The sequence below is a fragment of the Lissotriton vulgaris genome, chromosome 10 (assembly GCF_964263255.1).
Source record: "Lissotriton vulgaris chromosome 10, aLisVul1.2, whole genome shotgun sequence".
NCBI lineage: Eukaryota > Metazoa > Chordata > Amphibia > Caudata > Salamandridae > Lissotriton > Lissotriton vulgaris.
Genome location: NC_141698.1, coordinates 860850213 through 860994391, shown reverse-complemented (window position 1 = coordinate 860994391; position 144179 = coordinate 860850213).

The window sequence follows — 144179 nt, the reverse complement described above, 5'->3', positions numbered from 1 at the left end:
GTAGAGAAAGTTTTGGATAGCGAAGGGGAATAATTTACTATTCCCACTGCAGGGAGTGCAACAGTAGGGAAAGTGTTGGATAGCAGAGGGGATAAAATTTACTATTCTTACTCCAGAGAGTGCAACATTAGGGAAAGTATTGGATAGCAGAGGGGATAAAAATGTACAACTCCCACTCCAGCGAGTGCAACAGTAGGGAAATTCTTGAATAGCGGAAGGGATAAAATTACTATTCCCACTCCAGCGAGTGCAACAGTAGGGAAAGTGTTGGATAGCGGAGGGGAATAAGTTACTATTCCCACTCAAGTACAATAATTAACATTAATTAACAAACATTGAATGAATTAAGAATAACTTACCTCCCACCATTTTCCCCTATAAATAACACCACCAATGATGTAAAAAAATAACACATTTAACATAATTAATTAATTAATAGTTAATTAATTAATGAATAATAATTACCAAGCAATTTTAAAAAATCAGCAATAAATAAATTCACACAATTAACATTATAAATCAACTTAAAATACATTTTATTAAAAAAAATACAAAATATATTAAAATTAAATTAATTTCCAGGCTACTACCCTATCAACCCACAATTACACATATATAACGTAATTAATAATTAATTATTAATTATTAATAACCAATTAATACATATTTACCTAAAGATTATTTATCACCATTAACAATATAAAATGTTAAATACATAAATATTAAATAATCAAAATTAAAAAAATTATTACATTACTTCACACCCCACTCTCCTATAAACCCACAACCCACTCATAAAAAATAACACAATTAACATATGTAGCAATTAATTATTAATAATTAGCAAACAATTGATTACCACAATTAACAATATAACATCTTAAATACATAACCCGCTCCTAAAAAAAATAACACAATTAATTTATTTACCAAATAATTAGTGATAATTAACAACCAATTAATCACTAACCAATAATAAATTAATTACCAAAATTAACAATATCAAATACATAAATATGAATTAATAAAAAATGTCAATTAATTAATCATTATTACATTAATTCCCACCCTATTCCCCTATAAACCCACAGCCACTACGGAACTCAAATGGAAAATGTACTTAACAAACAAATAATAACTTCTAAAAATGTTACACATATATTAAAAAACAAATGCAATACTTACTCAAAAAAATAGAACACATATATTTAAAATACATACTAAAATATATAAAAATAGAACTCATACATTTAAAATACACCCTAAAATACATAAAATAAAACAATGATATTTTTAACACCGATATTTTAGCAAACAATATTACTTACCTTCAACTCAATATTCTTGTCAACGATTTTCTGACAGTCAATATCTTCGTACTGCGATATATTGCACTTGATATTAGTGCAAGTCGCCATTTACAACTCGACATTATGTCTGTTCACCGATTCCTATGACTCTGGAATCTCAGGAAGTCAAGATTAACTCTCAATCTTCTGCCCTTGAACTTTTCGGTCCTGTTACAGAGGATCAAATACAGGCATGATTAAACTCAATAAAAACTGGTTTCCCGTCGGATCCCGTCAGATCCTGCCCCCCTTACGTAATCACCACCATGACCCCTATTTTATCTACCTCAATTAAAGACCTATGCAATCTCTCTCTTCAGTCATCCACTATTTCACAGAAATGGAAGACAACACGCATCAAACCCCTTCCTAAAAAAACCTACGGTAGACCCTCTGGACATGTTAAACAACGGACCAATATCCCTACACCCTTTCATATCTGAAGTCCAAGGTGCACATTAGGATAGCGGGCGAAAACGTCCCCGACCGCCATGGTGGCGGAAATCAACCGCTCGCCATGACCGCGGAAATACCGGCATGCGAATTAGTAACAACCGCCACAAAAATCCGACCGTGGCGGTAGCTGCCAAAATAAAACCGCCCGACGCGTGCGGAGATGGCAAAACTCCGACCGCGGCGGCCGGAAATGCAGCGGATAATACAAAACCGTCCACAGGTCCATCGGAGATACCGCACGAGCAATTAGGACAATGCCGAGGGTGTTGCGGTCGGGACCGCTGTTACCGACCGCCACGGACTCGCCCAGGAGTGATTCGGAGAAATGGCGGCCAGGCAGCAGCAAAGCCACCGCTCCGGACGAACATGATAAACATGGCGGACGATGTGAAAAGACCGCAGTGATGCCCAACACTGCATAAACAAAGTAGCCCTGCACCCAAAACATACAACACATACACAGAAACACAAAATAATATAATAATACACAGAACCACTCCCACAACACTAATGACCACCTAAATCCGATTGGACACACCCACACAGCTGAGTATAAAGCCACCCCCTGCACTGACCACAATCCTTTGCTACACTCCAGAAGACAAGGCATACACCACATCTGACAGGAGAGGCAAAACAGCACAGCACACCCATCCATCCACCAACCACCACCACAACAACCACCATCACACCATCACTAACAAACACCACCACACAACACCCCACACACATCATCACCACACCCCTGCACCCACACACCACTGCACACACACACACCTCAACCCCCCCACATCATGACTGCACAAAAAATGCCAAAATTCACTGAGAGGGAGTTGACAGTCATGGTCGACGAGATTGTAAGAGTAGAGCCGCAAATATTTTGTAGCCTGGTCCAACAGACACCATTAGCCACCAGGACACAAATGTGGCAAAGGATAGTCCAAAGGGTGAATGCAGTAGGGGCCACCCCAAGATCAAAGAAGGAGATCCAGAAGTGGTGGAATGATCTCAAGAGGGTGGTCAAGGAGAAGAGGAGCAAGAACTGTACGCTGGCAAACGTGACTGGCAGTGGCCCTCCCGTCCCACTAAAGACATTCACACCATGGGAGGAGAAGGTGCTTGACATCCTGCTACCTGAGAGTCTCACAGGAGTAGCCGGGGGAGCGGAGGCTGGTAAGTACAGACAAATGTCCCACACCACAATGACAAGTACCTCCTTGCAATACCCAAACACCATTGTAATGTCCATCCCCACCCAACATGTAGGCAGCCACCCTGCATAGGAGGCCTGCATGGCCGAGTGAGGTCTGTACAACAACTCACACCATACCCCCTGTATGAAAGCTGAGCATCATGGAGGACTCCCCCACCCATAAGCATGTGTCAGCCATAGCACAGTTTGACAAACAGACTTACAGGTTCGTATCCATCTTCACTGAAAGGGTGTTGGAGGGAGGGAGGCCTGCACTACTACTCCCACCATTCCCCCTGGCCCACACCCCAGCATCATGGAGGACTCCCCCACCCAGCAGCATGTGTCAGCCATTGCACTGTTTAACAAACAGACTTACAGGTTGGTAGCCATCTTCACTCAAAGGGTGTTGGAGGGAGGGAGGGAGGGAGGGAGGCCTGTACTACTACTCCCACCATTCCCCCTGGCCCACACCCCAGCATCATGGAGGACTCCCCCACCCAGCAGCATGTGTCAGCCATTGCACTGTTTAACAAACAGACTTACAAGTTGGTAGCCATCTTCACTCAAAGGGTGTTGGAGGGAGGGAGGGAGGCCTGCACTACTACTCCCACCATTCCCCCTGGCCCACACCCCAGCATCATGGAGGACTCCCCCACCCAGCAGCATGTGTCAGCCATTGCACTGTTTAACAAACAGACTTACAGGTTGGTAGCCATCTTCACTCAAAGGGTGTTGGAGGGAGGGAGGGAGGCCTGCACTACTACTCCCACCATTCCCCCTGGCCCACACCCCAGCATCATGGAGGGCTCCCCCACCCAGCAGCATGTGTCAGCCATTGCCTCCTGCACAGCGACTTAACAGGTACGTATCTACAGTAAATCCGCACGAAGTGTGTGTGTGTGACCTGCATCCAGTTAACCTACAACAATCCAAAATAAAGCATTGACAATCAATATGTATGACTCCATGATGTCCCCCAGCACTATTAAATGTTACACGATGTTGCCATCATAACTACAACTGATGACTGCACATGTAAGTAGTGTACAGACAGATGATGATACGCAGATGACACAAACACTGCCCACTCCCCATCTACTCCACAGGTGACGAACATCTCACTGCTGAGGACAACACCAACGACCAGCAGAGCCAGTCTCCACCCCCGGCCCATGGACTCTCAGAAGCCGACTCTCAGGACAGTATGGATGATGAGCTCCGGGCCGGCCAATCAGGTGTTCCACAGACCCAGAGGTCCCATGACCCCATCCTCCCCACCTCCACCTCTGCTGCCACTACAACGCAGCAGACCCCTGCAGCCACGGCCTCTACCACCGCTACCACCACAGCCACCACCGCCACAGCCACCAACACCACCAGGTCCACCAGTACCACCTGCAGCAACCTCCCTGTCCCCAGGGACGACCAACCCACACCAACAGCTGTGGAGGGCAGGGAGAGAGTGCGTGGTCCCCAAGTGGCGAGGGAAGAGGTCCGTGGCGGCAGAACAAGTGGGAGGGCCAGGGTCAACACCAGACCTCGGGAGGAGTGGACACCATCCCTGGACCACTTCAACAGAGTTGTGGAGGCCTACCAAGAGGTCCAGGGACAAAGTGGCCGGTCGGATGAATTCATGAGGGAGCTCGTCCTGCTGAAGAGGTCCATCGATAACCGTCTGGGACAGATGGTGGACCTCATGGGCCAGCAAGTGGCGTTGCAGAGGGACAGGCCTGTGTCCCAACCACCACCTCCGTCCTCTCTTGTTGTGCCGCAGGATGACAGTGATCCATCCTCCCCTGCGCCAACAGAGAGGGACAAGTCCACTGACGTCGCTGGCCAATCAGCAGGCCCCCCCCCAAAAGATCTAGGGGGCGTCCTAAGAAGAGCCTGGGAGTCTCTGGAGGCAATGCACCTACCGCACGCCAGCCGTGAAGACCACCCTCTTCCCAACTGCATTCACACTTTGGACCATCCTTCCCCACATTGCCCTGGCAATGGCACCTCACTGTTGGACTGGGTCACCACATCCATGTGGTCTCTACTCTTACAACTCATTGAACTGGACTGTCAACTCACTGCTCATTCCACACCTTCCTGTAAATATCACTGCACCAATCACATGTTCACTCCAAAAATTAAATACTTAATGCACAATATTTTGTGTTGAGATTTTTATAGTGCAGTATGTAGATATTTCCAGATGTCCATGATGTGTATCAATGATGTACAGTATGCAGGCCAGGGACCCTCTGTAGCACCTAGGGAGACACAACAGAACAACAGTCACTGGTGTCAATGTGGCAACACACAGATCACAGCACACAAAATAACCTAAACTACACAGCCAAATTACAAAATGTCTAGCAAATGTGCACAAATACAGTCCGATACACATCTCGGCACAGAACTTCCATTTCACTAACTGCACACATGGGTGACAGTAATGTGGCCATTGGTTACTGCCACGCATAGCCATTCAGAACAAGAACAACATCAGACAATGTTCACATAGTACCTAGTCACCCACCTCCAAGTGAAGTAGCGGTCGATGAGCTGTTGGCGCTGATCAACTCCTTCCTCCTCTCCACTGTCCTCATCACTGGATTCTGGTCCCTGAGCAGGTTGTGGCCTTGGGTCATCACCATCATCCAGGAGCAGGGGGACCGTCCTGTGGATGGCCAGGTTGTGCAGCATACTGCATGCCACAAAGATCTGGCACACCTTCCCATGCGAATATGCCAGTGCGCCTCCGGTCTTGTCAAGGCACCGGAACCTTGACTTAAGCAGTCCGAAAGTCCGCTCAATCACCCGTCGGGTCCTGCCATGGGCATCATTGTAGCGGATGTCTGCTGGTGTCCGGGGATTCCGTAGTGGGCTCAACAGCCATGGGCGACTGGGATATGCTGAGTCACCTGTGAACGGAAAATACACATTGCAATGTTGTACAGCCAGAGTGCAGCAAGTGACACACAGCACGCCATTGCAGTAGTGTAACTCACCCACAATCCATGCACGTTCGGGATGCAGATTCTCCATCATCCGTGGCACCATGCTGTTCCTCATGATGTACGAATCATGGGCCGAACCGGGAAACTTAGCATACACATGTGAAATCGTCCTGTCTGCAAGGCACACCACCTGCACATTCATGGAGTGGTAGTGTTTCCGATTACGATAAATGTGCTCCGTCGCATGTGGTGGCAACAGAGCTACATGTGTGCAATCAATGGCACCGACCACATGTGGGATGCCCCCAAGGGCATAGAAGTCACCCTTCACAGCAGCCAATTCACGTCCCCTGGGGAAATGTATGTATTGATTGCAAAATAGCATCATAGCCGCAAGAACATCTCTCAGCACCATGCTGAACATTGGCTGCGACATCCCCCCAGCGTTGGCCACGGTCTCCTGGAAGGAACCAGTCACAAAAAAGTGGAGTGCCGCCATCACCTTGTAGGTGGGTGTGAATGCCGTAGGATAATGACGGCGAGGCTGCAGGTGGGGCTCCAATAGATCTCACACGATCTTCAGTGTATCTCTGTCCAGCCTGAATTTTCGGATGATTGCCTCATCCTCCATGTCCTGCAGCACTGTCAGGTGACGGAGTAGATTCGGCCTCTTCCTAATCAAGGAGTGAAAATAAATTGTCAGTGATAAGCAACATGTGATGAGCATGGCACAGAGCATAAATGATGTTATGTGAAACAAAGGAGTACCAGAGAGATGCATAGCACTTCAGGTGACTTGGCTGGCCAATAGCTACACATAGAGGGCACGCCTCTCCAGTGACAATACACAAGTGCCACAAACACATCTGGGACAGTGGAAGTTGAAACAATGGGAGAACAAATCACATGTGCATACAAGGTGCAGCAAGACCCACCAATTTTTGTTGAATCTCCAAGTCTATCATACCCATCTGGTGTACCTGCCACACCTCAAAGCATCATGTGACGTCGGTACACATTCATTAACACAATGATCACAGTAGCAGGGACACATCCGGTTGTGTGCATGAGCAGTTGTGAAAGCAGAAGCCTTGTCAGATACAATCTTGGGCGTCCGCAGAAATTTTTCTAGGGGGGGCAACATTTTACTTCATCACCATCCTCAGACATGATTAAGCACAACTATTAAAGTTGCATCACAAACACACAATGCACCTCCTCTCAAGTTTTGCATAACCAACTGAAACCCTGACCCACAACACATAGCATTGCATTACTCTATGCACCTATATTACACAGCGCCCGAGATGTCCTTTTTCAAAATTCGGCATCTTCCCCAATTATATAAACAATTTATCATACTAACACTGAGCAGCGCCGATTGTGACAGTAAGGTGACTCGTTTTTTAGTTGTGTTGTGAGCCCTGCAGGATGCTCGGCCTGGTCAAGCCTGGTCAGAACCGGTCGCTCCACTCGCAGCTCACCCCTCCCTGCCTTGCTGCCTGGTATCGCTGTTATCCTGCCTTGCTGCCTGGTATCGCTGTTACCCTGCCTTTCTGCCTGGTATTGTTATTATCTCCTGCTTTGCTTTGGTTGTGGATTGTGCCAGCTATTCGCGCCATTGGTCTGGTGTGTGCCGAAGACCTGCATTGTGTGCCATTGTTTTGCTCTGGTGACCGCGAGCTCCTCTGTGCCTGATATCGCCCAGCATTATTTTGCCAGCTTGTTGTGCCCTTAGCCTGTCCCTGCCGCTGCTTCCCCACGGCCCCACCCCCGTTCCCTCCAGCTTCTACAGAACCTCCGCCCTTGACACCCTGCTCCCAGCTGCTCCTCCCTCGCTCCGGCCCCCTCCACTTATGACTGAGTCACCTACGCGCAGCGGGCACGCCCTATGCGTGCCGAAGGTGCGCCAAAGGTAAGCCCGTCTATGCCCGTCCGCGCCCAGACCGCGCCCAGTGCCAGAGCTCCTGGCCCCCGCAAAATCCACTCCACCCGCCTAACATACAACGCTGCATCCCTCTTTGCACTCAACACCGGCCGTCTCCCCGACTGCCACCAAGCCGCCCCAGGACGCACCCATGGACCCTTCACCTGCCAATCCTGCAACTTCAGCTGCATCAGGACCCACACTACATCCATAAACGCCAAACAGATCTCCGACAATAACCACCTGAAGTGCTTCCTGCACAACACCCGCTCGGTCCACAGACACGCCATTGAACTATGGAACCCACTAGACACCACAACGCTGGACGTTGCCTTTCTAACAGAAACCTGGATGAACGCCTCATCAGCGCCCAACATCGCCATAGCCATCCCGGACGGTGACAAGATCATCCGAAAGGACCGCATCAACCAATCTGGAGGAGGCATCGCCATCGTCCACAAGAACATCATCCACGTCACAACCAGCTCCGAAGACACCCTCACAGCCGCCAAACACCTTCACTTCCAGATACACACCGACCCCAAGACCACACTTAGAGGCACCCTCATCTACAGACCACCAGGACCCCGCACACAATCCAGCGAAGACATCACTGACTTTATCAGCCCACACGCCCTCCCCTCCGAGAACTACATTCTCCTAGGGGACCTCAACCTCCACCTGGAAAAGAAAACGACACCAACACCACTACCCTTCTGGACAACCTCGCCAATCTCGGACTCAAACAACTGGTAAACACCCCCACCCACTACGCCGGACACACGCTTGACCCGATCTTCTCCTCTAGCAAGCACGTCTCCTTCAATCATGCCACAGGACTCCACTGGACGGACCACAGCTGCGTCCTCTTCAACTTCAAAAAGACCCCGACCCACCACCACCCACGACAAGTCCCCGGCAGATACTGGAACAAAATTACCACCGACCAGCTCACCACATCGCTAAACCAAAAGCCTCCCACCAAATCATTGGACCCAAAACAAGCAGCCATCAATTTAGCACAATGGATCACCCACTGCGCTGACGAACTAGCACCCTTGAAAAACCATGACAACAAACCAGGTAGCAAAAAAGCCACCTGGTTCAATGACGACCTCAAGAACTATAAAAAGAACTGCCGCATCCTCGAGAAAGCCTGGCTAAAAAACCCAATCACAGACAACATGACCGCCCTCAAGGACGCCACCCGCAAACACCACCAGCTGATCCGATCCTCCAAGAAATCAGCATTCAAGGATCGACTGGACAACAACGCCCACAACAGCAAGGAACTCTTCAACATCGTCAAAGAGCTTACCAACCCCAGCGCCGGCACCAACAACATCACTCCCTCTCAAGACCTCTGCGACTCTCTAGCCTCGTTCTTCCACAGCAAAATCGATGACATACATAATAGCTTCGGCGACCAGTCCACCCCCCTTACCACCGAACTGAAGCCCTCCACCACCACCCTTTGCACCTGGAACCCGATCAGCACCGAAGACACCATCCGCTTCATGAACTCCATTCACTCTGGATCACCAACCGACCCATGCCCCCACCAGATCTTCTACGAGGCCGACTCCATCATCGCACCCCATCTCACGGATATCATGAACTGCTCCCTCAACTCCGCTACCTTCCCGGAAAGCTGGAAGCATGCCGAACTCAGTGCCCTCCTGAAGAAACCTACAGCAGACCCCACCGAACTTAAGAACTACCGCCCCATCTCGCTTCTCCCTTTTCCTGCAAAAGTCATAAAAAAGACCGTCAACAGTCAGCTCGCCGCCGTCCTCGAGTCTAACGGCTCCCTCGACCCCTCACACTCCGGATTCCGAGCCAAACACAGCACCGAGACCGCCCTCATCGCAGCCACAGGCGGCATCCGAACACTACTCGACAACGGGAACACAGCCGCCCTCATCCTCCTGGACCTCTCCACAGCGTTTGACACGGTCTGTCATAGCACCCCTGTACAACGCCTCAGCAACGTTGGGATACAAGGAAAAGCATTGGATTGAATTATCTCGTTCCTCACCGGAAGAACCCAGAGAGTCCGCCGCCCCCCTTTCAGATCAGAGGCCACCAAAGTCATCTGCGGCGTAACAAAAGGATCATTGCTCAGCCCCACCCTCTTCAACGTCTACATGAGCTCCCTCACATCCATCGCACGCCAGCTCAACCTCAACATCATCTCCTACGCTGACGACACACAGCTGATCCTCTCCCTCACCAAAGACCCAAACACCGCCAAAACCAACCTACACGAAGGGATGAAAGACGTAGCCGAGTGGATGAAGAACAGTCGCATAAAACTGAATTCAGAAAAGACGGAAGTCCTCATCCTAGGATCATCCCCCTCTGCATGGGATGACTCATGGTGTCCACCGGCCCTGGGCAACGCACCCTTACCAACGGACCATGCTTGCAACCTGGGATTCATTCTAGACTCCTCCCTCTCGATGACCAGACAAGTCAACGCCATCTCATCATCATGCTGTAACATCTTACGTATGCTCAATAAAATCTTCTGATGGATCCCCACTGAAACAAGAAAGACGGTCACCCAAGCACTTGTCACAAGCCGACTGGACAATGGAAACACCCTCTACGCCGGAACCACAGCCAGATTACAGAAAAAACTACAACACATTCAGAACGCCTCCGCCCGACTCATCCTAGACATACCCCACCACAATCACATCTCCGGTCACCTGAGAGACCTTCACTGGCTCCCCGTCAACAATAGAATAACGTTCCGCCTCCTCACCCACGCACACAAAGCCCTCTGCGACCTAGGACCCAAATACCTCAACACGCGCTTGACCTTTTACACCCCCACCCGCCAACTACGATCATCTAATCAATCCCTCGCCGCGATTCCACGCATCCGAAGAGCCACCATGGGAGGAAGATCATTCTCCTACTTAGCGGCAAAAACCTGGAATTCTCTCCCCACCCACCTCCACATCACACAGAACCACCTCTCCTTCAGGAAACAACTCTAAACTTGGCTATTTGATAAGTAGCGAACCCCCCCCCTCAAACGCCTTGAGACCCTCTGGTTGAGTAGTGCGCCATACAAATTTTGACTTGACTTGACTTTCATTAATGCAGGGGCAGGGCTCACTTCACACCTAAGGCCATTATCATGCAGATGCAGCGATTAGGATAAGAGAGTTGCTGATCACGGCCACAAAACCAGCCCTGGCCAGTCTGCCAGCGCTGCAAGGAATCCGGAGGGTCATATTTCACTTTCAGCCAATGGCAGCATGGCCCAGGAGAGGGAGGCCCACCTCGGGCCTTGTAGCTGCACCTCGACTGAACTCCCCAAGGGAGGGCGCTGCCCACAGGACGGACTTGTGATCCGGGGGGGGGCAAGTGCCCCTCCTTGCCCCCCCTGCGGACGCCCATGGATACAATGCAGTGACAACATCCAGGTGAAGGTCTGAAATGAGCCACAACACATTACCCGTCACTACACCATTTACAGCAGCTGGAGTCTGTCAATCATCAACATCCATGAAATTCCACACTAATATGGATGAACAACAGGCCAAAGTGTCTGACACTGAACGTGAGTCCACCTGTGAATGACCTGGCTGTGTGGCATCGTGTGTACAATGATGTGCCCTTCACCATGTTGATGCTGGGTGCTGATACAGTGGCCCTGATTGTAATACACAGCAATGTGTATGACCATGGCGGTACCTACCGCCGGTGCCCGGCGGTGTGACCCCAGCACCACCCCCTTCAGGTGTGTGTCAGCCATTGGCATATGGACGTGTGCATATGGTGCCGGTATGCTCCGCCGCATGAATCACGGAACCTACCGCCGGTGCCCGGCAGTGTGACCCCAGCACCACCCCCTTCAGGTGTGTGTCAGCCATTGGCATATGGACGTGTGCATATGGTGCCGGTATGCTCTGCCGCATGAATCGCGGAACCTACCGCCGGTGGCCGGCGGTGTGACCCCAGCACCACCCCCTTCAGGTGTGTGTCAGCCATTGGCATATGGACGTGTGCATATGGCGCCGGTATGCTCCGCCGCATGAATCGCGGAACCTACCGCCGGTGCCCGGCGGTGTGACCCCAGCACCACCCCCTTCAGGTGTGTGTCAGCCATTGGCATATGGACGTGTGCATATGGCGATGGTATGCTCCGCCGCATGAATCGCGGAAACTACCGCCGGTGCCGTGGAGCATTTCATCCAGCCAATGGCATCGATGATGGCGTTGGCATGATGCAGATTTGAAAGTCGCGGGAGGGGTGCTCCACTACCGCGGAGGCGGTCATTGGATACTTCTAAATGATGCACCATCGCGGAAGCGCACTCCGGGCCCCGGCGGTGCATCACCGCCGTGGAGCATTGCATCCAGCCAATGGCATCGATGAAGGCGTTGGCATGATGCAGATTTGAAAGTCGCGGGAGGGGTGCACCTGGGGAGAGCACAGGGACACAACCACCCACCACATCAACACCAAAAAAAAGGACATTGAGGCAGGTTGAGGAGGGCCCTGTTGGGACCAGCCCAATCATTGGGGCAGAGGAGAGCCCTGTTGTGACCAGCCCAATGGTTGAGGCAGGGAAGCCCAGAGTTGTGACCAGCCCTGGCAATGAGGGACAAGAGGGCACTGTGGACACCACCCCTGGGGTTAGTGGTAAGGAGGTCACTGTGAGGGGTACACCTTCCGGAGAGGGTAGGGTGGTCCGGAGGCGTAGTCATCCAAAGCGTGATGCAGGATCAAGCACATCACCTGAGGGAGTGCCAGTGTCTGCCCCTGAGCTGGGACAGTTGGTGTGTGTGCCTATTCTGCCATCTCCACTTCCCATCAACCCCAAGACAGGCAAGCCATTTCATGTACCGAAAAAGTGGAAGGGCACCCCTCCAACCTCTCCCACCCACACTGTGTCAAGGGTGTGCATGACTCCACCTCCATGTGCCACGGTGCCACCTGGTCCACACAGCCCTCCACCTTGCAGGCCCTCTGTTATTGCCACATCACATGGCCCTCTGTCACACCAGTCAAGTAGTCCTGCTGTCCATGACACGCAGCCAGATCACAGTCCGCATGACAGCCTGGAGTGAGTCCACAACACCCTCATACGCTTGTTCCACACACAGGTGTGCTAGTCAGGACCATTGTTTGCAACCTGGGTGTGTTGCCAACCCTGTTGCTCTGATGTGCTGTGCTCTCCCCTGTGCAGCCTCTCATGTACTTGCTGTCTCCCCTGCCAAGGACTCTGGGCCTGTTGCTCTGATGTGCTGTGCTCTCCCCTGTGCAGCCTCTCATGTACTTGCTGTCTCCCTTGCCAAGGACTCTCATGTACTTGCTGTCTCCCCTGCCAAGGACTCTGGGCCTGTTGCTCTGATGTGCTGTACTCTCACCTGCCAAGGACTTTGGGCCTGTTGCTCTGATGTGCTGTGCTCTCCCCTGTGCAGCCTCTCATGTACTTGCTGTCTCCCCTGCCAAGGACTCTGGGCCTGTTGCTCTGAAGTGCTGTACTCTCCCCTGTGCAGCCTCTCATGTACTTGCTGTCTCCCCTGCCAAGGACTCTGGGCCTATTGCTCTGATGTGCTGTGCTCTCCCCTGTGCAGCCTCTCATGTACTTGCTGTCTCCCCTGCCAAGGACTCTGGGCCTGTTGCTCTGATGTGCTGTGCTGTCCCCTGTGCAGCCTCTCATGTACTTGCTGTCTCCCCTGCCATGGACTCTGGGCCTGTTGCTCTGCTGTGCTGTACTCTCCCCTGCCATGGACTCTGGGCCTGTTGCTCTGATGTGCTGTACTCTCCCCTGTGCAGCCTCTCATGTACTTGCTGTCTCCCCTGCCAAGGACTCTGGGCCTGTTGCTCTGATGTGCTGTGCTCTCCCCTGCCAAGGACTTTGGGCCTGTTGCTCTGATGTGCTGTGCTCTCCCCTGTGCAGCCTCTCATGTACTTGCTGTCTCCCCTGCCATGGACTCTGGGCCTGTTGCTCTGATGTGCTGTGCTCTCCCCTGCCATGGACTGTGCCATTCCTGTTAATGTATGTCCTCTGCATGGTCTGTGCCATTTGTACATAGTTGTGTGGATTGCTGTTGTCTATTTCTGTTGTATTGCTACATCTGTGCAATATATGATTAAAATCTGAAACTTCTGGTGTGTGTGTTTTCTCATTCTCGTTGCTGTTTGACTTCCTTTTCTTGTTTGCATTTGCTTGAGTGTTTAACATGCTATATTTTTCTGCTCAACATTGCTAGGCTGTTTGTGGCCATCTTATTTTTATACAGGGGTTTCTCTGTAATGGCTATTTCACAGGCAATGCTATTTTCCATTTGGGGATTAGCTATTGCTGCATACACTGTTCACAGGTCACCTTGGGAGGACACTGTCAGCACAGGGTGTGCAGCTGTTGATTGGTTTTGTATCTGTGTGTGTTGCCATGGGGTATGTGCGTGTTGTCCTTTCTGTGTGCCCAGGCTTGTATGTGTATGGTCATCTTGTGTTGGCCCTTAGTCCAGGTGGCATGGCTTACATGGCATGTGTGGTGTTGGGTGTGGCAGAGGTGTGCTATGTGAAGGGTCTTGGTTCGTGGTGTATGTATGTGTGCCCCTGTATGGTGTGTGACACACATGTGTGAGCCAGGAGTTGTATGTCTGTTTTTGGTTTTATCTTGCCCTGTGTGGATGTATGTTTGCACTTGTGTGGGCTATGGGGAGTGCAGTGGTGTTGTGTGTTGATTCTCAGCCACTCCTGCATTGCCTGTGTCCCTGGTTGTGTGTTGTGTGTTGCAGTGTGTGTGTATTGTGCATCATGTTGCTGTGCTTGTTGGTGTGCATGGGGGTGTACAGAATTAGCACCTGGCCTGTGGCTAGCTCGGGTGGTGTGCAGTGTGGTTTGGGGTGGTGTGTTTCTGTGATGTGGGTGCCCTGGCCATGCCTTTGTGTGGCCCTGCCTTCTGCATTGTGCGCATGTGTCGACCGCGGCGGTGACATGACCAGGACCGGGACGTTCCTGCTGGTTGGCGGACGTGCAGTGTTCCGGATGGTGTGGATTGCATTGTACTGGGGTAGGTGATGTGTGGGTACCCATGTGGATGTGTAGTGTCCTCTAGCAGGATGCCAGTGTGCTGCTGGGGCCCTGTGTCGGCATGTGTGTTGTGCGGTGCATATGTGTAGTGGCGTACCTGCGGCGGCGTCCGCGGCGGCCCATCTGGCGATAGTGTTGCAGCAGGTACATGACCGGATGCATGTGGAGGGCTGGGTCCATGGGGTTCATGTCGGCTCTCGGCGTTCGTGCTCCGCTGTCGACTTTCCGCATGCTTCAGCTGTGCGGTGTCTCCGCTGCGGTGCGTCTGCTTGTTTGGCCCATCCTAATTTATCGGACGGGGCGGACATCATCGGGTGCGGAGGAGGGATTCGATAGGCTCCCTCCGCCGTGGTGGCGGGGGCACTTTGATGGCGGTGCGCGGCGCGCCGCGGGGGATGGGAAATGACCTGTGTTTACCTATCCTAATGTTGCGGACGTGAGTTCCGCAGCTCGCGGGCGGTAAAAGCTGTTTTTCCGCCCCGCCACCACCGCGGTGGTGCCACCGCCCGCCATCCTAATGGACCCCCTAGAGTCTTTAGTGAATCACCAATTAGTGTCCTATCTAGAATCCAACTCCTGCTGGATTCCCCTCAGTCAGGCTTCAGTGCATTTCATAGCACAGAATCAGGCTTAACAGAGGTCACTGATACCATGAAGCTTACCATGAACCAGGGATCCTTATCTATGCTGGTTCTCTTAGATCTATCAGCTGCATTCGATACCATCTCTCATCAAGTCTTAGTGCAAAGATTGGGGGAGATCGATATCACTGGTAAAGCTTTAGAATGAATGGATAATTTCTGTCTGAGTGCACCCATTCTATTCAGGTGGGCCACTACTCACCTAAACCCAGGGACTTGGACAAGGGGTGTCCCAAGTTTCAATCCTCAGCTCCACTCTTTCTAACGTTTAAGTGGCTTCCCTGGTAAAACTCATTAGGTCATGTGGCTTTGAAACAATCTCCTATGCAGATGACATAAAATTAGTCATAACTATGAATCATAACCCGACTTTTACCAAAATTAAATTAAAGGATTGTTTGTTAAAAATTGCATAATGGATGACCGTAAACATTTCTGCAGCTTAACACGAATAAAATAGAGATCCTTTTATTCTAAAAACCCACTCAGTTTGGTCGGCAGACTGGTGGCCACCAGAGCTTGGTTTACCACCTACTCCTAAAAAATATGTAAAGAACCTAGGAGTCCTCCTAGATGATAATCTCTCCATGAGTGAGCATGTCAAAAGTACCTCTGGTACCTGTTTTGACCTCACGCGCATGCTTAAGAAACTGTTTCATTGGAGGCCTCTACAGGCCAGGAAAACTCTAGTTCAAGCTGTGATAATAAGCTGCATCGATTACGGAAATACCTTATTGATGGGAATAAATGAAAGCCTCCTTGCCAGGTTCTAAGTGGTGCAGGACACAGCTGCACGCCTTATCTTGTATCTCCCCCTCGCTCTCCATCAGAGCCTATGTTGCGCTCCCTCCATTGGTTACCGATTAATAAGTGCCCTTTTCAAACTTCTCTTTCTAAGCTGCAGAACTCTGCATGGGAATGGACCATGCTGCCTCAAAAATAAACTACAGCCGTACATTCCTCTCTGGCAGCTCAGATCCAGTGATCTATTATTATTACTACGCCCCAAATGTATTCGAACGACCAGATTTGAGAGTCGCTCCTTTTAATTCCTGGCACCGCATCACTGGAACCAGTTGCCCTTGTCCAGCCGCACCTGTTTCAATTTCACTCTCTTCAAAAAACTTCAGAAGACTTGGCTGTTTAACCTTTAACCCTGCCATCGTTTTGTGATTTGTCCCTCGCTGCCATGGCGCCTACGGAGCCCTTTGGTGATGATTTGTGTGCCCAACAAATGTAATAAATAAACAAAAATCAAGCACCCCTGCCCCAGGGGAGTGGGTATGCACAAGAAAGGGAAGCATGATCTATACAGCATCATGGACCTACCTATTTGGTGCCTACCGGCTCTCATGCAAGAGCAGCCAGTAGAGCATTTGATATCCTGGACAGCGCTGTCTTGTGAACTTATTTGGCTTATTGGGATGCTAGACATGGTGGGCCTAATTCAAGTGCACCTTGTAGTAAGGTTTGTAGTACTACAATAGCACTACAAAGCATACTACAAAGTGCTATTAACAAACTGCACTTTTGTAGTAACTTACATATTTCAAGTAAGTTTACTACTTTTTAGTTTTCACAAACTGCACTTCTGTGAAAGGGTGTTACGGTAACAGCAGTTTGCCTTGTGTAGTGCTAGGTATACTACAAAAGTGTTAGTTACTTCAAAAGTTTAATTGATGAATATTGAAAAATAGTAAACATACTAAACAGTGTAAACTTACTAAAAAGTGTAGGTTACCTTTGTGAGTAAGGCTCATCATGTACGGAGGGCTGAAGATGAGTTGGGGGAACTCTGAGAAGGAAGGACGTTGGAAAAAAATTGGAATTCCTGAGAGCTCGCAAAGACTATAAACAACTGCATCAGGGAAAGAAAAAACCCACCCAAGATCAGCACAGGTCAAAGTTAAGGAGAAGGGGAAAAGAAGTGGGGGAGTAGAGTGTGTAGATGAGGACAGAGAGAGATAATGACAGTGAGATCACACAGAATGGATCACTAGCTTGAAGATGAGGGTGCGAGAACTGGAAGGATCTAGATGCAATAAATGAACTGTGTCTGCAACACAGAGAAACAAGGTCTAGGTGATCAAGGGAGTATCGGTGGGCAACGAGCAACTGTATGTAAATGGGTACTAAATAAAGAAAACATACAATCATAAGCAGATAAAAGTATTTGTTGCAGGGGCTAGTTAACAGGATCTAGATGATGTGGGATTACCAATAAAACATGGATTTTAGACGGTAAGGGCAGAAAGGAGAGGTGGCCTTTTCTCTTTGAGGGAAGGGCAGGAATATACAAGCCAACGTGAAGGACTAAGAAGAGGAGAGCAAAAGCTGCAAAAAGAGGGTAAAGAGAACTGATGACTTAGCCCCCATAAGGCAGCCAGAGGAAATTCAAACAGTTCTAGTCAAAAGAGTATCAACACTTCTTATGGAACCTACATGTGTTTCAGAAACAGTAACTAAACTTTTCAATCTTAAAAGACAATCAGTAAAAGACTATCTCAGACAGAGAGGTAGTTAGAAACGGTGGGATTCCTTATCCTAATGCATGGAGCATGTTGTCTCACGAGGAAGGAGCTATGAGGGAGCTACAACTTCTACAAAACTGAATTGCACTACTATGTGGTGGGACTTGAGATCAATGGTAAACTTTACCAGGAAGTTTTGACCCACTTGGGTGAAAAGTTTCTAATACAGCTTCAAGGTGCACTGTTGTCTTCCGGTAGACACTCATGATGTACATCTTTCTTTTCAGTTGAGTTCCTTTGTGACAAGTGCTCTGATTGTCCTAATGTTTTCTGTTGAACTTGGCCATGTCTGCAGGGTCATCCCTAAACTTTTTGTCTTCACTCTACTGTTTTCTGAACCTATTTTTGTTGAACTTTAGGACTTGGTGCACTTTCCCACTGCCAGTCAGTGCTAAAGTGCTGGTTCTCACACCTTTAAACATGGTATCATTGGCCTACACCAAATTGGCATACTCAATTTACTTATAAGCCCCTATTTAATTGGTACTACATGTACTCATGATCTGTAAAGTAAATGCTACTAGTGGACCTGCAGCACTGATTGTGCCACTCACTTAAAGTAGCCTTTTTAAACATGTTTCAGACCTGCCAGTGCAGCCTGTGTATGCACTTTTAAACTGCCATTTAAACCTGTCTAGATAAACCCTTGCCAGGCCCAAACTTTCCTTTTTAACACATAAGTCACACCTAGGGTAGGCCGCGCACAGTCCAGAGTGCATGTCCTGGAAGTGAAAAAATCCTAAACTTGTTTTTCAGGACTGCAAGTTTACCTCTTCCATAAGGTTTCATTGGAGTTACCTTATTACATTTAATAGACTGCTATTCCCTATTGGGAACAGGTACACTGGTCCAGTTTAGTGAATAAGGAATTTTAATTAAAAGCCCTCTTTAATGGTGAAGACAGATTTTTAATTGTAAAATGCCACTTTTAGAAAGTTGACTTTTTGTGAATTGATTCTCAACAGAGAGACAAAGGGAAGGTAGGTGCTGGCAGGATGGGCCACTCTGAGTTAACTGGGGAAAGGAGCTGTCATTTCCTCACTTGCACACACAAAGGCCCTGCCTAAGGACTCTCACAAAGGGTCCTCCAGGCTCCAAAGGCTCCAGCTGACCTGCACGCTGGTATCGTTGACCTCCTGCTTTTCAGTTCCTAGCGCTGCATTGACTCATTTATTTATTTAATTGTTAGAGCTGCACGGTCGCTCTATAGCGCTGCACTGTCGAATTTATTTAATTGCGCTGCACTGTCGCTTTATTTATTTAAATAGTAGCGCGACGTCGCTGAGGCAGTAACTCTGATTTTGGCTACAATATAGCTGGTTTATGCGTGTAAGGCTCTTTTCCCTAAAACACGCTGTGCATTTGCTGCCCCTGGCTGTGCTCGCCTTTGACCCTCCATTTTGTGTTGTTGTTTTCCCCTGGTCCGCCCCTCCTCCCGCCACCGCCTCCCAGCTGCTGCCCCTCCCACCCACGATTAGTATCCTTCCTCGTTCCCGAGCTCTCTGTGACCGCCTGGACCCTCCTTCAGTCCGGTTGCTCCCCCACGCTCCAGCTGACCTGCACGCTGGTATCGTTGACCTCCTGCTTTTCAGTTCCTAGCGCTGCATTGACTCATTTATTTATTTAATTGTTAGAGCTGCACGGTCGCTTTATAGCGCTGCACTGTCGAATTTATTTATTTAATTGCGCTGCACTGTCGCTTTATTTATTTAAATAGTAGCGCGACGTCGCTGAGGCAGTAACTCTGATTTTGGCTACAATATAGCTGGTTTATGCGTGTAAGGCTCTTTTCCCTAAAACACGCTGTGCATTTGCTGCCCCTGGCTGTGCTCGCCTTTGACCCTCCATTTTGTGTTGTTGTTTTCCCCTGGTCCGCCCCTCCTCCCGCCACCGCCTCCCAGCTGCTGCCCCTCCCACGCTCCGCCCCCTCCACCATCCATTTATGACCAATGACCTCACGCGCAGCGTCCACGCGCAGCGCTCGCGCCCCAGTCGCGCCGAAGGTGCGCCAAAGGTAAGCCCGTCTACGCCTGTCCGCGCCTGGACCGCGCCCAGCGCCAGACCCCCTGGCCCCCGTACCTCCCTCCCCTCCCGCATTACGTACGATACCACCACTCTCCTAGCCCTAAACCCCGGCCGTCCCCCCAACTGCGTCCAAGCCGCTCCTGGACACACCCATGGACCCTTCTCCTGCAACTCCTGCAAGTTTGACGGCACCAAGAACAACTCCTCATCCACCAACGCAACACAGAGACCCGACACCAACCACCTACAATGCATCCTGCTCAACACCCGCTCGATCCACAGGCACGCCATCGACCTCTGGAATCTACTAGACACCATCTCTCCGGACGTCGCCTTCCTAACGGAAACATGGACGAACGCCACATCTGCCCCAGACATCACCATTGCCATCCCGGAAGGCTATAAAATCATCCGCAAGGACCGTACCGGCCAAACAGGAGGAGGCATCGCTATCGTCCATAAGAATTCCATCCGCATCTCAACCAGCTCAGACGTCAATCTCGCCAACACTGAACACCTTCACTTCCAGATCCACATCGACCCCAAGACCACACTCAGAGGCACCCTCCTCTACAGGCCACCAGGACCCCGCGCACAATTTAGTGAAGACATCACGGACTTCATCACTCCACACGCGCTCCCCTCCGAGGATTACATCCTTTTGGGAGACCTCAACTTTCACCTTGAAAAGAACAACGACCGCAACACCACCACCCTTTTGGACAACCTCGCTAACCTCGGACTTAAACAACTTGTCATTACCCCCACCCACATCGCAGGTCACACACTCGACCCTATCTTCACCTCCAGCAAACATGTCTCCTTCAGCCACACCACAGCTCTCCTTTGGACTGACCATAGCTGCGTTCACTTTACCTACAACAAGTCCACATCCAACAACCACCCCCAACCCACTCTGTGAAGAAACTGGAACAAAATCACCATCGACCAGATCTCCTCATCGCTTCTTCAAAACCCCCCCGCCTTCTCCTCAAACCCCGACCAAGCAGCCACCAACCTCACCCAATGGTTATCCTACAGCGCCGACATCCTAGCACCATTGAAAAAATGACATATCAAACAAGGCAGCAAGAAGGCATCCTGGTTCAACGGTGATCTAAAGAAATCCAAGAAACTCTGTTGCTCCCTCGAGAAGGCCTGGAAAAAAGACCCAAACACCAGCACCAAGGACGCCTTCAAAAACGCCACCCGCATACACCACCAACTGATCCGGAATGCCAAGAAAGCCGCTTTCAAGGACCGACTAGATAGCAACGCCCACAACAGCAAGGAACTATTCAACATCGTCAAAGAATTTACCAACCCCGCAGCCAACTCCAACGACATCACCCCCTCTCAAGACCTCTGCAACTCCCTAGCCTCATTCTTCCACAACAAAATTGCAGACATCCACAACAGCTTCGACAACCGACCCGAAGACCAACCCTCCCAACCCCCTGCAGGACCCCCACCCCCCTTGAACATCCTCAATGACTGGAACCCAATCTCCACTGAGGACACCATCCGTCTGATGAACTCTATCCACTCAGGATCCCCCACAGACCCATGCCCTCACCACATCTTCAACAAAGCTGACTCCATCATAGCACCACACCTCCGAGACGTCATCAACTGCTCCCTCAACTCCGCAACCTTCCCGGAAAGTTGGAAACATGCCGAGCTCAGCGCCCTCCTGAAGAAACCCACAGCCGACCCCACCGAACTCAACAATTACCGCCCTACCTCGCTCCTTCCATTCCCGGCCAAAGTCATCGAGAAAGCGGTCAACAACCAGCTCGCCGCCTTCCTCGAAACCAACAAATCCCTCGACTCCTCACAGTCCGGCTTCCGAGCCAAACACAGCACTGAAACTGCCCTCATCGCAGCAACAGACGACATTCGGACTCTACTGGACAATGGAGACACAGTCGCCCTCATCCTCCTCGACCTCTCCGCAGCCTTCGACACAGTCTGTCATAGCACCCTTTTACAGGGCCTCAGAAATGTCGGAATCCAAGGAAAAGCACTGGAATGGATCACCTCGTTTCTCACCGGAAGAACGCAGAGAGTCCGCCTCCCACCATTCAAGTCAGAGGCCACTAAAGTCATCTGCGGCGTACCACAAGGATCCTCACTCAGCCCCACTCTCTTCAACGTATATATGAGCCCCCTCGTGACCATCGCACGCCAACACAACCTCAACATCATCTCCTACGCTGATGACACTCAACTGATCCTCTCACTCACCAAAGACCCAAACACCGCCAAAACCAACCTGCATGAAGGAATGAAAGAAGTAGCCGAATGGATGAAGCACAGCCGGCTGAAACTGAACTCTGACAAAACAGAAGTCCTCATCCTAGGCACCTCCCCCTCCGCCTGGGATGACTCTTGGTGGCCAGAGGCCCTTGGAAAAGCACCCACCCCGACGGACCACGCACGGAACCTGGGCGTCATCCTGGATTCCTCACTCTCGATGAACAGACAAGTCAACGCCGTTTCTTCATCCTGCTTCAACATTCTTCGCATGCTCAAAAAAACATTTCGCTGGATCCCCACCGAAACTAGAAAAACGATCACCCACGCACTGGTCACGAGCCGCCTGGACTACGGAAACACCCTATACGCCGGTACTACCGCAAAACTCCAGAAAAAACTCCAACGCATCCAGAACGCTTCAGCCAGGCTCATATTAGACATCCCATGTAAAGAACACATCTCTGGTCACCTGAAAAACCTCCACTGGCTCCCCATCAATAAGAGGATTACCTTCCGCCTCCTAACCCACGCACACAAAGCACTTTACGAAATTGGACCCGAATGCCTCAACACACGACTGTCCTTCTACACCCCCTCCCGCCATCTAAGATCATCCAACCAAGCCCTTGCCACCGTACCTCGCATCAACAAAACCACCATGGGAGGTAGATCCTTCTCCTACCTGGCAGCTAAAACCTGGAACTCACTTACCACTCACCTTCGCCTTACTCAGAACCACCTAGCATTCAGAAAGCAACTTAAAACGTGGATATTCGACAAGTAATTCCCCACCCTTCTTCAAGCGCCTTGAGACCCTCTGGGTATGTAGCGCGCTATATAAATCTCCTGACTTGACTTGACTTGACCCCAGCAAGCTGGTGCCAGGACAGGGAGAAAGGGATTGGCTGAAACCTCAGGGATGGCGTGAAAACCTCTAGGAGCTTCCTCCAATTCAAAGTGGGCACCAGGTCCAAATGTTGGACCCTTACACCCAACTCTTCAGAACTCTTCTGTGCCTGTGGAGTCTGCCAAGAAAAAAGGACTAGGTGTGCTGCAGAAAGGACTGCCCCTCTGCTGAGCTGATCCTCTGAAGGACTGCTTCCCTGCTGTGCTGACTTGCTGCCCTCTTGCCTGGTTAAAAAGGAATGGACCTGGATCTATGGTACCCAGGACCACTGGGTGACTCCAAGGGCTAGTTGGCTGGCCTCCTGATTACAGCGCCAGGGACAGAAGGGTCCAGAAACCTTGAAACCAGCACTCGGGCTCTGCCATCTGTGCGTGCTGCTCTGCCATGTTGTCCCATCCCAGGCCTGGCCCCTTCAAAGTGGGCCTAAAAGTGCCCTGTCAGCCCATATGTGGATCCAGCAGAACTGATACATTCCCTCTCCTGGGTGACGCAAGCCTGAGAACAACCAACACATTGCCTCTGCTGCATGGACCTTCCCGGTGCAAGGACTTCTCATCGGAAACGCTGCTGCATAACGCATCCTTATTTACAACAAGGGGTGGTGAGGGACAGAGTCTCTGAATTAAGCAGAAAGCTCTCACCCAGTCAAGAGATCAGGGCTAGATCCAACACCGTTTTTTAGCTCACTGCACCATCCCAGTTTCAGAACCTGGCTGTATGCAAATTAGTCTGTTCCTGTCCCAGTGCATGATGGGAACACTATAGGTGTGGCAGGGTATACTCAGACATGAGTCCCTTTCTCACTGCTCCATCAGGATTCAAGCAAGCCGGGCCGAAGAGGCTGAAATGCCAGAAACCGGTCCCCGGTAGCTTGTCTCCTTTCTGGTAAAGAATTGGCTTGGTAGTTTAGTCTGCCCTGTTCCCATGATGCACTGGGCCAGGGACAGACTGATTTACATATAGCCAGGTTCTGAGCTGGGATGGGGCAGTGAGATAAATAACGGTGATGGATCAAGCCCTGATCTTTGGACTGGGTAAGAGTGGTCTGCTCAATTCAGACACTCTGTTCATCACCACCCCCTTTTGTAAATCGATTTTGGCCACTAAAGGTGTGGCAGGGTATACTCAGACATGAGTCCCTTTCTCACTGCTCCATCAGGATTCAAGCAAGCCGGGCCGAAGAGGCTGAAATGCCAGAAACCGGTCCCCGGTAGCTTGTCTCCTTTCTGGTAAAGAATTGGCTTGGTAGTTTAGTCTGCCCTGTTCCCATGATGCACTGGGCCAGGGACAGACTGATTTGCATATAGCCAGGTTCTGAGCTGGGATGGGGCAGTGAGATAAATAACGGTGATGGATCAAGCCCTGATCTTTGGACTGGGTAAGAGTGGTCTGCTCAATTCAGACACTCTGTTCATCACCACCCCCTTTTGTAAATCGATTTTGGCCACTATAGGTGTGGCAGGGTATACTCAGACATGAGTCCCTTTCTCACTGCTCCATCAGGATTCAAGCAAGCCGGGCCGAAGAGGCTGAAATGCCAGAAACCGGTCCCCGGTAGCTTGTCTCCTTTCTGGTAAAGAATTGGCTTGGTAGTTTAGTCTGCCCTGTTCCCATGATGCACTGGGCCAGGGACAGACTGATTTGCATATAGCCAGGTTCTGAGCTGGGATGGGGCAGTGAGATAAATAACGGTGATGGATCAAGCCCTGATCTTTGGACTGGGTAAGAGTGGTCTGCTCAATTCAGACACTCTGTTCATCACCACCCCCTTTTGTAAATCGATTTTGGCCACTATAGGTGTGGCAGGGTATACTCAGACATGAGTCCCTTTCTCACTGCTCCATCAGGATTCAAGCAAGCCGGGCCGAAGAGGCTGAAATGCCAGAAACCGGTCCCCGGTAGCTTGTCTCCTTTCTGGTAAAGAATTGGCTTGGTAGTTTAGTCTGCCCTGTTCCCATGATGCACTGGGCCAGGGACAGACTGATTTGCATATAGCCAGGTTCTGAGCTGGGATGGGGCAGTGAGATAAATAACGGTGATGGATCAAGCCCTGATCTTTGGACTGGGTAAGAGTGGTCTGCTCAATTCAGACACTCTGTTCATCACCACCCCCTTTTGTAAATCGATTTTGGCCACTATAGGTGTGGCAGGGTATACTCAGACATGAGTCCCTTTCTCACTGCTCCATCAGGATTCAAGCAAGCCGGGCCGAAGAGGCTGAAATGCCAGAAACCGGTCCCCGGTAGCTTGTCTCCTTTCTGGTAAAGAATTGGCTTGGTAGTTTAGTCTGCCCTGTTCCCATGATGCACTGGGCCAGGGACAGACTGATTTGCATATAGCCAGGTTCTGAGCTGGGATGGGGCAGTGAGATAAATAACGGTGATGGATCAAGCCCTGATCTTTGGACTGGGTAAGAGTGGTCTGCTCAATTCAGACACTCTGTTCATCACCACCCCCTTTTGTAAATCGATTTTGGCCACTATAGGTGTGGCAGGGTATACTCAGACATGAGTCCCTTTCTCACTGCTCCATCAGGATTCAAGCAAGCCGGGCCGAAGAGGCTGAAATGCCAGAAACCGGTCCCCGGTAGCTTGTCTCCTTTCTGGTAAAGAATTGGCTTGGTAGTTTAGTCTGCCCTGTTCCCATGATGCACTGGGCCAGGGACAGACTGATTTGCATATAGCCAGGTTCTGAGCTGGGATGGGGCAGTGAGATAAATAACGGTGATGGATCAAGCCCTGATCTTTGGACTGGGTAAGAGTGGTCTGCTCAATTCAGACACTCTGTTCATCACCACCCCCTTTTGTAAATCGATTTTGGCCACTATAGGTGTGGCAGGGTATACTCAGACATGAGTCCCTTTCTCACTGCTCCATCAGGATTCAAGCAAGCCGGGCCGAAGAGGCTGAAATGCCAGAAACCGGTCCCCGGTAGCTTGTCTCCTTTCTGGTAAAGAATTGGCTTGGTAGTTTAGTCTGCCCTGTTCCCATGATGCACTGGGCCAGGGACAGACTGATTTGCATATAGCCAGGTTCTGAGCTGGGATGGGGCAGTGAGATAAATAACGGTGATGGATCAAGCCCTGATCTTTGGACTGGGTAAGAGTGGTCTGCTCAATTCAGACACTCTGTTCATCACCACCCCCTTTTGTAAATCGATTTTGGCCACTATAGGTGTGGCAGGGTATACTCAGACATGAGTCCCTTTCTCACTGCTCCATCAGGATTCAAGCAAGCCGGGCCGAAGAGGCTGAAATGCCAGAAACCGGTCCCCGGTAGCTTGTCTCCTTTCTGGTAAAGAATTGGCTTGGTAGTTTAGTCTGCCCTGTTCCCATGATGCACTGGGCCAGGGACAGACTGATTTGCATATAGCCAGGTTCTGAGCTGGGATGGGGCAGTGAGATAAATAACGGTGATGGATCAAGCCCTGATCTTTGGACTGGGTAAGAGTGGTCTGCTCAATTCAGACACTCTGTTCATCACCACCCCCTTTTGTAAATCGATTTTGGCCACTATAGGTGTGGCAGGGTATACTCAGACATGAGTCCCTTTCTCACTGCTCCATCAGGATTCAAGCAAGCCGGGCCGAAGAGGCTGAAATGCCAGAAACCGGTCCCCGGTAGCTTGTCTCCTTTCTGGTAAAGAATTGGCTTGGTAGTTTAGTCTGCCCTGTTCCCATGATGCACTGGGCCAGGGACAGACTGATTTGCATATAGCCAGGTTCTGAGCTGGGATGGGGCAGTGAGATAAATAACGGTGATGGATCAAGCCCTGATCTTTGGACTGGGTAAGAGTGGTCTGCTCAATTCAGACACTCTGTTCATCACCACCCCCTTTTGTAAATCGATTTTGGCCACTATAGGTGTGGCAGGGTATACTCAGACATGAGTCCCTTTCTCACTGCTCCATCAGGATTCAAGCAAGCCGGGCCGAAGAGGCTGAAATGCCAGAAACCGGTCCCCGGTAGCTTGTCTCCTTTCTGGTAAAGAATTGGCTTGGTAGTTTAGTCTGCCCTGTTCCCATGATGCACTGGGCCAGGGACAGACTGATTTGCATATAGCCAGGTTCTGAGCTGGGATGGGGCAGTGAGATAAATAACGGTGATGGATCAAGCCCTGATCTTTGGACTGGGTAAGAGTGGTCTGCTCAATTCAGACACTCTGTTCATCACCACCCCCTTTTGTAAATCGCATAACGCATCCTTGACGCAGGATTTTGCATCACAAACCCCTCGCCGACTGACTCTTTGACAACAAGGCAGGACTTTGCAACGCAGCCTTTCAATTCCTATGAACCGATGTGGCACAATACTTCTCCAACCTCGCATCGCCGCTGGACTCAGAAACTCTTAGCAAGCAAGATCTAAGGCACTTTTGTTTGGCAGGCCTAACTGGGTCCTTGAGGCCAGCCCCAGTTCAATCGCGGCCTACCTGAATTTGTGACTTTGTCCCATTCTAGAGCGACCAGATAGCCACAGTTGGGGCAATGTGCTTTGTTGCACTATTTTCACCTAAATACTTAAAAATGCTTATCTGTGGTTCTACTGATTGGAATTTTGTAATTTTGGTCTTGTTTTATTTATTAAGCTTTACTCTGTGTATCTAATCTGGTGGGTGATTTTTCTGGTGCTGTGTTTTCATTTTACTATTTGAAATGCGGCATAAATACTTTACAAATTGCCTCTAAGTTATGGCTGACTTGTCTGTGCCAAGCTACTTTTGGTCTGCTTGTGACTTCACCCTGACAAGGATTGTGGTTGATGTGAAGGACCGGGTTTTAGAACCCAGTGGCGTCAGGGAGAACGCCTGAAACCTTCGAGTTCCCCTGTCTTGGCAAACAGAGACACAGGATACTTCTTGATGACGTCAAAGACCAAAGTTTATTGGCTGAAACCAGGAACAGAGGTCTACGAAGCACACACGGGTGGTTCGTCAGAGACTGCACAAATTCAATAAGCAGAGCATGGTCTTTTATGCCAAAAATCTAGCCTCAGGCAACATTCCAAATTTACATTCGGTGCATACAAACTGACCAATGACAGTGCAACATTTCAAAAGTAGCGTATGACGACAATCTCAGACAATCCCATTTTCCGTTGTCCAGCCCACCAGAAATGACCACGTACATTCCCGGTTTCCTGTTCGATCAGGCCGGACAAACCCATCATAAAACCTTCAACCCAAATCAATGATTATGTCGTAAAGGAAAGGCAGAAACAGATTAGAAAGGAGATAGAAAGGTGGAAGCAGTGTACCATAAACTCGGGCATGTCCTGCTCTTTGATCTTTATCAGACCAGCTGCTGAACAAGGAACTGGCTCAGCGAGGTCAGCCTCGGGCAAGGAGTCAGTTCGGCCAGGTCACCCAGGAGTCAGCTAAGGCGTACGTGTCTCAAGGACTCGTTCGGCCACAGTCATCGGGCCTATGTTAGGGCAACCACACAAAATGGCTGCCATATACAAAATGGAACCCGGAGGTTCAAACTAAATCCTTAAATACGGAGTGTTGTCCTATATCGATTCATACGAAAACACTCAGACACGTTACACTCGCCATTTGCGGTCTGCTGACACCAAAATCGTCCATTTCCGACGATCTTTATTGAACGGGTTCGGAACCATCTAACCCAGTTCACGAACCACGGAACCACAGACCCTCCTTTTGCCCTTACATAGGCAACAGACCCAAACCCATGTTAATCTGAATCCGGATCTATATTCATCAGATCATCGATATGTTGCTGTAGCCTCATCCTATTACTTAGTACCTCTCTCTGGACAGGTCTCCTTGCACACGAAGTAGCACAGAGGCCACAAATAGCAGGAGCACACTGTACACAGAGACAGAACATGAAAAGTATTGCCAAGACCATCCCAATGACCATCAAAATCTTCCAACCCCAAGTGGATATCAATCCCCATAACCATCCTATCAAAGACCAATCTCCTTTGTCCAAGTGGACAGAATCGGAGATTTTATGCAATTTGGAAATGGCCTGGAAAACTGATGGAGCATTGTCTGGAATGAAAACGCAGCAGCTCGATTGAATCAGCGTGCAAACTCCACCTCGATCTGCTAGAATAACATCAAGGGCAAATCTATTTTGAAGTGTCATGCGTCTATCCGACTGGAGCTCAGCAGTCAGGTTACCAAGGGCACCGGCAGTTTCCACTATGGTGAACTCAACCACTCTCGTCAACTGGCGAATATTCCTACTGTTAGCCATAGGTCCCCATAACGGCAGAAAACCCTTCAAGAAATCTCCCAGTTCTTGTCCTGCAGTGTCTTCTTGACTAAAGACACCTTTAGCAACTCTCGTCTTATGGTAATCTGCTGCAGATGTAAAAGTGGGAGGCAACAGAAAGGAAACAAAACATGTGCCAGAGAAGTCGGGGGGCAACCATGTATACGCTTTGTCATAGCAAACAAAGTAGGTACCCTTAGGAGCTAAGAACGCTGGGGAAGACTGAGACGCAAATACATAAGTCTCAGCGCAAACACTCTTCCCTAACTGAGCCTTCGGATTCTTGCCATTGCCCTGCAGACAATAGTGACCCTGATGGGGCACTATCCAAATCGGTGGAGAACTTTTTGCTCGCTGGTTAACACTCAGACTAACTCCATATCCAGTAACGTTCCAACCAATGTAAGCCAGTGTTTCATCTCTCGGAATAGTCTCATACGAGCTAATCCCTCAAATAATGTCGACAATGCCTTTAACTATAGCGCTATTCTTTGGGTTGTCTTTCAACGAACGTTGGGGGTAAACACTATGGGCATAGATAAACATCGTTCTGTAAGCCCAAATCGAACCATTTAAACTAAAGGGCAAAACTAAATAGGGAATACCCTTATCGGTTGTATGAGGCATCAAACCACAAATCCAGCAGTTTGTCGTATTCATCACTAACTGGTGTTGGTGCAAAAGTTGGATGAAGGAATTGTTAGCAAATTCCAATCGTCTACCTACCTCATGCTCAGGCAAAGGATGAAAAGAATGAGAAGAAATAGTAGGTGAAGGTGTAGGTTGCACAGTGGGATTAAACGTCATTTTGAAAACAAATGTTACATAACCAGCTATAAATATCACGAAGCTCAATAGTAAAAATAAACATGGTATCAAAAAACTTTTCTTCGATTTTATCTTACATATTCGTTTTCTAAAAGTCAGCGTCTGTACAGGTCTCTCCAACTCAAAGAAATCCATCCTAAACTAAATGTGCTGCCCGCGGTGGTAGGTTGATTCTGCTCAGGAGTGCCTCTGCTAACCCAGGAAGGCTGCCTTGGGCCAACCGAACTCTCGACCTAGTGTCTCAGGCTTGCACTCCCAAGACTGGTGGCAACCGCGACCCTAGCAGCGAGAACCGGATGGCGGTTCAAGAAAAACAAAAATGAGTAGATCCTTGGTGGAGAGTTAACCTGCAAACAGAAAAAAATCATCAAACTTTATTAGTCTTTATTATTTGTCCGTAACTCTCGGTCTCAGATTATAGCGGTTCTTTCCAGCTAATTCTTGATCGGCGAACAAAAGGTGAGGCTCTGTAGTGTCCAATCGATCTGCAGAAGGTACTGATGCTTGCAGAATCCTGTCACTCTCTTTTTCTGAGTTCGTTCCAATCAGTCGAGCATCGCTGAACGGTATAAACCGTGGGGCAACTTCCGTTTCAGAGTCTGCAAGTCCCTCCTGGACCCACTTATCGTATGGCAAGGGCAAAGGTGCCCTCTTGGTATGAGATCCGTGGATCCAGTTGCGCTTGCCTCGCACTCGGACCGCAGATCTCGTTGACAGGAGTACTTGGCAGGGCCCCGTCCAGCGGGGCTGTTCGTTCTTGGTCCGCTGAAAGTTACGTACAAACACCCAAGATCCAGGTTCAATAGAATGGACTGGATCTTCTGCAGCTTGTGGGAGGCTGTCATGCACCTGTTGGCGTAAAACACTAATTTTAGTTGTCAGTTCACGCAAGTAATCAAGCAACACAGGATACTCGAGGTCACTGAACCTCGTTGGTCTTGGTACGCCCCAAATGTTCGCCGGGCGACCAAACACAACCTCATACGGACTCAAACCCATTCGCGAATGCACAGTCATTCTTGTGGACAGAAGTGCTATTGGCAAGGCATCTGGCCATTGTAATCCAGTACTCTCTTGGATTTTGGCCAATTTTAACTTAAGAGTGCCATTATAGCACTCGACTAAACCAGCTGATTGGGGGTGATTTGCAGCGTGGAATTTCTGCCTAATCCCGAGACCCTCACACACTCTCTTCATAACTTGACCCACAAATTCACTCCCATTATTACTCCAGATAATTCTCGGCATTCCGGATCTCTGGAAAAACTCTTTTATCAGGGCCTTCGCTGTGGACAAAGCAGTATTGTCCTTAAGGGGGTAAGCTTCTACCCATCTAGAAAAAGAGCAAACACCCACTAACACATATTTCAAGTTCTTGCATCTCTCCATATGGATGAAATCTAGCTGCAAAGCCTCGAACGGATACGTAGGAGGAGCAAAATGACCAGCTGGTGTTGGAGTTCCCTTACCAGGATTATGCATCAAACACACCATACAGTTCTTGACCAAATTCTCTGCGCATTTGGGAATCCCCACATTCTGCCAAACCGGAGCCAACAACTTGCAAATCCCTTTCACACTAATATGTGCCATTCCATGAGCCATTGTAACAACTGGAAGCACATATGCGTTAGGCAACAACCATCTCTGATGCTCTGACAAGTCAGTCCAACAACCATTCAAATCCAATCTACCCTTACTTTCTCTCCATTCATCCAACCCTTTCTCTGTGGCCTCACCCTGAATGGATTTCACGCTTTCAATAGTATCTTCACACATACTCTTCTCTGGAACCCATCTCGCCGGACCCGCAACATACATTCGACTCATCACGTTTCTAGCAGTTTCTTTCGCAACTTCATCCGCAAACGCATTACCACGACTAACATCATCAGTAAACTTTTTATGGGCACTGCATTTCACAATCGCTACTTGCAATGGTAACGTAAGATATTCAAGAAGTTCATTCACCAGTTGTCCATGTTGTATCTTCGTCCCATGCGATGTCAAAAATCCACGTTCACGCCACAAACGTTCAAAGCTATGAGCCACACCAAACGCATACTGACTATCCGTGTACACATTCACTCGTTTTCCTTTCGCCAACACACATGCTCTCGTAAGTGCGATCAATTCAGCTGCTTGTGCTGAGTTATGTGGGATACGTGCAACTTCAACAACCGTATGCAAAGTCGTCACAGCATATGCTGCAGTCGTATCACCATTCGGCAACTTAAAACATGAACCATCAACCCACAAAACATCATCACAATCAGGAAGAGGAGTGTCTCTAAGATCTACTCTCCCTTTCGTCTCTTCTTCGGTTCTTAGAAAACAATTGTGCTGTTCTTCGCTATCGTCATCTGTCTCCAGCGAAATCGGCAACAATGTAGCTGGGTTTAAGGTATTACACGTTTTTATGTGCACATGACTCGCTAACAATGTAAGCTCATACCCTGACAACCCAGCACTAGTTAAGTGCTGTGTCTTGGTACGATTCAACAAGGTATCCACTGCATGTGGAACCATAACCACTAACGTGTTATCCATAACCAAACCAGCAGATTGTCGAAGTGACACAGCCGCTGCCGCCGTAGCTCTCAAGCAACTCGGCCACGCTCTAGCTACAGGATCCAAAGTCGACGAAAAGTACGCACATGGGCGTTGCTTATCGCTAAACTGCTGAGTCAAAACCGACAATGCACATCCCTCTCTCTCGTGGACATACAATGTGAAAGGCTTACTGTAGTCGGGAGTACCCAACACAGGAGCCGAACACAACGCATTACGTAATTCAGAGAAGCTCTTCCGACATTCGTCAGTCCAAGGAATAGGATTTGGAGTATCCTTAACAGTAAGAGCTATCAAAGGCTTCGCTAGCAAGGAAAAATTAGGGATCCACTGTCTACAGTACGACGTAATACCCAAAAACGCACGTACTTCTTTCTGTGTCGTAGGAACACTCATTTTCGCAATAGCCTGAATTCTTTCTGGGGTCAGTTTCCTTCCCTCCTTTGATAAGAGGTGACCTAGATAGGTAACTTCTTGTCGACAGAATTGCAGCTTCGAGAGAGAAACTTTATGATGACAATTAGATAAATGTCGCAATAAAGACAAAGTGGCATCCTAGCAAATCTCCTCAGTATCGGCGGCAACTAACAAATCATCAACATACTGGATAAGGGCTGCACCTTCAGGTAAAACCAGCAAATCAAGCTGTGTCTTTAAAGCGTGACTGTAAATCGATGGACTCTCGCAATAGCCTTGAGGAGCGCTCTTAAAGCGGAAACTTCGTCCTCCTAAAGAGAATCCGAAGATGTCCCTACTCTCCATAGCAATCGGGATGCTAAAGAAAGCATTCTTCAAGTCGATCACCGAAAACCAGGTGGCAGAAGCCGGAATCAGAGTCAATAACGCAGTAATGTCAGGCACAACAGGAAATTGTGGAACAACAATCTTGTTCACTTCACGAAGATCGATGACAAATCTATATACAGGAGGCTGTGAAGGATCAGTTCTCTTTAGAACCGGCAAAACAGGACTATTGCACACATTACCTCGCGTCTCTTCGATAACACCCTTGTCGATCAGATCATAAATGATCGCTAAAAGTGCACTCTCACCATCACTCGAGATACAATATTGCGGAATGCGTGGTAACTTAGCATTCGCCTTCAGTGTCACAACATATGGGGGAATATCTAACAGGCCCACATCATTCGGACCCCTAGCCCACAATGAATCTGGTAACAAAGACAATTCCGATGGAAGACAATCTTTCGATATATACATCGGAGAGATCACACTCTCACCCAAGGTAAGATGTACTCCTGACGGAGAACAGTACAAAGTCGCATACAATCTCTTTAACAAGTCCAATCCCAGCAAATTCTCATTACAACCTGTTGTCAAAAAAGAAGGGGTGCTTCAAACCTACGAGGACCAACAGAAAGGGCAATGGAGCAGAAATCGGATTCGTAACGGGGGCGCCATAAAAACCTACAGAAACATTATTAAAGCCAGACAAAGGTGCGCCAGGGAGTTTAGAATGCATAATCGAACTCTTCGTAGCACCAGTGTCTAGCAGAAAAGGCTCTGACACACCTGATGCAATCACTTCAACATAAGGTCCACTCTGATCTACTGGAACTGAAACAACTCCCTCTCTTTGTCCATGGCTGTCCTAGCAATTATTACCATGTGCTTCATCACCCTCAACATAATAATCATCTACATAGTACTGTGCTGTCCTACCAGACGAATTCTGCTGTTGGTCAAAACTATTCATCGAATTCTGCGGAGGCAAAGGGCGCGCGTTCTGCCCGCGACCTCTACCTCTAGGTGCTTGCTGAGCACCTCTACCTCTCACACCAGGAGCACTATTCCCTCGTTGTAGCAAAACCGGACAACTATTCTTATAGTGACCTTCTTCCTTACAATACGCACACTGATTAGGACCATACGAAAAACGCTGTTGAGGAGCCTCGTCCCTTTGCGAGTTCCTCGAATACTGTTGAGGTTGCTGATAATCACGCTGATTATTAACACGGGGGGGATAAGCTTGTTGTAGAAGAACTTTAGTCTTCAATTCCTTAGTCTTCTTGTCCGCTTTCTCTAACTCATCCTTACGTCTATTCTCATAGTACTGGGCCGTAGCTACAATCTGCACTGATGTAGAAACAGGCCAAGCACTCTCAGAATCCTTCAACTTAGTGCATAACTCAGGAAGAAGATTGTGTACAAACTTGTCAACGAACAACCTCTGGCCACCCTCGGTAGCCATATCCTGCTCACTATGATCAACAAAAGTTTCTTCGAAACGTGAGAAAAAATCTGACACAGTCTCATCTTTCTTCTGCTTACATGCAGACAACTTGTCCCAATTAACACGTACTTCAGGCATCAGAGTCTTCATAAAAGTAATAATCCTACCAGGAAGTTCTGTAATGATATTTTCAGGCTTAGCACCTCCAACTTGTCTATCATTCGCAGCAACAAGATTTGCCCATGAATCACCCAATTCATTATCATGATCCGTATGTCGAATGACATTCCAAATGGGCTGTGGAACAAGATTCCCAAACAGCATATCTATGTCCGCCAAATTCATGACGCACGAACTCACAGTTTGCGTAAGCTCTTTATAATATCCAGCTGGATTTTTCCGCGGATCAGGCAAAGTCTGCTTAAGCGCTAAAACTTCTGCACGCTTCCATGGAACATGTACCGACACTCGCTGAAAGTGCGCAATAACAGGTGGAACAGCCGTCGCATCAGCAGGTCTCCAAAACGGAGGAACCTCTCGCATCGGATACTGATGCGCTTGTCGCCTAACTGACAAATCAGGCTCAAGCAACCGTTCAGAAGAAGCATTATTTCGAAATTACAATAACTTCGACACCGCTCTCTCGATGTCGAGAAGACTCACAATCGTTCCCTTCGCAAACTCGGAACGCAGTCGGAACAACTCTTCAGGAGCTTTACCCACCTCGTCCGTCCATTGTTCATGGAGGAACGCACACATGATCTCAAAAACATACCGTTGCTTTGGCGCTTCCCATTGCCGAAAAACATCCATGATACCCTCGAGATCGTACTGGGACGCATACGTAACCCATCTACGCGCCATATGATCTAAAACCACTCGTTCATCCGTATCAGGCAGTTGACTACACAACTGTCTACGCTCACTCACAGGAGACATTCCCAATTGTCCCAATCAAGGAGTCAGAAAACCAGAAAAAGCAGCGGTCATCCGCTGTTTAGGAGAAGGAGTAGTCGGAAAAGAACAAGGGAAGACGAAACAGTAGTAGAAGAATCCAAACTCGGAGCAGGCATAGAAGCAGTAGGGACAGGCATAGAAGTAGCAGTCGTAGAAAAGGGCAAAGTTGGCGGCCCCTGAGGAGGCTGCGCCAAAGGAACAGTAACCAACGGAGAAGCTGGCTGTAGAGGAATCACAGGAGGCAAAACAACCGGCAGTTGCACAGCCACGACTGGTGGCGGTGGTGCCGTAGCATTCTGCACATAAGGTGGCGGTGAATTCAACAGATGCGACATTAAAGGATCTTTCGTAAGATCTTTCTCGTCTTTCTGCTCTTTAGGCGGCAAGACTGGATAGCATCTATCTACCGCTAACTTCCTCACTCTAAGCATCTGTTCACTTTCTTGTTCTTCTTCATTATCTCTATATGCAATGGCAGCTTGCACCATTGACATACCTCTTTCTCTCTTATACTTTTTCGCTAATTTCATTTCTTTCTGTTTGGCTTCTTTGCGCCATATGCGGAAAGAGTCAAACATCGCCGGCCGGGCTTTCTTCTTGAACAACTTCACCTCGAGGTTATCGAGAATTTCAGTTTCAAAACTACCGTAACGGGGCCACTGTAGGACACCGTCACTCTTCGTATATTTTACCCAGATCTCATTATAGCTAATAGGGCCAACACCATGTTTCACATACAACTCGTATGTAGGAGTTCCGATCGGAGGAACCGGACACGAATCCTCTAACCGGGAGTCCCTCGATATACCACAACTAAACAAGTTTCAAAAACTGCTAAAACTAGGCATCTTGCTCACTAGTCTAGCTTCAAACAACAAGGGGAATCTAGAAACGATAATCTCGTGAATACACGAATCCCTTGGCTTTGGGGCCTGCAGGTACCAAATCAAAGCGATCCACTAAAGGATACCAAACAAACTAAGGACTAGGAGACGCTCCGCTTATACTTAACTGAAATGTCGATGGCGTCACCAGAAGACCCGTCAATCGTCTCGCTCTACAAACGTCTAAGGCTCCAAAACAGGGCGACAGTCAGGGCATCAGTCCTTCGTAGCCGTCGGAAAGCGGGAAACCTCGCAGCAAAGACTTTCGGACCACGACGACATACAGGGGTCGATGAAGTGGCTGGCCTTCCTCCATAATTTTCACACGAAGCTTCTCACAAACCTCTGGCTTGGACCGGTACCGCTGAAGTCGCCCCACGTTGGGCTCCAACTGAAGGACCGGGTTTTAGAACCCAGTGGCGTCAGGGAGAACGCCTGAAACCTTCGAGTTCCCCTGTCTTGGCAAACAGAGACACGGGATACTTCTTGATGACGTCAAAGACCAAAGTTTATTGGCTGCAACCAGGAACAGAGGTCTACGAAGCACACACGGGTGGTTCGTCAGAGACTGCACAAATTCAATAAGCGGAGCATGGTCTTTTATGCCAAAAATCAAGCCTCAGGCAACATTCCAAATTTACATTCGGTGCATACAAACTGACCAATGACAGTGCAACATTTCAAAAGTAGCGTATGACGACAATCTCAGACAATCCCATTTTCCGTTGTCCAGCCCACCAGAAATGACCACGTACATTCCCAGTTTCCTGTTCGATCAGGCCGGACAAACCCATCATAAAACCTTCAACCCAAATCAATGATTATGTCGTAAAGGAAAGGCAGAAACAGATTAGAAAGGAGATAGAAAGGTGGGAGCAGTGTACAATAAACTCGGGCACGTCCTGCTCTTTGATCTTTATCAGACCAGCTGCTGAACAAGGAACTGGCTCAGCGAGGTCAGCCTCGGGCAAGGAGTCAGTTCGGCCAGGTCACCCAGGAGTCAGCTAAGGCGTACGTGTCTCAAGGACTCGTTCGGCCACAGTCATCGGGCCTATGTTAGGGCAACCACACAAAATGGCTGCCGTATACAAAATGGAACCCGGAGGTTCAAACTAAATCCTTAAATACGGAGTGTTCTCCTATATCGATTCATACGAAAACACTCAGACACGTTACAATCGCCATTTGCGGTCTGCTGAAACCAAAATTGTCCATTTCCGACGATCTTTATTGAACGGGTTCGGAACCATCGAACCCAGTTCACGAACCACGGAACCACAGATGCTTGAGTAGGGTTTCACCACCCTCAACCAGTAACCATATTTCTTACACTTTCTATATTTTCGTTACACTGTCATCATATCTGAACCCCTGTAGAAATACTGTCATCTGTATTTTATTTCACTTATGAAATGTTTAGCTTTTACTTTGAAAAAAAAGTTCAAGAGTTGAATGCTTGTAAAAGTATCAGTCAATGGTTATTGTTCATGGTTGCCTTCCTGCCTATTTTAGTTTTATGCACTATACTACAATAGCCTGAACTCATGTAAATCAGACTTGGATCTGCTCCAGCCTGAAGTGCCAGGCCAGGTTCCCTATGAAGGAAAACACAAGTACTGGAACAAACAAAGCCCAAAGTGTTTGCCAATGGATGAGACTTTTTTTTCCTTTTTAGCTTTTACTTAAATATATTGTGTACCTTCTGATTTCTTCATATCTTGTGGTGGTGTTTGGCTTTCGTATCCACATCACTCATACACAAAATTCTGAAGATCTGCTTCCACTCAGGCTACCTCTACCAAAGGGGAGCTAAGCTTTTACTTCTTGAAACTGGTCTGCCCAGTGCTTAATTTGAGCCGGTTGTTTCCGGTGCTCGGCACCAGCATTAATTGTCGGCCCAGCACATAATTGTCTACACACGCTCTTATGACAGCTGCTACATGGTGGCACTGTTTGTATAATTTAGAGATGAGCAGAACAGCAATTGTTTATTAATTAAGTTTGCATTAAAACAATGAATACCTGCCGCCCAAGCTATTTTTTTAGCTTTGGGGGCCTGGAATTGTCTGAATTGTCACACTTGTAGCAGCGTGCTGGTTAGTAGGTGTGCAGGTACTTTCATTTGCAACAATGGCAGTGGCAATGGGTGATGAAGCTGCAGAGGCCTCCTGACAAGAGCCCTGCCACTTTTTATATTTACAAATTAAGCACTGAGTCTGCCTCTGTTAGGGAGCCCACCACATAGTGGGTGGGCTCAGAACCAGAACATCTGAATTTTTCACCTTGCCCCTTGGCATCATTGAACACTTTCTAACATGCACATTCTAGATTTCGTCAGTTTCTGAAAGAATTCTTATTTAAAATACCCATGCAAGGATGCATTCATAATTATTAATGCCAAGCTCATCTTGTTTGTGGACAGAGGCCACCCAAAGCTGAAGTCCCCACACTCCGTTCCAGAGTTCTTTAGTCAATTCATCCCAATGGCTAGAAAAGTAAAGTAAAACCAGGTTTGTAACTGAATGCTGAATGTCTTTGAATGCCCAAATAGGTACAACTATTGTCAGCTGTCTCACTAAACAAAGAAGTTAACAACTATTATACCACTTATATCACCTGGGGACACAGGAAATTCACACTTTAATAACTGTAACAGAGTGTATATTGGTCTGTCCATTTATCAAATTCATTGTCTACAGATAGCACAGAATGCAGCTGCCCAAACGATAGCAGGGTTACAAAACAGCTGCTTTAGTTGTTAATGTCAGACAGAACCAAGTTTAAATTGGAGTTCAAGTCAAGTCAAGGAAAGCTTTATTCAACTGTTCGTAGGACAATCATAAAAGCACATAAAACACACAATCAAAATTCATTATAAACTATAAACATTACAAATAGCAAAACATTAAAAAACAGACATTTTTCACAAATTTCAGATAGACTAGCAAACATTATAAATTTAAAATCACCTTTCTCAGTCAATAAAAACCCAGCTGTTAACAATCCTCAAATATCATAGTTTTCCTCAACCGGAGCACTATCTTCAGATACAGACCTATCCTCCAGGCAATATGTTCATTCTCCAAAAACTGGAGTCGGATTAACGCTGGGCGACACTGTCTAAAACCTTGATTTTTTAAGAGAGGCAGTATCCAGACTTTCATTAGTGACATATAAAATTTATAAAAAAACATTACATGAATTGTTGACTTGGCAGATTGTGAGTCACAGGGGCAGGGCAACAAAATGTGTGCCCAATCATTTAATTTAGGCATAGACAATAATCTGTGGTCAATGCCCAATGTTAAATCTAGTTAAAAGCATTCTCTCAAAGCCACTGGGTACAAAGGTCAGGTATGGCCCCATCCCTGAACAAGTAAGTTTTAACTGGTGTTGTGTCACGCAGCATTTATATGTTACATCTGCTGCTCTTATCTCTCCCCAAAATAAGAGACCCTTGGATTTTAAGCATTTTCTAGACGTCGATAACATGGAACTTGGGTTTGTAAAGTATTCCGGATGACCTAGAACAGTCATGAAGCTCTGCACATACTTTACCCAGGGAATCTGCAGGGCTCCTTCGAGTCTCAGAGTGTCTAACATGACCCTTGACCCTGTAATCAGATAGGTCTCCCCCTTAGCCACCACACGGTCCTCCAGTGTGGCGCTACCCCTGCTGCTGTCACTCGCTGTGCCCCGCTGTCCCCTGGTTCGTACCGGGTGTCCCCAGCGTTGTTTTCATTGCCGCTCGTTTTTTGGTTCATTGCTGTTTATTGTGTGCCCATTGTAATTGCGTGTCTTGTGTGCCCGTTTTGTGCCCTCTTTCCTTTCTGTGCCACCCACCCGCTCCCCCCTCGCTCTCTCCCGCTACTGCGTCCCCTGCGGCGCCACCCCCTGGTTCCCCATTCGCCGCCCAGCTCCCGCCTCCCAGCTGCTCCTCCCTCCCTCTTCCCCTCATATGGAGACTGTGCAGCGCCCGCATAGCGGGCGCGCCAAAGGCAAGCCCGTCTGCGCCCATCCGCGCCTGGCAGGGGTCCTGGCCAGTGCCAGGACCCCTGCCACCTGCCAAAGCCAGAAAACCCGACTGAGCTACGACATCGCCGCACTCAACACCGGCGGACCTTCCGCCTCCACCAAGCCTCCCCAAAGCGCACCCACAGACCCTTCACCTGCCAAGCCTGCAAATTCACCTGCCTCCAAACATGCACCCCACCCTCCGGACCAAGCAACGACAAGAACCACCTCATGTGCATCCTACTCAACACCCGCTCCGTCCACAAACACGCCGTAGAACTCTTGGACCTCCTTGATACATCAGCACCAGACATCGCCTTCCTCACAGAAACCTGGATGAACGCCTCCTCAGCCCCCGACACCGCCAAAGCCATCCCGGACGGCTACAAGATCACCCGCTAGGACCGCATCAACCAAACCGGAGGAGGAATCGCCATCATCTACAGGAACACCATCAGAGTCACGACCAATGCCGAAGACACCCTCACCACCACCGAACACCTACACTTCCAGATCCACACCGACCCCAAGACCACCCTCCGAGGAACCCCGGGCCCACGCACACACTTCAGCGAAACCATCACCAACTTCATCAGCCCGCACACCCTCGACACATCAGAATACATCCTCCTAGGTGACCTGAATTTCTACCTGGTGAACAATAACGACAATAACAACATCAACACCACCACCCTTCTCGCCAACCTCGCCAACCTCGGACTCAAGCAACTGGTCAACACCCCCACCCACTACGCCGGCCGCGCGCTCGACCCCATCTTCTCCGCCAGCAACCACGTCTCCTTTAGCCACTCCACCGGACTACATTGGACCGACCACAGCTGCATCCATTTCACCTTTAAGAAGACTGCTTCCCACCACCGCCTGCAACAGATCCCCTGCAGAAGCTGGAGCAAAATCACCACAGACCAGCTAACCACATCACTGAGCCAAAACCCACCAACCGACACCTCTAACACCAACAACGCAGCCCGCAACCTCGCACAGTGGATCACCAACTGCGCTGACACCCTTGCTCCACTGACGAACCCCCCAGGCAAAATCACAACAGGAAAACCACATGGTTCACCGACGCCCTCAAATAATTAAAGAAATCCTGCCGTACTCTCGAGAAATGCTGGCGCCACGAACGAACAACAGAAAACATGACAGCTCTCAAGAACGCCACTCGCAAACACCACCAGCTGATCCGCACCACCAAAAGAACATTGTTCAAAGAGCTGCTGGACAACAACACACACAAGAGCAAGGAATTTTTCAGCATCGTAAAAGAGCTCTCCAACCCCAGCGCCAGCAACAATGACATCACACCGTCGCAAGACCTTGCAACTCCCTCGCCACGTTCTTCTACCTCAAAATCACCGATATACACAACAGCTTTGGCCTACAAACTCCGCCACCACTCACCAAACCAACGCCCCCCACCACCATCCTCAGCGCCTGGACACCCATCAGCACTGAAGACACCACCCACATCACGAACACCATCCACTCTGGCTCCCCTTCGGACCCGTGCCCTCACCACATCTTTAACAAGGCCCACACCATCATCGCACCCCACCTCCGGAACGTCATAAACAACTCCTTCACATCCGCCACCTTCCCAGAAAGCTGGAAGCACGCAGAGATCAACGCCCTTCTAAAGAAACCCACAGCAGACCCTAAAGACCTCAAGAACTTCCGCCCCATCTCTCTCCTTACCTTCCCGGCAAAAGTCAGTGAGAAGACCGTCAATAAACAGCTGACTACATTCCTCGAAGCAAACAACTCCCTTGACCCATCCCAGTCCAGATTCGGAGCCAACCACAGCACCGAGGCCGCCCTCATCGCAGCCACCGACGACATCAGGACCCTACTGGACAACGGGGAAACAACCGCTATAATCCTCCTAGACCTCTCAGCCGCCTTTGATACCGTCTGCCACCGCACCCTAATTACCCGTCTCCACGACACTGGGATCCAAGGAAAAGCCCTATACTGGATCACCTCGTTCCTCTCCAACAGAACCCAGAGAGTCCGACTTCCTCCCTTCTGCTCTGTGGCCACCGAGATCATCTGCGGCGTACCCCAAGGCTCCTCGCGCAGCCCAACCCTCTTCAATATCTACATGAGCCCCCTCGCCGCCATTGCACGCAAACACAACCTCAACATCATCTCCTATGCCGACGACACCCAGCTGATACTCTCCCTCACCAAGGACCCAGCCACCGACAAAACCAACCTCCAGGAAGGAATGAAAGACGTCGCGGAATGGATGAAGCTCAGTCGTCTGAAACTGCACTCAGGCAAGATGGAGGTCCTCATCCTCGGACAATCCCCTTCCGCCTGGGATGACTCCTGGTGGCCCACAGCGCTGGGCACCGGACCGACACCCAAGGACCAAGCACGCAACCTGGGATTCATGTTGGACTCATCACTTTTGATGGCCAAACAAGTCAACGCCATTGCATCCTCAGGCTTCAACACCCTGCGCATGCTCTGGAAGATCTTCCGGGGGATCTCCACCAAAAGCAGAAATACGGTCACACTGGCCCTCGTCACCAGCCAACTGGACTATGGGAACACCCTATACACAGAAACCACAGCCAAACTTCAGAAACGACTTCAGCACATACAGAACGCCTCCACAAGACTCATCTTCAACGTCCCTTGAAACAGCCACATATCTGCCCACCTAAGAAACCTGCACTGGCTCCCCATCAGCAAAAGGATCACATTCAGGCTCCACACCCACGCACACATGGCGCTCCCCGACATGGGCCCGAATACCTCAACAACCGCCTCACCTTCTACACTCCGACCCGCCAGCTCCGCTCCACCAGCCTCGCCCTCGCCACCGTCCCACGGATTCGCAGAACCACCACCGCAGGAAGATCATTCTCCTACCTGGCCGCCAAAACATGGAACTCCCTCCCCGCCCACCTACGTCTGACCCAGGACCATCTCACCTTCAGGAAACACCTCAAAACCTGTCTATTCGAGCAGTAACAGCACCCCCCTCCCTTCAGCGCCTTGAGACCCTCACGGGTAAGTAGCATGCTCTATAAATGCATTGATTGATTGATTGATTGATTAACATGATCTCTCTATTTAACGGAGTCTGTACCTATGACCATATCCTATGCCAGAGAAGTATTGGTTCAAGTTCAAGTTTAATAAGGTACGATAAGTAAGGAAAATCCAACTCCTCCTGACAGGCAAAGGAAGGTGTACTTTGGGGGAAAGACAGAATGTAACGCAAAAACGCATTTTCCACAAGTTATAGAGGGAGGGTCTTAGCAAAACCCCACACCCCTGCCCTGTACATTGCCACGGATGTACATTTTGCCTTATAAATTTGCAGGAGCTCACCTGGTAGCTTCCTACCCAACTTCTTTGCGAAGGTGGCAAGGGCACTAGTTCTTATAAATGCAAGCTTTATAGTGGCTATCGTTTTGGTCCATGTATCATTACAATTAAAGAAGAAGCATAAATATATGAAGCTTTTTGTTTGGGCTATCCAGGAAGATCTCCCTTACCTATCCCCTCTAAGCTCTTGGTCAAAGCTCATAACAAAGGTTTTAGAAATGTTGATACTTATGCCCAAATCCATCATAAAATCATTAAAACTGTCTAAAACCCTTTGAAGCCTATTTTGTGTGCGAGCCATTAAGACTGCGTCGTCCGCATACAGTAATGAGGGTATCAAATGACCACCAACTTGTGGAAAATCTTGACCCGTCTTAAGCAGCTCGTCTCCCAATCCATTGACATATAAATTAAAAAGGAAAGGGGCCAGGACACAACCCTGCCTGACCCCCCTCCTAATGGGAAAAGCTTTAGTGCACTCCTCATCTACACCATACCGGACCCTGGCTGAGGCACCGCTGTACAATTGCTGCAGGAAAGCTACTATCTTAAGGTCCAACCTCATGGCTACAAGGACATCCCACAATTTACCAAGTCTCACCGAGTCAAAGGCTGCTGTAAGGTCCACAAAGGCCAGATATAATCTTCCCTTCTTCGCTCTGGTGTATTTCCCAATTATAATTGCTAAGTTTAGACTCTGCTCTATAGCCCCTAATCCTTCCCGGAATACCATATTGTAAGTCAGACAAGACCTTGGTGTCTTCCGCCCAGTCTTGTAGACGTTCCAGGACAACCCGTCTCACCACTTTGACCGTTGAATCCAACAGGGAAATTGGTCTAAAACACCCTGGATTTTGACGATCCCCCTTCTTGAAGATAGGGATTATTGTGGATTCTGCCCAGGCCTTTAGTATTAGTGTCCTAGCACTGGCATTAATTACCTGAGTTACTAAGGGACCCCAGAGTTGGACGTTAGATTTAAAGAGGGCAACTGGAACTCCAGCGGCTTCCAGGGCTTTACCCCCCTAGCTCCGAGAGAGGGCTCTATTGACTTCATCCAAGGTGACTTGCAAGACCTTCTCTGCCTGAGAAATTGGGACAGTAGTGGTCGAGCACAAATCAGTCATCTTGGCCTTTATACACATTAGAGAAAAAGTTAACCCATGCATCTTCTGAGATTGCAATCTCGATTGATGGTCTCTCTCCCAAAGAGAGAAACGGAGATCTAACTACAATCCAAAATGCCACGTTGTTTTTCTGGCAGGCCGCGGTTTGCAGTGTTTTCCATGCCTCATCTCTCAGACAGCGTTTTTGCTCATCGATAGCCCTCCTATGCTCCACTCTTGCCAAACCGACCTTTGAGGGAGATCTGGGCTGCCTATGTAGCTCAACTTTTAAGTTTGAATGCGCTTGTGTACATTTTTTGTCAAACCACCCTTGATCTTTTCGTTTGTTGCGGGTTTGCACTCGGAGTAAGTTCCTTACCTTCTTTGATAATTCGAGAAAAGATTGTACAATGCTTTTCACAGGGGGAGAGCTTATTCAGACAAATATCATGGCGGGTTTGCTATTGTAACTAACTGCTTCATCAGCCAGTCGGGGTCCATATTTGACCACCGAAGTGAGTAGCCATTGGGTTTTTTCAAGTCTAAATGGCTTATAGTTGGATTTCTGTTTTTAAGCTTATTAGGACAAAGCATGGGCTGGGCAATCGTCAAACAAAGTGGGAAGTGGTCGCTCAAAGAAATCTCCCCCACCTTAAAAGTAAACACCCTGGATGCATAAATCTGAGAAACTAGCATAAAATCAATGGTGGATGCGAGACCTCTGCCATTAAAGGTAATGTAGGAGTTCATTAAAAAGCTCCCACACCCTTGAATGGCAGAAGTCGGTAATTTGCTCCCCTTCCTCATGGGGAAGGCCACACATTCTAATATCGGGGAGATTACAAATCGCACAATTGAAATCCCTCAGCACAATAATTTAAAAATCCTTAGAGCCCGACATGCAGATGAAATTCAAGTCCCCACTCAAGTTCTTAACCACAGTACTAAGATCTTCCTGAGGAGCGTTATTATAAAAATTATCAAGATCAAACAATAGGTTGTTGTACAAAATACCTCTATTATATGATAATGGCAGACCCCCTGATAAAACCTATTGTATCCACCACCAGCCTATTTGAGATAAATGTACAAAGACCTCCTTTTGGTCTACCCCCAAACCCTTTACCGCTTGGGTATTATATGTCTTGAAACCATTTATATGAATTGGTTCTATACACCATGTTTCCTACATACTCAAAATGTCCACGTTCTGGATAAACTCACTCCAATCAGGATTCTCAATCATAGTTAGCAGGCCTGCAATGTTCCACAAGGTAATATTTCAGGTCATGGTAGTGGGATAGACAGAGGGCTTGTAAAACACGGCTCAGGTGAGCAGGAGTGTTCACTATAAGATAGTGCCCGTAAGTCAGTATGGGACGCCGAATAATCCAAGTGGGAGACCAACATTACTCTAGAATCAGTGCTAACTACTGCGACTGACGCGATCTGCGAAGAGGGTGAAAGTACTGTTGGCCCAGCAGTAGGTGGTGTAATACAAGGATCCACAGGCCCCCTGACTAGAACCTCAATTAACTGATCATCTAAACCTTGAAATTCGGTTGTAATACTCAGTCAATCTACATCTTCCATAATATTAAGGGCCTCAAAATGGGTATAAACAGGCACAGCAAAGCTATAAAGTGGGGGGCCCATAGGTAATCCCTCCTGCCTAGGGTTCAGAGTAAATCTTGAGGGAATATCGAAGAAACCCAGTGGAACAACATTGATCCCCTAACGCCTCACCGGCAAGTCGCCCACCCTTTCTAGGATGGTTCAAACCAAAGGTTGGGAGGCAAAGGACAATACAATACAATCACTAGGCAAAGTTTCATTCGAGTTTCCAACCCATTCAATCCGCTGGGCCATCCTAAACTCAGTAAAGAGCTTATTATTTATGACTGTTTTCCCAGATAAAAAGTGCAAATATTTGTTTTTCAGAGTGGACCAACTCTCTACTTCTCCAAGTGGCAGTGGAGGTACATTCACCAACACCACAGTATACAGAGTTGTATCTGGGGGAATATGCAACACTTTTGGGCCCAAGGAATTGACCCGCGCACAATTAGGGGGGCCTATGCTGGAATGAGTATGAGCCCAAAAACCCTCTCTACCTGTAGGTAGCCGATTGAGATCAGATCTTGAATTTACTTGCCCCACGGAACCACTCTGCAAAAGGCAAGAACCCTCTGCCTGTTTCTCTGATTGAGATGCTGTACCAGACCCCGAATATACAGGGCACACGGGAGCATTAGATACAAATGAGGGGTTAAGAGCTTGATAAGGCAGAATTTCACCAATCTAGGTAGGACTCTGGGGATGTATTAGTGCATGCTCGCCTGCAAGAGAGGAGGAGTTTCGGTTGGATACCATTTTGCGCTCTCCTAACGCCATCAATGGTAAATTATTTATTTGATTTTCTATGTTAACTAACCTCTCTTCCATATTAGTTAGCAAGTTTATTACAGGCTTCAATAGGACAGAAAAGGTTTCCTACACCCTACTCCAAAATTCTCTGCGGTCTATCACTAAAGGACCACTAGTAGTAATATTAGCATCAGCTAAGGGAAGATGCTCGTGAGTTGGCTTTTCCACCCCAGAAGCAGATTTACTGGCTAAACTTTGTCCCCCGGATGGTGGATTGTCTAGAGGCACCCTGCCCCTTTCTTTTCTTAGCTGGTGGCTGGGCGGTCCTCGCTTGACCATTTTTTGCTTTTTGACCCCTAGTCCTTATGATCTGACAGTTTATCCCATTGCATGACTCCAGAACCTCACTTGAGTTGGCATTGATCACATAAATAATTTGCAAAACAGGTAGTGAGGGTACCTCACGGGTATGTGCAGGGGTTATATTGACATTGTGTACAAGGGGCAAAGTTTGTGTCAACACTGCTGGGGGCTCTAGCGAGAGTCTGCGTTCTGTAAAGGCGATTTCATACATTAAGGCAGACTCCGCTCTGGACCAAAAAGGTTATAAAGTCCCCACCACTCCCTTTCCTGCTAAGGTCTTGCGCTTACTCATGATAATACACAACTCTAAAAGTGTGGCTGCCCTGGTACCTTTATCAATCAGCCCTAACAAAAGGTAATCATAAGAGATTTGAATTCATTAGGTTTGAATGTTCAAAAAAGCTACCCCAAAATAAGCAATAAGCGAGATCACAATATGCCAGCTTTGTAGTGACATAAGGAGTGCAGACCCACTTCTTATGGTTGTTTTCAGAGTAATGATCCAGAGCAGTAGAGTTCGGACATTCTCAGTGGAAGGGCCCATCTTGTGGAACCCTCTACCTTAGGTGTTAAGAGAGCCCACATTTCTTACTACCTTTAAGAAAAGCCTTACATCACACTTCCTCTAGACAAAACTAGATGACCAAGGCCAAGAGGCCCTCTGAATAATGTGTGCACTATAAATACAAGCATTTATATATGTATTCCATTTATTACACTTGTTTTTCCGGGTATCAGCACTTTTTGTAATCAATAGATATTGCAGTGGGATGCCTCTCCTAAAACACATTGATATAAGATATATATCAAGGAGGGAAGATCTGGCCATTCTCAACAATAGGCACCAATGGATTTGTACACCAGAGGATTGTTGCTCACAGGTCATGTAGAATATAGAACATGATAATGTCCTTCCATTATTACCATAGGAAACAAAAGCAACGAATGGGGTGGCCACTTAGAGATAATGAGGTGGTACAAATGCTGCGGCTTCTCTTATATCTCCTCTTAATAGGAGAATAAAGCATTGCTGCAGTTAGACTCAGAACCTCATACACAAACCATGGGTGAGGTTATCATTTTGCAGGAAGCTAAAATATTGTTTGCAATTTGTGACCAGTAAAACATTTTATGAACCGACCTCGTTCCTAATAGTAGTGGTGGCTGGTGAAGTCTGAAAGTTGTGAGGCATAATGTGAAATCATGAGTTTGCCAGAGCAAGGAAGCGCAGGTAGCAAGCATGACTGTCTTGAAGAGGATTCAGGAGGGTGAGGAGGGACTATGATAAGTGGGGAAACTGTAAATAGAACTCTAGTCTCTCAGTTCCACAGATGACCACCTATAAACTAGACAAAATCTCCTTTTTACCTTTTGAATGAATTCATTTAAAACTTATAAAGCACACTGCCACTCGCAATGGATCATCCTGGCGCTTTAAAATACATCTGCATACTTACTAGCGGGTAGCTGCTATGCTATGCTGCAGGAGGCACTAACAGTGCTAAATTTGTAAAAAAAAAAAAAAAAAGTAGTGCCAAGTCCCTCGTCAGGAAGATATTATAGCTTGCACCATCAGTTGCCCCTGCCAGCCCTACCAATGACAGTGTCAACATAACTAACGATCACACTCCTACAAGTGTGACAATTCATTCTATTTCAGGCCCCCAAACATATATAAATTACTCAGGTGGCAGTTATTAGTCAATTTCAATGTATATGTGTTGTGCTCATCTCTAAATTCGGTAGACCGCGCTACCAAGTAGCAGGATGTCATAAGCGCTGGTGCTGGCAATTAAATGTCAGTGCGAGCACAAGAAACCACTGGCTCAAATTAAGCACTGGGCATTGGTAAAACATATAGAAAATTGCATCTCTAGGGGACTCTCGGCTAATCATTCATGCTCTTTTTTACATACTGGACATGTTAGTAGAGCTCCACTTATTTTGTAAGCTCACGTAATATTGGAGAGTAAGGGGTCTGAAAGCTGAGGAGTTTACAGGAAGATAGTGTGCTCATGCATGGAGCACAAAAAGAATTCACTCAATCTGAAAATATCAATCTAAGTTTGCAGTGCATCATATAGGATCTTGGCACTTGATTTTCATTGGGCACTCGTGTGGCAACTTGTGGGCAGTATTGTTCGCATCACTGGTCCATATTTACTGAGCTTCACAAAGCATTTCAGATGGGGCATATCACTGAAAACTACTAATATTTTTAAACCAAGAATCATGACCCTGAATCTTTGGCCACAGAGCTTGTTACAGCCTCTGTGGTTATGGGTGGAAAGGGTATGCTGGATTGTTTCGGTTTAAAATATAAATACTGCCTGTTGCATGTGAATATTTACTGAGTGTTTCTTTGGTGTGTCTGCTGTGTATTTTGCGTGGGGTGTTTTATGTGTATGTGTACATCTATTGTGTTTGCTGCACAAGAAGTGCTACAGCATGCCTGCTTTTCCTGCAATTTCCTGTCAATAGTTCTGTCCCTGGTGAAAGGCCCCAGTAACTATGGACTGTATACTCTTTTCCTGCCTTACTGACGACTTCTAAATGGAATAATGGATACAAATTGCATCCTGGGCCAATATGGTGTTCTAAAGGTCTGTACACTTACACACATCACCCAGGGGTACACGGTCTGGAGTAGTGGGTATTGCAAGATGCTGCTTTAATAGTTTCCACTTCAAATGTTAGTGCTTGCAGGGGACTTAGGGCCATATGTAGGTAATCTCTATTTACCGATTCTGAAATGTCGAATTTTACCGATTCGGTATTTCAGAATCGGTAAATAGTATGTAGGTAAAAATTTGGTAAATTTTACCAATTCGGTAATATTCGGTATTACCGATTCAGTATTTACCAATTTGCTACTTCCCATTCATTCATATGGGCCTGGAGGCCAGTAGGAATGAATGGGAAGCCATTCACTATTACTGATTCAGTAAATACCGAATCGGTAATAGGGGGAACATATTCAAGGGTGGCAGGGTTCACATTGACACCCTATTGCACCCTTGAATGGTGCATGTGTGCACATGTGGCACACATACATGCCGCCTGCCACATGGGACTTTAAAAAAACACAACATTGCTTTTTGAAAGGTTTTCGATATATACCACCAACTTGTAGTTGGTGGTAAATAACGAATCCTTAAATCAAAAATGCACTCACTTGAGTGCTCCCTACATAGGATTTATGGATTCGGTAATTGACCAATTGGGTATTTTAAGGATTCGGTAATTTACAGATTCCTTATATTACCCAATCGGCAAATTACCGAATCCTTAAATCCAGCCACCTACATTGGAAAAAGATAAATACCGGTCGTTAACGGCAAATTTACCGATTTTTGGCCATTACCGACCAGTACTAAGCTACCTACATATGGCCCTCAGAGCCTTACTTCTGTTTGGGATTCAATTGTCTAGATAGTTTTTTTTTTATTAACACTGGCAAGTAAAAAAAACATTACTGGATAAAGCACAGTGTCTAGTCACCACATCCAGGATTCTCTCAATCCTGTGAAGGAGTCCTTTCACAGTTTTAAAGTAAACTCTCTTGGCTCGTGTGGAATTTGCCGGCAAGTGGAATGCATAAAACTGTGTCCAATGTAATCTCAAATGTTTGCACCTCATATCTGCGGCTGTTCTGCCGAGTATCGTCTGAGCTCCTGGCGGCACTCGAGTGGAGGCTGGTGGATTTTGGAAGTTGTGGTGCCCCACGAACCCCAAAACTACTCTCCTACTTCCGGTCTTGTGCAGTATACCTTTCAGGGGCTTTTCCATCACAAGCTCAAACACACACATAAAAACACGCTCAGACATACATAACATAAAATAACATAACATAACATAACATAACGTGTATTTGTAAATAAAGCGCACGTTCACCCAGAGGTCTCTTGGCGCTGAATAACAGATGTTCATTGTTACCCAACTCAATGGTACTCATTTTATCGACCTCAGATAGATGAAAGGCTGAGTGGACCCACCTGGATATTAACCTGTGACCATGAGGTCGAGCACAGGTCCCTGAAATGGATGTATTAGTCCATTAAGTCACCAGACCCGGCTACAAACAAACATATACACACACAGTTGCAGGCGCGCACACACAGACAGTCACATAGACATACACATGCACTCACCAGCACACAGACAAACACACTCAGGCTGCTAAGCGCAAATATTTACCTGTAGCAGGCCCTTGATTTCCAGCTCCCCGTCCATCTACCAGGGGCAGGCCCATGAGCTTACACCCAACCAGACGTCAGAATAGGACTGAAGGCACTGACCAGATTTCTCTATTCCAGCTTCTGACAGGGCAGGAGGGCATGTGGCTGACAAGCCCTGAGGCAATCACTTGTATTGTGTCTGTGTAAGGCTGGGCAATAACAGCCCCCGCCTGAAACAGGCACAATACAGCATGTGGATCCATGAGACCGTTTGTTTTCATGTAAAAGCTGTAACGTGCTGAGCAATAGAGGTAGAGAGAGGCAGTCCCTGGAAGCCCTGGCACCCCCTAGGAGCATGCACTTTATAGACTGATAGTTGCCTAGGGATTTTCTCTTCAATAGTAACCCCCCTAGGAACAGCTGCCACTAATAGTGAGTCGTAATCCAACCTGTCTAGTGAAAAGTGTCTCAGCAGCAAGGCTTCCAAGCGCAGCCGGTACAGGTCAGAGCGGTGGGAAGTCGACATACGACGGGATGGGGAAAGTAAAATAAATAAATAAATAAAACGTACCTTAAATAAATAAATAAATAATACCTTGCGCTCGCCACATCGCCGACTCAGAGATGCGGCGAGCACCAGGCAAGTGGTTATATATATTTTATTATGCCTATCCCATCGTATGTTGACTCTCCGCGCACTGCATCACCCCACCGCTCTTACCTGCACCAGCCGTGCCTGAAGGCTTCAACAACATGAACAATGCAATGGACGGTATTGCTTCCACATTTGAGCTATCTTTCACCCTGTTTATTAAAACATTCTCCTTGTCGGGGCGTTCACGAATGTGCTATAAATGGTTGTTATTCAAGCTGTAGACTCTGCAGAAATACAAACACAGAGCAGGGTGGAAGGCTGACCTGGCGACCTGTCCTGCAGCCCCAAGTAAGTGCTCTGGCGTGTGAAAGTCAAAACCGGTGACACTGTGAACTTCCTGGCACCAGAGCTTAGGGTAGAAAAGAGCAGAGAAGAAAGCAGTAAACAGATTAAAACAAAATACTGAGAACATGTGTTTTTTTTTTTACTTCCGAAAGTGACTAAAAGAATGAGGAATCATACTTTATTATAAAATGATTATACTTTATTGGTGGACTTTACACATATATGTCTGTAGGCATGTTTCCTGTCTAAGATCTAAAGAGCCGCCTTTTGTTCTGAAGAAACAGGGCTAAATTTGTAGGGGGGGGGGGGCAACTTTCATTGTTCTGTGCTTCTTTCCCTTACATTAATGTTGTAGAGTGCCGAGTGCCTCTGAACACCGCTCTTCAACCTTCGTTATCAGCCTGACAGCGGCGAACAAACAGCGGCCCCTACTGGCCAGCACAGCACTGGTCCCATAATTTGTTCATAGAGTCATTTTCACTAAAAATGTAAAATGTCTTCAAACTCGATTGCTCGTTGTTGGATGGTAAAAGTTCCACAAGTCGTTTAAAGCCCAAGATATAATTGGGTCCACAAAAATAATTAACTGTGAGTTACACTTCAAGGGCATCGAGTTTTATTTCCTGATCTGTATGTTAGCGAGTTTCTTTCAAGTAGATTAAAGGCATGTGTGAGTTGCAGTTTGCGGTCCTGTTTTATCTCTTCAACATTACGGCGAGCTGCCTATCCCACTTGAAACTTAACTGTCTAAGGATAATCTCTGAAACGCAACCCCTTTCCTGTCTCTTGATACCTGGAAGATAGCACTGTACTAAAGCTGTTCCCGGAGGTGGGAGGCATCCATTTTAGAAGCTGCTTCTTTCTAGAGCACGTGGAACAGGAAATGCATCCGAAAGACGAGATACCATCTATCTCACGGTGCATAGAGGCCTCCCCTTCATCTTGACCCCGCATTCTGAAGGAGTCACCAATTTCCTTCTGCAGCGTAGGGAGTACTGACAGACAAACTAGATCGGGTCAGCTGGCTTTTAAGAGCCAAAACACACCAGAGGCCCTCTTGTTGCATAAAAGAAGGGCTGAAGTTCAGCTTGTCAAAGTGATGGCTCTTGGGTAAAATGTTGGAAGATGGATGTTCTAGATGTGGGGAAACCTCAGGGAGACATAGCGTGAAAGAGAGAACCTTCTGCTTACACCTAAAAGTTGAGACAGGAGACCATTGCCAATAATGAAGAGGTAGCTCCTCCGTAATTGTGTCAGAGCCAGTCAAAGAAAAATAAAATAATAATAAAACAATATCATTTTATTTTTCTTTGACTGGATTTGACATGCGTTGAGACCGGGCCATAACAGACAGGTGGTTTCAATTAAAAGTGCGCATCTATGTTTGGCCCATTTGATCATTTGGCACTGAAGAACCGGGTTTTAGAACCCAGCGGTGCCAGGGGCACGCCCAAAGTCTTCGGGTTTACCTGTATTAGAGTACAGAGACACGGGATACTTTTAGGTGGCGTCAAAGATCAAATTTATTGGCTGCAACCAGAAACAGAAGTCCACGAAGTACAACACAGCGTATATTCGTAGGAGACTGCTCAAATTTGTAAGGCGAGTCATCCTCTTTTATGCCAAAAATCACATTCCGGACAAACACCCACTATTTACAATTTGTCCAATCATAGGTATTATTACAAAAGGTATCACATGACGACAAACCCACTTTTCAGTTGTCCGGCCCACCATTAATTATACAGGAAAGCCCAACATTCCTTCTTACACAAGCCAGACAAACCCATAATAAAAGGACCACAACCCATGTCATAAAGAGGCCATAAAGGAGGAAACAGAAACAGATAAGGAGCAGGAAAAGGGGTGTGTGTCTGTGCATACTAAACTTTACAATGTCCTGTGCTCTGATCCTCAATCTTGATCAGCTATCGGGCAAGGAACTGGCTTAGCAAGGTCAGCTTCAGGCAACGAGGTCAGTTCACTCGGTTCATCCAAAAGTCAGCACAAACTCGAGCTAACGTGTACGTGTACTAAGGACTCGTTCGGCCGCAGTCATCGGCCTATGTGAGGGCAACCACAAAATGGCTGCCATGCACAAAATGAACCCATGGTTCGGAACGAAATCTCCAAATGCATAGTGAATCTGTCGGTCTAACATGACGAAATCACCTGTACTTGCCGAACTCACTAGTTGCGGTTCGCTACTATCAAATTCGTAGCGAAACTATGACATTTATAAAACGGGTTCAGAATTCACGGAACCTCAGACCCTCCTTTTGCCCTTACATAGGCAATCACTCAGTCTGCATCTGAATCGATGTCAATATTCATCAGATCATCAAGATGCTGCTGGAGCATCATCCTATTACTCAGTACTTCTCTCGAGACAGGTCTCCTTACACACGTAGTAGCACAAAGGCCACATATGGCAGGACCACACTTTACACAGAGACAACACGAGAAGAGAATCGCTAAAACCATCCCAATGATCATCAGAATCTTCCATCCCCAAGTGGATAACAGTCCCCAAAACCATCCAGTCAACGACCAATCTCCTTCATCCACATGTATAGACTCAGAGATCTTATGTAGCCTAGAAATGGCCTGGTATACTGTAGGAGCATTATCTGGTATGAAAACGCAGCAACTCGATTGGATCAATTTACATACTCCGCCTCGATCTGCAAGTATGACATCTAAAACCATACGATTCTGTAATGTCATAAGGCGATCCGCTTGAATCTCAGCAGTCAAATTACTAAGGGCACCGGCATTTTCATTTATGGTGGACTCAACCACTCTCGTCAATTGCCGTATGTTTCTACTATTAGCAATAGGTCCCCAAAACGGTAGGAAACCCTTGAGAAAGTCTCCCACTTCTTGTCCCGTGGTATCTTCCTGATTGAAGACACCCCTAACAACTCTCGTTCTGTGGTAATCTGCAGCAGCAGTATATGTAGGAGGTAACAAATATGAAACATAACAGGTTCCCGAAAAATCAGGAGGCAACCATGTGGATGTATGTCGTTACAACGCATACTTTTACTCCGCATACCATTACAACGCGGTTTTTACAACGCATACCATTACAACGCATAGCGCTTTGAGGTGCTGGATAGTGGTAAGTATAATTTACTATTCTAACTCCAGTCCCCGTGGACCCTAGGGAAGGTGTTGGATAGTAAATTAAACTTACCTCTTATCCTAGAGCGCCCCCCAGCGCAATGCGTTGTAATGTCATGCGGTGTAATGCCTGCGTTGTAATGGTAGTGCGGAGTAAAAGTTGCGTTGTAACGGGTGCACACCGAACCATGTGTATGCTCTGTCATAGCAAACAAAATACGTGCCCTTAGCTGCTAAAAACGGTGGGGAACTCTGGGACGCAAAGACATATGTCCGAGTACAAACACTGTTCCCTAACTGAGCTCTCAGATTCTTGCCATTACCTTGCAGACAAAAATGACCACGATGGGGTACGATCCAAATCGGAGGTGACCTTTTCCGTCTCTGCTTTTCACTCAGACTAACACTATATCCAGTCACGTTCCATCCAATATGAGCTAATGCCTCATCCTTAGGAATAGTCTCATATGTATCGATATCTCTGATCATATCCGTTATTCCCTTCACTAAGGCACTATTACTCGAGTTATCTTTCATGGAACGCAGGGGATAGACTTCATTTGCATAAATAAATATCGTCTGATATGCCCATACAGACCCATTGTAACTGAATGGCAGAACCAAATAGGGAATACCTCTATCCGTAGTATGTGGCATAAGACCACACACCCAACAATTAGTGGTGTTCACTACCAACTGGTGTTGATGCAGAAGCTGTACAAAGGAATTATTAATAAACTCTGACCTTCTAATCAGTTCATGTTCAGGTAAAGTATGGAAAGAATGCAAAGAAGTAGTAGTAGGAAAATACATAGGTTGGGAGGTGGGTGCAGATGTCAATTGGGTAGCAAAAACAATCCAACCCACCAGAGACAACGTCATGCTAAAAAACACTAGAAGACACGTTATTAAAAAATATTTGCTACGAATCAATTCACACAATTTTGTCTTAAAGTTCATTTCTGCAACAGCTCTCTCAATCTCAAAAAAACTCCATCCTCTAACCGTGCTGTTCGCGGCAGTTGGTTTTCTTTGCTCAGGTGTGCGTCTGTAAGTCCAGGGAACGCCCTAGAACAAACCAGAACCGTCGACCTTGCGTCTACACGGTTTGCCACTCCAAGTCTTGATACCGTGACCCTACAGCTGAACCCGGATGACGGTTCGAAAAAGAAAAATAGAACAAAACAGCTTCTTGGATGAGAGAGTGCACTTCTCAAAAACAGAAAGGAATTATTTTTTTATTAGTCCATTGTTTCTTGGTCGCAAATTATAGCGGCCTTTACCAGGCACCGTCTGATCTCGGAACAACAATTCAGGCTCAGTAGTGTCCAATCTTAAAGGCGGAGGCACAGCTGCTTGCAAGATATCATCGTCCTCTCGCTCAGACCTGGTCCATACCAAATGTGCGTCGCTAAACGGCATAAATTTCGGCACTCTTTCTGTCTCTGAATCACCAATACCCTCACGGATCCACTGGTCGTACGGCAGAGGTAAAGGTACCCTCTTACAATGTACGCCGTTGATCCAGTTTTTCTTGCCGTGGACTCTTACTGCTGTTCGTGTTGATAAAAGCACTTGATGTGGGCCGGTCCAACGGGGCTGAACGTTCTTGGTCCACTGAAAGTTGCGCACTAGTACCCAATCTCCAGGATTAATGATGTGACCTGGATCTTCAGATGCTTGTGAGAGGTTATCATGAACCTGTTGATGTAAGACACGCAATTTAGCCGTCAGGTCATACAAGTAATCAACCAACACAGGATATTCAATGTCACTAAACTTCGTTAGTCTCGGCACTCCCCACAGGTTTGCCGGGCGACCAAACACAATTTCATATGGACTAAGGCCTATTCGGGAATGCACTGAAATTCTAGTTGACAGAAGTGCCAACGGCAACGCATCGGGCCATTGGAGACCAGAACTCGCCTGAATCTTGGCTAACTTAAGCTTCAGAGTGCCATTATAGCACTCGACTAAAGCAGCCGATTGGGGGTGATTCGCTGCATGGAATTTCTGCCTTATGCCCAAACCCTCACACACTCTCTTCATGATCTGGCTTACAAACTCACTTCCGTTATCACTCCACACCATCCTTGGCAAACCAAACCTAGGGAAGAATTCCTTGAGCAAGACTTTAGCTCTGGATAAGGCAGTGTTATCTTTTAGGGGGTAAGCCTCTACCCATTTTGAAAAGGCACAGACAACCACAAGGACGTATTTCAGATTGTTACATCTCTCCATGTGGATAAAATCCAATTGCAACACCTCGAACGGATACGTCGGTGGCACGAAGTGACCAGCTGTAGTTGGGGTACCCTTGCCAGCAATATGCATCAGACAAACCATGCAATTCTTGACCAGATTCTCCGCACACTTAGGAATTCCACCATTCTCCCACACTGGAGCCAACAACTTACAAATCCCTTTCGCACTGATGTGAGCCATTCCATGTGCCATCGTAACCACTGCAAGCACATACGCATCAGGCAACAACCATCGCTGGTGTTCTGACAACTCAATCCAACAACCAGTCGAATCCAACATTCCCGTACTCTCTCTCCACACACTCAATTCTTTCTCAGTAAGTGACTCAAGAAGTTCATTCACCAACTGTCCATGCTGAATCTTCGTACCATGGGAAGTAAGGAATCCACGTTCCTTCCACAACCGCCCAAAGCTTTGGGCAACACCAAACGCATATTGACTATCGGTATACACAGTCACTCTCTTTCCTTTCGACAACACACACGCTCTCGTCAGTGCAATCAACTCTGCTGATTGAGCTGAATTCTGTGGAATACGTGAAGCTTCAACAATCGTGTGCAAAGTCGTAACCGCATACGCTGCAGTCGTATCGCCATTCGGAAGCTTAAAGCATGAACCGTCTACCCATAAGGTACCATCAGAATTCAAAAGAGGAGTATCTTTCAGATCAATTCTACCCTTCGTTTCTTCCTCTGTCCTGAGAAAGCAATCATGCTGCTCTTGAACATCTGTCTCTACAGAAATCGGCAACAACGTAGCTGGATTCAACGTGTTGCATCGCTTTATGTGCACATGACTCGCCAAAAGTGTCAATTCATAACCTGACAACCACGCACTAGTCAAATGCTGAGTCTTCGTTCTGTTCAATAAAGTATCCACTGCATGTGAAACCATCACAACCAACGTATTATCCATCACCAAACCAGCAGACTGTCGAATAGACACAGCCGCTGCCGCTGTAGCTCTCAAGCAACTCGGCAACGCTCTAGCTACCGGATCCAAAGTCGACGAGAAATACACACATGGACGCTGCTTGTCACCAAACTGTTGCATCAAAACTGACAATGCACAACCCTCTCTCTCGTGAACATAGAGTGTAAAAGGCTTACTGTAGTCGGGAGTACCCAACACCGGAGCAGAACACAATGTATCACGTAATTCAGAAAAACTTTTCTGACATTCGTCAGACCAAGGAAGAGGATTCGGAGTATCCTTAAGAGTAAGTGCCAACAGAGGTTTTGCAAGTAATGAAAAATTCGGAATCCACTGTCTACAGTACGAGGTGATACCCAAAAAAGCACGCACTTCTCTCTGTGTGGTTGGCACAGTCATTTGCGCAATCGCTTGAATTCATTCTGGGGTCAACCTTCTTCCCTCCTTCGACAAGAGATGACCTAAGTAGGTCACTTCTTGTCGACAATACTGCAACTTCGAAGGTGACACTTTATGATGAACGTCAGACAAATGTCGCAACAAAGAAAGAGTAGCTTCTTTACAAGTTTCCTCATCATCAGCAGCAACTAACAGGTCGTCCACATACTGAATAGGAGCAGCACCAGCAGGCAAGACAATCGTATCAAGCTGTGTTTTCAAAGCCTGACTATAAATGGAGGGACTTTCACAATAACCTTGAGGAGCGCGCTTAAACCGGAAGCTTCGGCCTCCTAAAGAGAAGTCAAAAATATCTCTACTCTCCTCGGCAATTGGGATACTGAAGAAAGCATTCTTCAGATCTATAACCGAAAACCAGGCAGCTGAAGCAGGGATCATAGTCAGTAAAGCAGTAATGTCCCGAACAACAGGAAACTGTGGCACAACAATCTTATTAACCTCTCGAAGGTCGATCACGAACCTATACACAGGCGGCTGAGAAGAGTCAGTACGCTTCAGGGTGGAATCTCCAAAAGACCCACGTCATTAGGACCAGTAGCCCAAAGAGTATCAGGAAGAGAACGCAATTCCAGTGGAAGCCGATCTTTAGCCAAATACATTTGGAAAGGGGCGACCAACTCGGTCCCCCCGAACGTATGGCCGAGTGCCTCGATCCCCCCGGGAAGCCATTTTTGGGCGGGAGGCGCGTCTCAGCTGGTATGCCCGAAGCGGCGTAGCTGGGGCGCGCTCGTTCCCGCCCTAGAGTGGGCTGGCCTAGACACCGACGCAGCCAGCCACGCCCTCAGGGCAGGCAGGGGCGGGTATACGCCCGCCCTGAAGACGGATAAAAAGGGACGCAAGACCAGAAGACATCCTCTTGTTCTTGTGCTCTGAAGCTGCACCTCCTCGCTGCACGTGAGCTCGGGACAGAACGAAGAGCCAATTTTGAGCGTTTTAATCTCTCTCTTTGTCTTCTAGATACTTCGTCTGAAAAGATGCCCAAGAAAGGCGCGAAGGGAATGTCGACTGACCAGTTGGTTCGGGCCCTCATGAAGGACATGTCCGAAATTAAGAAGCGGTTGGCGGAGCGAGACGGCGAGGAGGGATCGGGGCGTCCACCGGCCGGAGGGAAGCCAAAGAGGCCGAGAAGGGGGCCGGTCGGGGGAGACGTCCCGGTTCCCTGTTCCCCGCTCGAGGCGCCAGCCCCGGTACCGGCCCCGGTACCGGAGGAGGGGAATCCGATTCCCGTAGTAGTCACCCCGACATCTGCCGAGGATATGCCTCCCGAGTTGGCGGCACAGTTAGCAGCATGGTTGGGGGACAGTAATGGGGGCGCCATGGCTACCGAAGCGCAAGCACTCATAAAGCAGTTGCGCGAGAAACGTGATACAGCCAAGGTGCCCGCGCCGGATGCGGCGATAGACAAGCCACGAGGGACGGAAGCAGCGTCCGGTGCAGGTAAGCGGCCATTGCCGATCGCGAGGGATGAGTCAACACCCTCTCGTAGAGAAAAATTGGGGCAACATGTTCCTTTGGCTATAAAGGAAAAGATTTGGGCTGGGGAATACGTAAACATTTTCTCCTTGCTTGTTGATCATTACGAAGTTGAAACTGTTAAGAGTCAGAAGGATCTGATGCATCCGAGTGTTTGGCGCGCAAAAATGGCCGCCTTTAAAGTGAATGAGAATATTGGCAATTGGGGCAATGCATGGGGAATTTTTACGTCAATTTTGGGGGAACGTAGGCCTGAATTGCTCCCTGAGTTTCCAGTATATCAGTCACGAATTATGGGGTACTCGATATCGCACCAAGGTAACCAATGGTTCTGTTATGACAACCTGTTCAGGAAAGCAATGGAGCATAACAAAAGTTTAACCTGGGACTGTTATGATTCTTTGACATGGGATAAAATGAAAGAGTCCGGGATGTTGAAAATACCGTTGGTGGGGAGTACTGTGGGTGAGTTCTCCCGCCAATATGGGGGGACGCCCTTTCGGTCGGGTACGGGTACCGACGATTATCCGAGACCCGCTGGCAACACAGGGAAGAGGGGTTTCTGTTTCAATTTCAACAAAGGAAAATGTACTAGGCCCCCGGGATCCTGTAAATTCAAGCACGAATGTAGTGGTTGCGGGCCCCCCATCCTGAGTCCTCGTGCAGAGCCAAAACGGGTGAAAATGGGGGTAGAGGAGGCGCCAAACAGGTCTAATGTAGTCCGAGGGGCGCCCTTACCAACCCCGATTGATACCTTGGCGATGATTCCTTGGCTCAGCGAATACCCAGATCGTACTTCTGCCGGGGTGCTGCGAAACGGTTTTTCATATGGTTTCCGCATCCCGGTGGGGGACTTTCAAGGTGTCGGGACGTGTAAGAACCAGCTTTCTGTCTTACAGCATACGAATGTAGTTCAGGATAAAATCCTGAAAGAGGTTATCCGAGGTCGGGTTGCCGGCCCGTTTAGGGTTCCCCCGGTACAGAATTTTGTCTGTTCTCCTTTAGGGGTGGTCCCCAAAAAGGACCCAGGTGAGTTTCGATTGATCCACAATTTATCAGCTCCTCATGGCCTTTCTGTGAACGACGCAATTGATCCTGGGGTATGTTCGGTGCGGTACGCATCATTCGATGAGGCCGTAGCCATCTTGAATCGCCTGGGGCCCGGGACGCTGATGGCGAAATCGGATATCGAGTCAGCGTTCCGTTTGCTCCCGGTACACCCGGACGACCAACGTCTTCTGGGATTCGTGTTCCAAGGTTCATATTACATGGATAGGTGTATGCCGATGGGGTGCTCTATATCTTGTGCATATTTTGAGAAATTCAGTAGTTTCTTACAATGGGCTTACATGAAGGAAACGGGTTTTCGAAATGTGATGCATTACCTTGATGACTTTCTGTTCCTTGGGGCCGCTGGGGATGACGAATGTACCCGGGCCTTGACTGAATTTTGTGTATTAATGGATCGATTTGGCGTGCCATTGGCACCAGGTAAGACTGTGGGTCCCACGACTTGCCTCGAGTTTCTGGGGATCGAGTTGGACTCTAGTGAGGGTTGTTTTCGTTTACCAGCCCCCAAAGTATCGAAATTCAGGGCAGCCCTGCAAGTGTGTATAAATGCTTCTAAAGTTACGCTGCATCAATTGCAGCAATTAGTGGGGAAGTTGAACTTTGCTCTAAGGGTGATCCCGATGGCCCGCCCTTTTTCCCGTTCAATTGCCCAGGCGATGGTCGGCCTAAAAGAGGGTCATCATCGCACGAGATTATCGGCCGAGGTCCGCCAAGACATGCGTATTTGGTTAGCATTTTTGGCGGATTTCAATGGTCGAGTCGTCTGGAACAAACCGGCCTTGTCCTCTGAAGAGCTGGGTCTATGGACGGATTCAGCGGGAAGCATGGGTTTCGGCGCCATCTTCGGCACAAAATGGTCGGCACAAAGGTGGCCAACATGGTGGCATGAAGAGGGGCTGACGAGTAATATTGCTTTCCTTGAACTGTTTCCCATTTTTGTGGCCCTCAGAACGTGGCCCGATGGATTCAAAAATCACTCTGTCATATTTTGGTCTGACAATATGACCGTTGTAGACTGCATCAATAGTCAGGCCGCACGTTGTAGAATGATTTTAAGGCTCCTTAAGGAAATTGTCTTACTGTGTATGCAACTGAACGTGGTATTCAGAGCAAAACATGTCCCAGGGGTGATGAATCAGGCTGCTGATGCACTGTCTCGTTTTCAAATGCAGGCTTTCTCGGGTTTCCTTCCCTCAGCGGACCCAGAGCCGCACCCTTTCCCGAAGCTCTCTGGTCTCTCGGTGCCCCGAACTTCGTTACCTCGTGGGAGAGAGTCTAGCACCAAGGACGAGGAAGGCATATGAAGGGGCGTTTCGGGCTTATTTAGCCTTTTTGGGGACGGAGAGAGGGAGGCTTTGGGGGCAAGAGGATTGGGTAGTACATTTTCTGATGTCCTTGCGTAGGGCTGGGAAGTCGGTGGCTACAGCCCAGAGGCATCGTGCTGCTATTTCCTTTGTTGCCAGGGCTCATAATATCCAGGACCCGACAGCGTCTTTTGTAGTACAGAAAGCGCTGCGTGGGTGGCAACGCCTTGAGGGTCGCAGAGTAGACGAGAGGCGCCCGATAGGTCTGGATAGGTTGTCCCAGTTGCTGGTCATACTCCCCGCCACATGCTCGTCTCAGTTCGAGGCCTGTTTGTTCCGAGCTGCTTTTACGCTTGCATTTCACGGGGCAATGAGGATAAGTGAGCTGGTGGCAAGGAACAAGCAGGATGTTGCGGGGGGTCTGTGCCGGGAACACGTTCAGATCAGGGGTGAGACGATGACTGTATCCTTTGTCAGGTCCAAAACCGATCAAGATGGGATAGGGGACTGCGTAGTCATTCGCAGGATTCCAGGGTCCTCCATGTGTCCGGTAAAGTGTTTAGAAGACTACCTAGCACGAAGGGTGGCATCATGGGGAGGGACATTGTTGAGACACGCTGACGCCACCCCACTGACGAGATTTCAGTTTCAGCGGGTGCTGGCGTTGTCAATTACCGCAGCGGGCTTGGACCCGGGCGAGTTTGGGACCCATTCCTTTCGGATAGGGGCTGCCACCGAAGCTACAGCCAGGGGTCTTAATGTGGAACAAGTAAAACGAGTGGGGCGTTGGTCCTCCAATTGTTATAAGAGGTATGTGCGGTTGCACATGTTGTGAAGCTGTAATAATGTACTCACGCTTCTTGTCTTTGTTTGGTTTTCAGTTACGCAAGCCTTCGAGGCGGGGCGGACTACCCAGTCGACCCAACACCAGGCCAGCGGTCAGACATCACCGGCTGTGAGAAAGGAGGTGTGGGTCGTGGGCCACTCATACGTGAGGCGTGCCGCAGACGTATTCAAGGCAGGTGACATGATTCACGTAGCTGGGGAATACGGGTACAGAATGTCCTTCTACGGAAGGGGCGGTCTCTGTATTGACCAGTTTCAGGCATTCTTTGAGGGTTTGTTAGGGCGGACGAGGTCACCGCCGTCTATAGTCATAGTACATTTAGGGGGCAATGATTTGGTCACCACCGGTAGACGACTTCTCCTAGAGGCAATGCTTTCCACTGTAAGTTGGTTGGCAAGGAAAGTTCCGGGGTGCATAATTGCGTGGTCTCATGTGATCCCACGAAAAGTGTGGCGGGGGGCTTTTTCGATTCATGCTTTGAACCATTCTGTTAGAAAACTTAATAACAAAGTGAATAGGTTGTTCCGTTCCAGGACATTGCATTCTATCTCGCATGGTTGTATTAATGAGGACAGTATGTATTTAAGGGATGGTGTGCATTTGTCTCGGGTGGGAAATGAGTTACTCATAGGAGACTTCTTAGCATGGTTAAAAACGTTGAAACATGACCTTTAGGTAGGACTTTTGTGGGGGGCCCGGATAGCCGGTCAACTATCCGGGCCTGTGGCGGTAAGGTCATGATCGGTGAGCACTAATTAGTAGATCCCTATGAGTGGGCGTCACCCAACACGGATGGGAGCGCTCGGGAGAGGTGGCCATTGGCCCCTCAATGGGGAGGCGGTCCCTTCTAAGGATGGGTCGCCGGAAGTAAAGGAAAGGCGGTCAAGGCCCCTTCCTTTGTAGGAGGGGTTACAGCCCCCTCCTGGGGAATTTCCCGGGGCCAGTGACATCTGCGACGGCAGATGCGGTAAGTTGTGTGGGGTTGGGATAAGGTCCACGATACCTTCTAGATACCTCACACGAGTATTCGAACGACCTTTAACTGGCGTCGAGTTTTTAGGTGCCCCCGTCAAGTCAAGGGAAATTGGTAGTAGTTGCACTTGAGGTACGCCTCCGTGCTGTCGCCCATCCCAAGTGGGAGGGGTAAGTCTGGTTAGGGATCTTGACACCGGTTATGTCCTTGCCGTTGGCCCTTAAACGTTAGGTTGTACAATTTCAATATGTCAAGAAATGTTTTGCAGGTTGCTAGTTCGGCTAGGAGAACCTCTGTATTAGAGAATCTGTTAAGGTTAGCCAAACATCGCAATATGGTAATGAAATTGTACATAACATGAAACGTTTAATGTTTTAATTTTGTTTTAATAAATACGGCCGGGATGGTCACTCCATCCCACTTCCAAAAACTTCAAGAACTGTTTCCGGTTTCCCTCCTTTTGGGGATTGTGTTGAGAGGGGGTGGCGGGTATCTCGGCCATATGGAAAGGGGCGACCAACTCGGTCCCCCCGAACGTATGGCCGAGTGCCTCGATCCCCCCGGGAAGCCATTTTTGGGCGGGAGGCGCGTCTCAGCTGGTATGCCCGAAGCGGCGTAGCTGGGGCGCGCTCGTTCCCGCCCTAGAGTGGGCTGGCCTAGACACCGACGCAGCCAGCCACGCCCTCAGGGCAGGCAGGGGCGGGTATACGCCCGCCCTGAAGACGGATAAAAAGGGACGCAAGACCAGAAGACATCCTCTTGTTCTTGTGCTCTGAAGCTGCACCTCCTCGCTGCACGTGAGCTCGGGACAGAACGAAGAGCCAATTTTGACCCACCCACCAGCCCCTGAAGACAGCCAGTTGTGTATAATAAAGTTGATTAATTTTGTTTTTGTTTTCGTTTACAGGTTGTAGTGCCATGTTGATTGTGAGTTAATAAAGAATGGTCGTTTTGAGTATGTTTGCCATTAAAGATATTCAGTTTAGTGTTGAATTTTGATGCATGCTCTTTCGGTCATAGTGGCCAATGTATTCTTAGGTTAATTTGCACTGTCGTATTTATTTTGGTAGGCGGTAAGGTCATGATCGGTGAGCACTAATTAGTAGATCCCTATGAGTGGGCGTCACCCAACACGGATGGGAGCGCTCGGGAGAGGTGGCCATTGGCCCCTCAATGGGGAGGCGGTCCCTTCTAAGGATGGGTCGCCGGAAGTAAAGGAAAGGCGGTCAAGGCCCCTTCCTTTGTAGGAGGGGTTACAGCCCCCTCCTGGGGAATTTCCCGGGGCCAGTGACATCTGCGACGGCAGATGCGGTAAGTTGTGTGGGGTTGGGATAAGGTCCACGATACCTTCTAGATACCTCACACGAGTATTCGAACGACCTTTAACTGGCGTCGAGTTTTTAGGTGCCCCCGTCAAGTCAAGGGAAATTGGTAGTAGTTGCACTTGAGGTACGCCTCCGTGCTGTCGCCCATCCCAAGTGGGAGGGGTAAGTCTGGTTAGGGATCTTGACACCGGTTATGTCCTTGCCGTTGGCCCTTAAACGTTAGGTTGTACAATTTCAATATGTCAAGAAATGTTTTGCAGGTTGCTAGTTCGGCTAGGAGAACCTCTGTATTAGAGAATCTGTTAAGGTTAGCCAAACATCGCAATATGGTAATGAAATTGTACATAACATGAAACGTTTAATGTTTTAATTTTGTTTTAATAAATACGGCCGGGATGGTCACTCCATCCCACTTCCAAAAACTTCAAGAACTGTTTCCGGTTTCCCTCCTTTTGGGGATTGTGTTGAGAGGGGGTGGCGGGTATCTCGGCCATAGGAGAGATCACTTTCTTACCCAATGTAAGCTGCACTCCCGAAGGAGAACAATGCAATGTTGCATGCAATCTCTTCAATAAATCCAAACTTAATAAATTCTCACCACAACCTGTCGTTAAAATAAGGGGTGCTTCCAATTCACAAGGCCCAATAGAAAGAGACAAGGGACTAGAAACTGGATTACGAACTGGGGCGCCAGAGAATCCTACCGAAACATTCGTTAAGCCAGACAAAGGTGCGCCAGGGAGTTTAGCGTGCATGATAGATCTCTTCGCTGCACCAGTATCCAAAAGAAAAGGCTCTACCACACCCTATGTAACTACTGCAACATAGGGTCTACTCTGGTCTACTGGAACTGACACTACTCCCTCCCTTTGTCCTCGGCTATCCTAGCAATCATTATAACCAGTACTCTCACTCTCAACATAATAATCATCAGCATAATATTGAGTAGATCTGCCAGTCGAAACCTTCTGCTGATCAAAATAGTTCATAGAATTCTGTGGGGGAAAGGAACGCTCGTTCTGAGGAAACGCACCACGCCCTCTACCCCTCGATACTTGCTGGAAACCACCACGACCTCTTGGACCCGACATACCACTCGCACGTTGTCGTAAAACAGGACAATCACTCATGAAATGACCTTCCTCCCTACAATACGCACACTGATTCGGACCTAACGGTGGCCTCGGAGGAAAATACTCAGGCTTCTGCAATATTCTCTGAAACTGTGGCTGTTGCTGAAACTGCGAACGTTGCTGTGACTCTAGCTTAGTCGGGCGAGGCGGATACGCCTGCTGCAACAGAACCTTTGTCTTTAAATCTTTAGTCTTTTACTCTACTCTATCTTTCTCATCCTTATCCCTATTCTCGTAGTACTGTGCAGTCGCCAATATCTGGGCCGACGAAGAAACAGCCCATGAACTCTCAGAATCTTTCAACTTGTTACAAAGCTCAGGTAGTAAATTAAAGACAAACTTGTCCACAAACAACCTCTGACCACCTTCCGTACTCATATCCTGACCCCTATGATCTATAAATGTCTCCTCAAACCTAGTGAAGAAATCAGACACACTTTTATCTTTCTTCTGCTTGCATGCGGCTAACTTGTCCCAATTCACTCATAAAGCCGGCATCATCGTCTTCATAAGATTGATAATACTGCCAGGTAATTCTGCAACTAAAGGCTCAGACTTAGCTCCACCAACCTGTCTACCATCTGCAGCAACAATATTCACCCATGTATCACCTAACTCTTGCGCATGATCCTCATGACGAATCTTCGCCCACAAAGGTTGTGGAACCAAGTTACCCAACAACATGTCTATGTCAGCTAAATTCATGATGCATGCGTCAACTGTCTGGGACAACTCCTTGTAATATCCAGCTGGATTCTTACGGGGATCAGGTAAAGACTGTTTAAGAGCCAAAACCTCAACTCTCTTACACGGAACATGTACCCACACTCTTTGGAAATGTGCTGGTACATCTGGGGGATTATTATTCGCCCCAGCAGCTACTGCATCGCGCTATACTGGAAGAACTTCTCTCATTGGATACTGTCTCACTTTTCTCCTAATAGAAGGATCAGACTCAAACAGTGGCTGAGAAGGAAACTCGCTCCTAAACGCAAGTATCCCCGCAACTGCTTTCTCAACACCGGGACCCACTATCGTCCCTTTCGCAAACTCGGACTTGATATTAAATAACTCCAATGGGATCTGACCAAACTCAATATCTTCCCATTCCCCACGGAGGAAAGTACACATAACAGCAAAAACGTACCTTTGCTTTGATGCTTCCTACTCCTGGAAGACATCCATAACTGACTCTAGATCATAACTCAAGACATTCGAAACCCATCTACGAGCCAAAAGATCTAACACTGCCCTTTCTTCGGGACCAGGAAGCTGGCTACATAATTGTTTACGTGCAGAAACAGGGGTCATACTCAATGACCCAAAGAAAGGAGACAAAAGACTAGTAACAGTATCAGTCATTCTTTGTCGAACAGAAGGAGAAGCTGTCATAAGGACAGGAGACAAAGTATTTTGAGGTGATAGAAACGTAGGAGTAGTAGCAAGAGAAGTCGAAGGAACAGGAGAGTAAGACAAAGAAGATTGAGGCAGAACTGATAGTAAAGTCGGCTTCCCCAAAGGAGGCTGCGGAGTAGGAGGAGGAACCAGCTGAGGAGGAGCTGGCGGCTGAGCAACAACAAGAGGTTGAACAGCTGGAGGTTGCGGAGGTGCCGTAGCACTCTGCATATAAGGAGGTGGTAATCTCAACAAATGCGACATCAAAGGATCCTTTTCAGGGTCCTTCGTTGCACTTTGTAGATGAGATGGCAAAGCTGGATAATATTTATCGGTGGCCATATTATGTTGCCTATGCAACTCCTCAATCGCTTGATCTTCTTCATTTTCTTTAAACTGCCTAGCAGCTTGCATTATCGATACACCCCTTTCTCTCTTATCTCTTTTAGCTTGTTTAATTTCTTGTTGTTTGGCTTCCTTACGCCAAAAGCGGAAAGAGTCAAACATTGTCGGCCGGCCTTTCTTCCTAAATAATACGGCTTCCAAATTATTTAAAATCTCGGTATCGAAACTACCATGTTGGGGCCATCGTAAGACACCATCTTTCCTAGTGTAGTGGACACATACTTCATTAAAGGTAATAGGGCCCACGCCATGTTTAGAATAGAGCTCATAAGTCGGAGTTCCAACCGGAGGTATCGGACACGAGTCCTCCAATCGGGAATCCACAACAAAATATCTTTCTAATTTTGCTAAGACCAGGCATCTTCGCTCACTAATCTAGCTTCAAACTTCAAGGGATTATCAAAAATGATAGTCTCGTAAATATACAAGTCCCTCGGCTTTGGTAATTGCAAGAACCAAATCAAAGACCCAAAAAAACCCAAAACAAAGGACTGGGAGCGACCCACTTATACTTAGCTAAGGTATCAGTCACATCACCAGAAGACCCGTCTATCGTCTCGCTGTACAAATCATCACAAAGGGGGGTGTCCAAGACAGGGCGACAGTCTGGCCAGCAGTCCTTCGTAGCCATCAGGAAAGCGGGAAGCCTCGCAGCAAAAACCTTCAGTCCACGTTCGACATACCGGGGTCGATGGAGTGGGGGCCCTCTTCCAGAATTTCCTCACGAAGCTCCTCACGATCTTCAGGCTTGGACCGGTACTGCTGAAGTCGCCCTACGTTGGTCGCCAACTGAAGAACCGGGTTTTAGAACCCAGCGGCGCCAGGGGCACGCCCAAAGTCTTCGGGTTCACCTGTCTTAGAATACAGAGACACGGGATACTTCTAGGTGGCGTCAAAGATCGAATGTATTGGTTGCAACCAGAAGCAGAAGTCCACGAAGTACAACACAGCATATATTCGTAGGAGACTGCTCAAATTTGTAAGGCGAGTCATCCTCTTTTATGCCAAAAATCACATTCCGGACAAACACCCACTATTTACAATTTGTCCAATCATAGGTATTATTACAAAAGGTATCGCATGACGACAAACCCACTTTTCAGTTGTCCGGCCCACCATTAATTATACAGGAAAGCCCAACATTCCTTCTTACACAAGCCGGACAAACCCATAATAAAAGGACCACAACCCATGTCATAAAGAGGCCTAAAGGAAGAAATAGAAACAGATAAGGAGCAGGATAAGGGGTGTGTGTGTGTGCATACTAAACTTTACAATGTCCTTTGCTCTGATCCTCAATCTTGATCAGCTATCGGGCAAGGAACTGGCTTAGCAAGGTCAGCTTCAGGCAACGAGGTCAGTTCACTCGGTTCATCCAAAAGTCAGCACGAACTCGAGCTAACTTGTACGTGTACTAAGGACTCGTTTGGCCGCAGTCATCGGCCTATGTGAGGGCAACCACAAAATGGCTGCCATGCACAAAATGGAACCCATGTCTCCAACCCTGCTGTGAATGTGGCTGTGTTCACAGCCGGGTTGGAGAATTTTCTTCAGGCTCACTAGCAGTGTTTGATTGGCAGAGCAGGCAGCTCAGACCAATCCAGCCACTGCTCTCCCAGTAGAGCAGCGTCTGAATTGACTGAGCAGCTTCTGCCTTCCTAGAGACTGCTGGGAGAGCTTTGAGGCGGGAAGCAGCTGTCAGCCGCGTCGGAGGCTGCAGGAAAAAAAGGTCCTTTTTTAAAAAATTATGTTTTTTTCCTCCAACCCACACAGAAACTTATGCATACACTCACATAACCGAGTGAATTATTAATACAGACTGTTATAGAGCTATTGAGATATTGCTAAATGTTTTTATAGAGTTAATTAGATAGTGCTCTATCTAGTGTGGTGGTTAGAATTTGTAAGATAGTTATAATTTTTGAATGTGGTGGTGGCTATTGCATTCCTGCTTTTGCTTTGCATTTTTGCGATGTGTCCCTGGGGTTCGCAATTATCGACATCTTCGTGATCTCAAGTGTCACCGCGAAAACAGAAAATAGGTTTTAGAGATCGTTTTTATAGAAAATCTCTAGGAAAACATGACTTTAGAGAATGCTGTAAGAAACCCCTAGTGTGTAAAATACTGTAATATGTGTTGATATATGTGTTTTAGACTTTATGGAAAAGGCTGGATCATCGTGGTTAACAACGTCATCCTGATGTTCTGAATAACCGCAGAAATGGAAAATAGGTCTGAAAGGTTGTTTTTAAAGAAACTTAGTACAAAAATATGAGTTTAAACATGCTTTGAAAGAAGTGCATATATAGTAATGTGTAGTGCAATGTTCAGAATAGATTTTTTTACATATTATTTTTGGGTCTGTTGGTGGTCATTGAATGTCTGCTTTTGATTTCCGTTTAATCTATGTGTCTGCGGGGACCGCAACGTTGCTGCAAAGATTGTTGAAAACTAAAAAAAACTCTTTAGAAAAAAACTTCACCATCTTTTGGGTACTAGGGTGGCTCTAACAAGAGCCATTGTGTTGTTTTTGTGTATATGGCTGCTACACATAATACTGCTTGCAGAGTTTCAGGTTACATAGAAACACCCTGTTACCTTTATCTGTAAAGTGTACTCCATTATTTCTATAAATTCCATGCATGTCAAAACGTAGATTGTTCTTATAGATACAGCCCATGCCATGGTCTCTGAGGAATGCAGAAACAGATTTATTAACATGTTTCCTGGCTTTGTCAATCTGTGGACAGAATTGATTTCACCACTTCCATTTCTGTCATTGGCATATATTAGAGTGCACCAAGACAGTGTGAGGGAAAACTAACAGTTTTTTCAGTAGGATTTCCAGCCCTACACTAGTCAATGTGCCTAAGACCTAGCCACCACAGTGCACAATCATGAATTGAGGAGCTTGGGAATCCACAAAGGATTTAACCAGAGCTAGCAACTGATGAAACTTTAACCCTCTATGGCAAAAGTAATCTGCACATTTGGCAAACCCAAGTCCCTGTCAACACCTCTCTTTTTTGCAGTCTTTTCAGCCCAATAGATCAATAGATAAAGCTGTGGCCCACAATCCATATCCTAAGCATTTTGAAGTGAAGGAACAATAGTAGTCAGAAGACTGGAGCTGAATCAGGTAGTTTTCCAAAGTAAAACCAGTTAAAATTGAGTTTTTTAAAAATATATTTCATTGAATGCTGTTAGCATGAACGTAAATACAATTAGGTAGTGTTGTGGAACCTTAGGAAGAAGATTTATTATTGGCTGTTGTTTAAAAAAAAGAAATGTAATACAGACATGGATATGCTTCTGAATCTGTGGAGTAAACCACAGCTGTTGTATCTCATTTAGAAGCAGCATGTTCCTTCTAGAATGTGCTGTGAACTTTTGACCTACTGGTTCCACTGGGTTGTTCGTTTCACTGAGCTAAGAATGTACTGGGAGAAGGGTGTTAAAGAGACAGAACATGTTTTAAAACATTGAGGAGTGATGACACAATTTAAGTAATGGCAAGCTTTAATTTCCAACTCAGGACTGTGTAATGAACTGTTGTGTAGTATTTACATTTTTTTAAAATGAGGCTAGATATCCGTTTGAACTCTTGTTTTTATTTGTGATTTCTCCACAATCATCCTGAATACATTATAAACACATACAGATAGGAATCTCTTTTAGAAAGAGAGGGAACAAATTAACAGACACTAACCATTCACAAGTGGAGTTAGTTTAGTCCTAAATGAAAGACATGCCTTAATTTGCTGCCTTTCTCAGGATCACAGAGTGCAAAGTTGTAGAGGTTGCCATTTTATAGTTGCTTTGTATAAGAGTGGTGTACTATTCTTGTGCTTAGTTTTTACAAATCCTAACAGTGTCAAACCTATCCACAAAGAGCTAAAACAACAATATAGTCTACAAACTGAATTCACACATAACTTTTTAATTCTTTATAAACATTACATTAGAAATGAAGATGTATATTCATTTTTATAATATTGCTTCGCCCAATTAAAGTAAAATGTAATCGTCCCCATTTATCCAGCGATTCCTTGACGCTATGTATCAGCATAGCCCAATTAGCATCGACCACCTCGAACATCGAGGACCTTATTTTAATGCCCAGATATGTCACCTCTTTTAACACTCTAGCATCTTGAAAATCAATACTCTCTGAGCAGAGGATTTGTGTTTTAAGCACATTAAGTTTATAGCCGGATATTTGGCACAACATTATCCCTAATCGCTCAATCTCTTGAAGTGCAAGAGAATGGTCAGCCGACGTAACCGCTATGTCGTCGGCATATGCAAAGACTTAAAATGAAACATAACGTACACAAAAAGGCTTGATACAGGGATTATTGCCTAACTGCTCAACAAAATGAATAATGTATAAAGCAAACGAAAGTGGCGAGCAGGGGTAGCCTTGCCTAGTGCCTCGGGTGATTCGGACAGGTTCTGATAATAAGCCCATTGCTGTGATGTTAGCAGTCGGTGTCGTATATAGTACCTGCAATGCGGTCATAAATCTCTTACCAAATCCGATTTGAAACATCAATTGCCATAAATAATCCCATTCCACCCGATCAAACGCTTTCTCCGCGTCCAATAAAATTAACCCCAAATCCTGTTTTTCAATATGAGCAATATCAAAAAGTGTCAGCACTTTATTCACATGAGTCACAGTCCCTCGACATGGTATAAACCCATGTTGGGTTACGGAGACTAATGTGCTAATAACTTTTGATAATCGGTTTGCCAAAATCTTAGAATATATTTTGCTGTCACAATTTAATAACGAGATCGGTCGATATGATCCCACCAGGTCCGGTTCTTAACCCTTTTTACAGAAAACTTCAATAGTAGCTTCTGCCCAAGATTTGGGCGCCTGTCCCTCCTGTGCCATCCGAAAGACACTCAACATTTCATCTTTTAATTGATGAAAAAAGAGCTTATATACCTCTGCCGGAATCTTGTCAGGCCCTACCGCTTTCCCTAAGGCCAAACTATTAACAGCAGTTTCTTATTCTGTCATAGTAATTGGACAATCCAATTGTTCCGATACAAGTGGGTCTAATTGTGGTATTCCCTCCTTCAAAAATGTTCTATTATCAGCCCATATCCGCTCCGTTGAGTATACAGTTCCGTATAGAATTGATGAAAAATAGAAAGTATCTGTTGTGAATCCTGACACAATTGCCCATTTTTATCCCTCAAGGATAAAATAGAGCGAGAAGATTCTTTCATACACAGCCGTAATGCCAAGCTTCTGCCAACAGTTTCCCCATATTCATGATTTTTCTTTTTGTAAACTAGATATTTTTTAGCATTCTCAGTGTTCCACAACCCATGAATTTTGGCCCAACAGCATTTTCTAATTCCAGACTATTGCTGACTTGCTGTGTAATCCCCAAAGTTAGTGCGCCCTCCGCCTCTCTTAGGGCAACATATAGGCTCTGTAGCTCAGATTTATTTTTTCTATGCTGATAAAATCCGAAGTTAAGTTCCCCCCGGAAACAGGCCTTAAACGTGTCCCAAATAGTAGCAATATGAGCTGACTGTCTGTTGTTAACAAAAACTTCTTCATCCAGCAGATCATATATTCTCTAAATTCATCATTCAAGCAGTGTTTCCGGTCAAACGAAAACGTATTAAGTGGAGCTTTTCGGCCTGGTAATATGAATTCTAAGACAAATGAGGCATGATCAGAAGATATCCTTGGATAGATTTGGACAGAGGCATCTACCAAAGAGGTAATATTATAAAAATGAATATTCTTCCTAAGGTTTTATATTTATTCAGATCAATTCCCTTGGAAGTGACTGGTGCTCAGCTACAACATCTACAATCAAAATGTTCAAAGTTTATCTGGGCCCCTGGCAAATCCAGAAGAGCAATTAGAGTTATGACGCTACCAATTGAGAGAGGAGGGCTAGCTAAACGTGATTTTGCTTTATATTTTTACGTCTGTTTTATGTTACAAATGTGGGTATTATTGACTGGGGAAGGAACAGCCAGCACTGAGGAGGCTCCTTCGATTTGTGAGATTTTCTTGGGCTCGTGGCCCGGCAATGTTTGTTTAAAGAAGTTGACGGAAGCTATTTTGAGCGTACAAGGTTCAAAGTATTGGATGGTGCCTTTAAAGTATGGAAGAGAATACGAAAAGCATGCCAGATGGAGAAACTATCATATTATACTCCCTTGAATACAGCAAAGATTCTTCTCCCTATTTTTGGGATAATATTGCATATGGTTGGAGGAATAAAGGCATCACTAAATTAGGGGACCTCTTCACCCCTGGGGGCTCACTTATGTCCCTTAAAGAATTAGCGAAACAATATAATCTGCCTAATTCTCAGTTCTTCAAATTCCTCCAAATCCAGAATTTTTTACTTTGGAAAAATGTTAATAAAAAAGAAAAAAAGAAAGAAAAAAAGAAATGAAGATGTATAATGGAGTTTGATGAAAAAGAGTATCACAGTGATATGAACAAATATATAAGATAAATTGTGTTTATTGTAGGGTATGTGTTTAAAGGGTTAGTGGTGAATGTTTTGGAAAGTAATAGAAAAATGAATTAGTGCCTCTGAAGAAATGCGTCCTTTTCAGGTGTCCATTTGTTCTGCATGACTCCATGTTTGAGTTGCCATCTCGTGACAAAAGAGCCTGCTTGATTTTCTGCTAATGTCTTCATTTGTCACATTCACATCGCCCTCCCCGCTCCTTGCGGCTAAGCCGATTCCTGAAAGGGAACAAAGACTTGGTCACGCCAGCATCCCAGAACTTGTTCTTTCATACATATCCTGTTTTGCAAGATCTGTCTGTTTTTCACGTACATCTCCTGTTTTACAAGATCTGTCCATAATCTATTACACCATCTGTTGCAGTACCGTCCTGCCTGAACAAAGAATGGCATAAATGCGTTCTGACTCGGAGGCGACCAGCCCCATCCGAACTGGTTTCTTAGGGTGGGGAAATATGTATATAGGGCCTGTAAGCTGGGGAGTGAAGCAGCAGCCTCCTCTGCCTTGTCGCTGACGAGCTGGGACTCTGTTCCATAGCCCGGGCTATACTAAATAAACCTGGTCCCTCCTGCAGACGAAGGCTCCTGTGTCTCCTTTTTGCTACATTAGGAGGGCATGGTAGACTTGGGTGTTCCCCCCACCACCGAGACCCCGTAGGTGGGTACTTACGGTTCTACACCTCTTTAGTACATTGTGTACTTTATTGAAAAATAACAGTATAGTATTGTGGAAAGTTGCAATGAGGAACACATAATGTTCTAAACATCATGTGCAGAATACATACATCTGTTATTTGCATTGTGGGAGTTGCAGTACTTTTAGTAAGAATAATTAACAGGAGTAGTGTAGTCACAAATAAATGATCAAACATGTTGTACGCCTGTATATGAATTAGAAAAAAGTAATACATGTTAGGTATATATTGGGAAGTGTTTGTCAATGTGATTTGTAACTTATTTGACCGCTTTGCATATGCTTACAATTTGAGATATGGTTCTTGTGGTTACACATAGCTATATATACCGTGGGACTTTTGAGGTAACTTAAAGATGTAGAGAGGTGTATATTTTTTGAAAGATGACTTGAAGGTGTGCATCTATTAAGAATTGTATAAATGTTTACATGGTGATCTATGTTCAGTACGGCTGATGAAAATTTCATGTACATGGTGAGGGTGATGTTGTTTCTTTAAACATGGTTTGTTTAAAATTGAGGAGGATTAATAGTGCAGAATGCCTCAAGAGTGCCTGTGCTAGCTACATTTGGAGTGTACATTTTGTTTGAGAAATGCTGTCTATGTGTTTCACAAGCAGAAGTATTTGAGAAATGATGTAAGTATGCCATTCACAAAAGGTTTCATGCTTTGATTTTTTTTAAATGTTGTTCTCCATTTTAGAAACTTTTCTGATGCATGTGCACGCTTAGTAATGAAGTAATGTATGTTCCTAGAGAACCATGTATGCAATTATATATCAAGTGTGATATCTACTCTTCACACACACATAGCTTAGTAGAACAGCATATATACAGTAAAACAGGTAGCTTGATACTGACAGAAGGAGAAAACCAATGAGTCAGAAATATAGTCACAACTGTTATGTATCTAACAATAATGAAGGTACTTTCACAGTCAGTCAGGCAGTATTCAGGCACTAATACAATCACCCAGCCACTAGTCAGGCAGTCATGAAATCAGTGATTCACTACCCATGGAGTTATTCAATTACCTCGACACTACACATGTTCTCTTGCAACCAGGCAGGCAGAAATTATGTAGTCATTGAACTATGCAGGCACTACCTATAAATTAATCTAATCATCCAGACACTAACCATTTACCTATGCAATTAACAAGGCTGCAACTATGCAGCCATTATTACACTTGCACAGAACCTATGCAGTCATCTAAGCACCCATGTACAACCCATGCAGTCATTGAAGTACTGAGGCTCACATGTGCACTCATGCAAACACTCAGGCACTACTCAAGCACTCATCTAATTTCATAGGGAGTGTACCATTGTAGTAAACCTATCATCCATCCAGGATCTATGCACTCATTCAATTACTGAGGCAATGCTCTTGCACGAATACAATCACCCCAGCAGTACACTTACTTTCATCCAATCTCTCAAGCTTTAACAATGGAGACATGAAATCACTCAGACACTAGTCATGCATTCATCTAATCTGTCATGCACTACTGGTGCACTCATTGAATTATCCAGGTACTACCCATGTAGTTATCTAAACACCCAGTCACTACCTGTTCACTGAACCAAAAACACATGGGCAGCAGCCATGTAGTCATCCAATCACGGAAACACTACTTATGCACTCATCCAATCTGCTAGGTGCTATGCATATACTTAAATAATCATGTATGCATTATCCATGCACTCTATAAATCACCTATATACTATCTATTCACTCCTGTAATCATACAGGCACTAGAGTTGCACTCATGAAATCATCCAACCACTATCTATGCATGTATTGAATTATTTACCCATTACTCATGCACTTATCTAATCATTAAGGCACTACTCATGCACTCACCCAAACACCCAGATAGTAGTGATATACTCATGCAAACACAGGCAATATCTATGCAGATATGAAACGACCCATGGAGTTCCTATATACTCAGGGACTCATCCAGGCACTACCTGTGTTCTCAAAGATTCACCTATGCACTACCTATGCACCAATTCAATCATTCAGGGTTTATTCATGAATTCCACCACAAACACGTAATGAAAAGTTTTAGTGAAGAATATGTAGTCTTTTAGAACCATCTAATGAATTATTTATGCAAGCTGTGACATACTCTTTGCATGTACTTGGAAGAATAGGGTAGCCATATATACATTTAAGTAGAACAGTACTGAGACACTAAATACACCAGTGAAACAGTTGTAGAGAGGCATGCAAAAAACTCTTCTGTTGTGTTTTCTGATTTATAGTGTGGAGACACTATATGTACTTGTACACTTGGGGCTAAATTTATAAGAAAGTATTGGCGCGCAGTGTCGCAAGCCATATGGCTGCTCCATGCTGCATTACTTTCAAAGCACAGGGATGCGTCATATTTACAACAATATGATGGATCCCTATGTTTTCTCTCCTGTGCTGGCGCACAAGTGACAGCCTTGCGCCAATGAGGCACGCTTGCACCATGGTGCAAGGGTGCCTGTGTTGTAGGGATACTTGTTTTTGTGCAGGAAGCGATATGTTCCTGTACAAAAACAATCACTAGAGGTATTCTCCTCTTTCTATGTGTGCTACTAAATGCAGCACACATGGAATGAGGAAAAACAGGGAGAAATATAAGTATTTCTCCTCGTTGCTCCTCCCTACACCTGTAGGATACCAACACATTCCCAGGTTTAACATTTTGTTGTAAATTTGGGAATGTGGTAGAATCCATGGGTGTTGCGTGGAAAAACCCCACCAACACCCTCGGCACACTCCTTTCATGCAAAGTGATGCACGAATAGGGCCTGTATTTATAAGGCCAGGAAAAGCCATGCAGAATGGCTTTGCGTGGCCTTGTAAATATGGAGCACCAGAAAAAAAGGGACACATGGTGCTTGTAATATGTCTCCTTGGCTTCATCTTCATTTAAAAATAAATTTACTACAGAAAGGATACACTTTTCTTACACCATGCATAAGTGAGAAGTGAGATATGGAGCAGCTGTGTTGTACGACAGGGTGCTAAAATGTTAAAAGGTAACTAAGAAATAAAATGTTGTGTATTGCTTTGAGTTTCTAATATTGAAGTAAGTGCATGTAGTAATACATCTAGGCTCATCTATAGATTTAAAACTGCAACATAACATGAAAACTGTTTTTGTATCTGTGTAAGTGAGTAGTAAAGTAGTTGGTACATTGGCCAGGGTAAAAAATAACATATACTTGTTTTTATTTACATAACAAAATCTACATGACTACACACAGTTAGAATGCCTACAAAAGCTCGGATGAAAAAGCAACTGAAACAACTACAGTATATTTGCATAAATTAGTTACAAAATTGGAAAAATGCAGAAAAAACTGGTGAAAGAAAAAAGAACTACTGGTAAGAGGACAAAGTAATTTCTTAAAAATATTTATGAACAGTTGCAAAGATTACAAAATAAAGAAAATAAAATTTTGACTGTGAAAAAACAATAAAAGTGGGCATAGTGTACATTGCAAGTACAGAAAAGATTGTAACAAAGATGGACACACCTTTAACAGGAGACAGGAGCAGTTTAAGGAAATCAGAGCCAGGATGTTTCATAGTAGAGTGATTGTAAATATACTGAGAAATTTTAAAAAGTATAGAAGAAGGAGAGAGACACTGGAAAACAAAGAACGAGTTGAGAGAGTAGTTGATAGGGCCTTTGCTTTGAAGATTAAGGTTTTTATTTTGATTCTAAATAGAATAAAGACTCTTGACAAAATAGTTTTGTGCATGAGGAGACAAAACCAGAAGAAAAGATTAGTGAATAGAAGTAACTTTTATACAGTTTTTAGTGGAAAATCTTCCAGTACAGAGACTTTCTCTAATGAAAAAAGCTATCTCCAGGATAACAGATTAGTTCATGCTATTGATGAAAGAGGACAATGTTATTAATGGGGAATGACAGTCCTATAGCAAAAGAGGTGATGGTACCTAGAAATGTAGAAGAATTTATTGCAAAAGAGGTGCAAGAAAGGCGTAGTCAGGCCCCTGTGTACAAAGGGAATTGCAGTAGTGTTTGTAGTATTAGACAGCAATCCCTTGATATATTAAGAAAATTCATATGTATATTTTCAAGGCAAAGTTTCAAACACAAAACAAGTAATTTACAAGGTTTGGATCCTTGCAAGCTGAGAAAGCATACACATTTTCAGGGACACTCACTAGCTTGTTTACCGAAGAAAGTGCGCCAAAGCACCGCCCATCATTTTAGGATGTTAGCTGTACACCACTCAACAATGTACTATGTGAAAACTCCTGCTTTATGTGTGGGACAAATGAATAGGGCACTTTTGCATGGTATTATGGCAGAGGTAGGAGAGGTTAGTTTCTTTGGTCCAGAACAGGACTGTAGGGAAATTGAAGAGTTGATAACAGGAGGAGTTGCAGAATAGGACACAGGTACTACAGTTTATAGCTTTGAAGAAGCGATAGCAAAATTAAGACAATATATTCTGAAAAACTAGAGTATGTTCGTATACCTTGTTGATACACTCAATACAAGATTAAAATGCTGATTGTTGACATATTTAAAAAGTGAAAGAGAATAATGATAAATGCCACATGTTTGCACTGTACTTATTTGTAGAAGAATGCTTGGACTTGTCCACACGACAAGCTATATGTAAGTACTGCTACAATTAATTAGAGGATAATAAAAATGCCTGCTAGAGCTCTGCATAACAAGCTAGAACTGGTTCCAATTCCAGAAGCACTTCAAGGTTTAAATATATATGAGTCCATTCTTATCCAACTATACATTCATTTCAGGCTATAGCACAAATGGAGCCAAAGATAGGCAAGTTACCCCCAACAGAGCTGCAGCAAGGTCTAAAAGGTAAAGTAGTGTATTTGCCATTAGATGTCAAGAAACACATTGAAAGTGTAGGGGGAGATAGAGATTTAGAGGAAGGACTTGTAATTCTTGTAAATGGTGTGCCTACTAAGAACAAGAAGATATGGCTGGAGTTAGTAGATGTTACCAAAGTTAGAAAAGCAACTTTATATATGGTACAAAACTATGTTTACTATAGAAATATGGAAAGCCTGCAAGATTTCACACATATGAAGGATCAGACATTTCCAGTGACAGGTCATATTGAGAAGGTGAATCAGTCCAGAACAGAAGAAATGTATTAACATTACAACATCCACACTTTGCACTCTAAAGAGGTTAGTAGTATTGCTATTGAGCTGTTTCAAATGAAGGAGGTAAAAGGAGCTCCATTAAATGTGAGGAGGGAAAAGTTTAGGAGCTCTGTGTTTCCCACATCTTTTTCCTACTTCAGTATGTGGCAGGTATGAGGATTGGCCAGTGCAAATACCTGCAGCTAAGTATTGATGTAGTAGACTTTATTCAGCAGACCCTAGATTTTGTTATTTTTATCAGTCTATTCCATATAAATGTCACCTATTATTTGAGAGTGACTTGTCTGGCCTCTCACATGCTGAGAATCATATTCTGAAAACAGGAGTTAATTTGTATAATATATCAGCAAGAGAACGTTTGGAGAAGGTTCAAGGAAAAGATGAGCACTTGAAATATAATTTAATAAACTTAATGGCATGTGAGTGTGAGACTAATGAATATTGGTATCAGCGTCATGGTGAACTCAAGTGCATGTTGAGGAACTTTGGAGCACCTACTTGGTTTCTGATGCTGAGTGACCTTCAAGTACATTAATGACTGCAACTCTGTGATTCTGAAGATGTGAAATGCAAACATGGATGTACAGTTTGTTGCAGACAACTCAATTGCTCAATTGCTGTGACTTGGCACGTTATATCTTATATAACAAAGTCAGAGAAAACTGAGATAAAGGAGATGTGGGAGGAGATTTCAGCAGAAAAGAGTCTTACAAAGAAATTGTACAGTTTTACTTTGAAAGTGCATTCTCCCAGAGAGATTGGCTCCTATGAATGTTTAGACCGGTGAAGCTCAGCAAGTTTTTTTCTAAATCTAGAATAGTTCTATAGGTGAGTTTAGGGATTGCAAATACTCATAACAGAGTACTGAAGTCTTCTCCTGAAATTCAATACCTTTCAGAATTTGATCCACACAGTACAGATATTCTAAACAGTAACATGCTGGATATGTACTATCCAAGAAGAAGTCAACATATGGAAAGGATGTATCTCTATGTAATACTTCAATATTATACTGTCAGAGGTAATGTCAGTGAAAACATAGATGAAGGTAAATTTGCTGTGGCTGGATGTGAAGGTTGTTTGGTGAGACATAAAAAAGTTAATGTTGCCAAAATGCAGACAAAAAAGAGTTTTCATATTTAGCCTTTTTACAGTTGTTTAAGCCATGGCAAACTGAACGTGAGCAACTTGGAGAATTTGACTGTCATGAAGACTTATTCAACACTGTGAAAGACAGCATTGAGTGCTCTGTATTTCCTGTGTATCTTCAAATGTTGAGAGAAGATATTGAACAAGAAGAAACAATTGCTTCTGAGATAGCATGAGAGAGTTCTCAGACAGTAAAAGTTCAGCACCTAGAAGTCAAGATCCTCTTGGACAGCCAATTATTGAAATTAAGCTGCAATAGCTGTAATGAGGTGGAGAATGCAATGCAGCAAGTAAGATGGTAAACTGTGGATACAGAACTACTAATACAGCAATTGAATGCAAATCAGAAAGACATTTTTGAAGAGGTAAAAGATAAAGAAGACATGGATTTCTGAATGAGAAAAAAAGTATGCATGTTGTACATAAAAACCAGTTCTATTGTGCATAAGTGGTCAAGCTGGAGCTGGAAAAAAGTATTGACAAGTTAACTACAGAAGCCAAAAGATTTCAATTTGTCGTGTGCAGTTACTGAAACATCAGGCTTAGCTGCTCATAATGTTAAAAGAGTTACCCTTCACCAGAAATTAATGCTGCCTGTTGAACATGACGAAAAATTACAATAAAACAAAATATCTGGTGATGCTTGTCATGAAGTGGCAAGAGTATTGAAGAAATTAAAGCTACTAATTATTGATAAAGTCAGCATGGTGTCTAACCTAATTTTAGCTTTTAAATATTTAAAAATGCAGTAAATACGAAAAACTGACTATGATGTACTTTTTGGGGGAAAACACTTAATAGTCTTTGGATACCTGATACAACTAACTCCCATAAAAGGACAACCTGTATTCAAGCAACTACTGCATAATGAAACAAGGAATTCTCTGGGAAGATTTGAAAATGTAAACATTTGATAAAGCTTTCAATACAAAGAGTTAATCCAAAATATATGCCAAGCATCAGATATGCACTATGGAGATATACTAAAGGACATAAGAGTGGGAGTCCTCGCAAAACAGGGAAAGACAGTGTTACTAATCTGTCTCACCAACAATTTGTTTCTAAGTAATGTTTCAGCTGCTGAAGTAATGTATGATTTTGTTAAGGATGAGAAGTCTATTGTTTGTTTGATGCCAACTCTTGAAGAGTGTAGTAAATTCTATGAACAATTATTGCAACTGGAAAAAGAAGAGGTCATCGAAATTAGAGCAAATGATAAAATGGACCATGAAGGACTTACAGTGCCAATTACAGAAAAACTGCAATCAAAATTGGATAATATAGAAAAGTCTGTGTCGCAAACTACAGGATTAGAAAAACAGTTCTGTAGCTGTAAAAATTGTCATGTATTCTAATGTCGTAATTTAAATTTTGAAGAAGGGCTAGTGAATGGGGCAATGGGTAAAGTTAATAAATGTATTAAATTATCCAAATAGAAATTAAGTGGCATACTTAGCCTTAAAATTTCATGATATTGCTGAAGTTAAGCAGATTGGTAGATGGGTGTACGTTTTCTACTTGTGAAAGATTTGTGTGTCCATTGAAAGGGTAGGGTGTTAAAATATCGATTACAAAAATATAGCTGACATAAATATTGTTGTAAAAATATTGTTTACAAAAATATCGACACCCTATACTTAAACAGGTAAGTACATAAATATCGACTCCAAAATATCGTTGTAATTAATATAGATGTAAAAAATATCGACTTTTTTAAATAATTAAAATTACATTAAATAATAAATAAATATAAGTACTATTAACAAAATACATTACATTACTTTTATTTTTTAACTATTTCAAAAAAATTTACTACACTTTTTAATTATAAACTTAATAAATGTGGACATATAAATTGATTTTACACATTACTTTATATAACAACAATAATACATACATATAATTAAAATATACAATATATTACTAATTAAAACATTTGATAGCGTAGGAGTAAAAATTACTATTCCCACTCCAGAGGGTGCAACAGTAGGGAAAGCGTTGGATAGCGTAGGGGTAAAAATTACTATTCCCACTCCAGGGGGTGCAACAGTAGGGAAAGCGTTGGATAGCGTAGGGGTTAAAATTACTATTCCCACTCCAGTGGGTGCAACAGTAGGGAAAACTGACCCTGAACCCAAAAAATATCCCTTTAGCCAAGAACTGAAAACTGACCCTGAACCCTAAAAATACCCCTTTACCCAAAAACCCAAAACTGACCCTGAACCCTAAAAATACCCCTTTACCCAAAAACTGAAAACTGACCCTGAACCCTAAAAATACCCCTTTACCCAAAAACATTTTCACTAAAAAAATCCTGTACACACACCTAAAATTAATTAAAAAATTAACATAATTAATTACATAATTATTATTCAATTAACTAATTGAAATTAATTAACTATTATTTATTACACTATTTATATTCATTAAAAACATTAATTAATCTATTATTTCATTATATTTAAATACCCCTTTACCCAAAAACTGAAAACTGACCCTGAAGCCAAAAAATACCCCTTTACCCAAGAACTGAAAACTGACCCTGAACCCTAAAAATACCCCTTTACCCAAAAACTGAAAACTGACCCTGAACCCTAAAAATACCCCTTTACCCAAAAACTGAAAACTGACCCTGAACCCTAAAAATACCCCTTACCCAAAAACTGAAAACTGACCCTGAACCCTAAAAATACCCCTTTACCCAAAAACATTTTCACTAAAAAAATCCTGTACACACACCTACAATTAATTAAAAAATTAACATAATTAATTACATAATTAATATTCAATTAACTAATTGAAATTAATTAACTATTATTTATTACACTATTTATATTCATTTAAAACATTAATTAATCTATTATTTCATTATATTTAAATTACTTCCCACCCTGCTCCCCTATAAACCCACAACCCGCTACGGAACTATTAATACTAAATTCAACTTAAAATACATTATTAAATAATAATATACTACTAAAACTACTACTTTGACTACAAATATTCATTAAAAACACTACATTACTTATAATTATTTAAAAACGATATTATTGTAAACTATGTTTTTGTAAACGATATTTATTACAACTATATTAATGTTAACGATATTACTTACCTGTCTGTCGATATTCTGGTCAGACGATATTTTTGTCATCGATATTTCTTTCTATAGATATTTTTGCAGCGATATTTAGGTTAGTCGATATTTTTACGACGATATTCCTGCTCTGTACCCATTGAAAGCAGTTCCCAGTGTCTTTAGCGTATGCAGTAAATATTCACAAATCGCAAGGTTTAAGTGTAAATACAGGTCTTGTTCATATTGGTAGCAGTGTATTCAAAGAGGGAATGTCATATGTTGCTTTGGCATGAATTAGAACATTGTCTGGTTTATTTCTGATTGATTTTGATGTGAAGAAAATAAAGGATGATGTGAGCTGTGTAACAGAGTATAATCAGTTAAGAGCTAAATATGCTCCTCATTTAGGCCAGTATCCTGTGGTTCAAAAAGCAATACTGTGTCCAAAGCGGAAAATATCAAAGCAGTCTATCAGAGTTAAACAGTAAGATGAACAGAAAGAAAAACAACAATGCTTAAAGAAAAGAAAACTATAGCAAAATTAGGAAATAGAAGGCTATCATTTTGATAATAAATCTGGAGTGAACTGGTATGCTAATATAGTTTTAAATGCAGAATACCATCTGCCTCATTTAACAAACTACATATGTGAGTCTTTCTTGAAGAATTAAGAAGTGACAGAAGCATTATATATTCTGCTACTGGAATAAGAAAACTCACAGATGACTGCACTGGATTAGAAGTGTTCTCCCAAAATCTTCAGCAGGATGCTCAAGAATTTCTATAGGTAATGCTAGGACTATTAGATGAAGAAGATGTGAATACCAATGAATTATTTGGTTCAACTTATAAATGGACTCATAACTGTGATTATTGTGAATTTACATCTAGTACTGAAATCAATTCAGAATAATTCCTCTACTTGACATTACCAGATTGTAAAGCTCTGCCCTTTGAAAATGTAACTACAAACACCCATCAAGATATGACCTGTCCAAATTGCAGATCAGAACTTAATTCAACGTTGTTTCTACAAAGGTATGGAAAATATGTCATAGTCAACCTACAATGAAGGAGAGGGGATGGTAGTAAATTAGGAACTGAAATTACAAACTTTAAAGCTACACAAATTTCTATCTAAAAAAAACGTTTACAACTATAGCAATCATATTTTATGAAGGAGGTAATATAACCTCTGGACACTACATGGTGGGCCCAATTCACAAAGGTAATGTGAATACCAAAAGTTGAACTTTACGACTTTTGGTATTCACAAAGGGCATTTACGCGTAGTAAGTGCTCTTCATAAATTCCAAATGTTGTAAAGTTAGACTTTTGTCTCTCTTCACCTGTGTGAATCAGGCCCAATCGATTTATGATGTCAAACAGGATAGACAGAGTGCAATGACATACAAGTGACATTCAAATCAAGACTACCTAAAAAGTTACCAAACTCATGTCTACTATTTCTAGAACTGAAGTTCTAAGGAGAATTTAAGATAATAAAATGTGGTATTGTGTTGACAAATATATGGATGATGTGTTCCTGAGACATTAATCAGCCTATTAGGGGCAAGCTGTTAGATTTGAAAGACACTTGCAACTGCGGGAAAGGAATTTATAAAACATTTGAGGACTACATTGTGGTACTATAGATAAAAAGTAAATGGAGGTACTGTAATACCAGTATCCTTACGTTACATGTGAAAAGTCTCTTCACCACTAAAAACAAAATTACCCTTTTCTTTCTGCTACAACAACATCTATGTAGTAGTAAATGGGCTAAGAACATTTTAGACATCATTGGGCCTAAACGGGATGATGTTTACATAGGGATATCCAAAAATGAAGACTGCTCCATAATTGTTGGACAATTTGTACCAGATATAAAAAAAATCAGAAACAGTTTGTTATATCACCCAGCCACTAGTCAGGCAGTCATGAAATCAGTGATTCCCTACCCATGGAGTTATTCATTTACCAAGACACTACACGTGTACTCTTGCAATCAGGCAGGCAGAAATTATGTAGTCATTGAACTATGCAGGCACTACCTATAAATTAATCTAATCACCCAGACACTAACCATTTACCTATGCAATTAACAAGGCTGCAACTATGCAGTTATTATTGCACTAGCACAGAACCTATGCAGTTATCTAAGCACCCAAGTACAAACCAAGCAGTCATTGAAGTACAGAGGCACACATTTGCACTCATGCAAACACTCAGGCACTACTCAAGCACTCATCTAATTTCATAGGGAGTGTCCCATTGTAGTAAACCTATCATCCATCGAGGATCTATTCACTCATTCAATTACTGAGGCAATGCTCTTGCACAAATACAATCACCCCAGCAGTACACTTACTTTCATTCAATCTTTCAAGCTTTAACAATGGAGTCATGAAATCACTCAGACACTAGTCATGCATTCATCTTATCTGTCATGCACCACTGGAGCACTCATTGAATTATCCAGGTACTACCCATGTAGTTATCTAAACACCCAGGCACTACGTGTTCACTGAACCAAAAACACATGGGCAGCAGCCATGTAGTCATCCAGTCACTGAAACACTACTTATGCACTCATCCAATCTGCTAGGTGCTATGCATGTACTTAAACAATCATGTATGCATTATCCATGCAATCTATAAATCACCTATATACTATCTATGCACTCCTGCAATCATACAGGCACTAGAGTTGCACTCATGAAATCATCCAACCACTATCTATGCATGTATTGAATTATTTACCCTTTACTCATGCACTTATCTAATCATTAAGGCACTACTCATGCACTCATCCAAACACCAAGATAGTTGTGATATACTCATGCAAACACAGGAAATATCTATGCAGATATGAAACGTCCCATGGAGTTCTTATATACTCATGGACTCATCCAGGCATTACCTGTGTCCTCAAAGATTCACCTATGCACCAATTCAATCATTCAGGACGTATTCATGTATTCCACCACAAACACATAATTAAATGTTTTAGTGAGGAATATGTAGTCTTTAGAACCATCTAATGAATTATTTGTGCAAACTGTGACATACTCTTTGCATGTACTTGGAAGAATAGGGTAGCCATATGCTTTGATAGAGATTAATGTGCAGATTGTTATATGCACAGTTTCCCAAAATAAACATTTAAGTAGAACAGTACTGATACACTAAATGCACCAGTGAAACAGTTGTAAAAAAGCATGCAAAAAACTCTTCTGTTGTGTTTTCGGATTTATAGTGTTGAGACACTACATGTACTTGTACACTTGGGGCTAAATTTATAAGAAAATATTGGCGCGCATTGTCGCAAGCCATTTGGCTGCTCCATGCTGCATTACTTTCAAAGTACAGGGATGCGTCATATTTACAACAATATGATGGATCCCTATGTTCTCTCCTGTGCTGGTGCACAAGTGACTGCCATACGCCAATGAAGGCGCACTTGCACCATGGTGCAAGGGTGCCTGTGATGTGGGGATACTTGTTTTTGTGCAGGAAGGGATATGGTCCTGTACAAAAACAATCACTAGAGGTATTTTCCGCTTTCTATGTGTGCTACAAAATGCAGCAAACATGGAATGAGGAAAAACAGGGAGAAATATAAGTATTTCTCCTCGTTGCTCCTCCCTACACCTGTAGGATCCCAACACATTCCCAGGTTTAACATTTGTTTGTAAATTTGGGAATGTGGTAGAATCCATGGGTGTAGTGTTGTTCCTATATTCCCAATAGGCTCTGCGCATTGGAATAACATAAACGAAAGTGTAGACGTAGGACTGAGGTCGACTAGGGCTCTATTGAATATGTTAGACTTAATTGTGTGTGCCAGCTAGCTCAGAGGTCACTAGAACCTTTCTCGAGTAAACAAGAAGGTGTTAACTTTCCTGAATAGACAAGAAGGGATTAGTTTCTGACAACCGCATAAACATGACAACTTTTCTACCCCAGAATAAGGAGTATATCTCCAGAGTCGCGGAAACAATAGATAGCTATTTCACGCAGAGAAATAGAGAGATGGGCGTTTTCAATAAAAATGGTTATTTATTGAGCAGTCTACTTTCTCATGCAAGAGAAGTGAATTGCCACAATTTCAATACTTGTCATAAAGTAAAGTGCGTACAGTAAAATGAGTATTATGAAATAATACTGTAAAAGCATTTATATGGTTTCTAAGCCATAATATACTTAAAATGGATAAAATATATACAACGATAAAAGAATGACTAAACGTACTCAACTGGTGTTTCTAAGATACGCCTACCCCAGTATACCTAACCTAAGCCTAGTACAGGGAAGGAGTAGATGAGTTACAGTTTTTTGCCAAGAATCTGATTCAAGAATTCTCTGTGGGTCTAATCAGCTCCGTACCTTGGTTATAGAATGAAGGAGGTCTTGTATCTCTTTCTCAGGACTCGATCTCCCAGCAACCCGCAAGGGTGACAGGGAAACACTGGAGCTGGATTTCTCGGCAGGAGAAAAGACAGCGTCTTTCTCAGTGCGTCAGCAGGGAGGGTCGGCTTCCTTTAGCACTCGCATCAGCAGGGCATCGGGCAAGTAGATAGCTGATCTGCTCCAAATCACCGTGTGTTTCTTAAGGCAGATGCTGGTATATTTATACCTGGAAGGTGCCGAGTTTGACGTAAGGTTGGACATAAGACGTCACTAAGAACTCGCAGTTCTTTCAGGACTCCAGGAGTTCTAGGACAAATCAATACAGAAGCAGGGGGAATTCCCAGGCTGCTGGAGGCTTGGTTTGTTTAAGAACGCGTTGTGCTTTCTAGGAGTCTATGGGAGTAGCCTTGCCGTATTTGGACTGCATTGGCTATGTCTTAATATGGGTATGATTCTTATGCCTATATAAGAGTATGATATGATATAACCACATAAGGGCATGAAATCGGGAATATTTACTAGAGTCCTAGAATCATCTACAACACCCACTCCACGTATAATGTCCATCATTACTAAATACTAAGCAATGTTTAAGCATATCTAAGCATATGTTTTCCATCCCACCCCAAAATACATAAAATGCATTTGAAATTGTATATACACGAAAATGAGTATCATACTGTATGTTTTTTGTAAGCAGTGGTGTCATTCAGATAATGCATATATTTTACATTTAAAATGTTGACTGAATGAATCACGAAATTTACATTTATGAAATGGCTCTTAATACAGAAGAGAAGGTCGAGACTATTCCATCACATATTTATACAAGACTGTACATGTGCTAGAGACTAAGTAAATATTGTCTCTAGAGTTTCTAAAAATAGAAATCTTGTTCTCTAAGAATAGTGTTACTTTAAGCAGAATATCATGTGCCAAAAGGTAAATATTTTGGGAACTAGAAAAAATCGATTTTGCTCTCTGGGGTAAAAAAAAATAGTTCCAAAGTTTTTTAGGTTCTGTTCACCAAAACTGAAGGCCGAATTCAGATTTCAGCGAACGCCATGTGCTTGCTTTTTCAACAGTTATTCTTGTTGTTAGGGGAGAACATCAACTCAAATAGGCTGGCAAAAAATTTGTCTACAACAGTAGGTGAAAGTTGGGCCATTTCCGAAAAAGTGGAAATAGTGCATATGTCAGATGCATTACCGTCAGCGTTATCTGGATCAGCAATGTTCACAGAAGGTTGTACCTGTGTGCCGCTTTCATCTCGTACCTCACCGCCACCTAATCGTAATGGTGAGGTCTCAACGAATGCCGTCATCAGAATGGGTAGCCGCTGGGGACACCACGTTGCATGAGCCATTACCGAACAAAGCAAAGTATTGATATCCATAGGTACTGCTGATGGAAGTGTGAGACAGATGTCTAACATGCATTCTTCTCCGCATAGCAGGCATCGTAGAACAGGTAAGATGCAATCTTGCCAGATTGGTCTGAATGAAAGAAACCAGGTTGTATTCAGATCTCTAAGCCAAGCCAAGCCGAGGACTTTAGTAATCCGCTCTCGGTATTGCATTGCTAGGATCGTGTCTTCCATTGTAGCCTGAGTTTTGTCTGTGACTTGACTTGCCATATCGGAGCAGAAGGAACAAAAATAAGATTCCTGCTACGAGTCCCAAGATGAGAGGCAGGCCGCCGAACACAGAGTGCACGAAATTCGGGAAGATGCTCAGGACTGCTTCAAAGGGTGCTTACAGTCCCGAAAAAATTGTCTTAAATACATGTGCGATGCCACTGGTATCAGATATGTTTAAGATTTGGCTTAACATTTCTACGAAATTTATGGGGCACTTTGTCGATAATAATTGCTGTCCTTGCAACTTGCAGGTCATACGTTTCTCTAGACGATGTTAAAGGCACAGTGGTTTGTAAAAGAATAGACTTCATTCTGCTTAAAGTATCAATTCGAATAGAAGAGATATTCAAAGAAGGCCATATTGCCGCCTCCATGTCTAGCTTGTTGTTTGGATACAATACTTGCATACAACAAGTGACCCTGGAAGTAACGCTCACGAGATAGGCCGTTCCTGGCACCATGCCACAACAGCTATGGTCACTTATTAGAACGTAGCTGCCGTTGGAAAGCTGTCTGAAAAAAGGCTTTATCTGTGTAACAGGGGTGCTTGCAGGTGGCATGAAAGGTTATTTGATGAACCTTTGCAGGCTCCGTGTAAGTTAATTCCTTGACACAGAAGTGTACCGCTTAGTGAATTTTTTACAGTTGTTACCACTAAGGAATACCTCTTTCTTGCCCCCACTCCAACATCTATGTGTGTAAGGTAAATTCCAGGTTGACTTGATGTACCCTTTACCCAACCTTTCATACAGGCTTGCTGGTATATACTTTTGGCAATATTGAAACTGAAAAGTTGTTATCGGAATTGTAATGGTGCCATGTATCCATTCAATGACAGGTCTTTCAGAGACTGTCAATGGTAATCTTTCTAGTTTTTCAAAGCTCAGCACCGTATAGTCTGCCCCTCCTTGTGCCAAAGAGATTTGTTTATCAGTAAGGTTATAGATAGAAAATAATGACGTTGTGTTTATCAGACACCATGGCACATAGCCTGTACGCAGATTTTGTAACGTCCAGCCTAACTGTACAATAGAACGTAATTGGGACTGGCCATGTTGTAACATTAGCATATCCTGTTCTATTATATCAATAGCAGATGATACAATGCTGTCCAGTGAATAAATTCTGGAGGACAGAGTCATTAACCCATTGTCCACTACAGACAGTGATTTTTCCAAATGAATACGATCAATTTCTCGTATTTTTTCTGCAGTTTCAATTTGTGTTATTTTCCAAGCTTCATTGTAAGCTACGTATATACCGGCGTATATGAAACGTTTTTGATGCTGTTTGCGAGGTCCCAAAAATATTTACAACAAGGGGTGGTGAGGGACAGAGTCTCTGAATTAAGCAGAAAGCTCTCACCCAGTCAAGAGATCAGGGCTAGATCCAACACCGTTTTTTAGCTCACTGCACCATCCCAGTTTCAGAACCTGGCTGTATGCAAATTAGTCTGTTCCTGTCCCAGTGCATGATGGGAACAGGGCAAACCAAACTACAAAAGCCAATTCTTACACTGGGAAGGAAACAAGCTCCCGGGGACCGGTTTCTGGCATTACAGCTGTCTTCGGCCCGGTTTGCTTGAATCCTGATGGTGCAATGAGCAAGGGTCTCACATCTGAGAATACCCTTCCACGCTTAGGGTGGACAAAAATATTTACAACAAGCGGTGGTGAGGGACAGAGTCTCTGAATTAAGCAGAAAGCTCTCACCCAGTCAAGAGATCAGGGCTAGATCCAACACCGTTTTTTAGCTCACTGCACCATCCCAGTTTCAGAACATGGCTGTATGCAAATTAGTCTGTTCCTGTCCCAGTGCATGATGGGAACAGGGCAAACCAAACTACAAAAGCCAATTCTTACACTGGGAAGGAAACAAGCTCCCGGGGACCGGTTTCTGGCATTACAGCCGTCTTCGGCCCGGTTTGCTTGAATCCTGATGGTGCAATGAGCAAGGGTCTCACATCTGAGAATACCCTTCCACGCTTAGGGTGGACAAAAATATTTACAACAAGGGGTGGTGAGGGACAGAGTCTCTGAATTAAGCAGAAAGCTCTCACCCAGTCAAGAGATCAGGGCTAGATCCAACACCGTTTTTTAGCTCACTGCACCATCCCAGTTTCAGAACCTGGCTGTATGCAAATTAGTCTGTTCCTGTCCCAGTGCATGATGGGAACAGGGCAAACCAAACTACAAAAGCCAATTCTTACACTGGGAAGGAAACAAGCTCCCGGGGACCGGTTTCTGGCATTACAGCCGTCTTCGGCCCGGTTTGCTTGAATCCTGATGGTGCAATGAGCAAGGGTCTCACATCTGAGAATACCCTTCCACGCTTAGGGTGGACAAAAATATTTACAACAAGGGGTGGTGAGGGACAGAGTCTCTGAATTAAGCAGAAAGCTCTCACCCAGTCAAGAGATCAGGGCTAGATCCAACACCGTTTTTTAGCTCACTGCACCATCCCAGTTTCAGAACCTGGCTGTACGCAAATTAGTCTGTTCCTGTCCCAGTGCATGATGGGAACAGGGCAAACCAAACTACACTATAGGTGTGGCAGGGTATACTCAGACATGAGTCCCTTTCTCACTGCACCATCAGGATTCAAGCAAGCCGGGCCGACGACGGCTGAAATGCCAGAAACCGGTCCCCGGTAGCTTGTCTCCTTTCTGGTGAAGAATTGGCTTGGTAGTTTAGTCTGCCCTGTTCCCATGATGCACTGGGCCAGGGACAGACTGATTTACATATAGCCAGGTCCCGAGCTGGGATGGTGCAGTGAGATAAATAACGGTGATGGATCAAGCCCTGATCATTGGACTGGGTAAGAGTGGTCTGCTTAATTCAGACACTCTGTTCATCACCACCCCCTTTTCTGAATCGTTTTTGGCCACTATAGGTGTGGCAGGGTATACTCAGACATGAGTCCCTTTCTCACTGCACCATCAGGATTCAAGCAAGCCGGGCCGACGACGGCTGAAATGCCAGAAACCGGTCCCCGGTAGCTTGTCTCCTTTCTGGTGAAGAATTGGCTTGGTAGTTTAGTCTGCCCTGTTCCCATGATGCACTGGGCCAGGGACAGACTGATTTGCATATAGCCAGGTTCTGAGCTGGGATGGTGCAGTGAGATAAATAACGGTGATGGATCAAGCCCTGATCTTTGGACTGGGTAAGAGTGGTCTGCTTAATTCAGACACTCTGTTCATCACCACCCCCTTTTCTGAATCGTTTTAGGCCACTATAGGTGTGGCAGGGTATACTCAGACATGAGTCCCTTTCTCACTGCACCATCAGGATTCAAGCAAGCCGGGCCGACGACGGCTGAAATGCCAGAAACCGGTCCCCGGTAGCTTGTCTCCTTTCTGGTGAAGAATTGGCTTGGTAGTTTAGTCTGCCCTGTTCCCATGATGCACTGGGCCAGGGACAGACTGATTTGCATATAGCCAGGTTCTGAGCTGGGATGGTGCAGTGAGATAAATAACGGTGATGGATCAAGCCCTGATCTTTGGACTGGGTAAGAGTGGTCTGCTTAATTCAGACACTCTGTTCATCACCACCCCCTTTTCTGAATCGTTTGCGAGGTCCCAGTAAGAAATCTCGCGAGTCAGCACCTTCTTTAAGTAAAGTCAAGTGTTGCTTAATTTCAGGTAGTGTTGATTTCTGTAGCCATTCGAGGCATAGTTTTCCTACACTATAGGTTGTTACTATCCCTGGATGTTGTCTCTGGGAATATCTTGGGTCTGGCCTATTCTGTTTGAACCCCTGTATTTTGTTCAGGAGTCTATCTTGACAGTTATTAGTGTCTGTGGGCCAGATCAACCATTTGTTCCAATTAGGAAGTGTTCTGTTATGTTTTAAAATAAGGGATACGTCTATCTCCACTTCTGTAGTGCTATTACTATCAGATATGGGTTTTGGTATAGACAGTTTGTTTAAGTCTTTTATCCTGGCTAGGCCAAGACAGGTTGTTTGTTGAATGGTGTCATTCAGGAACATTATTTGTTCTGGGATCATGCAGGCTCTGAAGAATGATTCTAAACCTTGTACCTGCCAGTCTTTTGTACCCCAGACAGTTTTTGTCTCAATGTTGTTTTTCCAAAATTCAAAAACAAACATAGACATTTTTTCATAACATTTTTCAGAATAAATCAGTTTAGTATTCAACAACATGTTTTTCATTCCTGTCTTAATCATAATTTTAAAATAACACGTTTCTGGATCAGTGATATTAAACCCTGAAAAGTATGGGCATTTTTCATAAAATGTTTTTGAGATGCCTTTTGGCGGAGTTGGACAATGTTCCCTTTGATTATACATCAAGACATTTCTAGGATTTACTGATTTATGCAAATAGTGATGCCCATAATGATTATAGCAATACATTTCTTCATAATTTGATGAACCTTGTAAATAATCATGTTCTGTATATTTAGCTGACATTTCTAAATCTGACATCATATTGTTAATATTTTCAAAGCCCCAATAATCAGAGAACGTACTAGGTGATACAAAGTCACTTAAAGAAATCTTGAACTGATGTGGATATTTCAAGACACACATTCACTGGATGGTGTCATTAGTGATGTCACTGACCATGTCATGAGTGATGTAATATGTAATGTCATCAGCAGTGCATTACACGCGCAAGTTATAGTGAGTCCAACTAACTATAACGTGGAATTTCATTGGTTTTATGTCAGTAAAATTTCCAGCTAACTATAACTGCTGTCAAACCTATGGTTTTTTCAGTGAATTTCATAGGTTTTTCAAATGCTATTTCCTAACTATAACGCGTGTAAAACCTATGGTTTTTTCAGTGAATTTCATAGTTTTTTTGAATGCTAGTTCCTAAGTATGAAATCACGTTCGTAACTAGATAGTGTCACCGCCTACACGTCCTGAGAAGCGCATGTAAAGTCATGTGACTTGAAAACAAGACTTCCAATTGGTTCTTAGTAGTTTCTGTTCTGGAATTTACACGAAGCACTCCACCCACTTTCCTCACAATCTTTTCTACTCTCAAGAGACAACAACATCGAGCATCTTCCGGAAAACTTTGCTGAAATGGCTGCCCTTTCGCATTCATCTTCCGAATCTGAAGGAAATGAGCGACCACCGTTAAGAAGAAAAAAGGAATCTTTCATTTGGCAATTTTTTACTTATCCTGAAGATCAAAAGAAAGTGAATGCGCCAAAAGTAACCTGCACGATATGCAATTCGGAGCTCTCAAGGGGAAATCCAAATAGAAAATATTCCTTTTCTATACACACCATGCTGCGGCATGTTAAACAAAGGCACCCTGAGCATTATGCAAAAGCATCGACAAGAGCCCTGGCCACGCTATTACCATCAGAGGTGGCCAGCACATCTTCTGGTGGACGACCTGTATCTCCATCGAGTGCTGAGATGGACTTGAGACCATATCTTGCGAAGGTGCACATGAAATGCAACGAGTGTGGAGAAATTCTTTTGTACGGAGAGCAGAGCCTCGTTCTTATTCAACTCAAAATTGAAAGTCATAAATGCCCCAAGAAAAGATAAATTTCTTTACTTCATTTTCATAGTATTACAGACTGAAAAATGTAGTAGCAACTTTAAGAAATCAAAAGCATCATACGACTTGTTTCCAAAAAAAAAAAAAAAGTTCTTTTCAGAACTAACTATTTCTACCAAAACATGCTCCAAGAGCATCTTATGACATGTTTTTTCGCCGCTTCATTGTAGTGCGCGACCGGGTGCGCGCACCCTCCTATCGCGTACAGGACCTGACACTTGCATGTGAAGTCATGTGACTTCTAAACAACACTTCTAATTGGTTCTTGGTAGTTTCTATTCTGGAATTTACACACAGCACTCCACCCACTTCCATCACTTTCTTTTCTACTCTCAAGAGAGAACAACGTCGAACATCTTCCCGAAGACTTCGGTACAATGGCTACCATTCCGCATTCATCTTCCGAATCTGAAGGAGATGAGCGACCACCTTTGACAAGAAAAACGGAGGCCACGCTATTACCATCAAAAGTAATCAGCACATCTCCCGGTGGACGACCTGTATCTCCATCGAGTGCTGAAATGGACTTGAAACCATGTCTGGCGAAGGTGCATATAAAATGCAACAACTGTGGAGAACTTCTTGTATACGGAGAGCAAAGCTTTACTCTAATTAAACACAAAATTGAGAGTCATGAATGCTGCAAGAAAAGTTACATTTCTTCACTTTATTTGGATAGTATAACATACTGAGAAATGTCGTAGCAACTTTAAGAAATCAAAAGCATCATAACACTTGTTTCCCAAAAAAAAAAAAAAAAAAATAGTTCTTTTCAGAACTAACTCTTTGTACCAAAACAAGCTTCAAGAGCATATTAGCTGATATTTTCTCGCCGCTTTCTTATAGTGCGCGACCGGGTCGAGACACGCATGTGCAGTCATGTGACTTTAAAACAACACTTCCAATTGGTTCTTACTAGTTTCTATTCTGCAATTTACACGGAACACTCCACCCACTTCCCTAGAAAACCAGTTTATCGAAAAACTTTTAAAGCCTCCTCTTATGAAATATTCGACATCAATCACATAGCAGAGTACTAAATAGCACTATATACACTCCGTCCCTTAATTATAATAGACTTATTGCTATGTAAAAGCAACTTTTTTTTTCACGCGATAATGTGAAATGCTGAGCCTATTACATAATTTTATTTCACATATATGTTACTATTCTCCTTCGAGTACTAACACCGTAGAAAATACCACCAATAGCAGTGATATTTTTTACACCGAGAACGGGCGCTTTCTATCCCTTACAGCCCTTACAATTATAAAGTTTTATTTCCTAAGTCTCTAATCTCCAACTGTGCAACGTAGCTCCCCTGTGTGTCGTAATAAGGTCCATAAACAAAAACTACAGGGCCAGCATTATAAACATACACAGAACCACAAAACGACAAGAGCCACCATACTGATATATATCCTTAATATAATAAACCTCTGAGAATAAATACATATTTCCGTGGCACCCCATAACACAAATGTGGCGTCCTCTGACTCTGCTCCATTACCAAACACCGTAACTCCCCACCCCCCTCACTTTTCACTAAACTCCGCACTCCACCCCACCCGAACCCCCTATTACAAACCCCCAACCTACCCTCCCTGCCCAAACCCACCATGAACCTCAAACCGCCCCTAGAAAACTTATAAGACACAGGATTACTAAAACTCAAAGAATACGCAACAGGCAGATAATGTAAATAGTACATAAAGGCACATATTTTTTCCAAAATACTATTTAAAAACATGTTCTATTTTTTATAAATCTATCATGCATCTGACCCTCTAGAACTGCTTTCAAAACGTGAACTATAAACCTCTACTTTTCATTTTCAAACCATACACTTTCATCTGACCCTCTAGAACTGCTTTCAAAACATGAACTATAAACCTCTACTTTTCATTTTCAAACCATACACTTTCAATTACATTATTTTTTTTCCACAATTCATGTAATGTTACACACCTTTTCTAAAATACACCAGTCCCTATCATTTATAAGGATTTATTTTCAGTCTTCATCAGTGACACTTTCTTCACATATAATAGAAATCACTATAACTTTTTAAACGACAATGCTAACGCGGTAAAAATAACCCTTCATTTGCTTTCCTTTAAGAATGCACACTATGTACCCCACGCATGCGTTTCTTAATCTTTGTATTTGGCAGCGAATACCGACCTTGAATCCGAAGACATGAACAAGACCACCATTGTCACATTTAAAACTGAACGTTGCATCTGCTCACACACATATCTTTCACTAAGCTAACATTCACAGAAAACAGCATTGATCTAAAAAAAAATTGACCTTGCTTTACAACTCCCTCAAATCACTCCCTTATTTTTTAACGCATCCTCCAGTTCAAAAAAAGCTACTTTTTCAATAACCACTAAGCAATATATAAGTGACTAGACTCCTACAAAATGTATCAAGTCATTCTGCTTCTCTCCACTGCATAGCCGGCGACCTAATTCTGTGGAGTTGCTATACAACCAGCGGTGCTGCGCCGTTTCCTTTACCATCTTGGGAAATTCAAAATGGATGTCCCTCCTGCCTTCGCAAACGAGCCGGGCCACTTAGAACTATTTCGACAGAGAATGCTTCTGTACTACGGCACCTTACCACTCTCAACTTTGAATACTTCATATCGATTATCATTTCGATATTCGTATTTCACCTGTGTGCAGCCTGTATTTCATTGCCTGAGCTGTGATTTCACGTGGGCCCTGGATTTATGTCTCTGCAATTTGGTACCTCCTGAACCGAATTACAATCACCTCATGAATCCGTTACTTGATCATGAACAGCTTTGTTACAACGGAGGGTTTATGGCCTTTGCAGCGATACAAGGAGTTCTGGGTCATTGGAATATATTCGCAGCGGCGCAAGATTTCCTAACAGAGAGCTACATCGAAAACCCACTGAGCTGCCCAATGATGGTAAAAGACGCTCCAATAATGACAGATCATGAATGCTCCTTTGATCTTCTCAATTGGATGGCTGACATGTTTTCAGATGATAACAATGATTTCATGTTAGAGGCACTTGCTGCATACTTTGCCTACACAATGGACGGTTAACTCTTTCCTAACAGCGAGCTACATCGAAAACCCACCGACCTGCACTCTGATGGTAAAAGAGGCTCCGATTATAACAGATTATCAGTACTGCTTTACTCTTTTCCATTGGATAGCTGACATACTTTCAAATGATAAAACTGATTTCCTGTTACAAGCAGAAGCTACCTATTTTGCCTAAACAATGCTTCAATAACTCTCATACAAGCCATTGACGTCCTCATTTCCTTTTGGTTTTCTATATTCCTCACGTTCTTTTCCATATTTTCTTTTGAAGAACAGACCTATTTGCTTTACTAACAATGGACATTATGATTTCGTGTTGTTTGACAGCTGATTCATAAAGTAATGATGTATAACCACTTACATTTTCATATATCGTTCCTAAACTGAAAGGCCAGAGACCTTCTTCCATTAATTAAAATATAATATACTTCCTTATAAGAGTGTACAATGTTTTTTTCCAACTATATTCATTTTTCTTCAACTATAGCGTTTGTATTCCATGTACTACTGACAATACCAATTACTGTGTTTTTTACAATTTCTGTACTCATATTACATAATGATTTGCCTTTAAAACAGTACATTTCTAAATAAACATTTCAAATATTCACGGTTTCTCTTTTAATCCATAATCTCAACTGAAATGATTTCATTTTGAAAAACTATTCATGGGTTCCACATAACCTTAACTGTAGACACTGAAGACCTTATTTATGAAGACCTTCCGCCGCCGGGGCCTCATTTTTTAAAATGGGAAAAAGTAACGCACCGGTGGCGCAAGGCCTTCATAAATAAAGTCCTGAATGTTTTCTTTTCTCGAACTCACTTACTGATACTAGAACCTCCAAGCCAATTACGGCCCGTGAACTCTTTCTTAGTAGGTCGCGCACCGTAAAGACAGTTATACCACTGTTAACTTTTTTTTTTACTGTTACTAAGCACCGACACAGTTCCGCTTCACTCAGAGTTAATCACTGCTCCCACGCTTCTACAGGCCAGACGCTATGTCGTATTTCTCTCCTTATCACCCTTTCATCTCCACAATAACAAACAGTTCTCCGCCTGCCACCAGAGAACAGACTCAGATGCTGAGGCACCAAAGAGTGAACCCATCACCAACTGCCATCTCCGGCTGTTTCCATGGTTACACCTCATTCTGCACCTTGCTGAAGGCACAGGTCAAAAGTTCATGTCTTAACGTTCTACAACAAACTAAGAAGACTATTTTCCCTCCAGAAACTCCTGCCAATACACAGCTCTGTTACATATCTTGTTTTTTCACACCCAATAGTACTTTTCGTTTAACATAAACATTAACATGGAACGTACTGTTCAATCTCCACTTGTTACAATCAACCAATCATTTTTATTTTTTAAACCACACCCAGCCTCTTCCTTTTTCTTTATTTATAATTTCAACTTCTAACTCCCATTCCACTTCCAGAACCGATCGGAGGACGACTACAAATCCCTTGAAAATGAAGGTCTGGCTAATAGGACACAGTTATATTCACTGGAGTGAAAAATATGCAGTAAGCAGACGAATTTGCAACCTCAGCTTACCAAATGTACACATAACATGGATTTCCAAAAGAGGATTGAAATGTCACCAATTGATTCCATTGGTGAAAACTTTTATGCATCTCCCAGAACCAGACCTTATAATTGTGCACTGTGGTGGGAATGATCTAGGCACAATCACTGGGGTAGGTCTGGAAATGCTTCTAAAAGACACCTTTCGACAATTGATGACACTTTTTCCTCGATCTGCCTTGGTATATTCCAATATATGCCAAAGACAGAAATGGAATTGGTCCAATCAACATTGTGCACAATTTGAGAAAGCAAGGAGACATGTAAATAAATCTGTTTCTGCGTTCCTCAGAGATTATAGCATGGGTTCTATTTACCACAACAACTTGCGATACCACATGCAAGACGTCTATAGGAGAGACGGTGTTCATTTCACGAATGAGGGAAACAGAATCTTCCTCTGCAACATCAGGCTCTGCATCGGTACTTACTTATAAATGCAGAAAACACTCAATTAACACAAGGGCTCTTTTCAGAGCCACCTTATATCTAAGCACTTAAACTTCTGATTTATCTCCATTTTCACACTCTTGTGAATAGGTGTGCGCGACCGGGTGCGCGCACCCCGTATTTTTTTTCGGGGGAAAATTATATCTTTTCGCGTTTAAGGGCATTACTGCACACCCCGAGAAAAGCTACGCAGCAAAACAACCTCTAACTTCTCCCCTTTCCATGTTTCAACGCTTTCAAATGAACAATATATTTACTCGCAATGACAAAATGGCGGACAAAACTTCCTGATTTCCTTCGAATCGAACGTTAACAGACGTCACGCAGCCAAAAAAAATTCCGCTCACGCGCAGCCGCTAGGGTGCGCGCACGCGTGCGCGCCTATAGATATATAATTGACTTTAACTTTAATTTTCTCAACAACTACTGAACGGATTTACACCATTCCAAAAAAAGCGTAATCTGCGAACAAGACTCTACAGTTTTGGCAAATTTCTTATAAATCCATTCAGCCGTTCGACCTGTAGCCGAGTCTAAAGGTCCTATGGAAAATAACATGGAGAAAACACGTTTTGGGACCCCCCTTATATCTCAGCCCCCACTTGACTAATCCCCCCCAAACTTTCAGGGAAGGAGCGCAGCGGACCGAGCCACCTTCTTTGAGAAATTCGCTAAGATTCTTCAACCAGGGCCAAAGTTATTCCAAATAGAATGTTGAGGATTTCCTATGGAAACTAGGTCCTAACTATAACTACCTACTGGCGACCGCCAGTAGTATATATATATGTATAGTATAGTAGTATATATATATATATATATATATATATATATATATATATATATATATATATATATATATATATATATATATATATATATATATATATATATATATATATATATATATATATATTGACTGAAAAAACCATAGGTTTCACACCAGTTATAGTTAGCTGGAAATTTTACTGACATAAAACCATAGAAATTTCAACGTTATAGTTAGTTGGACTCACTATAACAAGCGCGCCTGCAATGCACTGCTGATGACGTCACATATTACATCACTCATGACATCACTGATGACACCAGCCAGTGAATGTGTGTCTTTCTGAAAAATTAATATGTTTTATATTTGTATTTGTAAAGGTTGATGGAAGAATAAATGGTTAAATAAGTGTGTAAATGGATGGTTTTTTTTTTAAAAAAATGATTGGTTAACTGCCTTATTAAGTGTATTTTATTGAATACATATATTAGCGAGTAACTTTTAAATATTGAAATATATGTATCAGTGTTTCACTTTGCGTATAAGTAGCTGCATGGGTTGGTGACTGACTCACTGTTTGTATGTGTTTTGAACACAGCATATGTGCAGGATTGTATGGGTGGATGAGTGTGTATATGTCTGTGTTAGTGAGTGAATGACTGTCTCAATATTGTCTTTTTTAGTAACGACATATTTTTTAATCTAGTGTATGTGAGTTTTGATGTATATAAGTGAGTATATGTGAGAGTAAGAGATTGTAAGAGTTCCTGTTTGAATAAGTATGTGTTTCTATAAGTGATTGTTTAAGAGAGTAAGTATGTGTACGTTTCCTTAGAAGTAAGGAGGTAGTGTGTGTATAGTTTTATATGCAAATAAATGGATGTTCAATAATTTATTTGCATGGGTGAGTATGTGTGTGAAAAACTTTTGGATGCCTGTCGGTGTATAAGAGGATGTATAGAAGTATCACCACATATGATGAGTGAGTATATGTATGAGTGACTATCAGTGGCGGCTGGTGACATTTGAACCTGGTGAGGCGGAAAATGATTTCCGCACTGTAGCTCGCGAGCACGGCGCGCGTGCCCGAACCCCTCCCTACATAATAATGTATACTTTTTAGCCACTTCGCCTACCCTCAAACACACAAAAGATGTAAATACCTGTAAATAATTTGCACTCATTCGGCAGTTAGGAAAGCAAAAATGAGGCACACTTTTTTGTAACTCTGAAGTGTGATGAAAACAAGCATTTAAATAGGATCAAAATAAACCAAGACACTTTATTTGGTGACACACAATTGATATATAATCACTGAAACCAGTTTACCACATATTATCATCTGAGTGCAATGTAGTTGTATCAGTAAAACGGTATGCCTGTGCAAATGTATTGCCCATTTCAATAAAACATGTGCTGTCACTAAATGACAGTGCGCTACAACAATGCCATAGTTGAGATACCAGCTATAAAATGGGTCAGATGACGTGTCCCCTTTGGCCCACCCAAGCATCGACCAAATATTCTTGGGAGGGGGGGGTTTGTACCATTATTAACATTACTAGACATAAATCGGAAATTAAAGCAGCGTGGTTGTGGGTGACAAATACCAGTCTATATTTGCGCGAAGGAAGCACTAGTGTTCTCGTTTCTTGTTAAATTCGGAACGGAAATAACGTCCGTTTTCCGCTGGTTTCCATTTCTGCTATTTTGTAGAGCGGAATATACTATTGTTGGTTCGATAATGCACCACACCAGCCCCAGGAAATGTCCTGTGATGGAAATTCTGGGGGGGAACCTCCTGACAGACAGGGATCGTGCGAGCGTCTGATAAGAGAGAAAACATGGCAGGAACACAACCCCCAAACCGCAGAAGCCGGGGACAACAGCGGGGAGGGACTGCAGGGAGGCAATGCAGGGAGGCGCACGCCCCACCACCTCCTCACAGACACTTCCCTGTGAGACACCGAGCGCGGCGGAGCCCTCGGCCGGCAGACAGGGCGGCCACACTGCTCTGGAAACACGTGCTTAGGAAAGGTCGGAAAGTAAACCCGACCCTGGATACCAATGAGATTTACTCCTCTCGGGGGCAGCAGTAACCTGTATTCAGAATGCCGAGGAGACGAGACCAAAATTGTTTACGGTGTCGTTGATGGTCTTTCCCCAACAACGTGGAAAGATCTTGCAAATCGAGAAAAGTAATCAAAATTGTCTGGCAATTCCAAGTCACTCCACGGTTTTCTCTGCAAGAGTTATATCTTCAGCGCTACGTCGCTGTTTTTTCCTTTATTTAAATTGGGCCCCAATCCACTTTTATGGTACAAACTAATACTGACAAAATGAATGCTGGGAACTGTAGCTCAGTTTCTTCCCTACCACTGGAACGCATAGTGTGTGACTTCAGGTTACAGAGATGATTTTTCTTCCTCTGATAGATAGCGCGAAGTAGACCCGAAGATATGGGGCATCAGCATCAGCCAGGACAGGAGGAGCACGCACACCACGTTTGAAGCGGGCCGGGCAGCACTGTGTGGGACAGTGGCTGCGGGTGCGGGGTGAGAGTCACTAAGGGGGTGAGTGACGTCATGTCATGCCAGATGTCATCACCAAGCAGGTCATGATTGGTTGGAGCAGCCAAACTTCCCGCCCCATTAGGAGGCCGGGGACTGAGGCATGAGGCAACCCCCGATTTCCAAAGAGGGGGGCTACTGCGCATGTTCCTGCCGGGCAGTAAAATGACCTGTCCGGCTGTCGGAAAGAGTACACGTGCACTAGTGCGTCTGCACAGCCCCCCCCCCCTTTTCCTGATGGTTTCTGGTCCGGCCCGGTGACAGGCCGGCCAGAAACTACTTGCTGAATATTGTTTGAGTTCAGGCACACTGGCGGTCCCGGATGGCGGCAGTGCGCATTAGGACGGCAACGCCCCAACGCCCTAATGGACGCACTGCCGCTGGTGACTATATAGAACTGTTGGTGAATGAGTGGATGTGTATATAGAAGGTTGAATTAATGAATTGGTTGTTGTAACTGGTATGGGTATCTCCATTTTTTTTTTAAATGTTAGTTTCTATTTTTGAATATGTGTTTCAAGGGTTACATTACACTAAAAGGAGGTCTGTCACTCTGTCACAAGGATGGTGTCATAAGTGATGTCATGAGTGAATTCACTGACGATGTCATGAGTGATGTAATATGTGACGTCATCAGCAGTGCATTGCAGGCGCGCTTGTTATAGTGAGTCCAACTAACTATAACGTTGAAATTTCTATGGTTTTATGTCAGTAAAATTTCCAGCTAACTATAACTGGTGTGAAACCTATGGTTTTTTCAGTGAATTTAATAGGTTTTTTAAATGCTAATTCCTAACTATAACGGATGTGAAACTTATGGTTTTTTCAGTGAATGTAATAGGTTTTTTAAATGCTAATTCCTAACTATAACAGATGTGAAACCTATGGTTTTTTCAGTGAATTTCATAGGTTTTTTAAATGATAATTCCTAACTATAACTGATGTGAAACCTATAGTTTTTTCAGTGAATTTCATAGGTTTTTTAAATGCTAATTCCTAACTATATATAAAGCCCCAAACCAATGTTTTTTTCTTTGAATTAGAACATTTTGTTAATAGCAAATGTCTATAACTATGAAATGTAATATTTTTTAAAATGAATGAATCGTATGTTTTATTTGTATTGAAAACTATTTTTTTTTTTACCCTGGAGCTCTCCAGGGGCGTGCCCGGGTGAGTGCCCCGGAGAGCGTAGTCTTTTGAAGCGCCCCGGTGCGCGAACCGGGAAGAGTCCCGTTAGCGCCAATGTCGCGAACGAAAACATGATCTTGACGTATCGCGTAGCCGCGTCCGCGTGATACGCTCGGCGTAAGCGCACCCGGAAGCACTCGAGCGAATACGATCGCGCAACGTAAACATCCAATGCGCTTATGCGACGGGACCCGGGGCGCGCGCCCGGGGGTGCGACGCGTATGCGCGTCGGTCATGTGACCTGAAAATAACCCTTTTGATTGGTGCAGAACAGTTTTGGTTTCATAATGATGAAATCCCTGGTCTTGTGACCTGAAAATAACACTTCTCATTGGTTCAGGCCTTTTTTTTCCTGTTTGTACCTCTCTGTACCTTTTTGAACTATAAAATGGCTTCAGTAGCAGTAGCAGCTGGAGCTTCTGCACCACCACCACCACCACAACCACCAAGAGGACCACCACAAGATTACATTGGTGGTCAACAAGAGGAGGAAGAGGAGGAGGAGGAAGAGGAGGGGAGGAGAAGATGGCTTGAAGAACACAATACCCCATACCAGCCAAGACCACACATTGTATGGGAGTTTTTTTCGATCCCAGAGGGGAAGAAAAAAGTCAATGCGGCCAAGGTGACTTGCCTAATCTGTGGCATAGAACTTTCTAGGGGGAACCCGAATAAAAAATATTCATTCGGAAACAACACCATGATTAGACATATGCAGCGCAGGCATCCGATGAACTATTCTGCTGCAGAGATGAGGGAACTAGCCAGTAACGCTCCCCAATCTACAAGCACCACCTCCAAAAGAAAGCAACCCACTCCGTTGGGACCAGAGGCAAGGGAGACAATCCCTTGCATTCAGCCACGGTTAGCGGATTTCCGAATTACTTGTATTCATTGTGGGAAGACCATCTCCTATGGTGAACTGAGCATAAAGCTCATCGTCCTTGCTGGGGACAACCACAAATGCCCCCAAAAAAACCTTTTTTTGGCTCCAGTTGAGCCATTTTCAATTCCCTGTTTTTTCGTTTCTCCCCATGAAAAATACAAAAAAAATATAAAACTGTTCAGAAAACCCAAAAAAAGTAAAAAATGTTCAAAAAAACAATAAAAAAATATAAAACAACAAAAAGAAGAATAAAAACAGTTCTTTTTAGAACTACCTCCAATTTATAAAAAAAGGCTACATTTTTTTAAAACTCTGTCATTCTTTTTTCTCCATGGGCCGCTCCCCGGTGTGCTCCCCGGTGCGCGTACCGGGCGCTCCCCCCGCGCAAATCAAAAATATATATATATATATATATATATATTTTGCTCTGCGGGGCCCTTTTATAGCCCCCACATCAAACCTAGGAGGTCAGGGGGGGTCTACCCTGCCCCCTTATGGTCATTTTCCCCTTTTTTTTCCACCTCTTGTGTCTCTATCCTACCGAGACACAAGATGGTGGCCGGTCCGAACTGTTTCGAATGTTTACAGACACCCGAGGGCGCTGCCATAGATATATATATTTTTTTTAACCTAAATTACTCAAAATCCACTGGAGTGCATATCTTGAGACATAGCAAAGGCACATTGGGCTACCAGTCCCTACAATTTTGCCAAGTTTGGTGGAAATCCATTCAGCCGTTCGGGCTAAAAGTGAGTTCGACCGCCCTATGGAAATTAAAATGGAGAAAACACGTTTTGGGACCCCCCTTTTATCTCGGCCCCCGCTTGACGAATCCCCCCCACATTTTCAGGGAAGGAGCAGAGCGGGCCACGAACTTTGAGAAATTCGCAAAGATTCGTCCACCGGCGCCAAAGTTATTCCCAATAGAATGTTGCTGAAAGTAGATCCTAACTATAACTACCTACTGGCGACCGCCAGTAGGTAATATATATATATATATATATATATATATATATATATATATATATATATATATATATATATATCCCAACACACAGGTAGCCCCATAAAGAGTGAAGCCTCTGGAAGATTACTTCAGCACGTCTTTTATTTGAACAACTTGCAGACAGGTAAGAGCCAGGAACATGCCTCAAAGTTCGTAACTCGCCAGACGCGTTTCAGGATTTGAAATATCCTTTCTTCAGTGGCATTAAAATGAAGAAGCAGGACACGAAGCATTGCGCACACTTTTGTATTCCAATCACCTGCCCCAGTGGGCGTGACCATCCCTGTGGCCCCCTGGGCGTTGTAGTGCGTTGCTGTTTTCCTCCTGTGAGGCAGTTCATATTTTCTTCACCAGTGAATTAAAATAATAGTTTCAAGTGGGTAGAGGCACTGTCCGGGCTTAGTCCCTGCCCTGCTTTGCAGAAGTCACATTGTGCGAAATTCGGCACCACCCTGTAATGGCGCTGAATTTCCCTGCCATCGTGTCTGCCAGCACTTGCATGACGCCAGCATCGACCCGCCAGCAATGCGGTGGGCCTCACTCCACGGCCGGGCTGACAGCCGCATTCAATCCCAACACACAAGTAGCCCCATAAAGAGTGAAGCCTCTGGAAGATTACTTCAGCACGTCTTTTATTTCAGGGGTTAAAAAACATATGCCACAGGTGGCAGCAGGCACAACATTCCTCCCCCGCTTCTAGTTTGAAAGCCAAACGCATTTCATGTGTCCCAATATTCTTGTTCACTGGCAAAATACTTGCACAAATGTGCGCGGACAAGGCAAAACTAATTTGGGACGTCGATTTATTAAGTACACAAGCCCCACCCCAGTTAGCGTCACAGTGGCATGGTAATAGTAGTCCACATCATCTATGCCATGCTTGTCAGTCCTGTTAAAACCCCAGTGGGTGTTTTGTAAAGTCTGTAAATCTTCCAAGCACATTACAAAACACCCACTGGGTGCCCCCCTGCCCATGATTACAGAAATGCCCCGGGGAGGTGGCGTTCCCCGGGACATCGTGTGGGGCATGAGCTCCCCACACATGTTTTAGGAAAAGCCCCTGGAGGTTGCGGTCGCCATGGCTGCGGGGGGCCCCTATGGGCCCCACATACTAAATACACATTTCTCCCAGGGTCATGCCTACCTGGGGGCCTAAAAGCAACTAAACACGGGAGACAGCGCTACGTTTTGTCTTTTATTTTATTCGGTGGGATTAGCACACCGTAAAAGGCTTTTTTGGGCCCTAAGGGTCCCTGTTGGACCCCCTGACCAGGATTAGGGGGTCAGGGTGTTTCTACTCTGACCCCTTTTCTTTTTCTTTTAATCATTTTTTGACCTTTTTGTGTTCAGGAGGGTTCACAGATCCACTACGGTCACCAGATATATACATTTGTTTATTTTTGATTTTCTCAGGAACTACTAAACAGATTTACACCATTTAAAGCAAAGAGTGCACTTTGGACAAAGCGCTACCTCTCAGCCAAAGTTGGTGTAATTCCGTTCAGCAGTTCAGGCTGTAGCTGCAACACATGTTTTTATGGAAATTAACATGGGGAAAATGCGTTATGGGGCCGCTCCTTTTTATCGGCCTCGCTTGACGAATCACCTTAAACTTTCAAGACAGGAGCTGACTGTTGCTTCCAATAAGGCTGTATTCTTTAAAATGAGTGTGCTCCTCTTATTTCCTCCTTCCAGCGACTGTGTGGATATGTGCACCAAATCCAATTTGAAGAATACACCCTTGTTGGCAGGAACAGGCTGATACACAGACGAACAAACTAATTTTTGACCAGCCGGGTCGTAAGTTGAACCGTCGAAGAGGAGATAAGAAACAAGATCTCAACGCGCCAAACAGCTGTGAAGAAGTTGCAGCGTTGCTGATGAAACACGTGTTGACTGGGCCTAAAGAATTAAAAGTCAATGAAAAGAAACAAACCCAAATCTACTTGTCGTCTTGTTTTGTGCAATTACTGCTATCTGATTGAAATGTCAATTGATGCATGTGCATAGGATTGTGCTATAGTTCTAAATTTGAATTTAAAAAACCTTAGAAATTCACTGAAAATTCTAATGTTTCAGGGTTGTTATATTTAGGAAATGGAATTTAAAAACCTTAGAAAATTGACTGAAAAAAACAAAGGTTACAGGGACATTACACTAAGGCTCAATTTTCATTCACACAAAACCAGAGAAATTCAGCAGTTATAGTTAGCTAAGCTAACTATAACTTGCACCCCAATTTCTCTGGTTTTGCACGAGTGAAACCTTAGTCTAACTATAATGTCTGAATATATATAGACAACGGTTTAACTGGTGCAAAACCAGTGAAATTCACCAATTATTGTTAGCTGAGCTACCTATAAATCCCCCCCTGAAATGCACTGCTTATGATCTCACATATCTTCTGCGCTGCTTCCTGCAGTTCTCCCAACTTTTTCCACCTGACCGGGTTGGTGCTGGGCAAAATGGGCACAGGATCCTATATAAATATTGAAGACACCCACTCTCTAGGATGTTTTTCAGGGACAACTTTTATTAGGCTGACGCGTTTCGACCTCCTGGGTCCTTACCAAAGCCCAGGAGGTCGAAATTAATCAGCCAAATATATTTTGTTGCTGAAAAATGTCCTGGAGTGTGGGTGTCTTCTTGTGCGCAGCACGAGTATCTTCATTCCCCCCCCCCCCATCGCCCTCACTGTCTTTAGCAATGCCCACTAGCCTTACCCTTTCATGGCGCATCACACACTCAGCTCATGTTTTATTGTGCTCAATTGCACTAGCTGTTGAAGCGAACCTTTAGTGAAATCTCTAATCTAGCTATGATGATTATATTATCTTATGAAAGAGATTTAAACAGGTGTCTGGAAAATAATTTATGGAAAACATGCCATTCGTTGGTATTTCCAGAGATGCTGTGTTCTAACTTTTCAAAAGTCATCATTGACTGTTGTCATTGAAATAAAATAAGGACTATTCCCAACTTTAAACCAAAGAACTTTGTGGCTACAAACTATATTTGAAAAACACTCCAACAAGTGGTCTTAAATTAACTCAGTAGTCTTTGGGTAATCTCTAAAATCTGAAATGGCACAATTGTCTACTTTGAACACAAAAAAAGACAACAAAGTCATCCATTAGTTGAAATCTAAGGATTGTTCTATCCCTGAAAGAGAACATAATCTGTGCAAAGATCAGCTATCAGTTAATAAAATTCCAAGGGCCAGATGTACTGAATTGTGAGCGTGAAAAACTGGTTGCAAATTGTGACTGGTATTTTTGCCGTAAGTATTGAACTTTACAAACCAACCTATGTACTAATAGGATGGTTCATAAACTCCTGAATCTCAGTCAGTCCTAATGTGACTCACCTCATGAATATTAATGCACAATTTGACTCACTCTGATTGGCACTATCCCACTCCCCATCCGCATATCAAATTGGTATCCATTCATGATCCCATAAAATCGGATTTATGCACCTAAAAATAGATGTTTGCAATCGCAAAGTGTGATTCTGATTGTTTGTGAGTGCAAACATTGATACTGCATGTGCCTCCTACTTCTCAGCAACAATATATGCCCTCAAGTAAACAGCTGAAGACACCAAAAATAAAGGCCTCTAGAGCAAGATGGTAGCAATTTGTGACTTATATCTTTACGACCAGAAACACATTTTTGCTCCCCTATTTGCAAAGAAAACCATTTGGAGTGGGTTGCAACCCAACATACCTCAAATGCCTCTTTAATATTCATGAGGTAGGTCATAAATTCTGACACACTAATTGGGGACCCTTACAAGAATGCTGGCCTGATAGTGTTATCAGACCACCACATCTGTGCTTGCTTTTCAATAAAGACTTATTTTATTCAGTCCTTTTTCCTAAAGGAAATATGTCTTCTTTTTAATAAAAGAAGGGCTTTCTTAAAAAAATTGTTTGTTTACGAATTGTCGGTAGTCACTTGGATCACTGCCCACTCTCGAACAAACATTTTTTTTAAGATTCACAAAGTGGAAATGTCCTAAGGCGGCCCATTCTCTATTATGTGAATGGCTTACAACCTCAACTCTGCAGTCTGTGATTTTTCATTGTTTTGCAAACAGATTACAGTTGTAAAACATTGATACATCCTATAGCAGTTATCAATTTACAAGGGGCCCCTAAATGCTTCGTCCAAATTGTGAAACAGAATCAATTTGCAGACATATGGCTTTAATGCATTAAAAAACATTTTAGTGTTTGCAAACATTGAATGGGAGAATTTGCAACCATTCAACTGTTTAGGGGGCTTATTTACAAAAACGTATAACCACCAGAACGTTACTTTTTGTGATGTTCTGGTGGCGATAAGCACTTTGCCTTATTTGCAAGGCAGTAGGACGCTTAATGTGGCTTAACACCGCCTTGTGAATAAGGACCCTTTCACACAGCCCTTAGCGTGAAAGGACCAGCAATGGGTGTTGCGGTGGGCTCTCTGCCACAGCACCCATTGCTTTTTGACGCTGCCCCCTAACTACAAGTGTGGCATAACAAGGAGGCAGCACCAAAAATAAGACCAGGAAAAACATGGTCTTAGCATGCCAAAATGAGGAGAAATTATTAATTTCTCCTCGTTTTTGCTGTTTCTATGTGTGCTGCATTTCCCAGCACACATAGGAACAGCAAATCGCCACTAGCTATTGTTCATGTGCAGGAAGGTGTCCCTTCCTGCACATAAACAATCATTAAAAAATGATGAGTTGCAACTTCTATGTGTGCAGCATAAAGCAACACACATAGATGTTACAAATCGTCAGTACTGATTGTTTATGTGCAGGGAGCGACACCTTCCTGCACATGAACAATTATTCGCTGAAACGCAGGCACACTTGCAGTATGGTGCAAGGGTGCCTGCATTGGAGCTAGGCAGCTAAATTTAGCGCCAGCACTAGGGGAAATGTAGGGGTGTGGTGAATTCTTTTAAATACGGCACATCCCTGCGTTTTCAGAGTGGCAGAGCATGGCATTAGCAATTTTAGCGCATTCTGCCATTATTTTGTTATTTTGCCCCTTAGTGACTCTGGTCCCTAGTTATGATGTTTTTCACAGATGTAAATGCAGGGCTCTTGCTTAAAAATAATGGTCGTAGTATTTCACTACAAGCAGTTCTTTTATTCCCTGCAAGCACTCATTTATTCCATCTGTTTCATGTTTTCTCCTCACTATCAAATGTTTCCAAATGAGCAAAATGTAGCACTTCAGCAATGTTCCTTTTCTAATCCAAATAACTAAACATGATTTTATGAATTCCCTTTATGATTTCCAAATTCCCTTTATTTCTTTAGTGGTAAGAAGAACAAATTGTAATGTCTTAAAAATGCAGTCTATGCTGATGGCATCTGTACAAGAAACTAATATCCTAAAACTGGAAGGTTTTATAATTATGATTGGACTTGATCTTGAAATATTTATGCTATGTTTGATTGCTTAACTGTGTTGGCCTGGTGCACTATGAGAATTCAGATCATGGGATTATAGTTATACCACTGCTGGCAGTTTGTATGCTGAAGGAATGCTACCTATGGCTAGCCAGAAAACCTTTGTAGAGGCTGCAGCTCTAATAATCCGAGTTATAGTAATTTCATTAAACTCTCTCCTGTGAAATTTATAAGGCTCTAGATGACAGAGCGAAATTGCTGCAAGACACTTTATTGATCCTTTCACAGCAGTTCATTTTATTGTGATAACAAGTAGCTACTCAGGTTCTAACAGTGGCAGCCCTTCATTAAGGGTGGATGGATCCCGCCCCACTACCTTTCTCCAATCATGAAGGGTGTCTGCTAGGCTGAGCAAAGGTTAGATGACAGACTCTCTTTATGTTCAGGTTAGGTAGCTAAATGTTTAACTGCCTAGCTGCCTTCGCTGAACTTTGCTGGGCTGAAGATATGGCAGTCCAATGGGCATGACTTCCCCAGCTTGGAAAAGGATTGGGTGGCCCTCCCCCTCATGAAAAGGGTGCACATCACTGATAGCCTCAGGTCTGAGCACATCAATTTTAAACTCTGAAGAGCCCAGGGCTGAGTGTCTATCAGTGATGCTTGTCAGAATGGGGTGGGGTCAGCAACTCTCACGGACCTCATCCCACTCTGTGATGAGATAGTGACTGCCGCCTCCTCTCATTCACTGACCGATAATAAGGTCCATCAATGAGGGTAGATGGCAGTCCTAATCATCAGAAACCACCAAGGCTTCACTCTTGCCACCTGATGTCACCACCAGAGTCCCGGTAAGAATGTTTTTTTATATATGGTTGGTGCATGAGTGTGTGTATAAAGGTATGCGTATTTGCAAGTGCATGTTGTAAATGGGTGTGTGCATGTGTGTGTGAAGCATGGGTGTGAGTCAGTGTGCATGAGTGGACTGCATGCCCCCCCACCAGCTCAAATTATCATCCACCACTGGGTTTTAATGAATGTTTGACTTGACTTACTGTAATTGCACTGGCACCTAGCAATATCAAGCACATTCAACCAACAAGTGAAATAATGCAGTCAACCATAGATACCTATCCAGTGTGTAAAAGACTGTCTGAATGTGACAGGTTCTTTCTCCCAAACATTGCTATAATAGGTTCGTTTCTTTTACAAAGTTTTCTTAACAGCCAAAATAAAACATGGCTTTTTGTAAAACACCACTGTTGCTCTATAGAACTACCTTCCTGAACTTACCGGCCCCAATGCCCCAGTGCTCATACATATCCTCATATTACTTACTATTGTTATTCTTTTGCCTAGATACTCTGGGTCACGTTTACACATCATGGATTCACAAGTCCTCTTTTGATTTTGATGATGGACCATCACCTTGTGCTGTCATCACTAGTCATGTTTCACCATCCTAACAACCCCCCTTCAAATTCACCATTCTGGACCAAATAATCTTTTTACCATACTAGATGTAACAGTCCATCTTGACACTCCTCCATTTGTCAATCCTACTTTCATGCCCTTTTTAGTTCTCCAGAGTTACAGGTTCCACTGACTAATACATTTACAGTGCTCCTGCCAATCCATTGCAAACTGCAATGCCCAAGGGGGGGTGGGCACTCCGGGACATTGCTGGAGCTGGCCATGTGGGTGGCGGTCCCCAGGGCAATCTATGGCTCTGTTATATTTGCCCCAGGGACATAATGGTACCCTGGGCTGCGGAGGGCTGTGTGGTCCCTCTGAATTCTTTTTTTTTAAATCCCCTGGGAGGTGGCAGTCCCTGGGGTTGCGGGCGGGTCCACCCTGAAGGACTGGGTTCTGTAAGACCCAGCGGTGCCAGGGCACAACACCTGAAACCTTCGTGGGTAACCTGCTCCGGCGTACAAGTCACAGAGACACGGGACACTTCCTTCGGCGTCAAAGATTCAAGGTTTATTTGCTGCAGGGAACACAGAGATCACGACAAGTACACAGCGTGCAACTTGGGGAGACTGCTTCAAATTGGTTCTGTGGATCGCTCCTTTTATACAGTTTTTACCCATAGGATAACATTGGACACAAAAGTTTACAACCTAGTTCTCACAATTATCCCCCAGAGGGGTCGCTTTGGTCACTTTGAAACACATAAGATCCGAAACATAAGTGCGGAAACATTTGGCGATTCCCAACTGCCAAAAACCCATCTTCCCACCATTAGCAAATTCCAATCAGCAGTAAAACAGATCGAAATAGGAACAAGGACAGGTGTAGAGGAAGACGGAGACAGTGGGGAGATCGGAAAGGGTGTAAAAGGGGAGGTAACGGGAAACACGAGATGCAGGCATCAAAGGGACGTGCCTAATGAGATGCACGGCTGAGACAATAAGCCCGTGCGGCAAGATGAGCCTCAAGCGGCGTCATCTGCCTTACAGTAGCATCCCCCTCGTCATAAAGACACTTACAAAGAACATGTGTCTTCCGCAAACATCTTGGGAGTCCCAGGGTCGCGAAGCGGACAACGTCCGTTCGCTGGCTACTTGAGGGCAAGAGACAAAATGGATGCCGTATCTAAGATGGAACCCGTGGGTACAGATGAAAAACCCACATAACAAACGAACGGTTTAAGTTAACACAGCGAAACTGCGCACACTTACTAAACTCGTCATTTGCGGTTCATAGATACCAGACTCGACCATATTCGTACGAGTCGAATGCACCACTCACAATTGTCACGGAACCTCAGACGCTCCTTTTGCCCTCATGTAGGCAAGCACTAGTCGGAATCATATTCGATATTCATCAGGCCATCGAGATGTTGCTGTAGCATAGCTCTGTCCAACCGAGTCCCCTTGGTAACAGATGGTTGTCTCATACACGTTGTAGCACAGAGGCCACATAAGGCAGGACCACACTGCACACAAAGGCAACACGTGAACAGGAACACTACCACAACTCCGATGATCATCAGAATTTTCCAACCCCAAGTCGACATCAGGCCCCAAAACCATCCTAGCAGCGTCCAATCCCCTACATCCACGTGTATGGATACGGAGATCTTATGCAACCTCGAGATGGCTTGATAGACAGTTGGAGCATTATCTGGAATGAAAATGCAGCAGCTCGAATGGATCACCTTACATACCCCACCGCGATCTGCTAAGATGACATCCAAAACCATACGGTTTTGTAACGTCATGAGTCTCTCCGCCTGAAGTTCTGTGGTGATATTACCAAGGGCACTGGCAGTAATATTAGCTGTCGATTCTACCACTCGAGTCAACTGTCTCAGGTTCCTACTGTTAACCATAGGTCCCCAAAACGGGAGGAAACCCTTGAAAAAGTCTCCTGCCTCTTGACCGGCAGTATCCTCTTCGCTAACTACGCCTCGCACAACTCTAGTTTTGTGATAATCGGCATCTACAGTGAACGTCGGAGGCAACAGATTTGCAATGAAGCATGAGCCCATGAAGTCAGCGGGCAACCATGCATATGCACGATCATAACAGATAAAGTACGTACCCTTGGCAGCCAGAAACACAGGGGACGAGGACATCGGCAGAATGTAATTTTCAGTGCAAGCACTTGCTCCAAGTCGGGCTTGCGATCTTCGACCACGACCCATAAGACAAAAATTACCAGTGTGGGGTACGACCCATATTGGAGGCGAGCTTTTAAGCTGCTTTTCGCTAGTGAACACACTATATTCACCTCTACTGAGGACTCTATAGGCTTGTACCTCTTCTTCAGGAATAAGCGAGGGATCGTAGATATCACTATCTAAATCCTCTATTGCTATCGACAAAGGCTTCTGATACGAGGTAGGACCAGAGTAGGGGGAACGTGGTTCTCGAATGGGGTGGAAACCCAGTGCGCTTCGAAACATTGTTTGGAATGCTCGAGCTGACCCTTGGGAACTATACGGTAACACCAGATATGGAATTCCCTTATCCGTAGTATGTGGCATCAACCCACACACCCAACAATTAGTAGTGTTAACCACTAACTGATGCTGGTGAAGGAGCTGAATAAAGGAATTGTTGCGGAATTCTACACGTCTAGCCTGCTCGTGCTCCGGTAACATGTGAAAGGAATGGGGAGAAGCAGTAGAGGTAAGATTAGGGTAAGGAGTAGGAGTAGGTGTAGCAGGTAAGAAGTAAGACATCGTGTAGTACACCCCACCCGCCAATAATGCAGAAGCAGTCAAAAACAATACAAACAGTTGCAATATGAAACATTTGGTACGAATGAGTTGCTGCAGCTTGAGTCGGTGCGCCTTAGCTCCCTCCAAATCATTCAACTTCGAGAATGCCATTCCCTACGACCGTCCGCAACGTTTCTTGACGCACTTCGTTCTGTGTAGCAATAGTCAATCCCCAGGAGTTCCTAGGAACCGACGGCCTTTAACCTAGCGTCAAGACCTACTATCCAGAAGGAAGTACGCGCGCGGCCCTACGGCCTTCAATACACAATATGTATATACAAGCACAAAGTCTCTTGGCTGTGGAAGTAAAAAGATACAAGGGAGGAAGCTCAATATATATATATATATACAAAAAATCACAGTGATACGAATGTTCAAAACTGATCACGGGAAACGGGGATAATGCAGTTGTCAATTCAGCAAAGCAAAATTTGTCCTTAGTGCGAGATCGCAAAGAGTATCGGTGTTTCCCGGGACGTGTCTGCTCGTCGAACAAAGGATCCGTTGAAGAGACAGCGTCCTGCTGATCAGTCGATTGTTCTGGTCTTGAGTCTTTTGCTGACAATTGTTCAACAGTGTCTTTCTGCTGCGCTGAGGATTCTCCAACAGGCTGCGCGTCGCTGAAAGGTACAAACGCCGGCAATGTTTCTGTTTCTGTTGACGCAATGCCTTTCCTTACCCACGGGTCTGCCGGTAAAGGGATAGGGACTCGCTTCGTATGGGTGGCATGCACCCAATTTTTACGCCCCTCAAGACGAACGGCAGTCCTCGTGGCCAGGAGCACCTGGTAAGGTCCGGTAAACCTCGGGTCCAGATTATTCTTGCGTGAAAAGTTGCGTGTCACCACCCAGTCTCCAGGCTGGAGCTGGTGGCCTGGACCTTCCGTCTGCGTCGGCAATGCGTCGTAAACCTGTTGGTGAATTAACCTCAGTTTAGCAGTCAAGTCATGTAAATAGTCAATCAACATTGGATACTCAAGATCAGAAAACATTCCTGGCCTAGGAACCCCCCACACATTCGCAGGACGGCCGAACACTATTTCGTAGGGACTAAGCCCTATTCGGGAGTGTACAGTCGCCCTAGTTGACAGTAATGCTAAGGGCAAAGCGTCAGGCCACGAAAGACCAGTCGTAGCCTGAATCTTCGCTAGCTTTAGTTTAAGGGTGCCGTTGTACCCTTCAACCAATCCAGCTGACTGGGGATGATTGGCGCTGTGGAATTTTTGATTTATTCCAAGGCCCTTACACACACTCTTCATCACACTTCCAACAAACTCACTTCCGTTATCTGACCACACGACTCTAGGCATTCCATACCGAGGAAAATATTCCTTCAGTAGGATTTTTGCAGTAGACAAAGCAGTATTGTCTTTGAGAGGATAGGCCTCAATCCATCGGGAGAATGCGCAAACCACAACTAAAACGTATTTCAGGTTATTGCATCGCTCCATATGGATGAAGTCCAATTGAATCACCTCAAAGGGATACGAAGGGGGAGCAAAACTGCCAGGAGGAGTTGGGGTTCCTTTGCCAGGATTGTACATCATACACACCATGCAATTCTTCACCAATCGTTCAGCACATTTCGTAATTCCATCATTCTTCCACACAGGCGACAACAATTTACAAATGCCTTTCACGCTAATATGTGCTAACCCATGTGCCATTGTCACAACGGCCAGTACATACGCATCAGGCAACAACCATCTTTTCTGATCCGACAAATCAATCCAACAACCACTCGCATCCAACTTTCCCGTACTTTCTTTCCACTTCGCCTTTTCAGTCTCGGTGGCCTCATTCTGAATTTCTTTCACACTTTCAATGGTGTCTTCACACATACTCGATTCCGTAGGCCACCTAACCGAACTCGTCACATACATTCGAGTACTAAGGTTCCGGGCAGTCTCCTTAGCAATCTCATCTGCAAACGCGTTACCACGACCAACATCATCCGTCACCTTACGATGCGCACTACATTTAACAATCGCAACTTGCGTAGGCAACGTCAATGCATCCAAAAGATCATTCACAAGCTGGCCATGCTGAATCTTCGTACCGTGCGACGTCAAGAAACCTCTCTCTCGCCACAATCGTCCAAAACTATGTGCTACACCAAAAGCGTATTGGCTGTCGGTGTACACATTCACACGTTTACCTTTCGCCAACATACACGCTCTAGTAAGAGCAATTAATTCCGCAGCTTGGGCAGAATTCTGATTCAATCTTGCAGTCTCAACAACAGTATTCAATGTTACAACTGCATAAGCAGTAGTCACATCACCATTCGGCAACTTAAAACATGACCCATCCACATACAGAGTGCCATCCGGATCTTCCAATGGGGTGTTTTTAAGGTCCACTCGACCTTTTGTTTCCTCTTCAGTCCTCAAGTAGCAGTCATGTTCTGCTACTTCATCTGACTCTGTGTTAATTGGTAACAAAGTTGCCGGATTTAAGACATTACAACGTTTTATCTGAATATGGCTTGCCAATAACGTCAACTCGTACCCAGACAACCTCGCACTCGTCAGGTGCTGAGTTTTCGTACGATTTAAAAGAGTATCGACTGCATGCGGAACCATCACCGTAAGCATATTATCCATGACCAATCCTGCTGATTGTCGGATGGAGACCGCAGCTGCCGCAGTTGCTCTCAAACAACTCGGCAAGGCTCTAGCTACTGGGTCCAAGGTCGAGGAAAAATATGCACATGGACGTTGCTTACCACCAAAAGGTTGCGTTAAGACACTCAAAGCACAACCTTCCCTCTCGTGAACATATAGTGTAAACGGCTTGCTGTAGTCAGGAGTACCCAACACAGGAGCCGAACACAATGAATCACGTAGTTCAGAAAAACTTTTCTGACATTCTTCCGTCCATGGTAAAGGAGTTGGAACATCCTTGCACGTAAGAGCCACCAATGGTTTCGCTAGCAATGAAAAATTAGGAATCCATTGCCTGCAGTACGACGTGATACCTAGAAAGGCACGCACATCTCTTTGGGTTTTTGGCACAGCCATTCGCGCAATCGCTGCAATTCTCTCTGGGGTCAATCTCCTTCCCTCCTTTGACAATAAGTGACCTAGATAGGTTACTTCTTGACAACAATATTGGAGTTTAGAAGGGGACACCTTATGATTTAGCTCACAGAGATGTTGCAGCAATGACACCGTAGCTATTTTACAAATGTCCTGAGTATCGGCAGCCACCAATAAGTCATCGACATATTGGATCAAAGCCGCACCAACCGGCAACCGAAACGCATCCAGTTGACCCTTCAAGGCTTGACTGTAAATCGATGGACTTTCACAGTAGCCCTGAGGAGCGCGTTTGAACCGGAAGCTTCGTCCACCGAGAGAGAAACCGAAAAGGTCCCTGCTCTCTTCGGCAATCGGGATGCTGAAAAACGCATTTTTCAAATCAATCACCGAAAACCATGATGCAGTAGCTGGAATCAGAGTCAGGAGCGCCGTGATGTCAGGCACAACAGGGAATTGAGGAACCACAATTTTATTCACCTCCCGTAAATCGATAACAAAACGATAAACAGGCGGTTTCGTAGAATCTGTACGTTTAAGAATAGGCAGTACAGGGCTGTTGCACACGTTTCCCCGAGTCTCTTCAATAACATCTTTCTCGATTAGATCATAAATGATCGCTAACAGTGCTCGTTCACCATCAAGGGAGATACGATACTGGGGAATACGTGGCAATCGCACATTAGATTGCAACTGAACAACATAAGGGGAGATATCAAGTAGGCCCACGTCATTTGGACCCGTCGCCCACAAAGACGCAGGAAGAGAACTCAATTCCGGTGGAAGCTTATCAAGAGACAAGTACATAGGAGAGACAACCCTCTCTCCTAACGTAAGCTTTACACCCGCAGGAGAACAATACAAGGTTGCGTACAGACGTTTAAGCAAATCCAGGCCCAAAAGATTCTCGCCACAACCCGTGGTTAAAATCAACGGAGCTTCTAGCTCACGTGGCCCAATTTTAAGGGGCAAAGGGCGTGAAACTGGATTGCTAACGGGGGCGCCAGAGAATCCAACGGAAACATTTGTTAAGCCAGACAAAGGTGCGCCAGGGAGTTTCGAATACATGATAGAACTTTTCGCTGCACCAGTGTCCAACAGAAAAGGCTCAACGACGCCCGATGTAGCAACTGCGACGTAAGGCCCTCTCTGATCAACCGGAACTGATACCACTCCCTCCCCTTGTCTTTGGCTGTCCTAGTAATTACTGTCGTCAGTTCCCTGATCGACGTAATAATCGTCTACATTGTACTGCGCAGATCGTCCTTGCGATGATCCACGTTGATCAAAACAGTTATTAGAATTAGATGAGTTATCTGAGCGATCATTCGGAGCACCACGACCTCTACCACGTGACGCCTGTTGCGAACCACCACGACCTCCTTTAGACGAATTACCACTATTACGTTCGTTCAAAACAGGGCAGTTAAATTTAATGTGTCCCTCCTGTCTACAATAAGCACATTGATTGTACCCTAACGATGATCTTTGGGAGGAGGAATCATTACGCGGCTGTGACCGGTTCGATTGCGACTGCGATCGATTCTGTTGTGAGTTGTTCTGATTTGACCGCGGAGGATACGCTTGTTGCAACAACACTTTAGTTTTCAGCTCTTTCGTCTTTTTGTCAGCACGGTCATTCTCTTCTTTCTCTCTATTCTCATAATATTGTGCCGTAGCCAATATCTGAGCTGAGGTGGAAACGGCCCATGCACTCTCCGAATTTCTCAATTTATTGCTCAAGTCGGGCAATAAATTTGAAACAAATTTATCCACAAACAACCTTTGACCACCCTCAGTACCCATATCCTGACCACTATGGTCGATGAATGCTTCCTCAAACCTCGTAAAGAAGTCGGAAACACTCTCATCTTTCTTTTGCTTACAAGCTGACAATTTGTCCCAGTTTACCTTCATAGCTGGCATAAGAGTTTTCATGAACGTAATAATTCTTTGGGGAAGGTCAAGAATCAACTGGTCGGGTTTAGTAGCAGCTACTTGTCCGGCATCTGCCGCTACAATGGCAGCCCAAGCACCACCTAATTCAGCCGGGTGATTTTCATGTCGAATCTTAGCCCATACCGGTTGCGGTACTACATTACCAAACAACATATCGATATCGGCAAGGTTCATTATCGTAGCATCTACGAGCTGCGACAATTCTTTGTAGTACCCTGTAGGATTTTTGCGAGGGTCAGGCAAAGATTGCTTCACCTGTAACACTTCCGAGCGTTTCCATGGAAGATGTATCCATATTCTCTGGAAATGCGCCAATGTCGGAGGATGAGCATTAGGATCAGCTGGTACCCAAACCGGCGGAACTTCGCGCATAGGATATTGGCCAGTTTCATCTGGTTGTTTCTCAATATCCTCAACAAACAATGCATGAGGTATCGGAGCGGGACAAAAAGATAGTAACCGCTCGATAGCACGTCGGACATTGGTATCTACTATCAGTCCAGTTGCGAACTGGAGCTGAAGCTCAGACAGGGCGGTCAGTACCTCGTCAGGCGCATCGGCCGCTATCTGATCATGAAGGAACTTACACATTTCATCAAACACGTATCTCTGGGTTGGTATATTGAATTGACAAAACGTTTCGAGGACAATACGCGGTGGATTTCTCTGCGGATTTACCATCCAACCCATCGCCATATTATATAGCGCAACGCGTTCTCTGTTTCCAGGAAGCTGACTTCGTCTCTGAGGACCATCGAAACCAGCGGACCCATGAACAGGTCCGAGCGAATGAAAGAAGCTAGCCGCAAGAGGAGAATTGCGGCTACGGGTAGAGGGAGAAGAATAAGACACAGGGCTAACAAGAGAAGGAGTAGAAACAGTAGCGACAGCAGGGGTTAACAAAACAGGAGCAGTAGCGGTAGCAGGAGTATGAGGAAGCGGAGGAGCAGTAGGGATAGAAGCAGGCAAAGGAGCAGGAACAGTCAGAAGAACGGGTGCAGGTTGAGGAACAGGTGGAGGAGGAATAGGTGGAAGAACAGGTACGGCAGGGACCACAGGAGCTGCGGTACCCTGTACGTACGGAGGCGGCGACTTCATAAGATAGGACATTAAAGGATCCTCAACTACCTCTTCCTTCTTGTCCGACTCCGTAGGCAAAACAGGATAGCATTTATCTATGGTCATACGCTGTAGTCTCTCAAACACTTCCTTATCCTTATCCTCCTTATCACGCTGGAACTGCTCAGCATTCTTCACTATGGTAGCAACATTATCTCGCTGACTACGTTTATTTTGTCTGATTTCTTTCTGTCGGGCTTCTTTGCGCCACAACCGAAAGGCATCAAACATGGCCGGCCTTGATTTTCGTTCGAACAACTTCATTTCTAGATTATCTAAGATTGACGCCTCGAAGCTACCGTGAGGTGGCCAACGAAGGTCGCCGTCCTTCTTGGTATATTTAATCCAATAATCGTTAAAGGTAATTGGGCCTAGCCCATGTTTGCTATATAGATCATAAGTAGGAGTTCCAACCGGAGGTATCGGACACGAGTCCTCCAGTCGGGAATCCGCACCACAAGGTCTAAAACAACTAAACAAAGTACTGCGACCAGGCATCTTGCACACTAGCCGAGTTTCACAAACTTCAAGGGTTACGGGATTTACCAAGTCCCAGCAAAGAACAAAACCCTCGGTCTTTGGCGGCTGCAGTCGTCAAACAACACAACAAAGTACGCTAGCAAAGTGTCACCGACAAAAACACTCACACAGCGTGTACAACAAAAACACTCGCTAAAGTGTCAACAACCAAGAGCTATGGGAGCGACCCACAAATACTTAACTCAAAAATCGATGGCGTCACCAGGAAGGCCCGTCAATCGTCTTGCTATACCAAGATCTACGCCAGGCGCCAAAACAGGTCTACAGTCAGGGCAGCAGTCCGTTGCAGCCGTCCGGAGGCGGGAATCTTCGCGGGAAAAGTCTTCGGGCCACTTATTTCGACAACAGGATCGATGAAGCGGAGTGCACCTTCCCTCGGAGATTTCACACGAAGTTCCTCACGATCGTCGGGCTTGGACCGGTACCACTGATGCAGCCCCACGTTGGGCGCCAACTGAAGGACTGGGTTCTGTAAGACCCAGCGGTGCCAGGGCACAACACCTGAAACCTTCGTGGGTAACCTGCTCCGGCGTACAAGTCACAGAGACACGGGACACTTCCTTCGGCGTCAAAGATTCAAGGTTTATTTGCTGCAGGGAACACAGAGATCACGACAAGTACACAGCGTGCAACTTGGGGAGACTGCTTCAAATTGGTTCTGTGGATCGCTCCTTTTATACAGTTTTTACCCATAGGATAACATTGGACACAAAAGTTTACAACCTAGTTCTCACAATTATCCCCCAGAGGGGTCGCTTTGGTCACTTTGAAACACATAAGATCCGAAACATAAGTGCGGAAACATTTGGCGATTCCCAACTGCCAAAAACCCATCTTCCCACCATTAGCAAATTCCAATCAGCAGTAAAACAGATCGAAATAGGAACAAGGACAGGTGTAGAGGAAGACGGAGACAGTGGGGAGATCGGAAAGGGTGTAAAAGGGGAGGTAACGGGAAACACGAGATGCAGGCATCAAAGGGACGTGCCTAATGAGATGCACGGCTGAGACAATAAGCCCGTGCGGCAAGATGAGCCTCAAGCGGCGTCATCTGCCTTACAGTAGCATCCCCCTCGTCATAAAGACACTTACAAAGAACATGTGTCTTCCGCAAACATCTTGGGAGTCCCAGGGTCGCGAAGCGGACAACGTCCGTTCGCTGGCTACTTGAGGGCAAGAGACAAAATGGATGCCGTATCTAAGATGGAACCCGTGGGTACAGATGAAAAACCCACATAACAAACGAACGGTTTAAGTTAACACAGCGAAACTGCGCACACTTACTAAACTCGTCATTTGCGGTTCATAGATACCAGACTCGACCATATTCGTACGAGTCGAATGCACCACTCACAATTGTCACGGAACCTCAACCCTGCATTTTCTTTAATTAAAGCTCTGGTGAATTGCCAGCTCCCAGAGCTACGGGGGGGTCCATGAGGCCCCTCATTTATAAAAAAATATAAGCCCCGGGGAGATGGTGGTCCCCAGGGCAGTGCGGGAGCCCTTAAGGGCCTTCCCCGCATTAATTGTGGAAAAAGCCCCTGGGAGGTGGTGGTCTCCTGGGCCATAATGAGCCGCAGAAGGGGGGCCCTTACACCCCCCCTCCATTAGTAAAACAATTTTCCCGGGACCTGGCCAATAATGCACTAAGTGCTGGAGCTGCACTTCATTTTTTAATACATTTTCAGCTGGATTTACCATTTATACCATGCCCCCATTTTTTTTTTTTTTTTACATTTTTTGTGGGTCTTAGTTCAACCGAGTCCCTAGGTGGCTGCCAACACTTCCTGGTTGAATCGTTTCTAAACTTAAATTTCTCTGACTCCTACTGAATGGATTTACACCAAATCACAAAAATCTTGCTTCTTGGACCAACATGTAGCTTTCTGCCAAATTTAGTGTAAATCCGTTCATCGATTCGGGCTGTAGTCGTCCTTTTTTCTCGGCCCCTGCTTGGTGGATCAGCCTGTGACTTTTAACACAGCACCTGAACCAGCAGCCGGGAGTTTTTGGAAAATGCTGTGAAGATTTGTCAAGCACTGCCAAAGTTATTGGCAAAACAAAAAACGATTCTCCAATGGAAACTTTGGTAGTAGCTATAACTACCTAATGGCGACCACCAGTAGGTAATAGTTATTGATATAGGGTTTTGGGTCAGAATGGGCTGTTGGGTGGCAAGGCATTTTTTAGGGCTTAAGTTGGGCATGGATTTTTGGGTGGCAAGGGATTTTTTAGGGTTTAGAATGGGTATGAGTTTTTGGGTGGCAATGGAATTTTTAGGGTTTAGGGTGGGTATGGGTTTTTTGGTGATAGGGTATGTTTTAGGTTTTAGGGTGGGTATGTGTTTTGTGGGGCAAGCAAATTTTTAGGGCTTAGGGTGGGTATGGTTCTTTGGGTGGCAAGTGATTTGTTTGGATTTAAAGTGTAAAGGGAATTTCTAAGGTTTAGGGTGGGTATGGGTTTTTGGATGGTAGGGGATTTTTTAGATTTTAAGGTATGTATGGGTTTTTGGTGGAAACTGAACTTTTAGAGTTTAGGGAGGGTATGGGTTTTTGTTTGGTAATTCATTTTTTAGGGTTTAGCATTTGGGTTTTTGGGTGACGAGGGATTTTTTAGGGTTTAGGGTGGGTATAGGTTTTTGGGTGGCAAAGCATTTTTTTGGCTTTATAGTGGGTATGGGTTTTTAGGTGGAAAGGGATTTCTTAGGGTTTAGGGTGGATTATAGGTTTTTGGGTAGCAAGGGAATATTTAGGGTGTAGGATGGGTGTGGGTATTCGGGTGATAAGGAATCTTTTAGGGTTTAGGATGGGTATGAGTTTTTAGGTGGCAAGACATTTTTAGGGTTTAGGGTGGGCATCTGTTTTTGGGTGGTAAGTGAATTTTCAGCATTTAGGGTGGGAGTGAGTTTTTGGTGGCAAGGGATTTTTGGGTTTAGGGTGGGTATGGGGTTTTGGGTGGCAAGGGAATTTTTAAGGATTAGGGTGTGTGTTGATTTTTGGACAGCAAGGGACATTTTATTTTTTCAGTCGGTATGGGTTTTTGGGTGATAAGACATTTTTAGGGTTTAGGGTGGGTGGGTGCTCTTGGGTAATAAGGTATTTTTTCAGGTTTAGGTTGGGCATGGGTTTTTGGTTGGCAAGGGAATTTTTAGGGTTTTTGGTAGTTATGGGTTTTTGGCTGGTCATGTATTCTTTAGGATTTAGGGGGGGTTTGGATGGCAAGTGAATTTTTAGGGTTTAGGGTAGGTATTGGTTGCTGGGAGGCAAGGTATTTTTTACGGTTAGGGTGGGTATGGGTTTTTGGTTGGTAAAAGATGTATCTGGGGTTAGGGTGGCAAAGGAGCTTTTAGGGTTTAGTGTGGGTATGGGTTTTTGGGTGGCAAGGGATTTTTTAGCATTTAGGATGAGCATGGGTCTTTGGGTGGCAAGGGATTTGTTAGGGCATAGGTTGGCATGGGAATGTTTAGGGGTTAGGGTGGGTATTGGTTATTGGAGGGCAAGGGAATTTTAAGTGTTTTTGACTTGCCTAGATCTTTTTTGCCAGTTGACAAATCTTCACAAAATGTTCCCAAAAAAGTGTGCCATTGATTCTAGCTGTGCATGGAATGCTCCAGGCATATAAAAAGGCGGAGGTAAAAAACAGTGTGTTTCCCATGTTAATGACATAGAGTTTTTAGACACTTCTGCAGCCCGAACAGCTTGAAAGAATTACACAAAAATTGAAAGGAAGGTAGATTCTGTTCCAGAGAGCACACAGCCACTCAGTCACCAATGCAGCCACTCACACACACTCACACACCTGTACATCCACTCACACAACCTCTCACTCAGCAATACAGCTACTCACACAGCCATTCACTCACCCATACAGCCACTCACACACCCACACATACACACCTAAACAGTCGCTTACACACCCACTCAGACATGGATACACACAGTCACACAGCCACTCACAACATATATGTTAAACACTGGAATCACTCATTAGTAGTACACAAAGTATACTGTTTTAACTTTTAGGGTACATTAGTAGATATGTTTAACACTCAGAAACTTTTAGAAATCACTGGATGATGTCATCAGTGATGTAATTTGAGATATCATCAGTGATTTTACTGACCATGTCATAAGTGATGTGATAAGTGCAGTCATAAGCAGTGCAATGAGCTGGCGTAAGTTATAGTTAGCTCAGGGAACTATAACTGCTGAATTTTACTGGTTTTGTACAAGTAAAATCTGAGCCTAACTATAACATCCCTGTAACCTTTGTTTTTATCAGTGAAGTTTGAAAATGTGTTTTATTATATTTTCTAACTATAAAGTCCCTGTAACCTTAGTTTTTTTCAGTTAATGTCTAAGTTTTTTTGTTGTATTCCCTAGCTATAATGCCCCTGTAACCTTTGCTTTTTCAGTGAATGTTTACTTTTAAAAATAATTGTATTTCTTGACTGTAACCTTTGACCGTGGCGTGGCTGTATAGGTCAGTGACTGGGTGTGTGAGTAGCAGTACCGGCCTGTGAGTGAGTGTGTGAGTAGTTATATGGACCTGAGTGTGTTTGTGAGTGGCTGTATGGGCCTGTGAATGGGTGTGTAAGTGTCTCTATGGGTCTGTGAGTGGGCGTAAAGCATGTGGTAAAGAAGGTAAAGGCCCTGTGAGTGGTAAAGAAGGGCACACCCTATGAGTAGTTCAAAGGAGCACATGTACGGTAAGGAAGGGTATATGGAGCCCTGTGCAGTAATAAAAGGTGCTGTAAATAGAGCTATGTATGTTTGGTGTAATAGGGGAGCTAAAATATATAGTCAGGGCAGTGATTGCTAAAGAAAGCCACAGAGCGCTGTGAACAGTAAAGTAAGGCAAGTGTAGGGAGCTTTGCATGGTAAAGTCAAAGGCGTACCTGCCATTGGTGCAGCAGGTGCAGTGAACCAGGTCCCATTGAGCCTTGATAATTGCTGAATTATACTACCCCGACAATAGTGAAATGGACAATTTTTCTTGCTTGAACCATGGCATCTTTGCTACGGTAGTAGGTAAAGTAGGTACTGTTAGAGGTTATAAAATATAAAGTGAACCAAGTGTGTAGTAAAGAAAAGGTACAGAAACCTGTGGGTGGCAAAGGAGCCCTTTGTGTGTTAATAAATAATATAGTGAGTCCAGTGTTTCCTCACAGAAACGTGGGCCTCTCCCACTTCTGGACCAGACTGGAACATTAGTGTTCCTACTGGATATTTAGAGGCAGAGGTAGATAGGATAGGAGCAGCTGAGGGAGGAATTGCGTTAATATATCGCTCACATTTTAAAGTGAACTTTCAATCAGAAACTGGTTTGGAGGCTGAGGCTATGTCCTTCAGCATCAAAGGTAATAATCAAGAACTCTTATCAGGTTTTTTTATTTATAGGCCACCTGGAACAAGAGCCCCTATTATTAGAGAACTTCAAACCGTCTTGGAATCTTGCCTAGATACAGCCACATTCACAGTGCTAGGTGATTTTAACTTCCATTTAGAGGAAAATAATGATTCAGACGCCTCTGTTTTAATTGATAACTTGCAGGGATTTGGGATGGAACAGATTGTATCCAAACCCACGCATCAAGCCGGCCACACGCTTGATGGCATCTTTACTATTAATGACCACATTGAAGTAGTTTTGGTCCAGCCTGTTCCATGGTCGGATCATGCGGCCATCCATTTTAATGTGAAAACTAATTCACCTATTATTGGTCGAAGGGATCGTACCCTGCTAGCTAAAACTCGGATCTGGAAACACATTCAGGGAGACGACTTAACTAAAATCTTGTCCAACAATGCCCCCTCGATAGAGGATAGTAACGGTGGGGCAAACAAATTCGATTTATGGATCAATCAGGCTATAAATGAGTTGGCCCCTGAGGAAATAAAGAAACCTAGGAGACGACTAGTCTCCTCACCCTGGTACACAGCTGAGGTTAAACTCATTAAAATCAAATGCCGACGCCAGGAACAGATCTGGAGATCTGACTATAATGCTCAGCACAGGAAGGAATACACCAGTGCCCTGCAAGACTATAAAACAAAGATAAAACAGGTCAAATCGGCCTACTTTACCAAAAAATTCAAGAGGCCACAAATTCCTCAAAGGAACTATTCAAAACCATATCAAATCTAGCTAAGTGCCCTCGAGACATAATACTTGTCCCAGATCAAAATTTTGTGGACAAACTGGCCCAGTTCTTTCAACAAAAAGTTCAAGCTGTCTATGACGAACTCTATGACTTATCAGCAGCGGTGGGAAATGACTACAGGGAGCAAATAGAATCCCCGTGAACAATCTATCTCAATTTTCCTCTTTAAATGAGAATCGGGTCACAAACCTGATAATCCAAACGAAATCAGGCTCACCTTTGGATCCATGTCCCCCTTATATACTTCACCTGGACCCTGAAGTAATTAGTTCCACCCTGACTCCCCTTCTCAATGAGATAATAAGGTCCGGAGTCTTCCCTCAAAGATGGAAAAAGGCCTGCATAAGACCCATCTTGAAAAAGGATTCCTTAGACCCATTGGATACCAAGCATTACCGTCCTATATCCTGCCTTCCTTTACCATCCAAGATACTTGAAAGAGCCATGAATCAGGAGTTTATGGAATTTGTAGATCTTAACAACATCCTGGACCCTACCCAGCATGGCTTTAGATCATGTCATTCTACGGAATCGGCCCTAATAGTGGCTACCGAGGAAATACCCAGGACCATGGACAGAGGTGGCAGAGCTGTCCTAATACTGCTTGATCTGACGGCAGCTTTTGATACCGTTAACCATAAGGTCCTATTAGAAAGGCTTAAAGCTGTAGGAATCACAGATACTGCCCTAACCTTACTTAGGTCCTTTTTAGACACCAGAGTACAACAAATCCACTGGGATGGAATTCACTCTGGAGAGTTTTTTCACCCATGCGGAGTCCCACAGGGATCAGCACTCTCCCCCACCCTGTTTAACTTGTATGTGACTCCACTGGCTAAACTTATAAAAGCCACGGCCTGCAACTGGTGTCTTACGCAGACGACACTCAGTTAGTGGTGTCACTTACCCAGACTGTAGAAGTCACAAAAGAACTTTTTAAAGCTCAACACCGAAAAAACAGAGGTGATCAAATTTGGACAGTAACCCTCTATCTGGAATCCTCTATGGTGGCCTCCGGAAGTGGGCATTTGTCCCGTCCCAGCGCTAAAAGTCAAGAACTTAGGGTTCGTGATTGATAAAGATCTAACATGTATCACAAGTTAATCAAGTCACATTGGCCTGCTTCTTTAAAATCAAGGTCCTTAGGAAAATACTACCATTTATACCTTTCACACTAAGGAAAACAGTAGTTGGGGCCCCGGTTCTATCACGCATCGACTACTGTAACGGAACTGGTGAAAGACAGCTCACCAAACTCCAGTCTTTACAAAATGCTGCAGCTAGAGTATTGCTGGATCTTCCGAAATGCCACCCGACATCCAACAGCATCCGCCTACTTCATTGACCTCCTGTCAGACGAAGGGTGCAGTTCAAGGCCCCCTGTCTAGTCCACAAAACTGTAAATGGAAGAGGGGCTGAAGACATGGTAAATCTCTTTCCTCGCTATCTGCCGTCTCGCACACTAAGATCTGGGAGTCTGGGTCTGATTTGTCTACCTAAGATAAAGAGTCTTTCTCCTAGCAGGCAGTTAAACTATGGAACACCTTGCCCACCAAGCAACGCTTGGACACAAACAAGATCTGTTTCAGGAAAGCATTAAAACCTGGCTCTTTACCATAGCCTAATTGGTAGTTCCTTCTTTATTCCTCCAACAGCGCAAAGACGCCTCGGAATAAGTGTGCTTAATAAATAATTCAGTCAGTCAGTCACTGTGTGGTAAAGAAAGGTACAGAGCCCTGCAAACAGTAAAATGGAGTCTGTGTGTGGTAAAGTAAGGTACCCTGTGAAGTAAGGAGAGGCATGAGTGTAGTAAAGGAAGGTGAATGGAAAGGGGCGACCAATCGGTCCCCCCGAACGTATGGTGGAGTGCCCCGATCCCCCCGGTAAGCCATTTTGGGTGGGAGGCGCGTCTCGGCTGGTATGCCCGAAGCGGCGTAGCTGGGGCGCGCTTTTTCCCGCCCAAGTGTGGGTTGTCCTAGACACCGAAGCCGTCCGCCACGCCCAGGGAGGCGGAAGGGGGCGGGTTCACGCCCGCCCCGAGAAGAATAAAAGGAGCCTCAAGCCAAGAAAGCATCCTCTTGTTCCTGTGCTCTGAAGCTGCACCTCCTCGCTGCACGTGAGCTCGAGACGGAACGAAGAGCCATTTTTGAAATTTGTAATTTCTCTCTTTTCTCTTCTAGCACTACAAGTCATGCCGGGCAAGAGAGTCGCAAAGAAGGTCAGCACCGACCAGATGCTCCGGATGTTGGTGAAGGACATGGCAGAGATGAAAAGAAAAATGGCGGCCAGGGACGGTGCGGGAAGGCCAAAAAGACCCAACCCGACGGAGGCCCCGGCCGGCAGAAGGAAGAGGGCCAGGAATGGGTCAAACGAAGACGAGGCCCTAGTTCCGGAGGCTCCCCCGATGAGCCCTCCTAGACCAGCGGAGATTCCCGCGCTGGCTCCTGCCGAGGGTCAGCAGATCCCCATTGTGGTTACCCCAGTGGACGAAGGGGACATGCCCCCAGAATTGGCCGCTCAGTTGGCGGCATGGCTGGGTAATAGCAGCGGGCGTCCCGTGGCTCCAGGGGACACGGCTGAGGAAGCCAAGCAATTAATGAGGCAGTTGCGGCAGTCTCGAGAGGCCGCGAAACCTCCTTGTCCGTTTATTTCCCCGCAGGCTCCAGTAGAGCAACCCGCAGCGGGCACAAGTTCGGCAACAACGGCGGTTACAGCTTCTAGCTCAGGTAAGCAGCTAATGCCGATTGCGGGGAAGGGGTCGGTACCCTCGAGGAGGGAGAGATTGGCTCAGCATATCCCGATGGAGTTAAAAGAACGGATATGGGCTGAGAAATACGTAAACATGTTCTCCTTACTAACCGACCACTATGAGATCGAGCATGTGAAGGTTCAGAAGGAACTCATGCATCCGAGTGTTTGGCGCACAAAAATGGCCGCCTTTAGAGTCGATGAGACGATAGGTAACTGGGGTAGAGCATTTAGCATATTCACTTCAATTATGGGGGAACGGAGACCCGATTTGTTGACCGAGTTACCTGTGTACCAGTCACGTATTATGGAATATTCGCAGACATATGGTGGCAATGAGTGGTTTTGTTATGATAATATTTTTCGTAAGGCCAAAGAGTTTGATGCGTCTCTGACGTGGGATTGTTATGACTCCATTTCTTGGCAAAAGATGGAACAATCAGGCATGCTGAAGGCGCCATTGTTGGGGGGGGGGGGGCGGGGGTGAACTCTCCCGCCAATCATCCGGGGCGACCTTTCGGACTGGAGCAAGTAACGAGCATCACCCAAAGCCGAACGGCAATACAGGTAAAAAAGGGGTATGCTGGAACTTTAACAGGGGAAAGTGTACGAGGCCCCACGGGTCATGCAAGTTTAGACATGAATGTGGGGGGTGTGGACAGTCTTCGCATCCCGAGACCATGTGCAGAGCCAAAACTGGTGATAACAGCAGTAGGGGAAGCGCCAAACAGGTCTGACATAGTCCAAGGGGCGGCTTTACCTACACCGGTTGATACCATGGCAATGATTCCTTGGCTCAGCGAATACCCTGATTATGTCTCCGCTGGGGTGCTGCGAGACAGGTTTTCTTACGGTTTCCGCATCCCGGTGGGGAATTTTCAGGGGAAAGCACAGTGTAGGAACCAACTCTCGGTCCTGCATAATACGGCGGTGGTGCAAGCAAAGATTGGGAAAGAAGTAGCCCGGGGTCGGGTGGCAGGACCATTCAACACGCCACCAGTTCCTAATTTCGTTTGTTCACCTTTGGGAGTGGTCCCCAAGAAGGACCGGGGTGAGTTTAGACTGATACATAATTTGTCAGCACCGAGGGATTTGTCAGTTAATGATGCAATAGACCCAGGGCTTTGTTCGGTGAGGTACGCATCCTTCGATGATGCAGTCGCCATGTTGAATCGCCTGGGGCCCGGAGCGCTGATGGCCAAATCCGACATCGAGTCCGCTTTCCGGTTGCTCCCGGTACACCCGGATGATCAGCGTCTCCTGGGCTTTATGTTTCAGGGGCGCTATTACATGGATAAATGTATGCCAATGGGCTGTTCCATATCGTGTGCTTATTTTGAAAAATTCAGTTGTTTTCTGCAATGGGCATTCACAAGGATTACGGGTTTTCAGCATGTCATGCATTATCTAGACGATTTTCTGTTTCTGGGGGCAGCCGGGGACACAGAATGTGCACAGGCTCTAGATGAATTTTGTGATTTGATGAGACAGTTTGGTGTGCCATTGGCACCAGGTAAGACTGTGGGGCCCTCAACTTCGCTCGAGTTTCTTGGAATAGAGCTTGATTCCGAAGAAGGTTGCTTCCGCTTGCCAGAAGAAAAAGTGCGGACATTCAGGGCTTACCTTGAAGCATGTATTAGAGAAACTAAGGTGAACTTGCATCAATTACAGCAGACTGTGGGGCAGTTGAATTTCGCCCTTAGAGTGATGCCAATGGCCCGTCCCTTTTCCCGCTCGATTGCACAAGCCATGGTCGGTCTTAAAGAGGGGCATCACCGCACGAGGCTCTCGGCCGAGATTCGCCAGGACATGCGCATTTGGTTGGCATTCCTGGCGGAATTCAATGGTCGGGTTGTCTGGACGAAGCCGGCGGTGTCCTCTGAAGAGTTGGGGCTGTGGACAGATTCGGCGGGGAGTATAGGCTTTGGCGCCATCTTTGGCAATCACTGGTCGGCTCAAACATGGCCGTCATGGTGGCACGAGTGTGGACTTACAAGTAACATTGCTTTTCTTGAACTGTTCCCTATTCTGGTGGCTTTGAAGACATGGCCTGAGGGGTTTAGGGATCACTCTGTGGTGTTCTGGTCTGATAACATGACCGTGGTTGAGTGTATCAATAGTCAGGCAGCACGATGCAAGTGGATCCTGAGGTTGCTCAAGGAAATTGTTTTACTATGTATGCAATTGAACGTGCTCTTTAGAGCGAGGCATGTGCCAGGGGTACTGAATCAGGCTGCTGATGCGCTTTCTCGTTTCCGTATGCAGGCCTTCTGGGGTTTTCTGCCCACAGCGGACCCGGTGGCGGCACCATTTCCTGAAGCTCTCTGGTCTCTCGGTGCCCCGAACTACAAAACCTCGTGGGAGAGAGTTTAGCACCCAGGACAAGGAAGGCATATGAAGGGGCGTTCCGTTCCTATTGGTCCTTTTTGGGTTCAGCTAGGGGAGAGCTTTGGGGTCAGGAAGAATTTGTCATAAAGTTTTTACTGTCTCTACGCAGGGCAGGCAAATCGGTGGCCACGGCCCAGAGGCATCGGGCTGCCATTTCCTTCATGGCGCGGGCTCATGGGATCCAGGACCCTACAGCGTCTTTTTTGGTACAGAAAGCGCTGCGTGGGTGGCAACGCCTGGAGGGTCGCAGAGTAGATGTTAGGCACCCGATAGGTCTGGATAGGTTGGCCCTATTACTGTCCGTACTTCCTGCTACTTGTTCATCCCAGGCGGAAACAGTGTTATTCCGGGCCGCTTTTGCATTAGCATTTCATGGGGCTATGCGGGTAAGCGAACTGGTGGCAAAGAATAAGCAGGATACGGGGGGTGGGCTGTGCCGAGAGCACGTTCAAGTAAAGGGGGAGACGATGATTGTCTCGTTTGTCAGGTCCAAGACCGATCAAGGCGCGATCGGGGATAGTGTAGTAGTCCAGCGGATCCCCGGATCTCCCATGTGCCCGGTTGCATGTGTCGAGGAATATCTGGCGCAGAGGGCGGCATCATGGGGAGGGACCTTGCTGAGGCATGCAGATGCCACCCCACTGACGAAGTTTCAGTTCCAGCGGGTGCTTGCAATGGCAATCTCGGCCGCAGGCCTGAACCCGGGCGAGTTTGGGACTCATTCCTTCCGGATAGGGGCTGCTACAGAGGCTACAGCCAGGGGTCTGAGTGTTGAAAAAGTGAAACAGTTGGGGCGTTGGTCCTCGAATTGTTACAAAAGGTATGTGCGATTGCACATGTTGTGAAGCTGATATCATGTACTCACGCTTCTTGTTTTTTGTTTGGTCACAGTTTCGCAAACCTACGAGGCGGGGCGGACTGTGCAGTCGGCCCGACACCTGGGAACCAGCGGTCAGAGATCACCGGCTGATGAAAAATTGGTGTGGGTCGTGGGCCACTCATACGTGAGGCGTGCCGGGGACGTATTCAAAGCAGGTGACATGATTCACACAGCTGGGGAATACGGGTACAGGGTGACCTTCTACGGAAGGGGCGGGCTCTGTATTGACCAGTTTCAATCTTTTCTTGAGGGTTTGTTAGGGCGGACAAGGTCACCGCCAGCTATAATCATAGTACATCTTGGGGGCAATGATTTGGTGACCACTGGTAGACGACTGCTTCTCGAGGCGATACTATCCACAGTAAGTTGGTTGGCGAGGAGGGTTCCAGGGTGCACAATTGCATGGTCCCATATGATTCCACGAAAGGTGTGGCGGGGGGCTAATTCAGTGTCTGCTATAAATCATTCTGTGAAAAAGATTAACAACCAGCTTGGTAGACTGTTCCGTACCAGTACTTTGCATTCAATTCCTCATGGTTGTATCAGGGGGGACAATATGTATCTAGAGGACGGGGTCCATTTGTCCCGGGTGGGGAATTCTTTACTAATAGGAGACCTCGTAGCCTGGTTAAGGAGTTTGCAACATGACCTTTAGGTAGGAGTTTTGTGGGGGGTCCGGATAGCCGGTCAACTATCCGGCCTGTGGCGGTAAGGTCATGATCGGTGAGCAGTCATTGGAAGATCCCTAGGGGGGGGGTGTCACCCATTACGGATGGGAGCGCCCGGGGGGAGGTGGCCATTGGCCCCTCAACGGGGAGGCGGTCCCTTCTAAGGACGGGACGCCTAAAGGAAAGGGAAGGCGGTCAAGGCCCCTCCCTGGATAGGAGGGGCTACGGGCCCCTCCTGGGAATTTCCCGGGGCCAGGACATCTGCGACGGCAGATGTGGTAAGTTGTGTAGGGTGGGGAGGGGGGTCTACGCTACCTTCTAGACACCTCACACGAGTCCTCGGACGACCACGTACATGGCGTCGAGTTAACAGGGGCCCCCGTCAAGACAAGGGAAATTGGTATGGCACACGAGGTGAAGTCCTCTGTGCGACCGCCCCTCACAAGTGAGGGGGGAGTTCTGGTTTAGGGATCTGACACCGGTTACGACCTTGCCGTTGGCCCTTAACGTTAGGATGTACAATTTCAATTTGAAATGCGATTTTGTAAGGATGTTAGTATCGGCTAGGAGAACCTTTGTATTAGATATATGTTAAGGTTAGCCAAACATCGTAATGTGGATATGAAATTGTACATGATATGAAACTGTTATTTTAATGTTTTGATTTTGTTTCATATTTTAATAAATACGGCCGGGAAGGGTAACTCCCTTCCCGCCTTCCAAAAGTTCAAGAACTGTTTCCGGTTTCCCAATTCTTGGGGATTGTGTTGAGAGGGGGTGGCGGGTATCTCAGCCATATGGAAAGGGGCGACCAATCGGTCCCCCCGAACGTATGGTGGAGTGCCCCCGATCCCCCCGGGAAGCCATTTTGGGCGGGAGGCGCGTCTCGGCTGGTATGCCCGAAGCGGCGTAGCCGGGGCGCGCTTTTTCCCGCCCAAGAGTGGGTTGTCCTAGACATCGAAGCCGTCCGCCACGCCCAGGGAGGCGGAAGGGGGCGGGTTCACGCCCGCCCCGAGAAGAATAAAAGGAGCCTCAAGCCAAGAAAGCATCCTCTTGTTCCTGTGCTCTGAAGCTGCACCTCCTCGCTGCACGTGAGCTCGAGACGGAACGAAGAGCCATTTTTGAACCCACCCACCATCCCCTGAAGACAGCAAGTTGTCGTGGTATAAAGTTCGTTTTTTCGTATTAGGTTTTTATTGCAGGTTGTTTCTGAATAAAGTTATGATTCGGTTGCAATAAAGTGGATAATTATGTGCGTATACTTTATTAAAGACTTTCATCAGAGTGATTAGTATGTTTTAGATGTTTTAGGTAGAGACGTGATTCGTTTTAATTAGGTATGTCTCTTGTTTTTTAGTCATTGATCTTGTCGTATTTATTGTTTGGTCGGGCGGTAAGGTCATGATCGGTGAGCAGTCATTGGAAGATCCCTAGGGGGGGCGTCACCCATTACGGATGGGAGCGCCCGGGGGGAGGTGGCCATTGGCCCCTCAACGGGGAGGCGGTCCCTTCTAAGGACGGGACGCCTAAAGGAAAGGGAAGGCGGTCAAGGCCCCTCCCTGGATAGGAGGGGCTACGGGCCCCTCCTGGGAATTTCTCCTGCGACGGCAGATGTGGTAAGTTGTGTAGGGTGGGGATGGGGGTCTACGCTACCTTCTAGACACCTCACACGAGTCCTCGGACGACCACGTACATGGCGTCGAGTTAACAGGGGCCCCCGTCAAGACAAGGGAAATTGGTATGGCACACGAGGTGAAGTCCTCTGTGCGACCGCCCCTCACAAGTGAGGGGGGAGTTCTGGTTTAGGGATCTGACACCGGTTACGACCTTGCCGTTGGCCCTTAACGTTAGGATGTACAATTTCAATTTGAAATGCGATTTTGTAAGGATGTTAGTATCGGCTAGGAGAACCTTTGTATTAGATATATGTTAAGGTTAGCCAAACATCGTAATGTGGATATGAAATTGTACATGATATGAAACTGTTATTTTAATGTTTTGATTTTGTTTCATATTTTAATAAATACGGCCGGGAAGGGTAACTCCCTTCCCGCCTTCCAAAAGTTCAAGAACTGTTTCCGGTTTCCCAATTCTTGGGGATTGTGTTGAGAGGGGGTGGCGGGTATCTCAGCCATAGTAAATGTGTGTGTGCTAATGGAACCTTTGGGTGGTAATAAATTATATAGAAGGTCCAGTGTTTGTTGAAGAAAGGTACAGAGCCCTGTGAGCAGTAAAGTGGGGATGTTTGTGGTAAAGGAAACTTGTGTGGGGGTACAGAGCCCTTTGTATGATAGTAAAATGTATAGTAAGTCTAGTGTTTGGTGAAGAAAGATACAGAGCCCTTTGAGCGGTAAAGTGGGGCCTGTGTGAGGAGAAGACAGACCGGCGTATTTCCAGGGCTACAGGTTATCGGGGCTCACCTGAAGTTTAAGCAGGAACGGGATGCAGGAAGTTGAAGAACAGATCCCCATGTCCCCTTATCACTAAGTGTACCCAACGCAATCAGCAAGACCAGTGTACAAGGGGGAGAGGGGAAACAAGGGAAAAAGAAGTGAAGAAGATCCCTCGGTCTGACCAGCGCACCAGGGAGTCGCCAATGGAAGAAGTGTGTGTACCTGAAATAGAGAACAAGAGTGAGACCCTGCAAAGGCAAGAGTATAGCACAGTGTTTATAACAATGAGGTAAGTAACTATCTTTACTACCTGTTTTACTCCCCTCTTCCACAATAATCCAAAAAGCATTCCTTCAGGAGCCAGAATAGTTCTATAGTCAAAAGAAGAGTTACAAAGAGATAAGCCAGTGTATACCTCTCACCTATTCAATTAGGGGTGCAATGATAACTTTCTTACCCTTTATGTAGAAAATGAAAAAAGAAAAATATAGCCCAAAAAATGAATCTCTTACACTTATAACCAAAAACAAGAAATATATATGTATATATTTCCGGATGTGCGTAATATAAAAATGCAAAACATATGCAGGCTAATATGTTGTCTCCTCAACTTCAGGAAACTAACCACAGATTGCAATCCTCAAAAGCAGCCTTTTGAAGGAGTAGAAAAGAATACAGATGCCCTTTATGAACAGCCAAGGGGAACTTCAGTCAGATAAGTTGTTTTTGTATTTCAGCATACAAATACACATAGCAGTGCAAGTGCATTACCACAGTAGGAGAGCCTTTTGAGTCTTTAGAGTACGTTTGTACTCTAAAGACTCAAAACGTTTGTTTCTTGTGACTCTGTAGAACCAAGTCAAAAGAAAACAGTAAAACAAAGTTGAGAAATAAGGGAAGGGGGCAGGCTAGAAACATTCTGAACCTCTAGGCTTGCTTAGTGGGTCGTACATGAATGTTTAGGCTTTATTTTATTTTTTTTATAAAGAAAAATCGGGGCGTACGCATACAGAAATCCATACACTTACGAGCAGGAGCTGGATGCTGATTGGCTGTCAATACTCCAAACTAGGAAGTGTTGGCAGCCATCTTATTTGTCATGAGAGCCGAGTCACAAGAAAACAGTAAAACAAAGTTGAGAAAGAAGGAAAGGGGGTAGGGTAGAAACATTCTGAACCTATAGTGTTGCTCAGGGGGTGGTATATTTATTGTACGTGTACAAGGCACGATGGACGACGTACAGCTGGAATGTTGAAAGTCGTCACGTAAGCATGCGTAAGCAAGAAAAAAAAATTATTTTAGATATTTATGAAGTGTATTTGTTTATGTGTTGTGTGGCTCTAAAAAGAGCTGTTGTGTTTATTGGGAGATTTTAGTACCGACAAGTAAGTACCGATGCAGAGTCTTAAGTTTATGAGGGAGACTCTGTTCCCTTCATCTGTAAAATGTACGCCATCTCTCCTATAGATGCCATGCATATTGAAACGCAGATTGTTGTTGTAAATGGACCCCATTCGGTAGTCTCGGAGAAAGGCAGAAACAGATTTATTCACATGTTTCCTAGCTTTTTCAAACTGTGGACAATAGTGATTGGACCGCTTCCATTTCTGCCTTTGGCACATATTAGAATATACAAAGGCAGTTTTGGGGAACAGTGTCATCAATTGTGCAAAGGTGTCCTTCATAAGAATTTGCAGAGCTACCCCAGTCAAAGTGCCTAGGTCATTCTCACCACAGTGCACAATTATGAGGTCAGGGTGTTGGAGATGTATAAAGGATTTCACCAATGGCATCAATTGATTCCACTTTAATCCTCTCTGTCCAATCCATTTAATGTCTACATTTGGTAAACCTAGGTCCTTGTGAAATATTTTCTGTTGTGCGTACCTTTGGCTCCAGAAAATATAGCTGTGTCCCACAATCCACACTGTAAGCATTTTGAAGAGAGGTCTGGATGCACTCTGATGGCGTCTGTAAATGAAATGGTAGTTTGAAAAGTAAGATTTTCTAAAATGGTGGACAACATGCAGTTTGGAAAAAAGAAAAGAAATGATTAGTTGTTTGACAACATTTTACAGAAAACTAGGTTGCATGTTACTGTTTTTTAAAAGCCTTATTTTTATTGGTTAAGAAAAGGTGATAGAAAAGAACGTTACATAAAATAAGCTGGTATATTCTCCAGTCAAGCATACTTGTTGTTTCAATTTGCAACAATGTATGATGAACTTTTCACCTGTGTTCTGAGTTAGGTGTTCCCTAAAGTGTTTCTATGGTAACTGGCAGATTGTGGAATGGGGGAAGGGTTGAAAGTTTTGTTAGTTGGAAAGGTTTGGAATGTTAAACCAATAGAAATGTGTGATTTCTTTTGAATTAATGTGGACAGGATTTTAATTGGTTATTTATATGTATGTATGTGTAAAATGAGAGGGAAAATGTTCCATTTGACAGTTCTGCTGCAAACACGGAACTAGAGAGAATCTGTACAAGAATATCCACTGTGTCAGTGGTATTCTTCTTAATCTACAAATCAATTTGAAAGGTGAGTTGATAAGTTGTATGGGAGTGTGTGCGGTGCATCTTTGTACATTAAGGAATTATGGGGTATATCAAGACAGGCGATAATATTATTGCCGCTTTATGGGTAGAAAACTGCAGATAAAGCAGCGATAATGTTATCGCCTGTCTTGATAATATGCCCCTATATTTGTCCGTTGTTAAACGTTTTATAGTAGTAAATGTGTTTTGCTATAATGCATGCTGTTATGTTTTTTTGTTTAATATCATTTTGTGCGTCTCTGTACATTAGGGGATTTTGGGCCATATTATCAAAA